This window comes from Pelecanus crispus, chromosome 10, assembly GCF_030463565.1.
Source record: "Pelecanus crispus isolate bPelCri1 chromosome 10, bPelCri1.pri, whole genome shotgun sequence".
In the NCBI taxonomy this organism is placed as follows: domain Eukaryota; kingdom Metazoa; phylum Chordata; class Aves; order Pelecaniformes; family Pelecanidae; genus Pelecanus; species Pelecanus crispus.
Genome location: NC_134652.1, coordinates 35,167,524 through 35,308,942, shown reverse-complemented (window position 1 = coordinate 35,308,942; position 141,419 = coordinate 35,167,524). Strand labels below are relative to the sequence as shown.

The 141,419-nt window shown below is 44.1% G+C and overlaps 2 protein-coding genes and 2 long non-coding RNA genes across 4 annotated transcripts; 3 read left to right on the top strand and 1 right to left on the bottom strand.

Annotated features, from left to right (window-relative positions):
• Positions 1-55,194: 55,194 nt before the first annotated feature.
• On the top strand, positions 55,195-57,179 carry EGR2 (early growth response 2). The gene is made up of 2 exons (XM_075717844.1): positions 55,195-55,675; positions 55,954-57,179. Exons 1-2 carry the CDS (start codon positions 55,498-55,500, stop codon positions 57,177-57,179), a joined length of 1,404 nt encoding a protein of 467 aa, XP_075573959.1. The 5' UTR covers positions 55,195-55,497.
• A 4,812-nt stretch (positions 57,180-61,991) lies between these two features.
• Positions 61,992-62,720, bottom strand: ADO (2-aminoethanethiol dioxygenase). The gene has a single exon (XM_075717935.1). The coding sequence runs from the start codon at positions 62,718-62,720 to the stop codon at positions 61,992-61,994; it is 729 nt and encodes a 242-aa protein (XP_075574050.1).
• A 7,661-nt stretch (positions 62,721-70,381) lies between these two features.
• LOC142594490 (uncharacterized) lies at positions 70,382-81,064 on the top strand. The gene is made up of 3 exons (XR_012831443.1): positions 70,382-70,515; positions 80,708-80,795; positions 80,886-81,064. It is a non-coding gene; the product is annotated as an uncharacterized LOC142594490 (long non-coding RNA).
• Positions 81,065-123,940: 42,876 nt separating this feature from the next.
• LOC142594494 (uncharacterized) lies at positions 123,941-125,057 on the top strand. Its single transcript, XR_012831448.1, has 3 exons — positions 123,941-123,989; positions 124,283-124,354; positions 124,888-125,057. It is a non-coding gene; the product is annotated as an uncharacterized LOC142594494 (long non-coding RNA).
• Positions 125,058-141,419: the final 16,362 nt, after the last annotated feature.

Sequence of the window (141,419 nt, the reverse complement as noted above, 5' to 3'; positions counted from 1 at the left end):
TATAGGACAAGTCATACTTAAAAGGGGGGTGATGTAATGTAAATGTGACAGAGAACCACATACTCCTCTAAAATGTTTGAACTTTAGAAGAATCCATTAAGCTGTATTACAAACAGTTACAGAGCAAAGTGAGCCCCATTACTGAAAAGTATGCTTTGCTGTCTATCCCTGTAATGACACAAGTCAGCCGTGGATTTATCATGTAAATACCGCTTAAGAAAGATTTTAAAGCCATGTGCAATTTAATAAAAATGTTTCATATAAAATCACACAGTGAATTAAAAAAGGAAAGGATTGTGTCCTTGAAGAGGCTGTGAAGAACAGAAAACTTCACAAATTCTTGTGTTTAACATTACTTTTTAATATCCTTGCATTAAAAATGAATGATTACTTTTTAATATTACTCGTAACCAACTATCCCCTATCGTATAGATACATTTCTTGTATGATTTTATTATATGCTCAATAATAGTACCTATAAGCTCAGATTTCTTTTGAATATAAATGATTGGAAACAATATCTACCCTAAAGCATCTTTAATGTCATTATAGATGGGTAGGAGTAAATTAAGCGGTATTTAGCCACCAAAGTCTTTAATTTCATTGCATTTGAGTAGGAGTTAGACATTATGAGGTCCAATTAAAAAAGTCACTAATGTTTTTACATCTGAGTAGGAGTAAATTAAACAAAATCACTCCTGAGCTGCTAATATCATTTTAATTGAATGTCATTCAGTTTCTAACTGCTGTTACAACACAGTAGATAATGAGTCAAGCTCAACAAATCATCTGAGCTCCAGGTACCATGGCTACTAGGGGTGAAGGTAGAGTTTAGGGATGGAGAGGGAAACTGTTGGAAGTTAGGAAGCTGACAGGAATGATAGCAGACCTGACATCTCTTGGTTGATGAGACCTGTGTTCATCTAAAAATATCACCCTAACAAGAGCTAATCTAGCAAGGCTGCAAGCCAGGTCATTATTTCTAGTGTTCAGACATTTAAAAAAAAAAAGAAAAAAAAAGAAGAAAAAAAAGCATTTATCCAGAAGATGCGATTTACAGAGTGAACGCTAGAAAGGCTAATTCCATTTATTCACACCTCATGAATAATTCATTGTTTGATTTAATGTTAATCTTGATGATGAGACAATGGTGAAACAATACTAGACAATATATAGACTTAAAAATGTGAAAAATAAAAAATCATATCCTATCACAAGCATTATTATTTTTTGATCTATAACAGATAATATTGCATTTTCCTCATACCTGGAAACTTTTCACTTTGGTAAATAGCAGGTTTAAGACAAGCTGTGGCACTTCGTATAGGGACTGTTAACGAGACTAGAGTGAAAAATACCCTTCATTGAAACTCAAATTACTATAAAACAGTAGATATTTTCCCCTAACAGCAGTTCAACCCATTACAGAATGCTAGGCTTCCATCAGGAAAAACTGCAGGGTTTTAAACCCGTTATTAATTTGTGAGCATCAGATCTGTTCTGATGTTGCTGTATGTGTACATGCCTGACTGCTAAGAGCAAATATTCCTTTAAAATATGCATTTAATGTAAGACCCGAGAGACCAGGGTCTTCTGACTGAAGCTCAACACCTTGTTCCAAACTCAAGCTAGGTTTTGGCTTCGTTTATAGTCAGGCACTTTCATTTGGCCTATGTGATCAAATGCTCCTGTCTCTTTGCAGAAAATGGTGAGAGCAGAGATGTCATTATGGTCTATGTGTGCACATGTATCTGGAGCTGTTTCTTGCTCATTTTATGTGTTCAGAAAGTCACATCAACTACCTCTTGGCTATGTAATCAAAATCATATAGAGGGAAATTTGCAGTTCTGACTGTTTCTTTCTCATATATGGGACAACTGGAGGGAGTCCGCTTTAGCAGGTACCATAGACCTGCCTTTTCTCTTACCTCTCTGCAAGACTGAGGCCCCTTCAAAGGATCTGAGACGTACTGCTTGTTCTTCCCCCATGGGTGGGGAGGAAGTCAGTGCTGCTGGACAGGGGAAGCAACTGCAGAACTGCAAAATGTCTTTCCAGGGGCTTGAGGATACCCTGTTATAAAAGAATGGGTTGCATGCAGCTGCAGCAGCTTCCTCAGGGCTTCTCCTGGAGCCCCTGTCTCCAGATAACAGGATGTACCAAGGCAGCACAGTGGCTAGAGCAGTCACAGGAGAGATGTCTTGTGGCTTTCCAGGTTGGAGACCCCCCTGTCCTCCATCCTAAAGGTTAGTTAGCCCAGGCGCTGCTAGATAGATTTGAAGTAAATTCCAGCAATGTGCTTTATGGCCATAGATCATATCCCAATTTTTGCAGGGAGCTGTCTGTGTTGCTATTCTGGTAATGAAAACATTGTGCTGGAACTGATCCTTTACCAATGGATGATTCTGAAAATTGTCCAGGCTCTGAGAGCAGCATGGGTCTGTGGAGGTAACTGCAGAATTTCAGTTGTAGGATAGGAAAGTTACAATTCCCTCTTGGCAGAAAGGACGGAAGTTCCCAGCGCCAAGGACACTCTTTTCCACTGCTTCAAATATGATGCTTTGACAAAAATGACTATTGTCAAACTCTGCTTCTTCCTAAGTATTTCTTTCATTTAATTGTGAGATTCTCCATTGACTCTTTCAATTATAACCTGCTATGTGTCAGTCCGTAATTCTGGTGTCTTTTACCTGTCTTGCAATAAATGGATGTCTGACTAGACATTCTGCACAACTTGAACTAAGTGGATGAAGAAAAAGTAACTGTCAGTGAATGTAAAGAAGAAGGCAATCCACTAGACTCTAGTGAAACTCTCAAATGAAAGTCTGGATTTTGGGTCAGTTAGGGAAAGAGGATGGGAGGTAGAATTGTTCATTTAGGTAGGTTTTGCTTTTAGAACTGGTTTTCAAATGAGCAAATATGAGCAGAAATTCCTGCTCTGGATTCAAGTCTGGCTACTTTTTGCATTCACCTTCCATGATGTGGAACACCAAGGAGCCCCAGTCCTGAATTTTGGTTTGGTATTCCCAGCAGGCAAGAGAGCAAGCTCTGTGAATTAAGACTTAAGGCTTTTATGCAGGGTGTGTGAAGAAAAGTTTGAGATTGAGCGTGGGCTAAGCTCTCTGTGTAGATGTATTGTTGCAAACATGCTCTGGGACATACCAAATTATATTGTTACTTGGGGGAACAATGATGAAATGTTTTGACGTAGCCTTTTGTCTTTTCTGTGTAGATTGCACTTGAACATGTTACAGCTTGTTCTAACTACTATGTTACATAGGTTGGTTGTGTCTTGTGTCTGTGAAGTTCCAGTGATAGCACTGCAAAAATAATTACTAAAAAAACGCTTACGGCATCTACTTGGGTAACACTAATGACTTCTGAGGAACTTAATGACTTCTGTCATGTTAAGATTTACTAAGTAGGTAGGATTGTAGTTATTGAAATGCAAGGATACAGATCTTACTTTGGAATACTGCTTAAAGCCATGTCTGTGGCTAAGTGGCAATTTGTGACACATTTTGCATCTGCACACAAAGTTGTTCCAGTTGCTCTGTGTCTGTCAACCATAGAACAGCGAAACTTCTTCAAGAGGTCTAAGAACTACTAACTCATTATTAAAATATTAGCCCTGGATCTTACTTTCCTGAAAAAAAACAATTGCGCTGTAGTCTCCTGTTGCCATTCTTCTCATTCTTCCATTGCACTTTCAAAATCCCAGAGTCTAAGGGGTTTGTGAATTGCAGTTAGAAGCACTATAGAACCAGGATGGGTTCCCAGGTAAAGAACAAAGGTCTCTTACCCACACAGTATTGCTAAGGTAGAAGACTGCATGGCTGATACTTCTGCTTGTAAGGAGAGCAGTTTTGTTCAGTGAAGAAAGTTGTCACAACGTAGTAGAAGATACAAGCAGTAAATATTTTAAATTAGTTTTTTTTTCTCATGTCAATCCTGATTTGAGCACTTGCTTCCCTGAGTTGCTTTTGGTTGGTCAAAGAAAGCTCCTTAGCTGTTCAAGTGTCCACTCTCTCTGGTTTAGCAGGCCTTTTGGAGGCTTTTATCTTAAGCTTAAAAAGGTTGATCAAAACCATCTTTCCTTTCAAACGGGCCACTTTAAATCAAAATGTATATATTTCTCAAAAATTTCTAGGTGTAGATATGGTTAGGCATGCCTTACATAAATTTAGATTACTAATGAATCAGCCTTTTGCCTCATGTTGCTCTTACAGTCAAGCACTTAGTTTCCTATCCAAGAAATATTTATATCCTTCATAGCTGAAAACTCAAGTTTTGCTCAGTGTCTGTTAGTTCAGAGCCAAGGAACTCTTTCCCCTACGACTGGAACATGTAAGCTATTCTCAGCATGTAACACGTAGATACCTCTGCAGTGTGTGGGCACAAAATCAGGTAGAAGAGCTCTTGAAAATGCATCTGGTTTCAAACAAGGAACTTCAATTTTTTTCTGTAACCATAAGTTACAGAATTAGTTTGATGGTAAGAGTTATGTTTACAGTGTGTTCTTCGTTCTTGCTTTGAAGTGTGGCGGTAAATGTAAAAATCAAACTACTCATTGAATTAATCACAGGTGAATCTAGTTTGACCTTTTGCAAATGGCAGTACATTCAGTGCTAGCTGAAGGCAGGAATGGTGATCTTGAGTGAGCTGTTTGTTCATAGAGTTAGAAGAAAATCACAGAACTGGCTCTTTATGCCCCCTGCCCAGCCATGGCCTGCAGAAAGCTGAAACAATGAAGTACTGGGGACTCCGTGCCTGAACCACCTCCCCTGTAAACTGATGTGCCAGAGTTGGTGAAGTTATTCTCATTGCAGGTTTTGCACTATTCTGACAGGTGAAAAAAATCGTTACAGGTTACGATATCCATGCCATCTGCTGCAGGCATTCATTTTGTATATATTTCAGAGCACTTACAGCTGGAGCTACATTAGGCCAGCCTGAGTTTCACCTGGGCAGTCTGGGTGCCTGTCTGCTTGTGAAGTATTTGGGTTAGAGAGAAACCTGGATGATTAAAAGTCTTTATATAAAGGACCCAGAGCTGGTACTTTTAAGGAGGAAGTAGGACTGCTCATCCCTTTTCTCCACACTCTGTGGTCCTTGTACCCTGTCTGCTTGGGCATGGCAGTGCTGCCTGCGACCCATTGTCCTGGCTGAGTCTCAAGGAAGAAGAGATGTTGCAACTTTGCCTATGCAAGTGGCTAAGAGTTTTAAGTGGGACCTTGTCTTTCTTTAGGGGTACTCTGGGGAACATGCATGCACCACTTACATCCTAGATTTGAGCCCAGCCAGGCAAATTCTCTGCATATTCAGTTGAAGAAAGATGCCCTCAGAGTACAATTTATGTCATTTAAGTCAGATGCTTAAAATTAGACAGTCTGTATGCATCTCGGTAGCCTTCCTCTGTCTGTATTTTGTATACTAACCTGAAACCCTGGATGATAGGAATCTAATGCTTCCTGAGCCTGTGGGCAAGACTGGCTAGATGATCCACTGCATGGATACTCACACACAAATGCACTATGTTGTCTTTCATCAGCTCTGCCAGGGAACAACAGGACTGAGACTTGTGAAGTCTGCTGCCCTTGCATCTCTGTCTTTCCCAGGCATGCAGTCATCAGAAGTACTGCTCAGGTAGTACTGTTTTGCTTACCATCTTACAGGATGCAGAGAAGCAAAGTTTTGCCTATAATTTGTTACACAATGTTTTCCTTAGCAGCCAGGAGTTTGTGATCAGCTTAGAGAGTTTTATATGACTTAATGGTGACTTCAGATTTAGAGATCCGAAAATATAGAAAAGAAAGAGAAGCTGTTTGCACTATTGTCCCGGTGTACTTTTAAAAGTTGCTTATTTGTGCCCCTTTAGATAAAACTGCAAAATGACCTTTTAAACTGGAACAAAGCAGAGTACAGTGTGGAGTGGTGCATTCAGAGTGTAAGTTAGATTAAAACCCAAATTATTTAATCAAAATCAATAGTATATCACAGATTTAAATAGAGCTCTTTAGAAAGTAGGTCACAAGCTAGGGCTTCAGATTAGTTTAACGACTTGCATAGGAAAGCATGTACCTACACTTGTAGTTATTTTCTCTCACAGGTTCTCAAGTTTCACAGTCTGTATACCTGTGTGATAAACATGAACAGATGCTGGCAAAGGGACATCACAGCACAAATACCTTTTTCCTTTTTATGAGGTTTAGATAGATTCATTCTTGTTCAAACTGATAGAAGTTGAGTTCAGGCAGTCAACAACTCAAAAGAAATGTAGTTGTCAGAATGGGTTTCCAAATATAGTCTTCCCATGCACAACACACGAGACTTAACTGTACTGGCATCCAGGTGGAATATGTCTGTGGTTCCCTGGTATAAACCGAGTACAATACATTGCTTTTAACATCTTGTTCTGAGTATCCTGGATATGTTTAGAAAATGTTGGTGCCAGCTGGCAGATTGCTGCTGAGGCTGAACACATGAGGCTGCCGTTCTTTCAGTGTCGTTACAGCCCCACCATTCCTTCATCCATTCTTCTCATCCCTGTAATTCAAGAGAGATGCTTTGCTTGCACCTTCTCTTGTCTTGATTTTCCCAGGCCCGGCTTTCTTTATCAAACCTCACCTTTGCTGCAAATTTTTGTTGTAGGATTTTTTAATTTTTTATTTTTTAAATCAAATTCAGGCAATTAGTTTCTTTTTTTTTCCCTAGCTAATTGCTTTTACGTTAGTCTCACTAATCCATAAGTGCCAGTAGTCTCTGAGATACTGGATCTCATTTAATTTCCAAAGAAACAGAAGAGAGCTAAAACAAGAAAATGTCACAGCATAAACAGACAACAGAAGGGAAGAAAAAAACTAGATAAAGCAGTTTCTTATCCTCCTACTTTACATTCATTCACTCAGCCATATCACATGTAACAGCAGAGCATTATCATATCTTGAAACTTAACTTATCACAAGGAGAGTGATAAATAGATCTCCCTTAATTTGCACAATTGCACAAAGTCACAGTCTGATGAGAGAGGATTATCTTCCTGCCCAATAACTATTAAAGGGTTAAAGGTCCTATTGTTTATTAGTAGAGGCAGTCAATATTATTTCAACACTTTTTCCCCAGAAAATGAGAGTATGAAACCAAAGCTAGTTTGGTTTTGTGTTTTGGGCTTTTTTTGGGTGTTGTTTTTTTTTTCTTTTTCTTTTTCTTTTTCTTTTTTTTTTTTTTTTAAGAATGATTTTTAACACCGTATTTGTTTAAAAAAAGCAGAAGAAAAGCTTTGAAACTATGGAAATGTTTCTTTGGATATTTTTTAAATTAAAAGTTACATTTTTAGTCCAAGTGACTTTTCACTTAGGAATTTAAATTGATTTAAAAAAATCAAAGTGAAATGTTTAAAAAATCTTGAAGGATTTTGATTGACTTAATCTGTGTTGTATCTGGGTCTCCATTTGTGGAAAGTTTTATCTTTTTGTTCCAATTCCATTATTTTCTAAAAATAGAGGGCATATTGAAGAAACTTAAGTATTATAATTTGAGCCATTGAGAGGAAGAGCTAATACTCAGACTTGAAATTATATTGCCCCATTTACTTGAACAGGTAGCAAAAAAATTAGGATTTTTGTGCAAGTTCTAGTTCATAGGAGTACCTGGTGATAAGAGTAGGAAAGTCTCAGGTTATGTACGTACGGAGTTTCAACTGAGAAAAGAGGAGATCAAAGAATCAGAAGGTAATTTCCTTGTTCAGAGGCACAAGCCCCTTCCAGCCAGTGCCACCTCAAAATTTTTGCTGGTTTTGAAAGGTGCTTCCATTAGCTTCCCAGATTAGCTCCAAGTTTCAGAGCAGATTTGGATTTGCTTTTGAAGTGGGATAAGCTTTATTGTTTCCTACTGGTTAAGTGAAAGACTGATCTATTTTATCCAACTCAATAGTTAGCCCAACCCAGAAGTTATTAGATAGGCTAAGGAAAAAAACGTAACAAAGGAGAATCAAAATTTTGGAGCATAACTTTAATTAAACTTTGACACAAGCGCTAGAACTTCAGATTTCAGCCCTTGCCTTTTATAAATTAATACTAGTAGCAAATTTTTTACAGTTAAAAATATTATTACCAAAGTACTGTGCAACTGGAGAAATAACATGATACTTTTTTCTATGTCAGAGACTTGGGTAAGAAAACTTCCATTTAAAATAAAACAAGCCAGACTCTAGTGTATCCTAATGCCTTGGAATACAGTAGAAGAAATGAAACAAAATGGCTTACTGTCAAAGTCTATAGCAGCACATTGACTTAAGCAGAACTCTGCAATGGGGAATTCTGTTTTCAAGTTATCACATGATGTAATTTAGACAGTTTTGAAACAGGTTTTGGAACTTGTGCATATACTTTTGCAATTTATTCAGAAGTTTTATGTTGCAAGTATGTGTGTTAACTTAATATTCATAGGTTAGTATTTGAAATATCATGAATTCAGGTGTTAGATATACTGTAATTGTCCCTCAGGACTGGTACAGCCTATATGAGCAACATTTACAATCATTTAAAAAGATCTGAATAAATAATTAGAAGAGACAGTTAGGAAGTTTTAAATAAAATATTTCCTTTTCAAAACCACACCAGGTGGACTGGAAGCTATAAGATAGGTTGATTTGAACAAATTTCTCATTCTTAATTAATACGTTTTAGAGTTCTGAAATTAAATTAGTCTGTCTTACAGAATGAAAAAGTCATCTGTGCTGTTAAAAAAAAAATTCAATCCCAAACCAAATGTGAAGTAAAAATGTAACAATAAGATGTTGTCATTTTTAGAAATTAATGGAATATTACAAATGGCATGATGGAAATTTTGTATTTTTTTCATTCAGAAAATGTGTCAAGATTCTGGCATTTTGCTTGCATTTGAGACAGGAACTGTTTTGAGATCTTATATTCTCACAAGATGGAGAAAACATTTCATTCTGGGTAGAAATTATAAATGTAGTGAGGGTAGCTCTGTGATTTATCCTTCCCAGAAGCATTGACCTGGTGGATGAGTCCAAGAGTGAAAACTTAAAAGATATCAGTGACAGCAAATGTAAAGACAGTTCTTGATCCAGACATTCATCTCTCAACGTTGGTGTAGTGGAGGAGCTATTTAGCTCACGCCTGCTTAAGGCTTACCACATCCACTGTTGCCCTTGATATTTTGTAAGCTTTTTTCCCAAATAACACTTGCATACTGAAGTATTCTGTTGCTTGAGACTCACTGTCATATGAGTGTCAGAGAAATGTCAAAATCAGCTGATACACAAAATTTCAGAGGTGAAAACTGGGGACAGTTTCTGATAAATCAAAAAGGTAAATGCCAGATAATGAGAAGAAATACAACTCAGAGCATAATTTTGAAGACCTATAGATTGAGGAGTTTTTGCCTGCTGTGGATATATTAATCATAACAGAAAATTATTTTGTAGTCAAACTGTTAATGCTATGCAAAACTGCTCGAAGAATCATAACTGTAAGGACAACTGTTAAGCACATACATAAGGGAAGATACTTATGTTCGTAAGCCTTTGCTCTCATGGAAAGAAGCCAGCAATAGTGTAGTGCTAATTATTAGTACGGAGCTGCTTACTTTTCTCATATCGGTATAAATAATACTGGTGAGAAATACACTGTCTTTGAATTTCTTTTGGTGATTGCCTACACAGTGGATAGCAATGCCAACCCTCTTTCCTCCAACCCCCAAACGGATAGTCCCTACACAGTGACTTCTTTTTTTTTTTTTTTTAACAGCCTGTCATGGACAGGATTAGGCCATCACAGCAAAGCAGACACTTTTGTTTATCTCCACCAGCAAGAAGATGTTTAAAGGACCCTCAGCCCACAGGCTGTCATGCAGACCGCCAGCCTCATCCTGATCTTGCTACTCTCACTGGAGGGTTGATCTTGTGGTCATCCTGCCATGGCTGCAATGCTAGTGCAGCAGATGAATGTGGACCGGATACCTTTAGGGCTAGGGGGAAAAAGACTGCTCCTCCAAAAAGCTGAGTATTTCCCTCCTACCTGGGAGCAGTTCAGGGCATTTAGTACCTCACAGGAACATTGCAAATCCAACCAGCTAGTTAACATTGCTAATATTTTTGAGTGGGTCAGCTGAAAATGGTGATTATTTGTACAGTAGATGAATAACTGATAGGCTTGCCATTTTTAGTTTAGAGCATATTTTGTGGTTTAATGGTTTCTGACAAGCAATATGAACAAATGCTAAATTGAAAAAAAGCAATAATATATGGAAGCTCACAAATGTGAGTGTCAGTGGCTGCAATTCATTCTTTCTTGTTTGTTACCCAGCCACCTCTCATTATGTTATTCTTCATGTCTTAAAGTCGACCAATTCCAGGAACAAATCAATACCAGGGAAATCCTTTTGTCTTCTTCTAAGGCATAACATGTAAAGAAAGCTCAGTCAATATGTCTTTTAATAACATCTCATGGAAATGCCTGGATTTCCCTTCATGTTCTATAATTAATTGAGCTCCTTGCCACCCACAATGTATAGCTGTTCCCCTCTATAATTCTCTTTTGGCTTAATTGTCATTTGTTTTTCTGTTCTATTTATCTTTAGCTATTTCTTTTTTTTTTTTTTTTTTTTTTTTTTTATGGTGTTGGATGTGCTTTGTACTTAGTTTTATCTTTCTGTGCTTTTGCTTCTAAATGTCAGCATAATTTTTCTGCCTTATAATATCGGAGATGTTATAACCATCAATCAGTCCAATAGAAGAGCAGAAAAGATTAGATACCATTTATCTGTATTGGTTGCCCATTGTAATGACCCAGTGGACAACATGAACAGATAATCTGTTGCTTTGATGGAAACTAATTATTCTTAAGAGTGACAGCGTCGAAATAGCTTTTGTGACATTGTTTTTAAAAATGATGACTACCTAGTCATTGCTAGTGTAAGACTGCAATTCAGTGCCATTCCTCAATGATTTCCCTATATAAGCAGCAGGAAACCTAGGCGGTTGTGGTTTTTTTTTTTTTAAGGAAAGAACCCTATTTGCAGAGACAAAAATATCTGACATCCTATGTAAAATGCCTATTAAATTTAATACAGAAAACACTGCACTAGCTGCTGAAACGTAAAAGTGCACTGCCATCTTATTTCTGTCGCGTGTAGTTGATCTTGTTGTTCTGTGAATATGAAGCCTGTTTTATTTTGACAGCTAATGGTTCTGCTAGTGTACTGTGCTGGCATTTCACCTCTTGAAAAGAAAGTTTCCTGAAGCTAAAATATATGCCTAATTGAATGATGGAATTAAAAGCAAGTGATACAGTTAAAAATAGCTGTTTCCATCCTTTCCAGGCACATGTAAATCACACAACTTTTACTCCATGTCAATTAAAGGACTGGGGGGGAAAAAAAGGCAAAAAATAACTGTGCCTTGCAGAAACTTTCAAGAACCCCCTTAAAAATTGCCTGTGTGAGGACTTGGTAAGTGGCAGGATTCTTCAGTGTGTCCTGAAACTCAGTACACTCAAGCTATTGTTGACTAGGGAGGCATGAGGGAAGAGTTCGGGGAATTGAGTCTCCTCACTGGTACAGATAGTCTGTCTGTCACCTTAGATCCTTATGTAGTTACAGGGCTGTGACTGCCATGTAATGGGTGGGAAACGCTTGCGTGGCAGGTGCTGTGAGCCTTAGCCAGAAGACAGTAGCTTCTTGAGTGTCCTACGGCTGTTGCTAAGCTTGTAAAACTGATGGCCTTTGGGGCAAATTGCATAGGTGAAGTGCTCTTTGGTAGGTTTGCTTTCAGTGGGCACACTGGGTGTGAGCTGTGGCAGCTGAAGGGCTGGTGCTGCTCCTCCTCCCAGAGGTGTGTGATGGGCAGCTGGAGATGGCAGTGCTTTCATCCCTGCTGTCTGGCGAATTATTGACACGTCAGGGTGGAAGCAGAGGGATATCCCTGTGTTCCTAAACAAATGAAGGGAGATATGAAGTCAAGATGACTGACTTCCTTTAGGTAGAGGAGTGCCTTTTCAGGGCTGTCATTTGATTTCTCTGGTCAATAGGAGTGGGAAGTCTGGAGACACTACCGATGACCTGGCCTGGTCAAAATGTCACACTGGCCATTTTCATGGTCAGCTCTGACATGACTTAATCTCCCTTGGGCTGCTGTAAATCAAGACATCAGTTCCACCATGCTGCAAACCCATGCAAATGGGATCATGAAACTTGGATCACTGCCCAGCACTACGTGCAGATCACTGCCAGAGGTTGAAATGGCTGAAGAAATTTGAAGGCTTTGTGGCAATATCAAGGCTTGATTGCTGTGCCCTTATCTGCAGTACTTTCTTGAAGGGATGGAAGAAGAAAGCTCAGAGGTCAGGAGAACGGGCTTACTAATTTGAACAGTTAAAACTGATTCATATTGCAAATACTGTAATAGCCAGCACTGTAGTAAAGTCATTTTCATGAGCACTAATGAAAATGTCTTTCTTACGTAGTTATTTGGAGTCAGGAGCAAGGGATAGGTATAAAAGTCTAGACTGTTAACTAACAAATAATCTAAAATAACCTACATGCATAACCTAACCTCATAAAGAAAAGTACTCCACAGCAGAGCTCCTAGATATCCTTTTGAAGCATCTGGGAATTAAATTGTGGTGGTATTTCAGGATGGAAAGAGTCAATGGTACAAAAGATTTCAAGTGGTGTTGCAGTGAACACAGCGCACTGGAAATACATATTTTAAGAAGCACGCTTACTTCAGTGTGGTCTCTACAGCCAGTTCTCTGCTATTCAGACCAATCCACCTCTACTTTTTCTTCCACATGTTTCTCTTCTTCCCTCTGTAAAAGCAACATAAATCTATGGACTGATGAATTTTTCTGATTCCTAGAAAGTGTTTTTGCAGGAGTTTTCAGCAAGGTATGCTTTAATCCTGTGTACGTATTTTATTAGAAATACATTCAATAGAGGCGTCTCTATACACATTTCAAATGTGCTTGTGTGTGTGTGTGTATGTATTTTTTTTAAAAGGTCTCATAGAAATTCCACCATCTCTTCCTATGTTTTTCTCATTTTTAAATTGCTCTGGTGGTAGAGCCTGCTGTAATCAGCCCTTTTTAAAATACACAAAGCAATCTGTCATCTTCTACACAGCATTTCAGATCTTTCCAAAGTGTCTATCTTAGCATCACTGAAAGAAAAAAAACCTGATGTTAAGAATTGCAAAGTTAATGGTTAATCAACAGTGTCTGGTCCCCATCCATGGGACATCTTGTAGAACAATCAAGCCCTCCTCCGTCATAGTCCCAAGCAGTGATTGCTTCTGCATCCTATGAGGCATGAGGCACTAGGGATGAAGATGGAACACCTCAGTAGCTAATTAAACAAGGCAACTTACAACTAAAGTACATGCCTGGCTAAATAGGCTGGAGTGCAGAGACTGTCAAGCTGATCTGTCTTTAAGTGCTTTGCACCCTTCACTGTACCTGGTTGAACATTAACATCCCAAATTTGCTGATTTTCACCAATATCCTGCCACATGCGGAGAACTAGCTGAAAGGAAGCTGGTATTTTTTGTAATGTAGTTCCTTGAAGCATTATCCTAAAAAAGACATCAATCTTCACTGTTGCAAAGAAACAGCACAAGATGTTTTAAACATTTTGAAGGGAAAATGCACTGTCTGTACTTTCCTATTTCTCTTCTACTATTTCCTCACTCACTGGGATGTATGTTTTTATAAGAATTCAGAAAAGAAGTATCTAAAGAAAATGAAAGAACAGTAACAAAGTAAGTTATCTGCTCTTCCCTGCCTTTTCACAAATTTTCTAACCTTGTCTGTGGCTGAGCCTTTTAAAATTGTCTTATCTGTACATTTCAAAGGTCACCAGAACTTCTTTCTGAAGAGCCAGTGAAGAGAGCTATGCAAAATAAAAAGCAGGAATAAATACAGAGGGAAAGCTTTTCCTCAAAGCATTTTATCTTCATCTCCTGATCCTGTCTGGATCAAAAGAAATACATATGCAAAAATCTAAAAGAAATAAGCAAAATATTTGTTGGAAATAGGCATTGAAAAAGGACTGGAGGGGTTGACCAAAAATACAGATGTAGAAGCATGAATGTGAGGAAAAATAGCATCAAGGAGCTGCAGCTAGTGCGGTTATGAATAATGATCATCTCTCAGAGAGGACAGCAGAGATCACAGACTGGTATTCCAAAAATCTGTGGAAAAGTCTGTGCTGTAATAGAAAGATGTCAGTGTAGAGAAAAAATATTTAGCAAATTTGGCAATAGTTACTAGTGTCTGGGCAGAGCTGAAAATGAAATTTTCCTTTCTTTAGGCAAGTTTACACCTTTAACATTAAATGATCTCCTTAAATTTATGCATTATCCTTGGACAAAGGACTGTGCAAAGCATTTGGAATACACAATACTGGGGCCCAAGACTCCTAGATGATTTGGATAAGAAGCTCAATTCTTGTTAAGAGTCCTCAGAATAACTGGAGAGTTTGGAAGGTTTGAGGGGAGCACCCAATTGACATAGGAGAACTTTGACAAGAATTAGCACTGACTGTACCAGTGAAAGAGCAGGAATAGTTTTGAGCGGAGGATTTTGACCATCTATTGTGAGTCATGTGAATTTTAGGGGTTAAAACCAGTTAACATGAAACATGAAGATGCTTGTGCAGATAGCTGGTGATAATGTGCAGGATAGCCGTCATGAGGAACTGTTTGACATGGCGGAAGAATGGAACAAATATGGCAGGATGGAAGCATAAAAATTGAAAAGGTACACACTTACATTCAGGACCCCTTCCAGGGCATGTAGTGGTGTTCCTAGGAAATACTGCCAGTCCTGTAACGTAATTAAAGGCAGATAAAATTTATGAAAGTTCATGAGTGAGACTGGGAACCAAACCCTGTCTTCAAAAAGGGTTTAGGCCACAGAATGATCTGCAGTGTCTGAGCTGAATTCAGGATGTCATACGCAGAATACACAACTAGTCCTTGAGCAATGACTGGGCTCCAAGCTTTACTTTAAGTGCTACACTACTGTTCATACACTCACTTTTCTCTGCCCCCCTCTTGTAAAGCAGCTTAAACAGGAAAGCTGGAAAGCACCCATACTGCTGAGGAGGTGGGGTGATGGAAGCTTCTCAGACAGAGCCGAATACAGTTTCATGCATGTGGCAACTGCAAGCTTATTGCACAGAAGTGCACGTTATTACCTGTAGTTAATCCACCTCCTGTGCTGAGAAGGAGTATTGTACAGAAGGAATAGTCTCTGCATTGCTTGTTACAGGAAGACACTCTGAGCAAGTCCTTCTCTGGGCACTTTGACAAGATCCTGGTTCTGTAATGATAAAAGCTCCTGGATGATTGTTTCTGCCCCCAAGAAATCACTTTGGGTTTGTATAAATGTCTCAGTCCTCAAATGTCTATTTCTGTTTATTTTTTTTCAAAGCTAAGATGTTCCAAACGCTGCATTTGATGACAGAGACCTTTTCTAGAAAATGGTAGGGGAAAGCTAAATTTTACTTAAACCATTGGCCAAGGAAGTACACTATAAAAATACTGACATAGGCTAAAGTCTGGAAGTGCAGATGCATCATTGCAGTAACTCTCATCTTAATTGTCTGTTTTCTGTTAAATCAGTGAGAAAATGCAAATTGCCATAATTGGAATGAGATTGGACTTAATTTATATTCTACATAGCTGAAGTGGTTTCTGAGTGTTTTTCCCTACAAAAAGAATACCTTTTTTTGGTAAATATTCACAGTAGTTTTCAGATACGTGGAGATATTCCTGCTTTCAGTGCAGTAATTCAAAATGGAAAATGCTCTAACAACCTGAAGCTAAAACAAAAGCATCTGGGATTTGATTTACCCCAGTACTTCCCTTACACCTCTTTTTTTTCCTTATGAGAAGAGGGGGGAAAAGTCCCAAAAGCAGAAAACCAAACCATCAAAACTTTTTTTGATTTAGTTGGTTTTAAATCCTCTTTTGTACCTGTGCTACATTCCTAAGATAAAACAAAAACAATCACAAAATAAGTGGAAAAGGATTTACTCCTACTGACATTATTTGAATTTTGCTACTTGTTTCATCCAGTGCAAAACTGGCACAAGACTGAGCCAGACAATCTTTCTTTGTTCAGTAAAAAGCACCTTTCAAATCAGGTGCTCTATCAGCCATGTTTTTAAAGGCAGTAAGGTGCTTAATGCCTGTGTGTCTCCTGGTGGGTGTGAAGATTTACCTCATCATTCTGCATTAGTGCAAATAACTGCCCAAATCACAATGTATAGTGAATTTGTCCCTAAGGCTTAATCTTATACGACTTGCATTTCAACTTCAGGGAGAGCATTATGTGCATAAGGAGACAAGTGATGCCCCAGTTGTACACTGGAGCTCAATTTTGGTCTAAGTACTGAATGTGCAGAGTTTGGCTAATAGCAGTCAAAGTTTTCTCGCTATGTTGGTATTCACTGAAACACCTAAACTAACCCTGAACTGATAACATTAGAAGTGGAATCAGCAGAACGCTGCAAGACAATATTTCATTTTCTGCAAATGTTTTTCCTGCTAATAAACATCTGCCAGAAAGGACTCCGTGGGGGCAAGAACATCTGAAAATATGGAAAATTTAAAGAAGTATTCTTCCATGTTGCTAATGACTTGGTCAACTGAGAGCGTGAAACACAGCTCATTTTTGTTTGTTGTTAGGCAAAACATGCTTGGTTCCTAAGTGCAGAAAATATGAGCTTTTGATATCACTACTTAGTCTAATTGACTCATCTGAGTCCTGTTTGAACCCTATGATTCATCATTTTTCAAATTAGTAGGGACATAGGTAGGATAATCTGTGGATATAATCAGTAAAACATTCACAATGCTTTCCACTGTAATGGATTATCCTGTCATTTACAGTATCTCTTATTTCTGTTATTATCGGGGCTTTACATCCCAATTAAAAGCCTCATTAGTTTGTTCCTGAGGAAGCTGCCCCTCTGCCTTGCTGCTGACAGCTGAAGGAAGTGTGTCAGCTTGTTGTGTAGAGCATTATTTGCTTGAAGTTGGCAGCTCGCTTTAGCATAGCCGTCCTCCTGCTACATAGGAGATACTTAAGTGTCAAGCGTTTTCAGGCCATCCATCTTCTTTGGCCATTCCACCCACCCATGCTCGAGCCACATCCACCAGTGCTGGTGCCTCTCTCTGCCTTCCCTTTGTCATTATGTCATTGTCAGTTGTTCAGTTTATTCAGTGATTAATCATCGTTTGGAAGGTTCTGCTGGGACTAAAGAGAAAAGGGGGTATTCCTGCAGGTGGTTTCTCTCTGATTAGTTAAAGCCACAATGGCTGACTGCTGAGCCTTTGTTTCGGTTTCTTCTGAAGATTGCACAGGCTTTTTCCTTACCAGAATTTAACTGGGCTGGTAACTGTGGGCCTGCCTTGGGTATCCTACTGGTGTATGCTGAAAATTAGACCTGCTAAGCTCAGAGGATTTGTGCCGGTCTAACAGAAGAATCGGCTCTTTTGCAAAGATTGGTGGAGGGTTTTTGTAAGGAGTCCCTTGTTACGTGTCCACGCTAGCCCTGTTACAGGTTTAGCAGCAGAGCTTTACGCTGTTCGTTCAGAAACACTTGCCTGGCTGCTTTGTGTATGAAAGTTAAAATGTCGCCCAGAAGATAAGGGCGGTTCAACATCTCATTTCTCCTTTGTATTTGTACCAACTATTTGATGAAGTCAAGTAATAATAAATTTCAATAACCTCTGAGGAGGGGGAATGGTGATATTCAAAACTGTGGAAAACAAAGGAGCTGTTCTGAGCTTTGCTTGTGTCTTCTGCATAATGGCTGAAATGCAACTATTTCACTATTTAATAAAGTGTGGTTTGTTTTGCACCTCTTTGGGTCACATGAAAAGTCATATAAATATTTCATGTATTCTCCCTACTTCTGTATTCCTTGACAATCAAAACTTACCAAAACTTATGTTCAGTTAGAAAGCCGGTTGATGACAGTAACAGCTATGCCGTGGTTCCAGATCTGTTAGCTTGCCTGAGTATTAAATTGCTCTTCATATTTCTCTTGCAGATTAATATTTCTTTTTATGCTGCAGCAGCTTTTAATGTCATCAAAAGGGAGACAAGATGAATAAGATATGTGTGGGAGGATGAAGCAGTGGTCACTCAAAGTATCCTGCTGTTTACTCTGGCTGCAGAGTTTATAGTCCCTCCCACAGGGCAGCTGGCACTGGGCTATGATTTTAGTACTTGCGTTATTTGCAATTCACAGCCTCCAGTCATGAAATGACAAACTCTGAGCATTCAGGTAAACTTGCAGCAGCTGTATTCTGACAGGCAGACTCGCGAATGTGACGGGGTAACTCTGTGTGACATGGTGAAAGGATACTTTTTTGGCGTGCTTACTCTTTGTTTTATTATCTGCGTAAGAAAGGGTGGATGGGTGGGTAACTGTGGGTGGAAATGGCTTGAAGAGCAGCACAGCTAGACTTACTGAAACCTGAAGAAGTAAGGGGCTTAGGTGGTTGTATGTTTAACTGAAATAATTCTCAATTTTTGTGCAAAAAGCCCTTCTTTTGGTGTTTTTTTTACCCTGATTCGCAAGGGCTCTGCTCCACACCTTCTCCACATGCAGGAAGTGAAAGGCAAGAAATCCAAGGCAAGCAAATAGCGGTGGTGAATGGGATAGCTTTAAGAAGAGTTTTGTCATGCAGCCCTGCTATTCTAGCTTGACTGGGTACGGCCATAGTGAGCATTCCTCTGCCTGGGAATGATTCTCCGGGGGTGTTTCAAAGAGTAAAAAAGCAGCCTGCATGCCCTTTATTGTCCCAAGGCCTAAGCTAGGACATTTTGGGGGAGGCAGGAGAGGTAAGACAGGCCAGCAGTTGTATGTGTAAGTCTGTACATGGGCCTGTGTCCACACCAAGTATGCAGGCATGGGTGGTAGGTAATGTGCCGACAACTGCTGTTCCAGGCGGCATCTCGTCAATTCTGCCGAAATCAGGAGTCAAATGAAAGGGGGGAAAGAGAAGCAGCAAGCTTAAAAGTCATTAAGATTTTGAAAACAAGTTGCTTGAGGGTTTATGTGCCCATACTCCTCAGAGTTTCTGGAAAGTCTCTGTCCAACATCTCTCACCAAGGCCAAATTTGCTGCCTAGCAGCATTTGAAAAAATGAATGCAGGGATTTTTCCAGAACCACGTGCCTCTAAGAGGGAGCTGCACGATGAGGAAAAGCACCAAAACCCACATGGCTTTTAGTAACGTTGCAAGACCTGGTAATACCGCCAGCTGTCACTATGAGAGGTCTTGCCCACCTGGTTGCATATGCCGAACCCTCTTACAGTTTGTGTCTGTGAAGCACCTCTTATTCTTGTATCCCAGTGTACCTCCACAGGTGGGGATGTACATATGCAAACAGGAGCCCTTTGGCTTTTGCAAGCCTGAGTAATTTTATGGCCCAAAATGGGAGGCTTGAACTAAAAGTCTGGCAGGAGGAAGCCTTGAGAGCCGGGTCTTGCCAATCAGCAAGACTTTTCACCCAGGAGTTGCCTGGGACACACAGAGAAGGAGCCTCCTCTGGCAGTTCTAGTCATGGTCCCTCTTTGCACTTACTTTGTATTAGCAGAAAAACCTGGCTCTAAACCACTTGTCACTCATACTATTCTTGTTTTGCCAATTAATATCTGACTCATGCTATATCCCAGCTGTTTCAGATTCTTTTGCAACTACTCATTTAGTGGTGTACATAAAATAAACAAATTTTAAAAATCAGTGAAAAGGCCTAGACAGTAATGGAGCTTTATAAAGACTTATTCAGAATAAAGTGCTATGGGAAAGAATTGAATTACATTTTTAGGGCTCATGTGGGTGCTTCAGATAAAGTTCGCAAGGTTGGCTGCAATTTGTTTTTCATGAAACATAAGAAAATGGCCAAGATGGTGGCACAGTGTAACTATCACAAGACCGCTTTCCCTCCTGGTGCTTCCCCTGCCTTGTCATCCCACGGCCAGCATGGAGGAGCAGCAGTCGGCAAAGGGCAGGGGCCAGGGACTCCTGGGGCTACAAGGGACCTTTCCCCTTTGGAGCAGCAGGCATCTTCTCTTTCTCCCCACAAAGCAAAAAGCCTCCAGGAGGTGTAGCCAAAAGTCATCCTAGCTGTTGGGGTCAGCATGGGGTGCATTTATTTATACTGGACCCAGTCCTGCATGTGGTGGTGGCTCCCCTTGGCCATGAGCAGTCCTTCTCCCCCGGGCCAGGCAGTCCTTGCAGCCTCAGGAGCTGGGAGGACCACAATAGCTGATTAATGCTTTTGTGTTGGATACTTTCGAACATTAAAATTTTCCCTTCATGATTATTTTTGTTTACTCAAGCTCTACTTAGTGCATCATAAAGCTATGTTAGTGTCTTCACCATATTGTTATGGTTATTGTTTTTTAACCAAGCTACAAAATCAGGTGGACTTTGTGTGCAAGCATAGGCTTTGCATTTTTCAGTGAAAGGTAGGTTAATTTTTAAAGCATGGAAATTAAATTGGTGTGTTGTCCATAAAAGGCACCTAATTTGACAAGATTTTTTTTGAAAAGTAACGTTATTCTTTTAATTTTGGATGCTATTATGAAAATTTTTAAAGGTTTGCTTTGAAAGAAAAATACTTAAAAACAAAGAAACGAGATGACAGAGACAGGGAGATCAATGAAGCAAGCTGACTACAGGCAGCAGATACTAATTTAAGAAATAGTAAATTATCCTTACATTAAATACACAAAAGAAAATACTTATACTCTGGCTTATGGCAGAGATTCAGTACATACTGAGGGATTTCAGAAGGTGATTGTTTTTGTTAATTGATTAATGCTGATAATATGTCTGGTACTGTACAGTGAGCTCTACCCTGTTGTTAATAGCACAGCCCCATCAATATAAAAACTATACTAAATTAACATATAGCTGCAGGTGACATGGCATCCTATTTTTACATAAATCAAATGTGCACTCTGATCCAGCTCCTTCAAAACTCTTAGATGCTTTTCCGCAGACCTCCTGTCACTGGAGCCGTTTTGGGAATGGGGCATGATGCTGTGATTAATTCTAGTTCAAGCAGCTATTTTTAGCATTTGCATATTTCCTATAGAACAGAGCCCAAGACTTCACTCAGATGAAATCTGAACTGATCTGGTCACATGTGATCTGTGTCTGAAGGATGCTGGAATAGTAAAGGAGTGTCATGCTTCAAAATGGCAGAAAAGCCACTGATCCTAGTTTCCTTTAGTTTTAAACATGATTAAACCTTTTTTTTTTTTTTAATGTGTGCATGTATACACACAAGCACATATGTATGTATAATATAGAAGGATATCTTTCTGTGTTCTTGTCAGTTTGGCAGGTTTTTTTAGATCTTGGGAGCCAAGGAGTAACATCCCAATTATATCCTACTCTTCCTATATCGGTGTGCTTTTTGGAAATAAGACCTTTTTGGAAAGAGGATTTAATTGGCTTTGTCCACTTAGACCTAATGGGGTGTTAAGTTGGCTTTATGTGGCAGTGGGTCAGTAGTGCAGCTGCATTATTGAAGAGTCAAGGGTCTTCCTCTTTGTAGCTAATGATCCAGTCCTCTCACCACTTTCTCTAAACCAAACTGTATGTTTTTAATGGCACTGACTTTCTCACAAATGGGAACATCTTACTATACTGAAAAATTTCATCTATTAATATTTTACTTCAAGGATTTTTTTTTCCAGTTATTTTCATTGTTTCTAACAATGTCTTTTATGATCATATAATGGTACTGCATAAATCCTCAAGTGAACTCATTAATGCGTATCGGGTTCATCAGTACATAAATAGCTTCCACTGTGTGTAGTAGGCAGACCATGTTTGTGTGCCGGAGCAGGCAAGTAATGTCGATTGTCTTTATTCATTCTCACACTCTCACTTCTTACTGCTCTAAAAGTTTCTGCTTACATGTTCTTGCCCGTTGATGCAATTTTGACTCGGGTGATGAGTGAAAGGACAACTTTTGGTTTCTCAAATAAAATAATGAAGAAAAACAATTGGTTCACTAAGCACTGTTACCTTTATGATACATTGATTATTAAGGAAAAGATGATATGGATCAAAAGTACAAAGGCTTCTTAATTAGGGGCAGTTAAAGGAGCAGTTTTCTGGGAACAAGAGAACAATGAAATGTAAATGTGTGTACAAAAATATGCCCCAGAAAAGATTTGCAAATGTGCTCATTGTGAAGAAGAGGAAGTGTATTCAGCTGAGAACATGGAAGACTTTGAACTGCATGAGGACTATTTCTATATAAATACTTCTTCTTATAATGATGAAAAGGGAAACAGACACTAACTGGCATCTCCTTTCTGGCCCAGTAAAACTGATGAAAGCTGCTCAGCCAAAACCACAACAACTGGAAAATAGAATTTGGTTCAAAATTATTTTTAACTTGGGTAAAGGGTGTAGATTTCGATGGAAAATTTTCTTATTGTTAAATGTAAGAAATTCAGTGCCTTGGATCTTTTATTCAGAATCACTGAATACATGTCTAAGTCTTAATTTCACTCTCCCCACACACCCTGTGGTGACTTTTCAAGGCACCTATCTTCTCAGACTTCAGAAAAATGACAGGGCAGCAGAAGGGAGAAAATGAAATTATTTCTCATTCTGCAAAAAAGTATTCTCACTTCTCTAGGCTCAAATGTCCAGCTTCTAGGCCAGATCCCTCCCCAAACCAGACACAAAGAGAGATTGGCCTGCAATGGCTAAGAAGCTCGAATAAATAAAAAAATAGCAAAATTAAGAGAACTACCTGGTTAACTAAGAATCATTCATATGAATATATATTGCAGCTTGAGGTACTGTCCCTCAGCTGATAAAATGTTTTATAGCAATGATCATAAAACCACATGTCATTTCCTTTGTTTATATTCTTTTTGAGCTTTGAGAATATACTCAAGAGATCTTGAATTGTGTCTCCTGAAATGACAAACCTACACAATTCAAGTGTTGTCATACGATAGGTGTATGAAAGAGCGGAAATCTTGCAGATCCCGCTGGCAACATTGATGCCAATAGCGTTGGCTGGAGGTGCAAATGTTCCTGCCGGAGCCGTTGCAGTGGAAATGTGCACCAGATGAACAGCTGCCCTCCTCGCTCAGCAGGCAGATTCAGCGTGCTGAAATAGCTGCTACATAAAGCACGGAGAGAAAAGAGCAGATAAGCGCTATTTCAGCTGTAAAGCACAGGAAGATGTGTTTCCCATTGTAACTATAAAAAGTATTTTAATATTTATGTAGCATTTATTCTCATCTCTACGAGTGGGGGATTTATATGGATTACTTGCTGTACATAAAGATAGGAAAAAACTCCAAATATTCCATTATGTTATTTATTCCTCCACGAGCATCCATTACACAGTTTATTTTCCAATTAATCCTTACTATCAAACAAATGTTATTCTCTTTCTCCATCCCCAGTGGTAACTTCCTTCTTGTGAAACAGTTTTTCAGTGGGTGAATTAATGAAATGATGCTTGGTGATTTTGTTGCTGTTATAAGAACAACCGCATAACAGCAACTGAGAACCATGTTATTTAAGAAAGAACATTTACAGAAAGAGAAAATGCGGTAGTCTTCAGAAAGATTATTTTCGTGGCAGGTTGTAACCGAGATGTCTGTGTCTGAATGAGGGAAAGTGAGAGACAAAGAAATAGAGGTGATTTGTTATTTCTCCTCTTCCCCAGTTTTAGACTTGTTTTAGTGGCCCTTCCCCAAAGCTTGCTACAGAAACTGAACTGTGGAAGATAGAAGTTCTTCACACGGATAAATGAGTTATTTAAAGGTGGGAAATAAGGAGCAAGAATAAATGATTGGGTTGCTGAATGGAGAGATGTCACAGGAGAGTCCTTTGGGAACTAGTGCTGGTCCTGGGCTGTTCTACATCTTTGTACATAATCGCATGTAAAGTGGGTGATGGTGTAGTGAGTGTGTTCACTGACGTGACATTATTTAGGACGGTTAAAGAAAAATATTGAAAAAATAAAGGCTTTGAAAGATGTACAGCACAGTTCATGCTATAAGAGTGTCTAGGAAATAAAAAAGGCAGGTGAAATTCAGTACAGATTACAGTAAATTTGTATATGTGAGGAAAACACACCTGATACTGCATGCACAGTAATGGGCTCTGAACTGATTACTGTCACGATGGCGTTATCACAGATCTTGAAAACGTTTAGTCAGTGCTCAGTAGTGGGCAAAAACCAAACCAAATTAGGAAAAGGGAAAGAAACAGAAGATAGAAAAAACAGTTTGGTCATTGCAGTAAACGATGAGTGCAATTGAAAGGCTAGCACTTCTCTGTGTGGAAGAGAGATAATGGAGGAAGAGATTATAGAAAGCTGTAAAATCCTGACAGTTATGAAAAAAGTGCATAGGGAATTACTATTCCTTGTCTCCTCCTATACACCTACCAGGAGCCATCAAAAAAAAAAAAAAAAAAAAAAAAATTTCAGACTGCAGACTGAAAACAAGCAAAAGAAGTTACTTCTCCACACGGTGTGCAGTTAAACTCTGGAAGTCACTGCCACAGGATGCTGCGGATTTTAACAGGCTTACATGGTTCAAAAAGCAATTAGAAAAATCAGTGGAAGAAAAATCCATCTGCTAAATGCAAAGATGCCCTGCCTGGCTCAGGAAGGTCCTAAGCTGCAAATCACTGCAGAGTGAGAAAGTGTGCCATAGACCTAGCATTGTACATCTACCCTGTTTTATCTTCTTTCTGACAATCTGCCACTGGCTGCGGTTGGGGCACAGGATGGTTAACCACCTGACTCACGGTGGTTGTTACCGTCAGGTGATGGGTACGGTCAGGAAGCTGGAAGTAGCAGCTTGCCTTTCCTCAGAGCTGTGGAGGTCTAATTACAATAGGTAGTAAAGGGCTAAATGCTAAGACAGCTGCTTGATGCGTTTTCAGAGAGGAAGTTAGTGATTTTGGGAGAAGAGATGGAGCAAAATACACTGAGATGGGAAAAGCCAAGCCTTTTGAGAATCTTGAGAATCATCTTGGCTATTAGTGTTGGCTTTTGCAAGGAGGAGGTGGATGTCACTGTGTTTTCACATAGTTACCTGTTTGAGGCATGTGAAAACTGCTGCTGCAAAGAGCTGAGGTAGGTCATTACCTGCCACGGTGACCATGGCATGGCTTAGAGCCAGGAGAGGCTCACCCCATCCTGTCCTGCACAGACGAACCTCAGCAACAAGCTGACTTGTCAGGGCTTTTTGCATGGAGATAGGGCTGAGCTCTCAGGACCTACTTCCACATGTACAGTCGGAGTGTGCAGTCACACTGGCTATGAAACCTCACGCCAGTGGAGGTTTGCAAGGTTGGATCCACAAACAGCCTGGTGGGCTTTGGTTATATTCTTATCTGCTTTGGTAAAGGTGACCTCATTTTATTCAATTTATTATTCAAGTTTATATTTGCCTTAGGAGGAAGAAGAGTTTTGCTTTACTCTCTGGAGAAGAATGCAAATAGATGGGGAGTATGTTTTTTACATATTGAGTATCTGGTGGCTTAAAGGTTGAGCTCAGTTGCATAACCCGAGGGCTACATGTCTTGGTGTACTGAACAATTACAAAGAAGTCATTGTTTTCTGCTATTCCTTTTTTTTTTTTTTTTTTTAAGTAAAATTCACATTTGAAATCTCTTTTGAGCAATGCTTTGAAGTAGGGTGTAGCTCCCAGATGTGGGTAATCTTAACGCTAATTTACTATACAACAATGTGCATTACTAAAGGACATGTGAATGATTCATCCAGTGAATGAAGAAAAATTATTCCAAATTATTATTGATGAGTTAATCAAGGTAGCCACGTCAACTTTCTTTTGTCCATTAGTGTGAACAGTATTTCACAATCATAATAATAAAAGCCAAATGTTAATGGCTGAGGTAATCAGACCCTAATGAAGAGCAGTGAAAAGTGCTTTCTTTAAATTGTTTACTGTTTTCATAATCACTGGAGTGGTCAGTTGGTCCCATGATTCTTCATATTTCATAATGTATGTTTACTATCCGCTTTTGTTTTTAATTTCCTTTTTCTTTCTCCAGACAGTGAGTGAACAGAGAAATTAAGAGGCATAATGCTGTGTAATAGCATACCAAATAAAGCTCATTTTGTAACATGAATTCTTTCTAAGTGAAAAGGATTTTACACCTGGAATTATAGGTAGCTAGGAGCCTGCTTCTGCCTTTAATTTCTGTTCTTCATAGAATTCTTTTGTTGAAAATAATCACTATCAATTTTAAGAGCTCAGCACAGGCTTAAGCCTTACCCAGCAGACAAAGACCCTTGACTGCTTTGGTGTAGGAGCCTTTTGGGGAAGAATATTTTAACTGCTGTCTATCTTTCCCAAGTACTATGCTTGTGATCTACAAATATGCAGTTCAGGAACTGGTTTGTGTCACTGATCCTGTGAGTAAATTTACTTAAATGTCTTTTCAGGATCAGTGCCTTTCTCCTTGCTTGTATACTTGACTTGTCTTTCTCTCCCTGTAGTACCTGAGACTGTTCTTTGAAAGTATGTTTGCTCCTTCAATGTAACATTTGAAAAATCCATAAAAATGATGTAATTTTGTGTCATTTTAGGCCAACAGATTCTCCAAGTACTTGTAGTTCTGACTGGTCCACAAAACATCCATCCATCCATCTTCCTCCCTCTTTTCCCAAGTGATGAAACTTTCTAGCACTAGTCTAATAAAATTGAGACCACGAGTGTAAAAGATCAAAAGCCACAAAATCGGAAAGTGCCACAGGAATGTCCTAGGTCACTGTGGTGGCAGCAGATAGCAATAAAAAGGGAAAAAAGCAGTTTGGCCTGGGGGGAAATGCCTTTCTGACTCCAGTGGTCCTTTCCAGTTCTCTTCCCTGGACAAAAACCTTTCCATCTACAAGTCCCTCATTTGATGGATTGCTCTAAAGGCTGGAAGGGGTAACTTGAATAGTTCAGCTACTTACAGTTTGTAAGGAGGGAAGAACACAGTGTTAGTTTGCCACACCATGTACATGCACCAACTCTGATGTCATTTTTGACAGGGACATGCCATCGTCAAGTCATTCCTCAGGCTGCTAGGAGCCATGGACCAGACTGGGAAAGACCTTTTATCAGCAGGCCCAAGCCCAACTAGTCTACATCCTACAGACTACTCAAGCCTCATCCACACAACCTGATTGCCTGTCACTGTTGTCTGGACGCTTGTTGCAAGGGGTGGGAGAGCGTGATAAACCTGCCTGCTGAGATGCCGCCTTGCATGAAGCTCCCCAGAAACATCTCTTCTGCTTCTTTGTGTGGCAGATCATGTTAGTGGGAACTTAGGAACCTTGTGGGTTTGGCCCACTTGGCAAACTCTCAAAACATTGCAGCATGTGCTCCAGGGGAATGGCAACTGTGGGCCATGATGCATCTTTAAAATCCCCCAATTAGGATAATAGATGCAGATAAGTATTTCAGCAGCTGCTGAATGTGTAATCATGCTCACTGAAGAAGGATTCGGCAATGATGTCCTGCTGAAGGTTGTGAGAAAGTTTAAAAATTTACTGATCTCTAGGTGTGCAAGTCTACAATAAGGAACATCCCTGACCTGGCAAGGAGTTGAGCTGGCTGCAAGACACCTTGATCAGCATCTCCAGTAGATCCAGTGCAGGCAGCAGCACATGGCCCTGGCTGTGCAGGCAGCGTGGTGCAGTGAAGATGCATCAGTGTCCTCTAAAGGTCTCCAAGAGGTGTTTGCCAAATGGCTGCTGGATGGCTCAGCCAGTGTCTGCACACTGTCAGGTAAAGTGCACAGCACCAGGGGAAGGAAGCTACCAGGTGAGATTGACCTTATTCTTGCAGGAGCAAAGGTCTCCTCAGAGCTGGGGGGAGAGATACTTTCTGCTCCTACTGTCAGGTGCATGTCCAAGCCCTTTGCCCTTAAGGGGAACTAGTGGGCAGGAATACAAAATCTCCTACTGTTTAGAGCCTGTCCAGGCTATAAGGAGGCAACTGGCATTCTTCTTTGTGGTTTAAAACATTTTATTTGTTTTTCAGACTCAACTCTTCAGGAACATTCTTGGAAACCCAGGGAATAGCTGTATCTGGGGATGCATAAACATGCTGATAATTACAGGAGCTATTTGCTGTGACTCTTACCCACCACAATAACTTGAGATGGTAGAGACAGTTATAGTGTCAAATAAGAAGTGAGAAAGAAGATCCGACAACTTTATTATGGTTATTGCTGTTTGAGAAGCCACCAAGCAGCTAGTAAGTGTACACTGTATTTAGCATGTCTTGCTGTTTCCTCCCAAAAGAGAGAATATCTTGGATTGTTAGAATTAATGGCACTGTAGTGTAGGTCAGAAACACACTGACAAATAAAAGTAGAGGCAAAATTTGCCTTAAAATTATTCTAAACTCTCCAGGATGTACGTGCATGTGTATACACCAGCATGGCATTAGGAAGGCCGGGGGTTGATATTTCTCCTGTTAGGGGCTTGCAAATAATAACTTTACGTTTCATGTTCTGTTAGCTTCTGTTGCTAAGCCAAATTTGCCCTGGTGCATGTGTGTGCATTTGCTCGTGCAGTCTACGGATAGAGGGAAAATGCAAGCACATTTTTGGAAAGTGTGGCCTGTCTAAGGCATAAGTGTACATGTGACACCAGGCACTGTCACATGTAAATGAGAAGGACCAACTTGTCCTGGCCTGATAGCAACTTTTGAAGTCAAGCTCGTCTGGCAAGCTATAGAATACAGGTAGTCCTGTTAGTTCAAGGTTCCTCTGACTTCTGGATACTGAGGGATTTGGAAAATGAATTTCATAACTAGTTCTCATTTTATGTCCTGAAATGACCTGGTCAAAACACAAGATGTGGCCTTTCCCAGAGTCTGGTGGGAATGAAAATCAGATCTGGAGCCAAATCCTATGGTTTAGCACATCTGTACTGGAAAGAGAACATTATACTTTTATGTTACAATCATTTGATATACTTGTATACTGTATACTCTACCCAAGAGTAAGCTCTCATGCTGTTTTATGCAAGAGTAAACTTGGGATGAACTGCCTTAATGGGAATTTCCTGAGTCTTGATCTTGACCCTGCCATGCTACTTGTTCCTTCTCATTTATGTAAGGCTTATTTTTTTTAAACACCATTATGTTATATAAGCTATTAGTAGGAGACTCAAATTATCACTTGGGTAAGCTTTTGTCTCCTTTTTATCTGTTTTTCTTTGCATTATCTGACCTTTAGAAAAATACCATTAAAATACATTTTCTGCTGTACATAAATGATTTTAAATGAATTGTTTACTAGAGATATGACATTTACATGCAGTGTGAGTTACTTATGCATGTGAAAGAAGAGATTAAGAGAGCTTTTTTATATCAGGTGTACAGTATCACATTTCTATTAAGTGCCCACCTGTGATCAGTGGCCTTGTAAGACCTTTGACGTTCGATTTACAGGTTACAATCAAATTTCTTGCCCATTGCTGTGCTGCTGCTGATTTTACTTTTTAAATGCTTGTTATCTCCTTAAGACACTTGTTTGTGAACTTAGCCAGAGATGCAACGTGATGCTGAATTCTACCGTATCTCTGCAAGCCATTAATTTCAACCTATTCATGCCCCCATCTGGTTCCCTCTGAGCATGCTGTCACCTTTGATTGAGCCAAAGCTTTGCATTCACACAATATGTAATTTGTGTAAATGTATATATTGTTCAGCTCTTAGTAATCAATCTGTCTGTAGCAAAGGCCTATCTTCCCGCAGGAAGGGAGGTGGGGCAGCAATGGTGTTCTTGAAAACAGCAGTCTGGGATTGCTGATGGCTTAGAGCAGCAGCCTGATGCCATACTCATGCTGGAAGATGAGCTGTAGGAATAAAAAGCAGGACCCAGCCTCTGAGAGAACGTACGGCCCATGAGATGAGGCAAGCCAGCACAGAGTATTTCATGCTCATTCCCTGCAACCTCCTCTTGCAGCTTCATGCCTGATTCCTCCTGTGTTTGGAACGAAGTCCTGCTCTCTTACATATCTAGTCAAGCACGACACATAAGCAGCTGGCTGTAAGCCAGCATGAGACTGAGGGGGTATGTGAGAAAGATGGAGGTAAAACAAGGTAGGTGAAAGCCCTCCCCAAGGTTTTTGGACCACTCCAGTGTCTCCCAAAGATATCAAAATTCCTGTTTACAAAGTGAGACAGCAGTCAGCCTCTTCCCATCTTTGCAGCCTGCAACAGCAAGGTGCTTATAAAAAACAGACAAAATACGATACTGGATTTTTACATTTTTCTGTTTCTTCTATGCTTGGCTTGGCAGAAATGTCTGTGTACCCATTCAGTCTGCTTCCATGCATCTTCTGCAAATACCAGTGTGCAGCACGTAGTCCTTGCATGCATGTTGGCTCCCATTTACAGGCTGCTTTTAGTTCTCTGCTCCCCTGCCTCAAAGCCCTTCCAAAATCGAGGTCAGGCAATGGCAGGTATATGTCTGAACTCACAAAATGGGAAACTTCAAGCTTAGAGGGGTGTCTTTGTTACAGCCAAACCCTCTGCCAATTTATTTCAGCTGTGATAAAATCTTAGCTTGCTTTCTTTGATGAACACGATCTGTCAAATGATTCATTGTGGGGTTTTTTTTTCCCCCAAAGGTTCCTTTTTTTCTTTTTTTTCTAAAACAAGAAGATAACTTACAATTTAGCCAGTCTACATTTTTCCTGGATCTGACCATTAATTTTGCTAAAAGGAAGAAAGGTACAGGGAGTACCATTGACCATAAAAGGGCAGCTGTTGTGTTTCATGGATTTAGCTGGTGGTTGGTGTTCATATCTCTTTGCTGCTTCAATTCCAGCAAATACTGGGATTGAATTTGGCAAATTAACATGACAACGTCAATGTCAAGACCCGTTACAATAAAGAGAGAGAGTCCGTATTTGCAAGGTAGTGTCTTAACAGCCTGGTTGCAGAGGAACACTTTCACTTCCTGAATTCCTAAAGTGGCAACAGAAATGTCATTTATCCTGCTCCCATCACAATCTTCTAGCTTAATTTTTCAGAAGCACCTAGGTAAGATGTTTTTCATTCCTGCAATTTTGTTCATTGACTTCAGCTGAGGAAGACTGCCACCTGCTTGAAGCTGCGCCTGGCAACTTCAAAATTTTCTTTGTTTTTCTTTTCTTGAGAGGAGAGTGTGATTATGCCATCTGGAGGATCTCCCATCTGGCTCTCTGCAGCTTTCAGCTGGCTCTGAGGGCTGTATCCTGCTCCAGTTGTATCTGCACAAGGTTTGTTACCATAATTTCATTGTGCTCACCTGCATGTCAGAGAGTTGGGTCTTAAAGACCTCATTTAACCATGACATTTAAGTGAGCTCTTTCTCCTGATTGTGAGGACTGGCATGTCTGTTGACTCCTGCACTTCTTCATCTGGCAAATAGCCTTGTAAAATCAAAGGAGCAGTACCTGTGCTTAAACTAAGTGACCAAAACAGGGCCCTCAGCATCAATACAGGTGACTTAGCAGGACTGCTATCTGATGTTAGTTGTCTTCAGGCCATTACTGGAAATATCATGTTTAGTACTGATTTTGCTTAGCTAAAGTTGTTTCTGGGTATAACTGTTGTTGGAGTAACATCCAGAAGCATATTCAGGCAAAAGTCTCTAATCTCTGCCCTTGGATCTGCCCTGCCAGAACCTTGAGTTTATGGCAGGTGAAAAATGTTCAGCGTGTTGCAGGATCTGATTAGTTGTTTGCATGCCATTGTAACACAAAGTATTGGCCTCCCTTTGCTGCGAAGAAGGATATTTTCCATTTTTTCATGACTTAAAACCAAATGTAAATGCTGGTGTTTTACAGTGCTGATATTCTGCTGCACAGCGATGTTGGTGGGGAAGTTTGTCAAAGAATTCTCAGAAAGACTTAGGAAGAGCAGTGTTGGGAAACCTGAGCCACCAGCTGTCTCCTCATTTAAGAAAATTGTTCCAAGTTTGTTGTAGTTCCCAGTGCAGAGAATTAATTATAAAATTAAGTGCTTAAAAGAGTTATTTTGGGGCTTATAAAATCTGAAAAAAACCAAATAGGAATGATTCAATTGTTTATATAAAGGACTTCTTCCAGGAATATTTGATTGCTTAACTACAGTCCTCACTAATTCCTACCACTCTGCTTGGGGAAAGTAGACTCCTAAAATAGTAGTTTTAAATCCTCTTCACTATCCTTTCCTTTCAATTTCTTTTTGCTGTGACACTACCTTTGTCCTGTAGTCCCATCAACACACTGTGGTAACAACATAACACTGTCTTCCAAACATAGATTTGCTGAGGAATGTCTTTTTCTGACAGTTAATATTTGGTTTTCTTGCTCTTTCAGCCCCTCCTTTTGGAGCTGAGGGGCTGTTCTGCCAGCTTTGGGTAAGATGAGTATGTGTTTGTGTGTGTCATGTGTGTGCGTGTGTGCATGGAGGGGGGTTGTCCTTTTTGGTACCACTCTGTCAGTATAACTGATGTTTTGTTGTGGGTTAAATTGAGAAAATAAATATCTCCTGTTTGATAACAAATACTGCAGTGTTTTTTAAACTTTATCATGCAATTTAAGGCAGTATGTTTCAGTAATGAAAAAAATTATATTTCTAGTAATAGCATTTTAAATTTTCTTCAAAGTGCTGTGGATTCAAATTCTGTAGTGTTAGGTTTTAATAAGATGACATGGCTTTTCTCTTCAATGGCAAGTGCTCTGTTTTATTGTTCTGTACTGATTTACATTTTAAACCAAACTGAACACAAGAGTTTTGGATAAGAAAGAAATAGCAAGGTAGACTGAAATATTTTTAATATTTTTTTTTTTTTTTTTAGGCAGGAGTCGTTTTGGAAGGCTGTATTCTGCAGTCTCCAAAATGTTTAAGTTGCTGCCGTGCGAACTCATGTGAGAGGAGGAAAACAGAGAACTCAAGTGCCTCATTCTATAGTGTGAAATGAAGTTTGTGGGTGGACTTTTCACAGAGCTGCTTTATGCTTTGTCTCCACGTGACACTGGTTAAATGGACAGCACAAGCCTTTGTAGTTTTGCAATGTCCCATTGTTATTTAGCACATAAGAACAGTGCGGTACTGGTGCAGCTGTTCATAAACTGGTGATTGGAAAACCTTGTGCAGGGCAAGACAGAAAATGCTATATCATAATTTTGAGTCTGAGTCTTGAAGATGCTTCTGGCAATGTGAAACACTCCCTTTCCTTAAAAACATGATTACCTCTCATCCTCATTGTGTGATGCTGCAGATGGAGACAGTACTGAGCATCTATTAGCAATTCAGATACACAGGGCTGAGGTTGGAGTTTTGATCTTTTATGCTCTCCGAGGATCTCTGACGAGTATTTTTGGCCTGGGGGTTTTACACAGCCCTATTTTGTGAGAAATGCTGAGCTCCCATTTCTTTTCTTTCTGCTTTGCTGAGGGTGGGGTTCTGAAAGCCACTGCTGAAAACTTCAGTTGTAGCCTGTCTTTTTGAAGTAGGTGCATTTTAAATACTTTGTGAGCTTAAAGTATTCTAATTTCCCCTGGAATAACAAGCCCCTTCCTCTAACAGTAGCCAAGAGGAGACTAGCTAACAACACTTTTCACACACACTCCCCAACTCATGTGAAATCTCATACCCCAGGGTACCAGACCTGTTTTGCACTGCTGACCTGGACATTAACCATTACCTTTAACTTTAGCAAGGAAGGAAGGGTTTGGACTGAACTGCGGATTTGGGATGTTTGCTAGCAGGCGGGGGTGCATAAACCAATAACTAGATGTCTTCATCTGTTGCAGCTGCCACCTTGCAACAGGGGCTCCTGGGATCTTTTGCTGTTCATAGAGTCCCGGAGAACTGGTGCCATGCAGGGAGAGGAAAGCGAAGGGTCAAGAGGATGTCAGGAACGTTTCAGATGCCCTGAAACAGCCATACAAAAACACTAGGATGCATCCGACACCTTCCCACATTCCTTGCCCAGGCTATGGAGTGGGGGAGCACCACTTTGTGGCATTTTAACGCTGATCCCAAGAAGTCTGGATGTTTGTCTGGCAGGTCTGTGTTGGTGGTTTGGTAATTTAGTTTTCCTGTATACTGGAAGGCCTGTTTTCTGGAATCTCCCAGGTTTTACCATGGTCATCAAAATTCAGTATAAGAGGATGGATCTGTCCTTGCTATTATTTACTCACAGGTGCTTGGTTTAGGAAGCAGCTATCATGGAACAAGGTGAGAATACCAGCTGGCATGTTGATCACAGTGAAAGCAATATGTCACACGTATATTTCTTCCACTGAATGCGTACGAATATGGGACTCATGAGATGACACTCGCTTACACTGGCTGCTGTATAAAAGATTAAAGCTTGGAGCAGTTTGTTTGATTAATTCCAGTGTAGCAGAGCCCATTGCTAGTATGTGACCAGAGGCAGTGAGACAAAGGATGATCTTCAGAACGTGTTAACTGCCGGGGAGCGGGGGCGACTTCCACAGAGGTCACAGAAAAGGGTCCGTCCCAGCTCGGTGGGTAAGTGATCTCCCTGCAGGAGAGCAAATGCTGCTTTTACATACGTGAGGCTCTTATTTGCTCATGATAGGACAGTACAAAAGGCAATCAAAATGAGTTAATATATTCGTTCTTTTCTTTTTTCTCTTTCTTGATGAGTCATTGTAATTACTGAAAACTAATATATTTTCCAACATTAAAATATTGCATTGGGCTATCAATATTCTAGTGTACTCTTTCATGTTCAGAATGTGGAAGGGGTTTGCTAGAAGATAACTTCCTGTATTTAATTAAGTAGCTTATATGTACATGGTACTTTTCAGAAAAATGAAATGAATAATCTCAGAAAGGATATTGTCAGGGTGCAGAGTATGAAATGATATATTGCACTGTCTTACCTTATCATTATTTTCCATTAATGAAAATCTTAAAAAACAAAAAACCAAAATCATGAAATGACTATTCAATAATTTTACCAGCGAATGTTCTCACACCTGTGTCTCTTGTTTTTTTCTTACAATCAGAAAGTACTGCCTACAAAAACCCTGTTGGTCCTTTTATCTCTGCACAGGGTCACCTGGAATGATCTCATCATTTCCATATGGGCAGTAAAGAGCTCCTCTTTCCAGTGTCAGACTTGCTTTCTGGCCCAACAGGTATGGGAGTACGTGCTGAGGTTCTATTACTGTGAATTACATATTTATAATTTTTAAAGCACCTCTTTTCAGAAGCAAATTAAACTCTTTGGACAGGATTTGTAAAGTTATTGAGGTTCCTAAAATGCAGATAAACTCTAGCTGGGGCTTTTAAAATATGAATTAGGACTCCAAGATACTTCTGAGAATCCAGGTTAGTATATATTTGCATCTTTGGGCCAAATGTGGCTCTGAGTGACTTCTTGAGGACAGGATTTAGGAACTACTATCACTCAGAGGTGTGTCCAAAAGCATGCAAATATTTCGCTGAATAAGACCAGACTTTAAAAATTCTGTGTTTCAATGTTTTGTTTCATTTGGCTGACAGGCTTACACCGTGCTTTGAATTCTGCAGTATGTGTGTGTATGGCTGGCTGAATTTTAGTACCACATTTCCTGAATATGCAGGCTTTGTGCAGAAAATGGTGGTCTTTACTGCTGGCGCCAATGTTTGAAAGGGAAGTTTTCTTAGAAGCTGCCTGACATGTCGCCCAAAGTCCTTTAAGGTAACCACTCTGCTGGTGAGCCTGGACTCTCATAAGCAAACAGCTTTACACCCTCTGTTGTTATGGTGTCCTAAACTGTCTGAGATAATATCTCAGGCTAGCATGTGGATCCCTATATAAGTGCTAAATATTACCAAAAGTCTAATTGTGTTTTTACGTGTCCTTGTTCCTTGCTGAAAAATAAAATAATGCCATTAACGTATTTTATAGAAAAATTAGCCCATCTTTGGTTTTTTTCACGTGTTTCCTTCTCAGTCGGAAGAAAAAAAAAATCAGCCTTTTGATGACCAATGTACTGGGTACATTCATAGGTTGTACATGTCGTGGTTTTGGAGTTCTTGGCATTGCCAGGACAAGAGGTTTAGGATTATGAACAGCTTTAAGGTTCAGCACTTGAGCAACGAGGCTGTCTGCAAAGCTGCTGTTGCAGTATCTTTAAGCAAACTGGACTCTTCTAACCTGATAGCTGGATTAGGAACAAAGACTAAGTTTCTCTAAGTTTCTCCCATTTTGATATAATTTGGGAATATTTAGGACTGAATATGTTATGGTCAGAGTTTTGCAGCCACTGTGTTTCACTGCAAGTCTACTCGCTGTTAAAAGACAACCTAGATCTGGTTCAGAAGCACATTGTGTCTGCTGAAGTAACAGCGTCTTTTTTAGAATTAATTTTAATGGTAAATCCCCAACACAAGCAGATGTGCAACTTGGTGGCTGGGACTTGTTCAGTGCCGCAATGCACACACAGGCAGCACCCGCCATTCAGCATCTGCCACATACAGGTGATCAGCCTGCAGCTGTTCTGGCTCACAGGTGAGGATGTAGCGTGGGAGAGCATCCTTGCTGCCATGCAGCAGCCAGGAGCATCTATCATCCAGCAGGTCCACCCTCTCCCTTGATGGAAGGAGCCCTCCTGAGACGCTTTGGCAATACAAAGTTTATATAATACACAAACAGAGGGCACGTATTCTATTATGAAGAATAATTGGATGAGGATATACCTATTGAAACACTGAACTGGGAGTTCTGGTTTACTTGTGTGAAGATAATTTGTACTCCAATCCAGCGCAACACTTGGATGTATGCTTAACTGTAAGTCTGTGAGCCTCATTGAAGAAGTATCAAATGGAGCACTTGCAGAAGCATTTATAAGATCATGATCATACTGGTGAGAGATGAGGAAGCATCCTTGTGGATGGAGACACAGGAATGGTGCCTTCTTTTTGTGTTTTCACAAGACAAACAAACAAAAATTGCCTGGAGTAGAATGAAAACCATAATGGCAGAAAGATCCAACGAAAAGCCTGACATTCTTCTAGTGTTCAACAGCCTTCATAACGATGCACGTTGTTCTACAGCAGCGTGTCAGCCACCCAGAGTATTTAGATCAGCAGCGGGGAGATTCATGATCCTGCAAGAAAATTTATAATTGTGACAAAAATGGAATGAAATCCAATTTCCCTCCTTTTTACGTATTTTATCTTGAATTGTACCTTATGTGACAGGACTGCAATTAATATCTCTTGTAAAACAGAAGGCTCGTTAAATTGGTCTCATTATGGTTGCTGAGGTTGTGTGCTGCTGCTGAAAGGGATTCCCCCATTATCTGTGTTTGACACGTACTCCTAATCAACCAGGCCAATTCTGCTTTATCAAAGGTCTGTCACATGAGTGGAGATAATATTTATTCTGACTTGTACTATTAGCGTAAAAAATGTAGGTTGCGTTGGCAGACACATAACCTTCTGTCACAAATGGCCACGCAGAGCATTTATTGAGGTGTTCCCTTTCGGCAAAGGTGATTCTAAATATAGCCCACTTCCCCTTTCAGTACAGGGGACGCAGGTCATTTTGGTTTTTTAAAACCTCTACTTTCAAGGGATATTTATGAAATTAAATTTAAATAGACTGTGAGGAAATCTCACAGCAAGAAGTGTTAAGGGGCAAGATTAATATCAATTCTGCAATTTCCTCCACAATTTATTGATGAAAAAAAAATCCAGCAGCCCTACATATCCAGCTTGCTTTGGAAGCTTGTTAGCAATAAATGTTCTCCTTTCCGAGAGGTCTTAATATGTATCACAGTATTACCTCATTTGTTCAAAATTTTCTCAACGCTTGGTTTTGTTTCATATCAATACTCAGTTTATCAGGGATACAGTCATTTTCTCTGTTTATAGAACTGTTCATAGAAAATCGATGAGTGAGTTTTAACAGAGGGGATACTACTTTAGTCTGTTCAGTTTACACAAACACAAGGCTTAACAACATCACTCATAAAAGGTTTGCACAGATATGTTACAGTGTTATGTGTTCAAAAGAAATATTTGTAGCTGTAATGCAGACTTGTGTGTTTTTATGAGAAGCCACCTACCCCAAACCGCAAACCAAATGCTCTCTTGGTTACATGTAAGAAATTTTGGCTAATAGGTAGATCCATACAAATACTGTGTGTATATATATATATATGTATATGTAACCTATACGAATACTACAGACTTATTTTTGATTTGTCATCTTTTTCCTTATATATACTGCATCTGTCACCAGGGGAGGAAGCTTCCTCGTCTCCAGTAATACAAAGCAGTTTCTGATTTGAGGGAAAAGATGGGAACTGGAAGGAAGGAGAATTGATGGTGCTCATGCCAACTGTTGGAATATTGCTGCAACACCCTGATCAGGACTGATTGCTGGGAGAATGACAGAGAAATGAGGTGCAAGCGTGTTATTGGCTATGGGAGTCCTTATTTGGTTGTTTAAACCCTTTTTTTACATCAGCATAATCTCTTTCTTAGGTAACCCTGAAACTGGAAGAACACTGACCTCCATTTTGCAACAGACCACTTGATACAGCAGTGCTGAATATTGGCTGATACTTCAGACAAGAAAAATGAAGCCTGGAGAAAACAAGCATCCCCAGAAGGAGGTGGGGGAATGTGATTGCTGCAGAAGTCACTGTCACATCAGGAGGAAGGTGAGGACTTGTAAGAGTGCAGAGCCTGAATGAAAGCAGATACTGTCCTGCAAGTGCCTGAAAGAGGTTTTGCAGGAGGGCCCTTACATCATAGCTTGATGCCAGATCTCTTGGCCTCTCCCTTCCAATGGCTGAAATGGCTGAAACTCTGGGTGTCTAGAAATCAAATGATTTCCCAGTCACTGCTCTGTTCCAGTGAAAGCTTTATCTGCTAATGAGAGCCTTATGTTTATGATTTGCTCCGCTATGCAGAAAAACTTGAACTGGGACTGTAATTCAGAAGACAACATTTGTCTCCTTCTACAAGAGATGATCTGAGTTAGTGTGTTGATGCCAAGCGATTGGGCCCTTTATTCCTTGTTGAGAAGGGAACTTTCTTTTTCCTTTCTCTCCTTCTTCCCCTTCCAAGGTGAAAAGCTCTGTGTTGTTTCTTTGGTCCCACACAGAATTATGGAGGAATAGCTGTATTTTACAAATGAACAGAGACAGAACACCACACCAGAAAGACTTTAGTCTGATTGTTCTTAGGTATGGCATGTAGAACATTGAAATATCATGTAGAGGTATCGTATGCTAAATCAGTCAATCACAACTCGGAAATTATTAATCCATTTTTAGCCCAAATATCCAAATCAGGTGAAGCAAAAGGGAAATGAAGTTTCTGATCATGTGGGTAATAATCTTTCCCTTTTGCAGACTCGTCTTCCATGAGCTCCCAGTATTGTGTGTACTTTTACCACTGTGTAGCTTGGTGCATAATTAATGAGCTTAGTATAATGCCATGTTTGTTTATTTATTAGATGAAATATCCTGAAAGTCAGTGTTGGAAATTGGAAAGCATGGAGCTAGTCTTTTGATGAATAATTTGTTGAGAAGTTGATGCTTTTGCAGATGTAAATCATCAGTTAAATAAACATGACTATAGACAACAGAATGGTCCTGGTGGAGTAGTCTCTGCACTGTGAAGCTTAACCAGTCCCATTCGCACAAAGTTCCTGCAGGCCTTGTGGAGCTGCTGCCTTGTACATGCAATGATCTGCTTGTCGGCTGCACGGGGGCAGCTGGTGGCAGTCTGGGGTAGCAGGAACTCCCCAGGCATTGCTGTGCTGGGAACAGTCATCGGCTGCATCTTACTTTGGGGGGGCAATTGCTCCTGGCTTCAGTAGGCTTTGGAGCCAGACCTCTTTTTAGTTATTTACAGTACTTGCAGAAGAGGACACATACATGAACTGCAGTTTGCATGAATTATCAGAGCACAACTCTGCTTGTGCTTTCAAATTTTCATTCATTTTTATTGCACAATGTATTGTCTTAAGCACTTTGCAAGATGTTGACTGTGTTTCCTGCAGTAAGTCCATCTGTCCCTCTTTAGTGGACTGAGGTCTCAAAGGGAAAGTCCAAGAGTCAGCAAGGGCAGGGGATAACTCAGTTAACAGGACTGAGTAGGCAAATGCTGGGCAGGTCATGAGTCTGGGCGTAGTCTGGTGTGAGAGGCTGATGTTCTGTAGGAACTTCTGAACATAATTAACAAACATCAGAGACCAGATTCTTTCCTCTGAGTCTTCCTAAATCTGGAGGAAAGAATGGAAAGAAAAATCTTGCATATGCAGAGCTCAGAAATGTGCATTACCCCAAAACAGTGAGGCTGAAAATATAACTTTAAGTGTTTAGGGCAAGGATGAGCCTTTAAACAGTCTTTCATTTAGAGATCTGGAAAACTGGAGAAACAGAGGTGAAGATCTCTGCTTGCGCTGAGAGATGATTTCTCGAGGCCAGTGATACTAGGATCAGTTTTGGCTGGTTTGGGGGACTTCTGTTTTTTCAATAATTGCACAGAGACGTCTCAGTGTTTTGTCACGAGAATGTAATGAAACCAAAGGGCAGTGGCTTATCTGAAAATACTGAAGCGAAATATTTGTGTTGTGAATGTTAGACTGTAGGAGTCAGGCTGGTATTTTGCCAGAAAATGTGATTTTGGGGAATTCTGTGGAAATTTCAAGATATTATAGACAAAAGCTGTCTGGCAAAAGGCATGAAATCCAATGTTTTTGTCTTCTGAAATAGACTTATTTAAGAAATACTACAGATATGTGAACAATTGAACAGTGCAGGGGGTGGGGGAAGAACTCCTGTTCTTCTTCTAGTTGTCCTTTAATTTCCTTCTGACCAATCTCATTGAAGTATCAAGATGACTGATTTCTAACTGCATCCAGCTAAAAAGAGAATTGTTTCTTTTTACTCTGTTTAAATTTTGAGCTTGGTGTAGATTTTTAGAAAGGAATGTTTTTATAGAAATTGGCAATGCCAATAGACTTACAGTTTTCAAAGGAAACTCAATCCAGGCTTCATCAGTTCAGTTACTAATATATGTATAATATATATATATGTGTGTGTATATATACATGCCCTCTGCTGCACTTTTATTTTAGAAAGAACTCAAAAAAATTAGACTTCAATTCAGCTACTTATCTAAATATTCCTCATAGGTAGATACATACTCAGCTGACTAGCTGCTAAATTGATAGCCACCCTAGAAACCTTTTCCTTACATTTTAATATCACAAACGTCTTCTGTTTTAATTCCTTATATATAAGGAAAAATAGAATGGGTTCCAGTGTGAACAGGACAAGAAAAGGGGATGCACATGTGAGTAAAGTTAAACATATGTGTAAGTGCTCAAAGTACTGCAGTACTGTACTACAAATTACAGATTTGATAATTTTCAATTACTTTTTCACTCAAAATGGTTGATGAATGGCGTTTTATTCTTGTTTGGAAATATGTTTTATTTTAGACTTTATACAGTATTTCAGATTGCACAAAACATACAGTTCTTATTTGTAGAGCAAATAGAACAAGCCATTATGCCGGAAAACTGCTCTGTGTCTGCCTGAGTCTTCTCCCAGTTTCTCTTAGTTATTACAGACAGCTTGAAATGCCTTCCTTTTTTGCACTTATATACAATGCTTATCCTGCATCCACATTTTCTGTCCTCTAGATCATACTACATGAAAACAGCGTGAAAGTTAAAAGTGATTTTGGCAACATATCAAAGTTATTTCAAGAGTAATCTTGTTCGTAACTTTCTATTAATAGGTAGTATTTTTATAACAAATTAATTTTTTTTCTGGCAGTCTTTATTCATCAGAAAGGATTTTTGTGTTTCTCCAAATGGGTACCTCAGTGCCTTTTTATTGGCTCTAAGCCTAAACTTCAGCAAGTGTGTGATCAAGTATAGCAGAAAAATCCTTTGTCCATTGCTAAACCTTATGAAATTGTAGATCAAAAGAATTTTCCTATCTTACAAGGACTGTGGTACTATTCATGGGCTAAAAATGACTGTCAAAGTAATAAAACAACTACTGTTGTCAGGGAAAGATTAAAAGCAGCAGCTGGATTGTACACAGTCAACTTTAAAAACTTTCTCTAGGAAGGTAGATGCTTTAGAAAACGATCTGGCTTTTCAGTTGATTTGCCATGATTGGCAGCCCCATAAAATGGCTACTGACACAGGAACTTGCAAAAGAAAGAAGCCTTTTTTTCCCTATAAAGAGAATATTCTGCTTCTTGCCTTCTCCCAAATTGGACTCTGCACTTGGAAGTGAGATGTAATGCAAGTGTCATGGCAATGATGGGTGCCAGCCTTTTCCTCTGTTTTATCCAATTTACCTATCCTCTTTTTTTTTTCTGAAATCATTCCTGCTGTCAGTTTTCTGCAGCTTGTATTTTAACCTATGTTCTTTTTACTATTTTAGTTTTGTTCCTTGAGTTCATCTGCGCATTTTGCAATTCTCCTTAAATTCAGTATGTTGCAACATTGGTTTCCATGTAACTTTTCCAAGATCATAATCAGCTGGAACAGTACATCTAATCTCCATTCAAATTCTACCTTTATCCCCGGTATCAAGGAGTGAATTTTTTTAATTGTCTCCAAACTTCTAGCCATCCCGCTCCTCAGATTAGCATGTGTGCAATCTTTGAAACTTTATTTATGCAAGGTCAGTGTAATGGTTTCCTTAATTAATTCCTTGCCTCCCATTTTTATTATCTTTCTTATTTCTAGTCATCCAGACTTTCTTGTTCTACTGAATGAAGTAGACTACCTTTCTACCTGTATCACAAAATTTTGCCATCTACTTTGCACTTGTTGGTGATTTTTCCCAGATTGTTGTTGTCTTTGGGGTTCTATTTCCCTGTACCTTTTTGATTTATATTTATTACTTAACCTCTTCCCTCAAATACTTCTGACTACATAACTTGTTAACTTGGAGGGCAGTTTGTCTGTCTTTCATCCTGACAGCACAATTGGAAATCAACTAAATGGTTTGCCAACCCTCTTCTTCTCCCAGGCTTCTGATTCTAGGCCTCCTAGTATATCGGATTGTAATCCTGGGCTCCACATTCCCCTGTGAACATCACTGTACCTCCCCTCACCTCTGCTTGGCTAGATTAATAAATATAAGACCTGTTTGTCTGTGCTGTTTTCCCTTAGGGTTATGTGCAATGGAGTTATGAAACGGATAGCTTTGTTCCACTACGCCCTTTTTTTCCACACACTTATCTTAAAACCATGTATGTGTTTGGCTTTTATGGGTGTAAGAATACATGTGTGTTGCATAATTTTTCACAACTCAAATTCAGTAGTGGTGGCTGTGCCAGGCCTGTAACATGCCCTGTTTGTAAGCGTGGACGTTTTCTTCTTGCCCATTCAGATGCTGGGCTTGGAACATACTGCCCCGCACTTATCAGGTAACATCGGAGATCGTGTTCATATCTGTGCTGAGGATGAAAAACTTCAGCTGGCATCCAGAAGTTACTGTCCCTTCTGATCTTTTTTCAGTGCCCTGCCTGAAAAACACAAGTTCCTACAGTGGGTCATGGTTGAACTGGTTCAGAAAGAATGGTGTGCAGAAGAGCTGCTGAGTAGGAGAGGTGCTGGATGCATCCGCTGGCACAATGGCAGGCGATGCGGTCCACGCCCTCCCCAGCTACCCTGCTTACAAACTCCCTTTACCCAAATCTATAAGCACCACCATCTGAATGCCTTCAGCTTCTTTCTGGGCTTAAGCTCTAACAGCGGCAGCAAACCTCACCCTTACTGACTGTGGACCTTGAAAAAGAAAAGGACAATGTCTGGAGGTTTTTTCAGATCTTTCTGAAGGAGAAATACAGATAAAAGCAAAGCTCTTTGTGACTGATTTTTTTTCACTATCTACTTGAAAGGCAGTGGGTCAGAATTAAGGCATTTTTGCTGCGGAGGAAATGTGTGGGATGTTGGCTGCAAGCCAGTAGCCACTAACATCCCTGCTGCACTAGGAATACTTGAATGAAGTGGGCGTCAACCTTGGGAGAGCGGGCAGCACTACCTACATCAGAGGAAAACCTCTTCATTGAGATTCAAGGAGTAAAAATATTGAATGGAGATAAACTGGTCTCAAGTGTGTCAATTGCTTCTATAGAATATAATTTCTCCAGACACTCATCCTGCTTGTGTCCAGCTGAATATCCACTGGGAAGAAAAAGTGATTTCGAGAGTTCCTTTGTACCACTAAATTATGAATCTGAAGGATCAAACGGAATATTCCCAGTGTTGTCTTTCTCATTGTTATCTGCCCTAGTTACAGAGTTAAGCCATCTCGCTGAGTCAGTCACCAGTTCTATCCAGTCTAAATATGACCACATTTTTCTTGAATCAAGTCCATCATCAAAACATCATGCCTGTGAAATAGTTTTTTCTTTCCAGCTCCAGTAATGTGATATGTAAGCAACAGATTTTTTTGTCCAAAACTACAGATCTGTTCTCAGTATGCATAAGGGAAAGGAGATTCCCATCTTATTTTGTGACATCATTGAATTATTAGGAAGTAATACATTCATTTTTTCAAACAAGGAAAATGGCAACGATGGAAAAAGGGAAGGAATTGCTTTGGCTAAATGTTGGCACTGGACAAAAGTAGCCATATAAAGACAGAATGGCTAGAATAGAGCATCACAAATACTTTAAAAAGCTCTTCTCTTTGCATGGAAAATACTGAGCAAGTGACAAAACGACTTCCATGTAAATCTAGATTTTTACATGGTAGTGATGATTTAGATTTTGGATACAGTTGTGCATGTTGGCTCAAACATGTCTGGTCTGATAACACTGAGGTTACAGAAAGCTGGGGGCTACGGGATCCGAAATTATGGCTAACTGATACAGATGGAAAATGTGAATCTGAGCTGGATTTGGGAAAACTAGACCCATGAACTGGAGCAGGTCTGCCAAAGCAGACAAGGTAATTATTGGCTTTGCTTTTATTATGGATAATAGCTTTGTGTTGACAATTTGCCTTTCAAATTCTGGTTTTGGAAATGACCTGTAACAGTGTGTTTGCGGGCAATTGGTTTTCAGTGTCCTACCTCCTGGGCAAGAAAGCCTGGAGTGGGAGGAAACGGCTTTAGTGCCTCAGGGCTGTGTAGTTCCTGTGGCTGGTAAACTCAAAATCACCAACCAACCAACAGAGCAGGTCTAGGTGGGTTGACGGGCAATGTCTGGTATGAATCAAACCTGTAAGATCAGGGAGAGAAATGTACTTGCTAGAGCAAAACTAATTGTTGGGCTTCTAATGAGTTGGAAAAGTGAATTAGGGCTGCAGCTTGAAAAAAGGGGTGAGGGTGAGGAAATGTGCAGCCGGGAGAGCCCATGAACTGATGGATGTGGTGGAAGTTGCAATTGGCAAGGTAAGTGTGGACATCTGTGAGAAGACACAGAACAGAGCCAGGAGTCAAAGTCTGAGATGAGGAGAAGGACCTGGAAGAAAGCTTAATGGCAGCAACATAGGAAGGAGAGAAGGAACGATGCAGAGAAGGTTTGGATGCAATATTGGAAGATGTGTAGACACTTCAGCAAGAAAAATGGTCTGAGGGGTAAAATAGGAAAGTGGAAGAAAAGAATGTAACTGTAATGTCTTCTGCTGCGAAGAACCTTTTTCTGAGATCCCTGGGTAGCAGGCAGCAAATTAGTAAATCCTCGAACTGAATTTTGAAAGTAACCACACTTTCTGCGCTGAGAGAAGAGTTTAAAACGTCTAACATAGTTTTTGTAAGGAAGAGGAAAATGTGCCGGAGGGCTGAGAGTTCTTAAGACCAAGTTATAAACCTTTGAAAATAGGATTTTATAATGGAAATGCAGAGATCATTAACTATTGTAAGCACCTCTAAGAATGACACCTCTATAGTAAATTACATTCAAATTAATATAAAACTGTAAAGATTCCCTGACAGCTTTGATTATGTAAGTTGATTTTAGTAGTTAAATGTTGACTTTCTATAATGCATTCTCCAAATATTATACTGAATGCTGCATCATATATAACAATTACCATGTCACAGTGCTATTTTGTGTAAATTAAATTATTGACAGCAATATAATTTTGTATTCACTTTATTATTTTGATTCATTTTTCTGTCAAAATATACAATGACTCTTCACTAGATTTAGAAACCAGAAAAACTCTTTAGATGGTGAAGTATTATTCTCCATACATTATTTTTCCTTAGCCTGTAATGAGGTTGGGGGAGAGAGAGGGAAGCAACATTTCATTCCTTCTCTGACATTGTGTGTGTTTTTAGACATGTTGTCAACTTCAAATCATGTTACAATAAGTGTGCTTATCAGAAAGCCTGCAAAGTCCATGGCAGCCCTGGTCAGCATCTCTGGGCGTGCTACAGACCTGGCGTTTTTACTGTGCTCCAGCACAAGCGCTGTCCTGAATCACAGGATGGGCTTTATGATACGATGATTATTCAGCCTAGCTTTAAGGAAGGTCCGTTGTACATCACAGGGTGAATACTTCCTGTTCTTTGATATTTCTTACGGATAAAAGTGAAAAACATCATCTGTTTGGTGCTGCTCTTTCTTCACACCTTTTCTTCCCATGTCCTTTGTGGGTTATGGCAACTGATTATCCCTCCTTGGACGCCTGGAAAGTACTTGCAGGTTGTGGTTGTAACTGCAAGCTGATACTTGTAACGCAGCACTTAAAGTTTTCTCATTAACCCTCCTCCAGATGCACAGCCAGTCAGCTCCTCATGACCTGCTCGAACCTAAAGTGTGGAAATTGGGACACCAGCTGCGTCTTCCGGCTGGATCTCAGCTCCTCTCCAGGCAGGTACCCTGACCTCCGCTGTGGAGCCAGTCCAGCTGGCTCGCTTCACGTAAAGCTCAAAGTCTGCATCAGAAAGACACAGGCAGGCCCCAGAGTGAAACATGGTTTTGGGTGCCTTCCTACAAGGTGGAAGAAATGGGCTCAGCTGCATTCAGGCAGAAAAGAGGGCCGAATCCAGCATGGCACACACCATGGGCAAGGACTCTAACTCTGGGTATAAAATTTCCCTCTGTTCTGAGTGGTGGTAGAAAGGCTCAGAAAATGCTCGTCTTCTCAGCTGGTCCAGACCAAGGGGGTTGGGGAAAGCCTACTTTGTGAATCTCAGTGGGGTTTAGTTATGGCTTTGATGCAGCCAAGCCTTAGTCACGTCTGCATCTGCTCAACAATAAAAAGCGAAGGCACATCGGCACTCCTGAGAGCCCGGGAAGCACTTTCTGCTCCCTAGACCAGTGAGTGCAGACTTGTTTGTGGCCATACAGCTGTGGTCTAGCTCCCTTGTCAGCAGGCTGGCCCAGGTCTGTGCCCCGTGTAGTGCCCTGGGAGCCTTAAACCTAAAGATTATTTTTCAGATGCTCGTTGCAGTTGCGTTATTCAGCTGTACCGAGCACGTGGAATTGAGGAGGCTGAGAGGAAAGTGGTGAGGATGGGAAGGGGATGAGAGGTAACGGGGAGGGATAAATCCTCTCTGAGTTCACCGTGGATTTAGCAGTGTTCTCCAAATACACCAAAGTTCATTTGTCTGTTGACCTGAGGTTGGGAACACACGAATAAAATACATTCACTTTCTATGGCAGCACAAAGTTGCAAAAACTCATCTCATAATGATGAAATATGCCCAGCCATTGCACTCGCATTTAATTCAGTATGAAATGTTATTATATTGTTATGTCTGCAGCATACACCAAGGCACAGAAGCCCAGAGACACTTGGCAGTCTCTGTTGCGGATTAGTGGTAGTGCTGAAAGTAGATGTCACTTCTTAGCCTGGATCATTCCTTTTTCACTTTGCTTAGCCTCTGTTTGATATGACACATTCAAGATGTGTGGTGGCAGTAGTAGGAGTAGTGTGGACATGGAAAAGAGTCTGTTTGCTTGAAGTCTGATCTGTTTTTCTATGAGATGGTCTGACAGAAAAACATTGGACCTCTATCAGCCTGCCCTCCTAAGACATTGGTATTGACATGCGTTCTGTTGGCAAACTGGACGCATTAACAATTATCGCAGAGACAACTGTGGAAGCCCCATGTCAGCATGACCATTTGTGTTAGCTGGTTTATAAAATCCCAGGAAGTCATCGATGGATGGAAAAATCATTTCCTTATCGCTTCTTGACTAACGTTTAGCAGCCACCCCTCCTTTGAATGTTTAACTTGTAAGGAAAGATCTTGTTCCTGCATCTTTCTGCATGTAATTTCATGTATTTTTCCCTGTATGAAGGAGTTTCACACACAAACACATGTACAGTGGTACAGTTTTAATAGAACCGGCTTCACTTGGGAGCAAACAGACTTGGGTCTTCTTCTGGCACAGGCACAAAATGCTAAGCCACGATGCTGAATTTCTCATTTGGCCTCATTTCTTGTTTGGTTTGCCAACGTGGGAGTTAATCGTATAAACACAGAAATATGGGGGATAGGGTGAAATACGTTCTGTGCTGTCCTGTTCGTGTAGTTCTGGTTCTCGCTGGCTTTGTTAATGTATTGCTTACAGCAGCTTAAATGGCAGGGGTGATGAGGAACAGGTGGTGGTGAGAAGGAATTAATGTGAGAGGACATGGAGAAATCATGTTGCTCAATAGGAAATTGTTCCTCCCAGCATATTTCTGTGCTAGCCTGTACAAGTGGGACTCTATAACAGTATCCTGTGACTACACCAGAAGATACGACGGCATTGAGTTCAAGTGTTAAACAAGTATATATCCTGTGTCACCTAATTCTGGCATCTGAGATTTTAGGTGGCAGTCATTCCCCTTGATGTGCGAGCGCCCAGATGTTGTGGTGATGAGCTAGGCCTTGTTAGGACCTCAGGTTACTAACCCGGAGAGAGGCATTTTGCACAAAAGGAGGATTTAAAGCTAAAACAGAACAAACAAGAACTAACAGCTGGTTAAGTTACCCTGAGAGCTGGGAAAGATGAACCTGCTGGGCAGGTATTCCCTAACAATATCATTTTGACTTTACTAGCCTGCCTTCTCCTCAATGTATCTTCTATTTGTTCAAAGAAAATCATCTGCTCCTCTCAGTTATTTCAAAGTAAAGTCACAAGAATAGCTTGTTCCCACTCTATTCCAAATATAGCTGTTGGCAGCAATTGCTGAGATAAGGGGGAAGGAAAAGGAACTACCAAGGAAGAGGAAAGGCAGGAGGGGGAAGAGAGAAAAGAGAGCTGAAAAGGTTGGACAATAGAGAGTAAGGAGAGAGACGTGAATGAGAGGGGAGGTGAAAGAATAAGGACAATATGACGCAGCAGAGAAAATAAATCAGAGACATAAACAAACTCCTGCAAAACAGGTGGAAGCAGCCCAAATGCAGAACGAAAAGGACCATGCCCACCCTCAGGAGCAGTTTGAGTTTTAGCCTTGAAAAGTAACCAAACCTTAAATAAAACCATGTCCAATTTTGACTTCCACTCAGATTGCAGGGGTTAGAGCGTCAGAAAACTTATGCTAATTTACACCGCTTGAAGATCTGGCTCTAGACCTCTTAAAGCGAAACATGTTACTTATTTTAATCTCTTGTGGGATTTTTAAAAGATTCTCTGCTCCAATAAACTTTGTCGGCAGTTTCTGACAGAAAGCCATCCATTGGGTAACTTTGCTGAAAAAGAATCTGAACACCCTCCTCCTCAGGAGTTCACAGTCAGGATGGTCTTCTGGTGAGACTGGAGCATGTAGAAATGCCCTCAGGAGCAGAAAATAAATAATGATAAAAACTAAGGAAAAGCCAGAACCACACTCAGCCTGACTTACCCAGAGCAAAGAGCTGAGGGTTTTCAAGGCTTGAGGCGGACTGGTTTAAGACCAAAGCACAGAGAAATGAGACATAAATGGAAACAGGTTCTGAGACGTGGCACATAGGCAGGGCAAATGAAATGAGTCCTTGGCAATCTAGAAATCCTGTGAATGGCTCCAGCTCCCCTGGAGGGGTGGGAAGTTTCTGAGAAACACCCCACAGAGCTCTTCTGCTTCTCTTCTCAGAAGACTGACTGGAAAATGGTGCCAGAGTTTTGCTTTCTCTCCTGGTCTGCTGAAAAGAGATGCCATACGTGACCTTACTCCTCAGCTGAGGATAAAAAGCCGTACCCAGTTCTGAAGGTGCTGTTTCCTATAAACTGAGCATGTCTGGAGAGCCTTCTGACAAGCTTTCTAAGTACTCAGCCACTAGGTAATGGGACCAACAGGAGAACTGAGAATGCGACACTTGCTATGCTTCTTTTATTTCAGTTCTTCAGGGAAGAAGGCCACCTGCATCGTTAAGGGATGCGCCCGATTAGCCTCTCTCTGGACTAAAGGCCCAGGGCAGCCATGGGACAAGGCAGTATTTACACAAAGCACACGAGATGCGTCAGAGCAGGAAATACAAGCGTTAAGTGAAACTAGCTTCAGAAGAAAGGACTGGAAAGTAGAGCTTAGCAGTCAGACTATTGCTATTCAGAAACAGTGTCATCATTATTTTGAGAGTCTTGTCGCATGAATGATAAGAGTACCTGAGTTATTTTCCCTATTATGAGAAGCAATTTTTTTTTTTCTTTTTGTTGTTCCCCCAGCAGGCATCATGCCGAGCTGTTATTTTAGCCTTTTGTCAGGCATGCCCGCTCTGCGGCTCGCTCCCAGCAGCTCTCTGGGGTCTGCGCTCTTCATCCTGACACCTTTGGGGCTCGGGGGGGGGTCTGGGACAGCCAGCGGGGCTATACTTGGGTCTCCCCAGGTAGCAGCACGTCTGCGGCGTGAAGCTTGCGGGGTGCTGCTGGGCTGTGGCTGGCCAGCGGCACTCAGCCCAGCGCATCGCCCCGCTTTTCGCTCCGCCGCCGTGGCCTCGCCGGCTCCCGGGAGCGGCTTCCCCAGGAGAGGGCAGTGGAGCCCGCGCCCGCTCCCGCGGGGAGCTCCTCGCCCTCCGCTCCCACGCCACGAACGAGAGCGGGGAGCAGAGGTAGGGCCAGGGGTGGAAGACAGACGCTGGAAACCGCGCACGGCAATATCCAGGAAACGTTCTGTACGTTTAATAACGAGAATAGGGGTTTGGGCAAGCGAGTTTGTTGTTGCTTTTATTTGACGGGAAGTTTTGTCTGTCACGCATTACTTGTTTACGGCCGCGCAAACTTAAACCGGTAACTTGCTGATTCCACACGGGTTTGTTTAATCCCTATAGCCCGAATTAGAAAATGTTATTGACATTGAAATAACCCTGCAGGATGCTGCTAAGGCTCTCCCGAGCCAAATCCTCACAATACAGTCATTTACTTATTTCACATTTACAGGCATTCATCCTAAGACAACAAGCAGCCTTGGCTGAAAACCGCAGAGTGTGGTTTCAAGGTACTGTAATTAAGGGCAGACTGGGATGCCTTCTCCTCTACTTTTTCACCATCCCCTTCCCCTAGCATGCCAGCAGCCAGGCAGCTGTTTTCTGTAGGTTCATGTTTACAGCAGGTTTCCCTGGCTGGGTACCAGGTTTCAGCGACCGGCCAGGACAGGCTGAGAGCCTGTGTCAGGCCTGCGAGGGGCAGGCGGGGTAGATTTAAGGGAAACGGCTTTTGCCCGCAGCCTGGGAATCCGGCAGACGGTCCTGGCAAAACAAAAGGTATACGTAAAGCAGCATTTCTTCCTGTGAGGACATGCCAGATCTCTCTACCCCCGGTGAAAAGGGGCAAATTTAGGAAACTGAAATATGCCTTTGGAGAGCAGAACTTCTCTTTTACGTGCAACAGAACAACCCCAACCTGAATCTGGCCCAGACTTAGGACAGACGTCCCTTGCTGTTGTCAGAGGACGGGGTCACTCACCTCCTCTCCAGGAACAAGTCCCTGCTCCCGAGGGCACCTGCTGAGCTGGCGCCACCTTAGCATTCCCGAAAGCGGTGGGGTGCGCAGTGGAAGTGGCAGGGTGCGATTCCCAAGCAGGCCTACCAGCATCGCTGCTGCTAGCACACGAGGTCGGTCAAGTTTTGCTACAAAAGCACAGTAACCCCCGGCGGGATGACTCAAATGTGTGATGTTAAGCTGGTTAAACGGTGCTGCCAGCTCCGCAGATGATGAGCCGCCTTTTCTTCCTCAGCCACTCTCAAGCTCAGGTATGGAGGCAGGGACAATTTTATTTCTACAGCTCCTGTCTCGGGTCCGCGTGGTAGAGAATGACTGCAGGAAAATAGACCCGGCGCAACGTCAGCTAGCACCTTGTTAAAAGAACAAAGACAATAAATCCAAAGGGGGCTGGTTTCAAAGAAATTGGGACTAAAAGAGAAATTCCGCCCTTCAGCTCCGAACCCTCCTCAGTCGGTGCTGTATCCAGTCAGACATGCCACGCGTGTACGAGGCGCAGCTCCTCTCTTGGTGCGAGCGGGGCTTTGGCAATTTACACCAGCAATCTGTCCATCATATGAAACCACGTGGTTAATAGGAACCACAGGAATCAGTAGGATTTTTTGCGTGTAAGGCTCATTGACGTCAGTGCGAGTTGGACGGTCTAACCCTCGGAGTCTGGTATAATCATCCAAAGGGGGATCAAAGGCACAAAGCACATGCAAAGCACTACAGCAAGAATATCTGAAAAGGGACCAGAAACATTTGAGTTTCATCTGTCAACATCTTCCTGAAGACCAAGCATTAACCACGTTTCCATCTTGCCCTGCACCAGATCCTGCCTCCATTCAGACAAAGCTCCCATTGAGAGAAGTCGAGTGACTCGATTGTCTGTGTAAAGGCTGGAAATCGGACACAATTTAGCCCATTCTTGAGAAGGCTTTTCAAATCAACCAACAAAGTCAACTAATAGTAGTATTCCTTAGGCAAAATTAGCCAGAAGGTACGTTAAATTTTATTTGCGTTGGTCTTTCATTGAATCCTCCTCCGTAGTGGAGGGACGTTAAATTCGCCAAGTTAGTTCAAAGGTGGAATCGAGACGTGGGGAGGTTCAGGTGGGATGTGAAACCTTGGTTCCTCTTTCTCCTGTGTGCAGTATGATTCAGCGTCAGCAGTGGGCACAGGGTATTTTCAAACAATACAGGAAGACATTACAGAGTATCCCTAAAACCCGTATCCGACACATCCGCGACTTTTTGCAGTAAGGAGGATACTGTACTTAGAGTCACCTGTTTCTCAAATTCATGCCAAGTAACTTGCCCCACCGCACAACAGATTCCAATATTTTGTTCTTTCATAGTAGCGATTAGACCAATTATAGCTCAGCTGTAATGGAAAGGTACAATACAATTGCTCCTACTTCTCAGTCAAATTTCCCAGAACCTGTCTCTCTCTCTGTCACAATTTAACTTTTAAATCGAGATGGGGTTTTTAAACGAAAATATCTAGAATCCTACTGAAATTGAATGTGAGCTTTCTGTCAACTGCATCTCACATGCCAAACTGTATTGGCTGTACATTAAGTGCTAGGAAGGGCTGGTAGCAAAATCTACGTTAAAAAACATTAGATATTATATATTTACTAATTACCGCGCGCGCTTCCCCTATCACCAGTAAAGGAAAATATCTAGGTTTACGCCTACTGTTCCTTAGCAAGTATGGCAAATGCCCCTAAAACTTTTACTTTTTCAGGCACGCTCCTGCCTAGCCTGGGCTCTGCGGTGACCGGGCAAGCAGTGGAGCCAGAGCATCTCCAAAGGCGGTGAAACAAAAAATGGAGCCACGGAGGAGAGAGCCTTTCTCAGCTGGCGGGTGAGGTGTTGCATGGATAAAGAGGGGCCTGGGAGACAGACGCCCCGTGACAGCATTTGGGACCCGAGGCAGAGGTAAGAGCACGCGCCACAGGGACACCCGAGCGTGCCGTGCTTCTGGGGCGCACGCTGTGACGTAGGAAAACCTGTAAATATCGGCATCTGCAGTTAAAAATGAAAGTGAAGAGTTCTTAGCGTTCCTGCGTATTCTCTGGCTTGTTGCTTTGGAACAGGAGCGCGCTTTTGTAGCACCTCTCACGCGTTGCCGTGCCTTGCCGCTGCTCGGGCTGTCGGTGGTTTGGGTTTTCTTTTTGCTGCAGAGCACTGAAAGGGGGCCTTGCGCGCTACAGGCCATATGTGAGAGTCGCTTTCCTAAGCGCGGGAATAAACAGCCACGAGATGAAATATTCCTAAGTAATGAGATTAGTGACATGAGCATAGCATGGGATACAGCTTTCAAAAATAATTACATCTGACACCCTCATCAGCAAGAAGATGTAGGGGCTGCAAGCTCTGAGCTTGGGAACAGCATATGAAAGATCGGCTTCTCCTGGGAAGGGAGGCACAAGGGAGGTTATTTTTAGTAGTTTGGAAGGGAAAAAAAAGAAAAAAAAAGCTAGAATTTGAGCGCTCTTTGGTTTGATACCCTCACGATGGAGGAGGTTGTAGGGAGAGAATAGCAGAAATGGGAGTGGAAGGGGGTCTCGGGATCGGGCTTTGGGGAGCTGTGGAAGTGGGATACGGCCCGTGGAAGCAAGAGGTGGGGATGGGACGGGGATGGGGGGCGGCGGGGGGTGCCCCCCCGCCGCCCCCCATCCCCGTCCCATCCCCGGTTGCGCCCGTCGGTACAATAACAACCCACCGACGGCGGAGCAGGCGGTTCCGTTTTCACGACGGTATATATAGATCAGACACTTTCCAAAAAAAGCTCGCTCTGCTCGGCGCCTCTTTCCACCCGTAATTCAGAAAAAAAAAAAAAAAGAAGATTTTTATTTTTTTTTATTTTTTTTTTTAAAGAAAGGAGAAGCCGGATTCCGTGAATGCGGCTGTTTTCTGACCCGCCGCCGCTCTGCGGTTACGGGGCTGCTGAGAAAGTGAGCGGGGTCCGGCGGGGCGGCCCCGGGACCTCCTCTGCTTTTCCGAGCTTTTTTAAAATTTTCCGGAACGAAGCCTAAAAAGGGCAGGCGGGGCGGGGCCGGATCCTCGCCTTTTTAGGACAAGGGCCCCGCCACCGGAATACCCCCCTGGGCGGCGGCGGGGCGCTGCCGGCGCGGCGGGGGCTGAGCGGGGCCGGGGCGGGTCGGGGCCGCCCCCGCGGGACCGCGGAGCACGGGGGGTGGGGGGCGGGCGCGGGGCGGCGGGTCCCGCACGCGGGCGCCCACGTGACCGCCGGGCCCCGTTCCTCAGTCCTTATTTGGGCAGTGACGTCCCGGGCATTCAGGGGGCCCCCATAAATACTTAGCGCCAGACTTGTCCTCCAGCGCGGAGCTGCGGCGGGAGCGCGGCTCTCCCGGGGCACGGCGGGCACCGCAGCGCCGCGACGGGGCGGCCGCCCGCCCGCACATGCCTCCCCGCGCCCCGCGCCGCCTCCCCGCCGTCCCCCCGCGCCGGTAGTGGGAGGCAGGGGGAAGCCGCCCCCCTCCTCGCTCTCCCCCCACCCCCCCTCCCTCCCCGCCCCGGGCGCGCACCGCTGGCCGGGAGCGCCGCTGCCCCGGCCGCCCCCATGATGACCGCCAAGGCGGTGGACAAGATCCCGGTGACCCTCGGCGGGTTCGTGCACCAGCTGCCCGAGGGCATTTACCCCGCGGATGACATCTCCGCCGCGCTGCCAACTTCGGTGGCGATCTTCCCCAACGCCGACCTGGCGGGGCCCTTTGACCAGATGAGCGCTGTGGCAGGAGGTAAGCGGCGCCCGCGCAGGTGCGGGACGGGGCGGGCGGGGGGCCGGGCTGGGACGGGGGCCGCCGTGCGCCCCCCACCCCCCTCCGCGCCGCGGGGCTCGCCCGGGGCCCCCCGCGGCCGCCCTGCGCCCCGCGCCCGCCTCGGGGGAAAAGTTGGGGCCGGCGCGGAGCCCCCGCAGCCCGAGCGCAACATGTGCGCGCCGCAGCTCCGGGAGCGGGGCCGGGAGCGGGGCCGCGGTGGCGGCGCGGAGGGCTGACCGGCTCCTTGCCCCCCGCAGACGGCATGATCAACGTGGACATGGGCGACAAGCGGGCCCTGGACCTGCCCTACGGCGGCGGCTTCGCGCCCAACGCCCCGGCCTCCCGCAACCAGACCTTCACCTACATGGGCAAATTCTCCATCGACCCGCAGTACCCCGGCGCCGGCTGCTACCCCGAGGGCATCATCAACATCGTGAGCGCGGGGATTCTGCAGGGGGTCAGCGCGCCCTCCTCCGCCGCCTCCTCCGCCTCCTCCGCCGCCTCCTCCGCCTCCTCCTCGGCCACCGCCGCCTCCGCCGCCTCCCCCAACCCGCTGGCCGGGGCCCTGGGCTGCACCATGGCGCAGGGCCAGCCGGCCGACCTGGAGCACCTCTACTCGCCGCCGCCGCCGCCCTACTCGGGCTGCGGCGACCTGTACCCGCAGGACCCCTCCTCGGCCTTCCTGCCCGCCGCCGGCGGCGGGGCGCTGCCGTTCCCCCCGCCGCCCTCCTACCCCTCCCCGAAGGCGGCGGCGGCCGACGGCGGGCTCTTCACCATGATCCCCGAGTACGGCGGCTTCTTCCCGCCGCCCCAGTGCCAGCGGGAGCTGCACGCCGGCCCCGACCGCAAGCCCTTCCCCTGCCCCCTCGACTCGCTCCGCGTCCCGCCGCCCCTCACGCCGCTCTCCACCATCCGCAACTTCACCATGGGGGCGGCCCCGGCGGGCGCCGCCCCCGGCAGCGCTCCCGGCGGCGGCGGCGGGGGCGAGGGCGCGGGCGCGGGCGCCCGGCTGCCCGCCGGCGCCTACAGCCCGCACCACCTGCCGCTGCGGCCCATCCTGCGGCCCCGCAAGTACCCCAACCGGCCCAGCAAGACGCCGGTCCACGAGCGGCCCTACCCCTGCCCCGCCGAGGGCTGCGACCGCCGCTTCTCCCGCTCCGACGAGCTCACCCGGCACATCCGCATCCACACGGGCCACAAGCCCTTCCAGTGCCGCATCTGCATGCGGAACTTCAGCCGCAGCGACCACCTCACCACCCACATCCGCACGCACACCGGCGAGAAGCCCTTCGCCTGCGACTTCTGCGGCAGGAAGTTCGCCCGCTCCGACGAGAGGAAGCGGCACACCAAGATCCACCTGCGCCAGAAGGAGCGGAAAGGAGCCGCCGCCGCCGCCGCCGCCGCCGGCGGGTGCCCGCAGCCCGGCGGCGGGAGCGGCGCCGCCGCCCTGGCCCCCTGCGCGGCGCGGACGCGGACGCCCTGAGGGCGCGGGGCGCGCAGGACCCAGCGCGGAGCCGCCGCCGCCGCGGAGCCGCCGCCGCCGAGAGCCCGGCGGGCCGCCAGCCGCACCCGCCGCCGCCGCGGGGCTCCCCCGGGCCGGAGCGGGCCGTGCGGGGCGGGCCGGGCCGGGCCGGCGGGGTGTACATAGGGGCTGCGGCGGGAGGATGGATGCATGCAGTGCCGTCGTGGTGAGGTGTCCTTGGTGCCTTGTGTGGTGTAGAGCCCGGTCCCCTGTCTGCATGTGGGGGGTGCCTTACCGAGCCGCTCCGACGACAGCGGCGACACCGAGACCGGAAAGTTTTCCCTCCCTGGTTTTAGTATGGCTGTACATTGCTGCCTATTAATATTGGGAAATTTTTTTTTTTTTTTTTTTTTTTTTTTAGAGACTATATTTTTGTACGCACTGGTTTGGGGTTTTGGTTTTGGTTTCTTTTTTTCTTTTTTGGTGACTTAAAAGTGTTACGTTTGTAGTAGGACTTGGGGCGGGATGTAAATACTCTGGCTGGAACCGACGCCCGCTGTCCGCCGGGAGCCGGTAACGCGAGCGGTGCACAACCACTAACGGGAGCTGGAAGGAGAGAGGGTTTCTTCCTGGCCACTCTGTAAATAAACTTTTCGACGATAGGGTCGGTGCTTACAACGTTTATAAAAAGACGACAAATAAATCTCTTAATTATGCTAAATTGACACCTTTATTTCCCTAGGTTCCCCGGCCCCTGGGGGGGGTGCCGGACCCCGGCGGGGGGCTGCGGGGGTGGGGGGGCAGCCCGGCCCGGGCGCCCCGCACCGCCCCGCACCGCCCCGGGGCGGAAAAAAAGCAGCGACCCCGGCGCCGGCCCACAACCGCTCGCTCTCGGCCGCGGGGATTTCCCTCGGAGCCGAGAGACGGGATAATACTAAGCGGGGAGCGGGCTGGGTTTTTTTGACTCACTTTCTGTTTTGTTCCGCGGTTACGAGCCGCCCCGGGCACCCTCCGCGAGTGGGCTGCGGAACAGCGAGCATCGCCGCCCCGCTCCGCCGCGCCCGCTCTCGGGGGGCTCCGGGGGGCCCGGGGGCGGCGGCGCCCACCCCCGCGGCACAGCCGGGCTTTTCCTGCCGAACCCACCCGGCCTCAGCATCCCGCTTGGTTGGGTTTTGGTTGGTTGGGTTTTTTTTTTTTTTAAATAACCTATTTTGATTATTGTTTTTTAAGACGTTACCTGGCCCCGCGGGCTCGCCCCGCCGCCGCAGAGACCCCCGGAACGGCCCGCACCGCACAGGCGAGCCGTGCGGGAGGACCTCAGCGCCACCGCCCAGCACCGCAGGCGCCAAAGCGGGGGGCAAAGCCTTTGCCCAGCTGCTCCCCGCCTCTGCTTGCGCCGCTGCCGGGCCCCGCTGCCCAAAGCCCCGGCGGCACCTGCCTTTTCTGGCTGAACCGCCCTGCTCCCCGTCTCCTGCAGCTGGCACCAGCTTTTGGGGCAGCTGCTCTTTCCTTGGGTCAGTGGGAGCTGAAGCGACACGCCTGGTTTCGAATCAGACGTGAAGCAGGCTTCCAAAGCCGGGCACGGACCAGTCCATGTGGGACGGAGAAGCCACAGAAGGACTCCAGCTCCAGAGCCGCCGCGCTCGCCGCCCCACCGTCCACCTTAGCGGCGCATGTAAGCCTTCGCCTCCCCGGCTGCATCTCTCGGCGGGTTGCAGTGTCACCACCCGATCCCGTGTGCTCCTGGCCCCGAAAAGAGAGAGTGGCCTGCTGCCGGAGGGATGTCGCACAGGAGCGCAGTGCCGCGGGAGCCGCGGCCGCCTCAGCTGGCATCGGTGGGCTGCGGTACGGGGAGGCGGACGGGGATCCGGTGCTCTCAGCCTGCCGGGCTCCCGGAGGTGTTGCTGCGGGCTCGGATAACCACCACTCGGTCGCAGCCAGAGCGTCGTGAGCAAAATTGGGATCTCAGCTACCCAGGCGCACAGTCCGAGGCTCCACTCGCGCTCTCCAAACTACTGTCTGCAGCCATGCTACAAAGATTAAAACCCCAGTCAAAAGCAAAATGAGATAAAGAAGGCACAAATTATAAATGAGCTGAATTAAGGAAACTGCCGATGACTAGCATACAGCTACAAGGGAACCTTACATTGTGTAACAGTATCAGCGATCTTAAACCCAGGCCTTTGCCTTACGGTAACAGCCAGCTTCAAAAGCGGTAACAGTGCACGTGCCTGGATTTGTCTGCAGGGCACCGGTGGAGGATCTGGGCCGAGAACGCGGCGTCAAGCATCGCCTTTCAAAGAAAGGCCGGCCGCACCGTTCGGACTGTTAGGCAAAAGAAACTCGGGCCCTGTACCATACTTGGTTCGAGACTGTCGTACTCGTGAAGGAAAGTAATGACCGGTCAGTGGTGAGATATCCTGTATTTATTCTATAATTCAGCAATAACAGTAATTTTGCTGTTGTGAAAACACAATAACCAGACTGCAGAGAGAAGGAACGGCGTTACAGACTTAAACCTTCTGCTTACAGATATCTGGAACATATGAAGTAAGTTTCAGTTACTGAGTAAGCAAGAAGTTACACAAAAAGGCTTTTCTTTAATGCATCTCAGGTTTTCTTTGCTATTTTTTCCTGGCTTTCATACTTTGATGCTAATACCTTTATTAAAGGAGAAAAAAAAATAAAAAATGTTTTGCCACAGTTGTTAACAGCACTCCGCAGTGTAAGGGACCACGCTGTCCTCTACGGAAAGATGCATTAAAGTCCTATCCCATTAAACATCTCGACTAGGTTTTACATGTGGAGAAAAAGAATTAAAAAAGGAGCAGAAAGACCTAAGGGGAGGACAGAGCAGACGAGATAAAAAAAAAATGCTCTCTGTCGCAGTTTGTTTTTCCAGTACAGCTGTTTGCATGCACCACTAACTGTCTTCTTTGTGGACTTCTGAAGAAGGATGATGGTCTTCATTAGCATCGGAGAGTCAGAAACAGGCTGTAACACAGGGAGGCATTGCGTTATAGTTAATGACTACATTCGATAGGGAATTGTTGCACATTAACTAACGCTAAGCTGCAGGAGAATTCCAGGAAAAACAGGTAAGCCAGCTGCAGAAATATCAGACACTTTAAAGTGCTGTAAGAATAAATGGAAATCGCCTGAAATAGTTTCCATCAATTTTTCCTTGCAAAAGAATTAATCTGTGCATGCATAATGCTGATTGCATTTTACATTCATTCTTTCGCAGGCAAAAAAAAAAAAAAAAAAAAGCAAAAAAAAATAAAAGCAATGCCGTATCAGAATCATTTAAAAATTCACACATACAAGCCACTGTACAGGAAAAGCAAGTCTGCTTTTATAAATACACAAAGAAAAATTAAAGTCGGTTGTGGAACGATTTCTGGAGCAGGTTGGTACATCACTTAGGAAGTTGGTAAGTCGCGTTTTCTTACTCAAATTCCCACTTTGTCACCAAGAGGGCCCAGGCTGTCCCGGCCTGGGTTTGTGGTACGAAGCGCGCGTTAGGATGAATGGGTACGAGACCGGTCCCTGCGGTACGGATGGAGTATTTCACCCGTAGAAATCTCCCTTGTTAGAAAGATCGCATCCCCTGCCGTGGGCAAACTGCATCTCCAGACTGCTTCCATCATAGCAAGGTGAAATTTCTGGTGTCTCTTCTATGCTATGTTTATTTAAAAGCCTTATGAAAAAGTAAGTCTTTATAAATAGTATAAAGAGGGAAACCACAAGGCTTCAAAAGCCCAAAGCGTTCACTTGTCCGTATAAAAACACAGACCACACTTTAAAGAGATGACATCAGGTCAAATCTTATCTGTACCTAGGGTATGCACGCTGCTGTATATATAGGGTTTGCAAATACGTCATGTTTCTAGAATAGCTTCCATGACACAACAGTGGATAGTTGGTTTTTCTCTTAAGATGCCCACAGTTTCCGCTACCCTCCGCCGCTGCTGCATGAGAGGTTCCAAGCGAGGTTAATTAGCAGCCGACTAGTCTCCTTTTCCTAGCTGAAGGAAATATGCATAGACGTACTCTGTCAGTCTCAGCGGCAACGGCAAGATCTTACACCCGACGCTTTACAGGACTGTTAAAAAGTAACTGTGAACCTGGCAGCGTCCCTTCGGAGCGGGAATTCCCTTAACTCCAGCCCTGGGGATCGCTGGCCTTTACTGGAGGAGCAGGTCCTGGCTCAGGAGTTGTCCCGGGTTGGTTTTTTGCTAGCAGGGCACAGCTCTTGTCGAGGCTCGCTCCGGAGATGGAGTCCCCAAAGGCCGCAGCCGGCCCAGCCCCTGCCCAGGCCGGCCAGCTCTGGCGGTGGGAGCACCCGGGGGGCAGTCGGGGCTCCCGCGACATTTCTTATTGCATTTACTCTCCCCGCCGGAGCCCGATCCCCCCGTCACTGACGCGCGGCCCCAACTATTTACGCAAGATGCCGGGTTATTTTCCCCCAACCGTTGAGTTGAGCACAAGTTTTAATCGCGCTACTCCTCCGCATCAGCCCAAAGGGGATAAACACGCTCTGGCGCTTTATTGCCCCCGAACCGCACAGCCGGCCAGGCCTGGGGGAAGAGGAAGACTTGGACTCGCAGCGCTCCCGAGGAGCCCCAGCCGGCACCCGCGGTCCCGCCGGCCGGGACAAAGCGCAGCCGTGCTTCGGCCGGGGCCGGGGCCGGGGCCGGTCCGTGAGGCGGGGCCGGCGGCGCGGGGCCGGCAGGAGGGCGGGGGGCTCCCGCCAACCGTCCCAACGGCCGCCGGGCGGGCTCCCGCCAACCGTCCCAACGGCCGCCGGCGGCGGGCCTCGGCCGCAGCCCCTCAGAGGCAGACGCGGGGCCCGGGGTAGGGCTCGCCCCCGCACCAGAAGTCGGCGGCCTGCGGGGTCTCCATCAGCCACACCTCCCGCGGCAGCCCGGACGGCTCGGCGCCCGCCGGCGGCCCCTCCAGCAGGCGGTAGTAGTGGCAGTCCCGGCCGTGCTGGGGGTCGTAGGGCGGCGCCAGGATGTCGAGGAAGGCGGCCGGCCCGTCCACGGCGTCGATCTGGTGGAGGTTGTCGGTGTGCGGCGAGAGCAGGCAGGGCGGGGAGGCCGGCGTGTACTGCTGGCGGGAGCGGAACAGGGCGCGGTGGCAGGGCCCGGCGGCGGCGGGCGGCGGGGCGGCGGCGGCGGGGGGCAGCGTGTCCATGCAGGCGATGCGCAGCGTGCCGTAGAGCACCTTCAGCATGCCGTTCATGCCCGGGTGGTCGTGCAGCGGGATGCAGGCGCCGCTCCGCAGCAGGAACACGCCCATGCTGAAGCTCTCCGTCTCGCAGATGTGCATGTAGCTGACGGGCGGCACCACGCCGGCCCACGGCAGCCCCCCGCCCGCCGCCGCCGCCGCCGACGGCCCCCGCGGCGCCAAGTGCAAGTCCTCGGCGCGCACCTCGTCCAGCAGCTGCTGCAGCCGGTACAGGTTCTCCCCGAAGGCCGGCCCCGCCGGGCTGCGGAAGGTGATCCGCGCCTGCCGCGCCACCCGCTGGATCAGGGAGGCCATGTTGTCCCGGGGCATGGCGGCGCCCGGCCCGGCCCCGCCGCTCCCGGCCGCGGCGGGCGGTCCCGGCGCCGCTTCCGCCTCCTCCCCCTGCCCCCGCCGCGCAGGCGCGCCCGCGCCGCCGGGCACCACGGGGCCCGTAGTCCTGCCCGCCGCCGCCCCGCAAGCCCGCCGCTCCCCGGGGTGCCGCGGCGGCGGGCGGCGGCAGGAGGACTACGGCTCCCAGCAGGGCCGGCGGAGGTGAGGGGCGGGCGGGGGCGGCGTGCGAGGGGCGGCGGGGCCGGCCGGCTCCCGGAGGCGGGCGGCGGCGGCACCGCCTGCGGCCGCCATCTTAGCGCCGCGGGGGGCGAGGCGAGGCGAGGCGAGGCGAGGCGTGCGGGAGAGGGCGGCTGCCCCGGGAAGCGGCCGCCGAGGCCCCGGGCGCCGTGGCGGGGCGCTGAGGGACGGCGGGGACACGGGTTCGAGCCCGGGCAGGGGCAGGGCCCCGCTCCCGGGGGCAGGCGGCCTCGGCCGCCCGGGGGTCTGCGCAGCGGCCCGCCTCCCGGGGACGGGGAAGCCGCAGTAATAAACCAAGTTCCCGTGCCCCGTGTTTGCTCCCGTGTGGCTGGGAGGCGTGAGGAGAAGGTGCAGGAGGAACTTGTTGCTTGGCTCGTAGTTAAGCTGTGTAAAACTGAGCGCGGCCGCCCAAGTACCGTGTCGCGGACATATAACAGGCTGCGTAAACAGTTTTATTTTTGATCACTAATTGCTTGTTACAGCTAAGCCATTTTGGCAAGTTTATCAGATTGCAACTAACTTTCTGTCGCTGCCGCTCCCATCGGGGTGTTGGACCGAGGGCTTGCTGTACGGCATGCGCCATCCTTGATGTGTCTCCTTATCGTCACCTTTGAGTGCGATGGTATCTGAATTCGTTATCTTTAACCGCAGATGAACATCGAACGAGCACATGGAGTTCCAGGCGCTGATCCTTGGAGAATCCACGTGTGACAGAAAGGATGGATAATCTTTTGGCTGAGTTCCAGCCTGGTGGAGCCTGCGCGTGCTTGTTTCGGGCTGATGTACAAAAAGGGTGCAGCGTTTATACTGCCAAGACATTACGTGCAGCACTTCATTTCATTTATATATCTGTGGCAACGATCCTATTACCTTCTTTGTAATACGCGTGACTGCGCGTAGCAGATCATGCCTAGAAAATACTGCGGTTTGAAGTCGGAAATTAGCCTGTCGGCGATGGTATTTGTTAAACGAAGTTAGGCATTGATCACAAAAATATACAGGCTCATACCGCCTTGAGTTCAATTATTTAAGCGGGTGTTCAACACCTAAGTACCGTGGTAGGTCTAGGCCTAGCTGGTCCGGATTCTGAAAAACAGCTGAAGGATAATGCTCAATCATCAAATAGGACTCCGATGGCTGCAGCCCACCAAGTAAAAAGATTTCATTTAAACCCAAGGTGAACTGATGTGTTTTCTTGATTAAAGGCAAACACAAGTCTTAAAATATGCATTAAACTTAAGTAAGATACCTGTGGCCTTATAGTATTCTTTACGTACTATACATAAATGAGAAATACTGTTCATGAATCAGAGATACAGATGTGGCGGGCATATGGTGGCTCAGTAGAGGATGAAATACTGATACTGTAAACAAAGATCGGTGACTTGAATCTCTCTTCCCAAATCTACTTCCCTCCCTCTGTAAATAAGTTTGGTGCACAGGATGCAATTTTAGGTCATGGCATTCTTGCTTCCTCTTCATAGAGGAGGATGTTCATTCAAGTTACTGCTTTCGAGTTCCACCTGAAGCTACGAAGCATTGCAATCTTCAGCTGTTTCATGTTCACACAGATATTTTAAGTCATTTCTCTCTCCAGTGCCAGTGTTGGGAGCACGGGGTGAAGACTGGGTGAGCGTGTCTATACCTGGGAGGAACAGGTCTGCCTGGCCAGATGCTTGGGATGAGGGAGCAGATGTCGAGTTGAGAGGTAGAGTCTTTAATGGCCTGTGAGCCTTTCTGTGTCGGAGTGAACTGCTGAGGACACCGACAGTCTCACCGCTGCTGCCTTGATTGGCAACTGGCATTTTGACAGAAGCCAAGGGATTTGGAAGGCTCCACGTTCAGTGTGCTCTTCTATTCGGTCCCCTTCTGCAGGGACAGTCAATTTAATTATGGAGGTATGGACTGGAATTTTTGGCAGTTATCATTGACAGTGATATTGATAAATTATCTCTCTATTGGCATAAGCTATCCATTTGTGTCCTGCCTCAGCAATTACATTTTATGCTTGCAAGTGACTGCTAGAATGCTTGCTTTCGAACACACTGGTTCTTTTTCTATGCAGCACAAAAAGAAGCCGTTTTGTGGAAACAGAAATGCTTGGTATTGGTAGAACATTGTGCGCTAGGAGTAACATGCACTTGTAAGAAAGATCAGCATGGAAAACCAGGATCCTGAGTTCTGATCTCAGCCTGATCGTGACTTGCTGGGTTATATCAGGTGAGTTACTTTACCCTTTTAGTGCTTATCACTCTGTAAACCATGAACTGCAAGTCCTGTGTACAAGGATGTTTATTAAGATTTTAAGAACATCTTGATGTGAACATTCCTGGTGCCATGTTATGTCGGTGATAAGGTTTATATTTTGCATAACTGATCACCTTATGATCCTCAGTGTTTTTAACTACTGTATCGATTTCCATTTCTAACAGATACAGACAAAAATATGTCCTTGGCACTTAATGTTCCAGTTACATGCTACATCACACCCACATTTTTCAGTGCAGCAATATTAAAAAAAAAAAACCCAAACCTCAAAAGAAAAGCAAGCTGCCCAGCCAACTGACAATTAAGTTGACATGTTTTTTCTTCTGAAAGGCCATATTCTTAGCTGGCCTCTACCATCTTGAGTGCACGTGCAGAAATAAAAAAAGTCACAGTGTAGTTGCTTGGCTGGGCTTTGAGACTGCTTTGTGTTGGTGATGCAATGACCAAAGTTCAGCCCAGTGGTTTTATGATACAACCAGTGTGAGGGAGGTTAGGTTCAGGTTATGGTTTTGGTCTTCTGCTGTGTTTGGTTTTTTCCCCACACACAGAAAGAGAATGTGTTGAGAAGTGTTACAGCTATTTTCTCCTGCCCAGTGCCCTCCTATTTCTAGGCTCCTCTCCTTTCTACCTGAGCTCGTCTTTGGGATTGACAGTTTTTCAGCTTCTCTCTTCTTTGTTGCTGTTATGTATTACAATTGCTCCCAAGTTTGTGAAATATCCCTTGCTCATTTTCACTTTCTTCTAGGGGTTGCTTCCCAGATTCTCTTAATTTGGTTTGAGAAGTTAGAATTACCTGTAACCATCAGATAAAACAACAGTCTTGAATGGACGAAAATGACAGCCGCCTGCTTAGAAGGTCAGTTGTTAGCTGTAATTAAATGTTGTGTCACGATGCTAGAACATTTCACAAGGTGTAGAACTTGGACAGGCAGTACAGAAACCGTCCTCCATTATAATGTTGCCAACGGCTGCAGATGTGTGTTTACATAGGACAAAAAATAAGAATCTGTGTCAACGAACATCTTTTTTGTACTGTTCCTGCCACCGGTTCTGCAAGGGTATATATTTTTTTTTTTTTATAGCTACCACCAATCAAGGAGATAGATACGAATGCTAGCCAAACATGATTCAGAGGAGAACAAGACTGAAAAGAGAGAAGACAAACAACATGTCTGTAATATTTGCTGGCTCTCCAGTAATGGCTTACGTAAAAGAAAGTTGGCTATCAATTATTCATCAGAGAATTTATATATCCGTAGAAACACAGAGGAGTGCTAGATATAACTGTACTGAAATCAAAAGGGGAATTAGGTTCATATATATACCAAACTTCAAGCAGATCTATGTAACGTTAAGACTCCCACCCACCTTTACCACTTCTTTACTGACACACATCCTGTATTCCATTAACCACGTAATTCACCCCTTGCTGCACTCTTCATTTGCTGTAGCCTCTCTGTTAAATGCACTATTTCTATATAAAGCACATCATTAATGAGTTTTATTGACAGTTTGCTACTGAACAGCCTAGAGCAGGAGTTGGAGTGACTCAGATTAGGAAAGGCTGTGCAGCGTGCAACTCCCTGTGCATGAATTTGTGGAGATAACGAGCCCCATTCTGATCTGTGGAGTCTGGCTCCACTGATTTCCACCGGTGCAAATCAGATCCGTGCCGATGCCTCTGATGCCGCCCAGGTTAGACTGTGGTGATGGGTACTGTGAGTTAGCTGTGGCCTTATTCCTTCTGAACTCTCTGACTGTCTAGGACCGATCCTGGGTGTGAGGAAGAAGACATTTACCAGTGCGGTTTAGAAACTGCCCTCCCTTCATGAACTCCCTTCTTGACATGCAGTTTGCAGGAAGGCGTCTCTGGCCAGAGCCGCTTGTGTGGTGTCACTCTCAGCTACTTTCGCCAGTTGTATGCAGCCGTGACGAGAGAGGGAGAAATCCCCTAATGGTTGTGGAAAGAGTAATTACTTGACGTTTTTAAGTTTTTCATGTATCTTTAATGTTTTCTAAAGGTAATCTGATTATATAATCTGCGAAAAAAAAACCGACCTTTATGTCTAAAGCTTAAAAATACATTCAAGAATATTGTTGAAGTGTCCACAGTCCTGGGTGCTCAGATAAGGGCAGGAAGGTAAAAAAATATTTTCTTTGATAACAACTGAGATGAAAAAACCCACAGCTCAATTTGCAAGTGTAATTCTGAGTCCGCAAAAAGCTGTATTATCACTCTCTCTCATTACTGGCGTAACTTCCAAAATCAAATAGCAACAGGAATGCGTATGGATACTATGTTATGAAGAATGTAATTAGAAACAAATGGGAATCATTGATTAAACTGGTTAATCTTATAATGTACAGAACACCGTAATTTGGACCATCACTTTTAGTCTTTCACCTGACAGGAGAAAAGACACAGCTGAAGATGTGGTATGTTTACTTGTGATTTCTTCCCTGCATATCTTTATATTATTTGATATTTATTTTACATAAGTGCAGTCAAAAGCAGCAAAATGCATAGAAGTCATCTATCATTTTATTGATATAAGTTACTGTTAATTTAAATGCTGACACTACCTGTCGGGCAGGTTGAAATCTGTTTCCTGGGATAGTCGGTACAGAATGAAAATCATACTTGGCTGTAGTCCTGATGCTTTATTAGCACGAGGGGTTTGTCTCCTCCCTGGCAGGTCCTGGCTAGCAGCGGTACCCTGAGTCCATCCCGCTGTCGTGGGGTGCTGCGTCGCACCCCTCTGCCACTCCAGGCGTGCTGGGGAGGAGCCACCCAGTGCTCGCTGCCACCGGCACTGCGCGGTTCCTCGGGCTCAGACTGTGGCTCTCTCCACCATTTTTGAAACCACTTCCCTGTAGGTCCTTTGAGTTCTGTCACCATCACCGGCTGCCAGACCCATAAGGCTCCTCCAGCCTCTATTACAACAGTGCCAAACTCCACTTGTTTTTTTGCTCTCTCTGTTACTTTTTCAGAGAATCCCGAGGGTCCTGTTTGGTCGCTCAGTGGGAGAGCAGAGGGTGGGAGAAAGCTTGCAAGGTCACCTCTGTTTGGAAGCAGCTCCCTTGGCCTTCAGCCCTCCCCTCAGCAGCTGGCTTTCAAATGGCAAGAGAAGGTTTTGTTGATACGACCCAGGGGAAAGGCCCGCTTAGCGTAGAAGGCTCTGCAGAGTCCCTCCTTGTCAGGCAGTGATGAGAAAAGCTGCTCTCTTGCACGGAAAGCCTTATGTTTCTCTCTCGGTGCGTATCTGTTCTCCCATTATCACTGATTCAGTGCCATATTTACTTTCACCTGCTTTGAGATAGGTGTGGTATATAAGCACTTTTGTACCGGGGTAGGGTGTGATCCTGCTCTGTTGGAGTCTGGGAGTTGGAATTAGGTAGTTTACTAACTGGGGTCCCAGAGGGTGTGAGGTGTGGGTCTACCACTGCTGGTGTTACGCTAAGTGGCAATCACACACCAACTTTTAGGCAACCTTGCTAGCGAGGTCTAAAGTAATCCTCTTTCTGTGGCTTAAAGAGTTACTGCTGTGCACCTGAGTCACTGTAACCTGCTTGGTGCTCACTCAGCCTTCACTCACTGCCAAAAATGCTTTAGCCCAGACTATCTTTAAGCTAAGCCTTTCTTTTTCACAGTCAAAAGTGAAGACTGGTTATGGTTGTCACACAGGTGATAGGCAGTAATGCATGAAGCCATAGTAACTTGATTGCCTTTGGTTATACATGTAACACATTATTTTAAGAATCTCTTTTCAGCAAGGGAGATAACTTTTTCGTTTCTTAATGATTTGGGATCAAATTTATCCCAGTGGAGATCTATACAGGGTTAACCAATAGTTCTAAATGTAAGAAGGAAAGAATAAGTAATTTTTAAGGAATAGCCAAGGAACATTTTTCATAGATACATTTTTTCATGGAAAGACTTAGTGTTCAGCAGAAAAAGAGGTGAATGGTAAATTTAGTGGGTAAGCTGTTTAGTGGGACAGGGGAATTTCTTTCAGTACTTTCAGGTGTTTGTAGTGTTTAGGTTAATCAGTAAATCCAGTAAAATCCTTCTTTGTCCCATAGGTAAAGGGTCCATATTAAACTCGAGGCCTCTGGGAGGAGGAAGGAAGTTTTATACCAGTGTTTCAACAAGGGAGGTGGACTGAGGGAAGCAGAAGAAAAAGGCCAGGACCCACAGGACTGTTACAGCTGCCTGCACAGCAGTATTGATCTCTCTTTGGGTTGTGGTTATCAACCAGGATTTGACTATTTCCGAGACAAAAGTGTTAAAGTACAAGAACATCCATTAGAAAATGTCAGCAATTAGTTAGTAGAGGAAAATGGCGAAGAAAAAGAGAAGAAAGGAAGAGATGCCAGTGTGGATGAAATGTCAGTGAATGAGGTCAGGGGGATGTTCCAGAGAAGCGGCGTGTGGAGGTGAGCTGGTATTTGAATGTGCAGGGAACGAGGCGAGGAGGGAACAGGGCAGTTTGGTTCCGTGACATACAGTTGCAGGATGAGCAACTGTTAAAGGGAACATACAAAGGCATTTGGAAAATCGGTGTTACGTGTAGGCTGGGTTTTGAAGTGTGGATTGAAATGATGTTATAAAAATCTTAGTTTCTTTAAAAATGAAGAAAGTAATTTTAATGGTGTGTTTCAGGACAAAGTGAAAAGTCACAAATTTGGAAGTGACAAATGCTTGCCAGAGCTATAAACACGACCTTTGCTGGTTGTGCTCTAGTACTCAGTATTTACATGACCATGTGCTCTTTTTCAGTTAGAATAATGTATGCATCAGTAACATACCACTTCTGCACTATGCTACAGTGTGCCTAGGTCTATCTTCAGATGATTGAGGAAAAAACCGAAACGTTACCAAGGTGTAAAGGGAAATTAGTTCAGATATTTAGTATCTAGATTTTACTTTTGCATTTCACAGCATGGTAGCAAAAGTGTGGCAGATTTTTCTTGGAAAATTAGGATGCATTCCAGCAGAAACTGATGCAGAGACTCGGCTTTTTCCTGAAAAATACCTTCCGCTATTCCCCATAGCTAAGTATTTAGAGCTTGCAGGATCAGGGCCTAACAAGCCACATACCCTCTTAATTTTTTTTTTTTTTTCTCCAGGAAAACAAAACTCTCCGTGTCTCCATGTTAAAATCATTGGAAATTGAACTTAGTGGGACCTAGCATGTGATTACTTTTTTTAGACAGGATTTTCTTCGTAGAAATTGGACTGAGTTTTTTTTTTCTCCCAAACCAGATGGTAAGTGATTCAGTACTTTTAGCAGTAGAAAAATGATTTGTTTTCTTTCCTCAGTAGTTGGTGTGAATGTACTTTTCTTTATCTATTTACATATTATGTAAACATAACTTTACCAGCAGTTATATACATAGTTTACAGTTCTAATCCGGCAGAGAGCCTTGTATAGGCAAGGCTCTGTATAGAGCCTTGTGTTGCACGTAGAAGGAGTTGACGTTGCTTACAGAGAGCTGTTCACGTGGAACTTATGGCAGATTTGTAACTGTATTTGTACTTTTATGTATACGCTTAAATTTGTGACACTGTACGAGGATGCCAACAGAACTGTAAGTCCACAAAACAGCTGAGTAACTTTGCACACTTTACTTCTTTTCACCTAAGAAAGTCTGTGGGGATGTGGGGATGCCCTTGATCTCTTCTGCTGTCTTCCTGTGGTAGGGTGTAGTCCTTGTGACTTCTGCTTTAAAGCTACAAGCTTTATCCTTTTTAGAGTGTTGGGGCGAGTTCTTCCTGGTGTACGGGGGGAGCGAGGGCCTCATTTGTGTGACCTTTTGGACTTGTGCTGATGCTGCTAGGGGGACTTCGGAAGGGATTCCAGTAATGGTGAGAAATATTTGGGAGAGTATTAAAAAAAACTTCTTTCACGTGTGTATCTGATTTCTCAAGGTTATCTGCATCTATGTTTGTGTGTGTATATGCAATGTTAAAACTGAATGCTAAATGCAGTGTTGTTCCTTGTTTTGTGCTAAATAAAACCTACCTGTAAACCATATATATGTCGTGTCAGCATATGGGTATTTGAGGCAGAACGAAAGGATCTGAAGCTGACAGCGTACTACATTATAGGGAAATTGTATGTTACAGTGTCCAGCCACTGATTCCTTATACGAGAAGGTTCAAGCAAGGTTGCCCAAGCAGCCTTACAGTTGTTCTTTCCCAGCAGTTAAGAGCTGTTTTGTAAATTTGATGTGCTTTTACCCTGGCTTTGTCTGAGAATTAAAACGAATGCATAGAGTCATACTGCTGCTTTACCGAGATGGTAATACTCTACTTCAAAAATAGTGGCCAGTTTCTCTGTTTACAAATCTGGCTGTACACAGTTGGAATGGGATTATCTGATTCGCCTCTTGGTTCTCACCTCATCTACGCACGCTTCAGTTGAGTCACTGGGGGTTTGCGCACAGAGGAGCTGGCCCCTTGCCTTGTTTTCCAGGTTTACCAGAGAGTTGAAACCCAGTTCTTAGCATCTCCCACTTGAAAAATGTGACAATCTTCTGCTTTTGTGAATTCTAGTAGGGAAAAAAAGACACATGAATTAGCATCAGAAATACTGTGCTGTGACGTGTCAAGTTTTTCTCAATTAAATTATTCAGTGGAAGGGTGGCAGAAGAGGGCCCTTGAAACTAGCGCTGTTTTTTTGTCATGGGCCAGCAGTCAAGCTGGGGTGATTGTGCCTCATATTTGTGTAATAAATTACTTTTCCCTTTATGCAAGAGGAAGGTTTGGGGGAGTTTCCCTCTCGGGCTATGTGGCTGTTGATGTGGTCACGTAAGGTGGCAGAAAACTGCGTCTGCAGGAGGATGCGTAATCCTGCGGGATGCTGCTGCGCGGGGTGGTGTGTGAATCCCATCTGAGGTCAGACTGCCTGCTGGGAGGAACAAGAGCTTGTTTGGCCAGCGCTCTCTGTGTGTTACGTACCAAGGGCTGTACCTCTGGACATATCACAGTCGCTAACGGTCATGTTTTTTGTAACTGGGAATTGCTTTATTACATTACCAGAAAGAAATAAAAGCACAAAGCAATGGTTACGAACTTCTAAACGCTGTATCTGTAGAAGAGCAGAACAGTAACTCCTAACCCAGCTGTTGTGGGCGTGCAGGGGCAGTGGGATTAAGATTTCTGTTCTCTCAGACTGTTGCTGTGTGTGCTCTTGTGCTCATTGTAGCTGCCTCCTGACTGGCAGCAGAGTGCTTGCTTGCCGGTGCCACAGCTCCTGGTGTCCCCTGGCAGCTAGCCGCCTGTCCCTTGCTGGCCAGGTGTTGCACAGGGAATGGCACCATGCCTGGGAGTGTGGCAGTGGCTGCGACATGTATAGCAAGCGAAGGGAGTCCAGGAGAAGTTAAACCAGGTCATCCGTCAGTCAGGGAGAATGAGGAAAGTCTGCCCTCAGTGTAGGGGGCTCTGAAAAAACAGGGTTGGAGACCACTTATCTGTTACCTCCTGTGAGCCCCAGGGAGTAAATACTACGGCAAAAACTTGGCTCAACGCTTTGAGGACTAAGTAATTGCTGGAAGCTCTAGGTTACTTAGGACATAAGCATGCATTTATAAGCACTGGAAGTACTGAAGAGAGTTTCTTCTGGATTCAGTTAATAATGGGGCGCGTTGTGTACAGTTTCTTTGCTTGATTGGTTCATTTTATTGTGTGTAAATATACTGCAGAAACAATTTTGTCTTTTGTTCGGTGTTACTCAGCTGGCGTCCTTCTTGTAAATCCACTGAGTTAAGGGGAATAAGTAACCTGCTCTGGTCTGTCTGTGAAACAAGGTCCATTTAAAATAAAGGCCCGCGAGGGATACGGTGGGACTGGAGAGGAGTTAGAAGGACGGTCAGCAGAGGAGGCAACGTGCAGCAGAACGGAAACCTCCAGGCCACGTGTGCCACAGGCACAACAACTCACCGGCGATGTGAGTTGCTTCAGTGAAAATGGGAGTTCTGCTCTCCCATGTGCGGTACAAAACTCAAGCTCCACTGATCTTAGTGGAAATGATGTGGTTTTGCACTAGGGCAAATGAGAGCAGAATCTGGCCAACTGTTAATAGCTTTTTGTATTTGGGGCTGAAATAAAGTGGCTGTGTATGCAAATAATTGTGCAAGGGTGATTCCTAAGTGACTTATGAGAGGCAAATTCAACATTTAATTGTTGGAAATACAAACTGTTTGGCACAAATCTCCTGGTTTGGCTGAGCTGTACTTGACCTGTGACAGAGAGAGCAAAGGTGATTAAGTCCTGGGATCCAAGGGGCCAGTCTGTAACGTAACTCAAGGCAGAGTCAGTGCGTTGGCTGCTTTGTAATTGCAGATACTCATTTTGTGTACAAACCCAGTTGGTCATTATCTCATCCCAATCTTTTTGTGTGAATCTGAGCTATTTGACTTCAAGGGGGTGGCATCTAACTAGAATTAAAAAAAAAAAGGGGGTTGATAACAAGAAGTTGGTTGTTTTGATATGAAGATGTTGTGATGTAACCAAAATGATAAAATCGGTTAATGTATGTGCAGAATCTGAAAACTTTGTGGGAAGCCTAACAAATGGGAAATAACATTTCTTCTGCTCTGTGCCCTGCTTTTCTTGCAATATTTTGACCCATGCCTCGGAACAAGGATAATTTAGCTCTTGGAATATAAAAGAGACAATTACAAGCAATCCCGTTGCTGTAGCCTAACACAGTGTCACTCCTCAGCTGCGCTTCAGGAGCCAGCTGAGCATCAGGAGCTCTGCTCTCATGCCCTGTGGTGAAATGATACCTGTTGGCTTAAGACATCTTCATGTTGTTAAATTCTTAAACTGTGGTAATCTCACCACAAGTTATCAGCCGTCCTTATGCCTAGAAATGTGGTCATCCCATTCAAACTCCTGAAAGCAGAGAATGTTTTTCCTGAGACCAAGATTTAAAAATGCTATTACCATTCAAAGAACCTCCAGAATTTGAGAAAGTAAATTTTACTTACACAAGTTCTTCCATTCCCATTCCCCCTGCCCCCCCCCAATAATGTAAAAGTGGCAGTACAAGTGTGGATGGTGTGGAGAGACATCAAATTTTGTTGGGACAAAAGTGTGAGCCCAGAGCTGATGGGGTACGTCTGAAAATACTTCCTGGCAAAAGCTGTACTGGCTGAGAATCAGAAGCTCCCATCCAGTTGACATCACTGGAAGATGCACACACAAAGTGAAAGTAGTATGTGGCCTTTAAGCTTCTGTTGCTGTGGTATGTGAGGTTTTATACTACTCAGAAGAATTGAACCATTCACTTTTCTGGGTAATTGAGATAAAACGGGTATCTGTGATCTATTCCAGTCTGGTCTGTCTGGAGCATGCCTCCATGACTTTAATGAAGTGGCGCGTATGCACAGCAAGGAGGCTCTTTGGATGGAAACATTGTAATGCAGGACTCGTTAACTGATAATGCTTGATAATTTTTGAAGAGATGAGTACAACAGTTGCTGCTTATCTATATCATAGAAATAACTTGAGGGAATATGTTCACCAAAGTGAAATGTTCTCTAAAATGCTTGCTAACAGGTTACTTATACTTGTTTACTCCAAGAGCAGTATCTTTTTCTCTAAGCCAAACAGAAAATTAGATTTTTCTTCTTATTTAAGTATGTGAGGAGTAACTGTGAAAATTGGTTGGTCACCAGTGGAAAATCAGGCCCAGTGCTTTTTCTGTGTGTTTGGCCAAAGGAAGGGGCATTTCCATTTTCTGTTGCTGATTGAGTTCCCCTATGATCTTGTCTAACATACAGAAACACTGAAGCCGTATCAAGAATATGGTCTCTCTTGTGCCCTATCACACTGAAAAATCAGGCAATCCAGTTCTCCATTTGTGTGTGCCTCCTCCCTTTGACTGTCCTTTCAGATGCAGGCTCTCTGGGAGAGGAGCTGTCTGTCGCTGCGCCCAAGCCTGCGGGCACTGCTGGAATAGAGAGAGCAGCTTTCCTTCCACTCTGCTGCTTGGGTGGGACTGAGGGCTGAGTTGGAAGGCTGGTGGGTGGCTGGCTTGCTTTTCTAGGTGAACCCAATGAAGCAAATGGATTGCACAAGGAGTTTTGTGTTGCTCTGGCTGGCACCAGGTGTAGCTGGATGCGTCAGAAATCCCAGAGCTGCTCAGCTCTAAGCCCTGGCTATGCATCTACAGCAGTAGTCCCCAGGGAACTGAGCTTACTAGATGGGAGGATACAAGCTGCATTAAAAGGCCAGTCCCCGGGGGTTTAGGAGCGATAGCAGAATAAATACTTACACCTTGCATTCATTTTCCATGGCACAGGATTTGTTCTCCCTTGCAGATGACTTCTCCAGTGCTGCTTGGACGTGCCTGCTGCTGTGATTGCTCCTAAAGCCTTGATTTGACAGTAGCCTCTGGCGTGCTGTGGGCCAGCAGATCTGCGTAGCAGCAGGCCCACCAGTCTTCCTGCAGAGAGTTAAGGGAGTTTTGGAGAAATGGAGTGATTCAAAAATTCGCCACTCTCTTCTCTGTGTCCCTTGTCTCTGACGCAGCCGGGCGGCAGGCTGGGGAGGAAAGCAGCACTGGTTTTATTGTCTTTCAAATGCTTAGGGTTGCTGACGTTAGGTGCTATAAGCGTAGTTTTTTTGAGAGGAGTTTTGTAGGTGAGGAAGAAGCATCGCTATCAGGTGAACTGGAGGGGTAGTACTTTGACCTCTTGGCACACAGGACAGGCTGAGGAGGAGGAATAAGACTGACAGAAAGAAAATCCTCTTAATCTGGGCAATGTTAGCTTGTCATCATCAGTTCGGTAGTTATGTAGCTGCAAGCCTACTGCTGCCTGCTTTGCAAGGGGCAGATCATTAATGACAAGGCATGGCAGAGTGCAGCATGCTTAGGGCTTTGAGGTGCTGACAAGCTGATACCACCCAGAATAACTGCAGAGAGCATAGTTGTGTTCAACACAAGGTACAGTTTTAAGAACTGAAAAAACCTGCTATCCAGTGTGTCACCCTTAAAGACAAACATGCGGCATACATGCTGAAACCTAAAACTCCTTCACTTTCGGCCTCCCCAGCAGCTGCATACATGCATGCAGCGTCTCCTTAGTGTGAGCCACAAGGTGAGAATCAGTGTAGCAGAGGGATCGGAGGAGCTTTGGGGTTCCCTAGGCCAGCTGGATGGGCAGCAGTCCTGTGCCTTTTGACCTGAGAAGCACTGGAGCACCTGGGTAGCCGTTCTGGGCAGGGCAAAGGGGTGGAGCAGGCATACTCTTAAGGCATATAGGTCTCTGGCAAGACTGAGAGCAGAGGCAGTTTTGTGGGACTGAGGTAAGAGAATGCAAGAGCACACTCACTACGTGGCTGCTAAGCAGGGAGCAAGAAAGGATTTTACTGTTTGTGGCTGGAGAGATGGAGTGAGGAGTGATGGATCAGGTAGAGAAGAATCTGGCTGGGCTGTGGCGTAATTGTACAACATACCCAGAGCTTGCATTTATCCCAGACCAGATTGGAAATGTTCTGGTATTCTTCAGTAGTGCTTACAAGCATCTGATAGTCACCGTACTGGGCACACGACTCACTGCCCGGAGCACTGACAATTTGCCCCCTCTTGTTTGTCATACACACCTGCAGATTTAATACTTTTCTTTTGCAGAATACAGCACTTTCCCGTCCTGTGAAACAATGCTTCTCTTCTGCCATTCTCATGGAGATGTGGTGCGATGATATCACTTCCTAGTGAGGGGCTGGTGAATCACTTTGTTGGTGTTCATGAATCACTTCTTTGCTACCAGTTTCTGCACTGGTCTTAATATAATTTCCAAAAGCAAAAATCATCATTTCAGAGCCCTTTTACTTTTCGTTAAAGAAACAATACTGGCATTATCTCATTGCGTAATGTACTGAACCCAAGCTCCCAGCATGCTGCAGAAGAGCCCTCCCAAATCTATTTGTGTAGCTGCAGGTATTGCCATCTATCCAATCGGTCCCCTCCCCGGCAGTGGAGAGCTTGCTCACATCTGGGTGGGGAGAGGGCGCGTACGTATTTGTCTTACAGGCTCTGGTGGGTAGTCTGATAACTTAGCTCAAAGTTTTAAAGTTCTGCTGTGGGTCTGATAACCTCTTGCATAGGAGCAGGAGTGCTCCGAGCTGTCATGGCTAGGTGTGCAAAGGCTCTTCTGCTAGTTGAGAGCCTCTGATGTTTTATTGCCTGCCTAGGAAGTGTAAGTGGTTGTTCCTCAGCTTTGCACCTCAGGTGGTGTAAAGAAGGCAGGAAGCAGGAGTCAGTAGGTCTCTCGGAATTTCCTTGTCCAAGGGAAGAACAGACGGCAGGCTGTGTGGTTGTATCAAGGCAATGTCAAAGGTCTTCGACATGCATCTTCTTATGCATTGGCACAGGGCTCTTTCCTGTGCAGGGGAAAAAGGAGCTGCACACGGTGTGAATATGATCTTGTGAGAGTAAAGGCACTTGTGGTTTATTCTTGGCAAAACCTGAGGCTGCTTTAAGTCATCTTTATGACAGTACTAATCTTCCGGCAACCAAAGGGTCAGGGAATTGCACGGGAAGTGCAGAGGCGCCTTTGCCCATTACCTTGTTTGATGGGCCAAGCGTCCCTCCATCACAAAGATCCAAGCTGTTTCTCTGACCAAGCACAGCACGTGCTCCGGCAGGCCCACCGCTGCCTTCAGAGGGTATTTCCCTGTTGTTTTGTCTTGACCATTAGGCCTTTCTCTTCCTCTGTGATGCAGTGTACATTGCCAGCTGGTATTTGTAACGTGTTCGGTAGAATTTTCAAATGAAACTGCTTTGGAGGAGGTCAGCGTGCCGTGGGGGACACGGCCTGTGTGTGGGCAGCATCTGACAGATTCCTGTCACTGTTACCCAACAGGCTTGTCAGAAATGACAGCACCTGCCTGTGGACTGCACTAACGCCGCGATGCTAGCCAAAATGGGAAGTGTTGATGGCATTGTTTGCCCTGTGTGTTCATATTCATAGCCCCCCCTCCGCTACGAGAGGCACAGTCTAAATGTCTGGATGGATAGTTACACGTGTTAGGATAATGATACCAGATACCATTCAGTTCTGAGCAGCCAATGTGTTGTTACTGTAATAGAAAAGCAGCACAGAAGATTGCTTAAGAGTTTTCCAGTTATCAGTGACTTTTCTGCGCATAGGCAGGTAAGGAGGTAACCTGTCTAAAAGATTTCTCATTCCAGAATTAGTGCCAAGGATCAGATCTTCCTGACCCCATTGCTGGGAAGCTCTGTTCTCACATTTACAGTGTGCCTACGTGCTGGAGATTTTCCAGTTTAATTTCTCTTTTGTGATGGATGGAATCACTTTAAATCTGCTTTTTTGTATTGAAAGGTTATTTGACTTTTTCTGCCCATGTTGCAGCCGTTAGTGTGTTTCATGTATGTTATTAGCGCTCCATAGCAGAATGCTGGTTTGTGCCCAGTAGGGATTCTCAAAATAGCCATTGCTTCGCCCTCTCTCTGAGCTTGTCTGCAGTCCAAGCGGCTTAATTTTCCATGTGGTCCACTGTCAGCCTCCCATTGTAAATTATCTGCCCTTGTAACCTACAGCCTGATTATTCTTACTCTGTTCAACGAAACTACTCACCATTGAGTGTAGCAAATCAAGTTGGTGTTAAGAGAATACCTGTGAGAATTTCCTAGTTGCATGATTTGTACTTACTTTGTAAGTCTTGTAAGGCTGTTTGGTTCCATGCTGCCCTGATCTCAAATGCGTGACCTTGGAAATCGGTTGATTTGAATGTAACCTTTTTTTTCATTTGCAGTCCCCGGAGGACTGTAATTGCAGCATTGCCTTGTGACTGTGCTGAATTAAGAATCAGAGCCTAGCTGAAATTCCCAGACCAAAGGATACAATGGCTACTAGTAACCTTGGTGCCTTTTTAATGCTTTTTCTAAACAATATCTTTTTGCATTGTACATGGTCAATGTTTTTGGGGGAAAAAAAAAAAGTTTATTTCTTAGGTACCTGTTAATATTGAAGAAAATAGTGAGTCCTCTTCTCCCTTATCTGCACACCTTCTCCTTCCATATGCTTTGTAAACTGATCATCTCTTTCCATTGTGGTGGGAAAACATTTAAATAGCACATTTTTATAGACAAAGGAAGGAAAAATCCAACAGCTTTGTACTGTGCCTGTAGGAGCTCTCAGTCTAAGTATGGCAAAATTAGCAATTATGAAATGTAGGCCAACAGCTAAGGAGAAGAAGGGAGCAAAGTTACAGATGCTAAATAAAGACAGGATGAGATTGTTTGAAGAGGCAGGAGGAAGGATAGAAGATACTTGGCAAGAGAGACCCAGCGATATGGGTCAGCTTTACTCCCATTGAATCCAAGTGTTATCCAAGGTTTATGGAGATACGACATCCAAAGCCCTCCCAGAGAGAGATCTTAGCCCAGAGGGCAGCATGGGATAAGGCTCGAAGCACAGAGAAGAAAAGGAGATGTGTAAGAACGGAAGGAATAAGAATAGTAGAGGGGGAGAGAGTTAGTAGGGAGGAGGAAAAGTGGAGGGGTTGGGAACAGCCTGGGATAGGACTGTGTAAGTGTGAACTGGGGTCTTGAGCAAAGTCAAAGGGACTTCTCCCAAAAATAACAGTGGTCTCAAGCCCAGCACAAAAACTTGAATTTGACCTGAAAGTAAAGAGAATGACAGCAATTCTGCTGTGTGTTACATCTGCATTTGGAATTTCAAGCTTTGTTTTGCCTCTGGAGTCCTCGGTCTTGCACAGTCCCGTTACAGCAGTGGTGGGCAAGGCAGGTTTTAGTAAGAGTGAGTTCCTGTCCTTGGGCAGCTGCACTGCTCATGTGCATTTTTAGTAAAGGTGATCCCCAGAGTGGAAGAGTAGCTGGTGGAACTAGCAACAGCAGCTTTTTGGAAAGCAATGCTGAATTTGCCATAGGCACGACCTGGTAGCATTTTCCCCAGCCAAGCACTGGGATGGTGTGTGGAGAGCTCTGCATGCTGAAATCTGGGGCAGCTGAAGGGCAGACAGACTATTCTGGTGCTTGCATGTCTGCTGGAGAAGGTGGCGGCGTACCTGTGCAACATGGGGAAATACTGGTGCATGCCGAAACTTCCCTAAAGAGCTCTGATTAGAAGATGCAGATGTGATGCTTTAAAAAAAGGTAATTTACTGAGAGAAGAAAAACTAGTAATGAGCTGAACAATTAGCTTATCTTTCACCTTTCTAGATACTTTAACAGCTAAAGATTTAAAATTAATCTAGAAGAAGTTGGAACATTAATTTTGAGCTGTTAAAGTCTTCCCGATCAATTTCTGGTGTTCTTCTGGAGGAAGTGTGTCTTATTTCACGTTAGCTTAATCCTCACTTTATTATTGTTATTGGTCAAATTAACTGCTATCTTTGTCAGAGATCACAAACCCTCCACAAATCTGATTGTATTTACTTACGTGTTTTCATTTCTTGAAAGGGGAAGAAGTATTAAGAAATAAAGGGACTTCGATGGGAGTTTGTTGGAGTGAGGAATCAAAACTGGGTCTTCAGCACGTCTTAGCAACGTATGTGAATCCGTAGAATGTATCTGAAATTTTGTATGTATTTGAAGGTTTTCTCTTGTTCCACTAGTGTCTTTTCCTCTCTCTTCCCAGTCATCATTTCAGAAATGTCAGAGGAATCACAACTGAGCGTTTCTCCTGTTCCCACGTGTGCTTTGGGATGCGAAAGAATAACATTAGCACACAGAGACCTTGACTTCTTCCTCTTGGATGCCTCTGGACGATTTTATTAGGCAGTCCACTGAGCCTGTGATCAGTCGGAGAGCAGCTGATGATAAGCATCACCAAGATATGGTACTGGACTGCTGATCAATTTTGTGTCTTTCAGAAGACTTGAAAAATTAGATTCATGAAACATCACTCTCATAAACCACAGGCTCACCATGAGGACATTAGGGCAGCCACAACTGTACAAAGTATCTTCACCAGCAATCTTTCACCCTCTGACAAATCTTTTCTTCTTGAAGGTAACTGTGGGTGGTCTTCCTTTGTCGAATTTCTGTAAATTCGGTACATCACTTTCTAGTTATGCAGCTGATACTCGTGTTTATATGAATGGCTATTTAAAAAAGGAAAGATCAGATGTTTGTTGTTTCATTTCAACATAAATCAAACTTTGTACTCACATAGCAATTCTAGTTTAGCCCCAGGAATAGCTTTAGTATTGCTAAGTGTCTGGAGAGTATTGACTACAGAGACATGATTTTAAGCGGGCTATAATAGTTTCTACAGCTGTTAACAGTTCGCAGAAGAAAGGCAGTATTATTCATCGGTGTTTAAAATGTGCATGACTTGCATTGCACAGAAGTCAGATTGGGAGAATGTCAGAATTTTTTTTTCTGAAATTCTGCCAGGAAAGTCTTCAATAACTGGAGAAATTCTTTTCACTGGTGAAATCAACATGCAGCACATTGTGTTATTATAATTGCTTATAGCTCACCATGAAAGTTGTCTTTGTATGTGTGGATGTACAGCTTGTACTGTTTTGTTTTTATTTATTCTGCATTCTTTATTATAATGTTCTTTCCTTTTTTCCAGACCAGAAAGATTGTTATTGAGCCTTCCACAAAGCTGAAATAATGCTGTGTGTTAAAAAAATGTTAACAATTTGAAGAAGTTATAAAAATTTATAAGTTGACTGAATACTTTGGAAATTTCTGCATATTTTAATATAAATAGGTAATGCAAATGTTTGTTCTTTGCATTTAGAGGTGGGTCTCTGTTTTCTAAAGGTCTTGTATATAAATTTGATTCTTACAATTACATTAGAACAAAACTAGTATTTTTTCAGATTGTATAGTAGGAAAAATGTATTCACAAAAGACACAGAACATACATGGGTATCTCTGAATGTCATACAGTCATGAAATTTAACATAAATAGTATCAGTTGTTTGAATGACTTCATTAAGTGCATTTAGGGGACTGCTGGTTGCAGTCAGCTGAGGTCCTTCCATTCAGTTCCACAGGTCCTGGGTTGGCCCACAAAGAAAAAGACCATGCTGCAGCTAACTGAGAAATAAGAGGAGATGATTTCTCTGTAGACAGCGTGAAGTTCCAGATTGCACTGGTGGAACTTGCGTAGAAATTCAGTCACATAAAATCAAAGAAATCACAGAAGACGACAGAGTTATTTCAGATGAACTTGGTGTTAGCGGTGAGTTCAAGCTTTATTCATAACTAAAATCATAAACCAGAACAAGATAGTCCAAAAGAAAGGAAGGAAGAGTAGAAACAGGTGAAAGGGAAGAGGTAAGTGACAGAATACTGGCAGGTGAGCAAGGACCTAAATGATGACAGACAGTTCTAACAAAGACTAGTCCAAAATGGTAACAGTTCAAATGTTACGATCCACTGGAGGTGCTGGTTGGCTAAAAATCTGAAAAGACAGGCATCAAGCTGCTTTTTTGGGAGGGTGGAGAGGAGCAATGTGAGTTTTGGGTGGTTGTACAGAGTAGAAAGGGTTTGTTAAGTTTCCCTGAAGGAGAATGAATGTTTGACACTCCAAGGCAATTTCTCCACAAGCAAGTGTAGCAGCAACTAGGAGTGGACCTGGAGAGCTGCAGCTCTAGTGAGGTCCCCTGGACTGCATGCTGCGTGCAGCTGGTGTGCTTTGCCTCTGCTGCCGGGGTACCTCTTCCAGCTTAGTTTCGTCCGAAAGGAATCTGGTCTGCGCGCTCAGGGACTGCTCCGTGATGCAAAGCAAAGCATGGTGAGTGGGGCATTTGAGGGACTGGCTTCAAAAGTGCACTGCTGCTCCAATCTTACTAATGTAGATGCACCCTGCCAAACTTTAGGGTGGGAGTGGTGACATGGGACAGGGTGGAGGGAGTACTCAGAATGCACTAGTTCCTGCTACTGGTGCTGGCAGCATGTGGAGCTGAGAGCAGTGAAAGCCCAAAGGAGCATGGCACCTGAAGAGGTCATCAGGAGCTGTAGTGCAGGGTAAGGCCTCCAGGAAAGAGAAAGGGAGAATGATGCAAGGCTGTGTAGGTGTGTTTAAAAAAATAAAAAAGATGCAGTCCCCTTAACATACATCTTAGAAGGAGGATTGTGGGATGGTTTTGTCCAATGAAACAATATTATCCAATGAGTAAGTTTACTCCAGAAGGGACAAAAATACCTTTTAGACATATGCAAGGTGACAGTGAAGTTAGCTAAAGCTTTGCAGTGTCTGCATTCTCCTCAGGATAACAAACTCTTTGGGAAAGTTGGTGCCTCTCTTAAGGTTTCTGTAATTTAGTATTTCAGGATGGATTCCCTCCTGACGTATTGCCCATGAAATTCTGATAGGGCTAGAAGCGCTTTGTCACACCAGCTTCATTAAGAAGTGTGCAAAACTCATGCACACGAGTCCCAGGTTTTCAATGCGCAGTTTTTATAGATCTTTTTCTCAAGACATCCTGGAACATGCTTTGCTGTGTTCAAAGGCTTCCTTGGTTGTTGTGACCAGTGCTATGAAATTACATTCCTGCTAGCTGGTGGTTTGCTCTGTAGAAAGCTGCTTATAATTTTCAAAGACTGCTTTCCAAATGGAGTCACTATGGTAAATGAACCCTTTTAAACTTAAACTCACAAAACTGAATTCAGTTGAGGAAACAGTGTTGATTCTTCAGTCTTTTGTGAGTCACTTCCACTGTAACATTCTCTGGAATCATTCATTTTTGAGTGTTAAAAATGACTGGTTGGTAATGAGGAGTTATCATAGATTCAGAGGTATTTCCACATTCCCTGTCAGTGTGCCACTTCATACTGTATTTATTCTCACAGAGCCTGTTATATAAAAGTACCATTTTACAGAGCAGAGGCACAGAGAGAATAAATGATGTAGATAAGTCTGTGTAAGGAAATATGTTACAGAGCTGATCTTGGGTTTCCGCAGCTGACGATGTTTAGCCGCTGGACTAGCTCTCCTCTTGTTCTGCAGCACAGTTTTATTCCTTTCTTGCTGCGGCTCTTGGTCATCCCATCCAGCACAGCCAAAAAGGCTGTTGCAGATACAGCCATCAGGTCAGTCTGAACGCTGTCAAAAAGCTGATAGGATTCTTAGCTTTAGTGACAGGATTATGTCAAATAATGTGATGATTAGCTGCGACAAATGTGTTTAGTACCTAAGTATAGCACGTTTATGTATGCCAGTACTTTGAAAACAAGGAAAGCAAAAAAATGTATGGACAATAGGTTATTGTCAAGAACTGTTATCCTTGCTACAAGCAATGGGCATACACAACAGTTTGGCTTTTGAACTTTGCTAAAATGATTTGCTAATAAGATTTTGGCTTATGAAAGATGATGAAATGCACGAGCAGAACACAAACGTCTTTACTAGATCTTGTCAGCAGTTGTGAAGATAAATTTTAACGATGTTAGGATTTTCCAGGCCTCTTTCAAAATGACTGTGTTGCCTCGCTAAATACGCCGATTGTTGTATGTCTTTGTCCAAAACCAGTTGGCCTTAATTGCTTCTGAGCAATATTTCCTTGGAAGCTCTCATAACAAAAGGCAATCCAAAGAAGTCGGCATGAATCTCTACTTAGAAACTGGCCATGTTCAATCTGTTAAAGTATGTAGAATTTCTTTTTTCCTGGGGAAAGGCAGAAGAGGGCAATAGGTGCAGGATGTGGAGGGAAGAAGCAGTGCCATGACCCTGCAGCATTTCTGCATGTTGAGTCAGGGAATGACATTTAAACAATTCTCACTGCACCCAGTATGAAAAACTATGATGCAGATCAAATTGCTGGCCGTGCTCAGAGAGAGATGAGGGGAAAAAGGTCAAGGCACATATCCATAGGTAACCTTCCCTGTATTTCAGATGTTGGGGGCACTTACCAGCAAGCCAAATGGGTCTTTAATGCCTCTTCCCCCTCCCCCCCACCCCCTTTCTTTGAGGGAATGAATGTCTCTGGACTTTCCATCTTTAGAGATGGTGGTTTCCACACCACAGTGATTCAGCCCGCATGGACTCTTGACCAAATCCCAGTTTGTTTCCCGGTTTTGTTTTTCTAAAATATTTTACATTTATCAGGGCATAAAGGCCTCCTTACTACGAGACAGTGTAAGAAGGAGAGCTGTGCTCTTTTCACTGGTTAGCTCTCAAAGGACAGTTCTCCATGCTTCTGAAAATGTTGCAACTGAAGCAATTGAAAAGGAATCACTGAATTTTGACTAAAACTAAGACCGAATTCATACATGCTCCTGGCTTTTTGATGCTATGTGTTTATGTAGAGTTTCCTTTGAGGTTTAATAAGGTCTGATTTTTACTTGAGAAATATACCCTGCCTGAAATGTTCTAAGATTTAATCAGTGTGTTACTGCATAGGAAACTCATATACATTTGTTTAGTTACTAGATAAATAGGTTAGTATTGACAATGATTTCAGGGGATAGTAGGTTGTTAAATTAATGTGAAGGGCCTTGTTCCTTTGCCTTGCTGGATGTTTTTTGATGACTGAATTCTCTGGGTTGCCCTTTTTAGGGAATATTCTGGTGGTTATCCCTGTTATCGTGTAAGTGGTAGGCTCAGTAAGGACTTGGAGTAGCTTGGCTCTGGAGTTTTAAACACTGAGAGAGATGCTAGGCAGGAAACCTATAGCCTGTGAAAGCTACAAATGAAAGAAATTATACCCTGAAAATTAAAACCATAAAATGTTCTTTCAAAAGTTCATGCATATATAGAGATACATTATCCCAAATGATACATCATATGAGTAAACAAAATATTACTGTAATAGGTTTGAGACCTAAGATGGAAACCTCTTACAGTTTACCTCTGTGAAAATAGAGCTTTACTCCCTTCACACCCTGTGTCTTCTTGTTGTTCGGCATAGAGGAATACTGGTATGTACAGGTTTATTTCAGAGTCCCCTTCATGCAGTTATCTCCATTGTCTGCTTTCTTTTTTACACTACCTTCTTATATCTCCATAATTTTCTCCCTGTACTCCAGTAATTGGTTGTCTTCCTCAGATTCTGCATGGGTTGCCTGAGGCTGTGGGCTGAGGTAAGCTCGTTGCGTGGGGGCATCCTTTCTTTTCAAATACCAGTACTTTTAAAATGGTACAGGGCATCCAAAATGCAGGACATAGATGTATGGGTATGCTAATAACATTACAGTTGATTAACAAATATTCAGGTCACCAAGTGTTCAGAAACTGCAGTGTCTGAACTAAGGTTGTCTTTCCAGTGGAAGTTCAGCCTTGTTTTGCATATGTGCAGTGAGACAAGGTTTCATAACATGGTCACGTAGGGTGTTTTTTTTTACTTTCTAGCACAGCCGTTGAGTAGAGCAATCAGGAGGGAGCTGGTGCAGCCATTGCTATGTGCATTGTGACTTGAAGAGTGGCTCTCTGTCCACCTCCACATGGCACTAATACTGTGTCATCTTGGCCGTGCAGGAGATAGAGTCTGGTCATAGTGGACATACTGCATGTGGAGCCCGTAGGGCAGCAGGTAAGCGTCCTTGCTGCTGTGGCTTTGGAATCATTGATGATAGAGTGCATTGCTGAAGTCAGTGATATAAGATCAACGTAACATTCATAATCACCTCTGAAACCTCAGATTTTCACATTTCAGAATGTAAAACACAACCACCTTTTTGCACTCTGTTTTCTCATGTGACTGACCCAGTTTGAATGTCTTATCCTGGAGTGGGAAGCAAGTGTGGTACTGTATGTGGAGGATACTGTATGGTATCCCATATTCAAATAGATGGTTTTCTTCCTGCACAGAGCAAGATGAAAAGGAGAGAGAAATTATTTCAGCTAAGTGAATAATTCACCCAGAAGAATTTTTCCAGTGTATCCAACCTTCTCTTCTACTTGCATCATGTTGATGGTGCAATTGCTGTTCTCTGGTATTTATGTACCTTTCAAATTTGTATTACTTCTTTATCTCTGTGGATTGATGTGAAACAGTGTTTTGTGAGCCATCGTTAATCATGGTGTTGGCTTGGTGGGGGTTTGGGTGCTCTTATTATATTGGTTTTGCTTTCTGTTTGGATGTCTGTTTGTCTGTTTGCACGGACAATTCCAAAATAAATGCTCCTGAGCTAATAAAAACTTCAGTTTCCCTGAAGACTGCTCTGTGAAGCTCAGACGCTGGCTTTCTTCAGGTGCATTTGCTGGTACAGCTCAATTGCACAAATGTTTGCAGATGGGGCACAAAGAAAGGTTGAGGTAATGGAATGGAGGAAACGGTCTGCAGCATAGTCTTTAGCTCTTAAAGGGTGCTGAGCGCTTTCTGTGCTCGGAGATGCTTATTGTGCAGAATCTTCATACGCATCAAAGATGAAACTTATACTTAGTCAAGTGTTGGAAGGGTCACTGCTCTGTGATCTGCATCTCTCAGATAGCTTTTTCAGTCTTGTACCTGTTAGCAAGTGGTTCCTGTTCTTCAGACCGCTGTTACCTGCTCCAGGAGATAAGGATGGGATGGAATACTGTAGTGTACGTGATTACTGTTCACTGTGGCTGGTTCCTTCTGCTGATATCAAAAGGTGTTTTATGCCCAGCCTGAGGACCCTGATGAAGCTGTGACCATACTAGCTGCTTCCTCTGTCTCCTGCTGAAGGCCTCTGGCCTCCCATTCAGCTGTGTGTAAAAGCATCTTTCAGCCAAGAAGGTGTGAGTAATCTTGCCCAGCTTCATGACATTTGTCTGCACAGAGTTAACCTTGCATTTGCAAAGGAGGTTTTAAAGGGTGTCCATTAACCCAAGGATCCAGTACCTTGGGGAATGGGTGAGGCATGAATGGACAGGACATGGTCAGGTTGGTTCAGAGGCAAGGAACAGGTAGGAGGAGACACCTTTGCACCAGGACAGTTTTACTGCTCCCCCCTGAGGGTCAGGGGAAAGTAGGTGAGGAGAACATGGACCTCCAGATGTGGAACTGGAATGGGGAAGGGAAGAGCCAGGGGCCAAGGTACGGAAATCTGGCATGAAGCTGGCAGGGCCAGGGGTTTTGAAGGTGTGTCTTGAAGTGGAGGGATACTGAGAGAGATGATGGGAGGGGGCTTTAGGAGAGAACGGAGGAAAGAAGAGCACCATGCACTTGCAAGACTAAAATATATGCTATCTGGTACCCACTTGCAAAGGACAGAGAGATTCCTGTGTGGGTCTGCAGTTTTGAAAACATCTATTTGTTTTGTCTGCCTCCATGATTAGGAGGCCAATTTAGGGCTTATCTACTTGGGGAAATCCCTGCAAAATAGGCTAGGTATGAATTTACAGCCTACTTAAAGACCCAGCAGTAAATGCAGTGTAAATTCACACTTCAGCTTATTTCACAGGAACTCCCCCGCAGAAACAAACCCTCAGAGTCACCTCTGTACCTCAGTCTGGTGCTAAAAGTGAGTGGAAGCTTCTCAAAATGTGGGCCTCCAATTCCATTTTTATAGCTGGGTTTTTCTGTCTCCTGGGGCTTTTTGCAGCTGCTATAAATCACTGTAGCTTTGCTGAGGATGGAGGAGCTGGGCCACTTTACACCACTCAGGATCTGACCCTTGCCTCAAGTAACCTTTTATTATCAATTGGCCAGAGGGTATTTTCCTTTTTACTGGCTTCTTTATTAAGCTTGTTCATTCACTCCCACCACTGCTGATGTCTTTTTTTTTTTCTTTCTTTCTTTTTTTTTTTTCCCTGTGAATTTTGTGTTGTGTCTTTCCTCCCATGTAATTTCCTAATAGTGAACTAGTGACAGAGTGGGCTGCTGGTATTTCATCTTGTGGCTGGAGAGGTCAGGCTGTTTCTGATACAGACAAACACTCCATTACAGTAAACTCACAGAAAGTTTCCTTTTCAACCTGAAAGGAGAAGGAAATGGACTCTCCACCAATGGTGCTCAAGAATTATTTCTGTGAGCTGAACTTACACTAAAGGCTAGTATGGTAATGTTCTGTGTAGAGGAAGGGAGAAAGAAAAAAAAAAAAAAGAGGAAGACAAACTATTTCTTCTTTCTCTTTTTGCTGAGATTTGGCTTGAGTCTTGGCTCCTTATCAGATTATAGTCCTGCAGTAAAAACACCAACCCTTTGCACTGTGTGTTATTGAAGAAGTAGTTGTTGCTGATGTCCAGCTCAAAGAGCATAAGCATTTAAACCTTCGAAGTTCTCTGTCTGCTTCTGGTATTTAGGGAAACTTGCTTCTTGGCAGGAAGAGCTCAGTAATAAGGCAAATACATAGCACAATATGTTAATCTAGCATGGAAATAAAGTACTTCTCCTCTGAAGGACAGCATCAGGCAAATATTCCCAGCTTTGCCTCTTCAAAGCTCTGAGCAAAACGTGTACATAGTGAGGTTGAGACGAAAGAAGCCGATGGGAAACTTTCATTCCCTCCTCTTCTGCTTGTCATTTTTTAACATTTGCAACAGCACGCATGGTTGCCAGATTTGATTACAGAAGTAGCCCTTGGCACTGAAACTGATGACTGAAGTAGCCCTTTTGGTAGATTGCTCCCCTATGATATTGGTGCCCTCTGAGGAAATTCAGTCCGGCGCATGGCAGCAGTGCAACTGGAAATCTCTCTCTATTGGCCCTGCTTTGTTCATTGGGTGAGTTCAGTACACGTGGTTTTAGTTTATTTTTCATTTGCATGTGTGGCCGATGAAAACCCTCCTTACCAGTGAACTAAAGTCATGATTTCTCTGCAAGTGCCATGCTGAACTAGTGCTGTGCTATTCCTGTGTTGAAATTTATGATTTTTTTCATGTTTTTTGGAGTTTAGCAAGTATTGCAAATGCATTTACAAAAGCAGAATTTGACACTCTGTAATAATATCATACCCACAATAACCTATGGATTTACACCATTTATTATTCACTTTTTATTTGAATGACATATTTCTATTCACTGGAGTAATGTAATTTCTGTAGAGAACAATAATCCACGTAACTAACGCGTATAAGCACCGCTATCCTAGTGCTAATACATGTCACACATTTAATGAATTTGGCCGTCAGGTGACAGATGTTATTTCTTTGTGGGGTCAGTTAAGCATCCACCTTATTCTTTATATGCCAGTTGTTCAGGTAATTCAAAAGGCTCGGTCTAGTTAGCAGATATTGGAAGTTGGTAGCAATACTACTGTTTTTTGAGTTGTGGAAAGTTGCCTGCGTGCTTGGTGACATCTGCATAAAAGATGTAATTTATTGTCTGGTTAAAAAGAACTAAAACGTAGCTGACCATTGCTGCAAGGTAAGGAAATGTTTCTTGCTGTACTCTATGGCAAGAGTAAAAACACTGCCCCTGTCTGCTTGATGGCAGTTTAATTTAAATTTATTAGACTGCTCCAGGGTATACACAGGAGTCTTAATTATGTAATCCATGGTGAGGTTGTGTGTACCCAGTATTGCAGTGTTCCCTGTGCATGGAATAATTTGACATAAAATGCGCTCTCTACTTCTCAAGGGAGAGGCAAATGTAACAGAGTATTGTCTTACCGTTCACTACTTGGACTTAGCTGAGTTCCCTTTTATTAGAAAGACATTAATAACATTAATCTAAGTGTTGAAGGAAGAGACGCTGCAAGATAATAAATATTTATGTCCCAAACTTGACACAGTATCATAAATCAATAATTTTTTAAGAGATTTAATTCTTCTGTCTGCCTAATTACTTGATTTGTGGCACCAGTTTGCTTAAATTTGTTTCTGTGGTAACTTGAATAATTTTATGCTTCTCCCTTCTACAGAAAATTTAGTATTGATTTGCTGATTTCCTCTTTAAATGCAGTCAAAAATCCTCTGTTTGCTAAGTTAAGAAACCAATAACATGGAATGAAAATGCGCACTACATTGCATTGCCTGAGCTCTGTGATTTGTTGACTTTGACATGTGCTGTTAATTATTAAAAAATATGTTTATATTAAATATATAATATTTTCTTTTCCCTACCATTCTGGTATTATACCTATATGAAAATACTAGGTTAAAGGGTAGTTAAAAGTTTGGTTAATTTAAGTGTGGGAGCATATTATCAATTGAAAAATGTTATTTGAAAGATGACTTTGTAGTTGAAGCGGTTCTGTTACTTGAATGAACGTTGCAAGGTCAAATGTGGATCAAGCGAAAAGAAAGTCAGTTGATGTGTGTGCACACATTTGTGCTAGGTGTAAGTCATGAAAGTTGCATAGACTTAATAGTCTTCTACCATCTTTCATACACTGATTTCTATTATTTATGAAATACTTGCAGGGAAGAGACTGTGTCCTCTTGCTGCTCTTGGTTTGTGGTGTATCTGTCTGCAGCACGCACAGAACTTGGTCTAGGCAGCCTGGCTAATTTATAAGCCTTCGAAATAGGATCCTATAAGGAGTTGTACAGGGCAAACTGCTGTAAGTAGTGCTCTCAAAGTGGTCATTTCTTATTGCATAATAAGCGTATTTCAGTTGGTGGCATACGCTTGAATGTGACTGATCTTTTAAAAGCTGGTTGATGAGGGATGCTCTCCTCAGCTTGGGGAGCCTAGTGGAGCAGTCGGTGCCTGGCTGCCTGACGCTGCGCGCTGACTCAAACAGAAACCCTTTTTCTTTCCAACTGTAGCTGACATAGGCTTTTGCCGTTCTGCCTCAGCCACAGAGTAGGTACAAGCCCAGCCAGATCGGTATCTCACTGCCGTTGCAGTCTCTATGCCAAATCTATGTTTCAAGACATCTCAATTACTCTGGTCAAAATTCCCATTTAAAAAGAATAGTTAGAATTTCTCAGAGGGAGAACAATCCGCAAGTCAATGATCAACGAAGCGTTAAATGAAGAATGATGTATGTCTCTTGCAGTCTTCACACCTACAAGAAGCCTTTTCAGAGCCTGACTGTGCCGTATTTCATCTAGCTACCTGCTTTACGTGTTTAGAATGAAAATGCACAAAATCCCATTCCCCCCCAGGAGATAAAGCGCCATGTCACACCACACAGCTGGGTGTTTCAGAGCCAGTCAAACTTGATCCAGTCCCTGGGCCTATTCCACTGGGCTTGAACTGCCCTCTCACGGGCATGGCAGAGACCCCCCCTGCAAAATGGGCAGCTGCTCCAAGATCGCTGGAGCACAAGGTCACTGTGTGCGAATCTTGTAACTCTGTACGATGTTGTGGATCCCTTGGGTCACTTCTGCTTCCTGGCAATGCTGCTATTGCAGAGAGAAACCCGGTAGCCCACCCTGCTTGACGCGCCCCTGCAAGAGCTTTGAAACCAGCAGGAGAGAGTCTAGCTGCTTTCACACTGGCAGAGCCGTGTTCTTCCCTGCCACTTCCTCAGCTATGCAGCTTGGGCCCAAGCAGACTCTCTATGGAAGGGTTAAAAGTACTGCAGAAGCCAAGCCAAGGCAAAAAAATCAAAGCTATGTTGAAAGGGCAGGGTTACAGGTGTTTTTCTGGACAGAAGGTTTTATGCAGGATACAAAGATCATGCAGAAGGAATCTCATGACCTGGTTTCCAAGCTCTTGGGCCGATGGCTCCTCTTCTCTGTTTGAAAGCATACAGAGCATGTGGTTTGGCAGTGGCCTTCATATTGGGCATATGTGTGATACACGCCTACGCACGGGTAGGCTGTGCCACACTTGAGTTTCTCATGGAACAGATGCTGACTTCTATGAGAATTACCTTTTGTATTATTGTCATTAATATTATTGGTGTTTGATTACTGCTTTCATAATAGTTTTATATGGTTATTGTGCCAAGAAGCCACAGTCTGAGTTCCTTTTTCATTTGTCTTGACCGTTGGACACATTCAAAAGAAAAAGACCATCCAGGTAGGATATATCGTATCCTAGTTGAGCTGTCGTCTGAAGGCTAGGGATCTAGTCTAAGCAAAGTGTATGGGCGCTCTCTGTTTCTCCCTCATAACTGAAGATAGCCAGAGTGATTCATCAGGTATGTAAGACAGTGAATCATCTAGCAATACTGGCTGTCTCTGCTGGTGATGGAGAGCCAGGATGGTTAGCCTAGACTAGGCATTAACTTTAGGCTAAAGGGGCATGCTTTTCTTGCTCAGAGCCAGGGAAGCGTGAGTTTAATTTTGAATTAGCAGTATTTAGATGCAAATGAACATAAAGAGAGCCTGGAGTGCTGCGTGTCTGCAAAGGCAGCTGTTGCCCACAGACAGATCGATGTGCTGCAGATGCTTGGGCATACTGTATATGCCCAGAGCTCCTCTTTGCCACATCTTCAGTGAGCATCCCTGGCATGATGAGACACAGAGAGAGGTTCCCTTTTGCTGACTCTGCAAGGACAGCTGTGACTTCTGGCAGGATGTACATAGACAGCTAGGGTGGAAATATCTTAAAGTCTAGTGTAGAAGGTGGACTGAGTTCGTCTGTCAGAAACCTCACTCCTGGCTTCCTCATGCCAGCAGCATATCTAGGTCAGTTAGAGGCGGCAGTTTTCTTTACTGAAGCACTTTTCCTATTGGAAAGATAAAAACGTACCAGTATGAAGATGCTCTGCACTGAAGGTTTGTTCCCTTTCCTGTGGGACACATCAGCACTTCTTAGATCAGTGTTCCTTTATTCATACCAGGCAAAGTAGGGGCCACCTCAGAGTTAGAGGCCTTTTATGTTGCTAGCATGGTGCAAACAGGCATTTGTTGTAAATGAGCACTGGAACATAATTAAGAATTTATCTTTACAGTTTCTGGAAGATTTCTCGTTCTCTGGGAAAAAGAGGGCTGCTATGAGTCTTATTCCACCGTGGTCAAGTTATTTCTAGCGCACAGTGTGAAAAACAAATCAAGAAGTTTTAGATACCATCTTTTGAAGAGAATGAAACTGGATTCAGTACAGCTGTCTGTAGAAAGATAAGGTCTAGCAGTACACAGTTCCTATTCCAGTTGTCCCTCTTTGTCATCTTTTTATACAAATACATATATATGGTCGTAGATTATCTAATTTATCTAGCTCAGGCATGCTTTAGTTCATTCCCTCTAGTGTTGGCATTCAAATCTAAGAGTATTTCTGGACATAATCTGAATTATTTCATAATTATGAGAAATCCTGGGGAGGTATCTCAGTGTTTACAGAGAAGTATCTTGCTTTATCACACTTCAGATTTATCAACACAGCCACATCTCCTTTTAGTATGTTGCAGTTTAATTAGCTCCACATCTTGAGTCATAATCTGTTTCGCTGGGGCTGAAGCACACACACACAAAAGACAAAATGGGAAATGTAAAGAAGTAATTGTGATCTTTGCCACTTGGATTTGGTGCCATCTGTTAACATGACTTCTTCTAAAGTCAGTTTCAAATTTGTTGAATTGGAGTTTCATGCTGTGGGTAACATTTCCCTTCATTGTGAAGCTGTCAGATGTAGCTCCCCTGAGAAAATCTCCCTGCCAGTCTGAGATCTGGGCATAACTGTCTCCTGCCCAAAACTGCCATGCTTCTAGAAAGCAGTGGCACTGTTTACTGTAGCTGAGGATCTACTCCATAAAGTCCTTCAAGGGCAAACTCTAATTGGGCAGTGAACCAGAATGTCACCCCGGAGGAGCAATTGCCATGAAAACCTTGGCAGGAGTTTCCCCAGATGTGTTGGAGGTGTCTGGGCTTCCCAAGCCACAGGTCTTTCCCTGGCTTCTCTAGAATATTACTTCACCATTAACTTGGTCTCTTTACCCCTCTGTCAGAACGGTGGATGTTTCTGATTTTTCATCCCCTTTTTCACTGCCTCTGTCTTCCAATAACAAAGTGTTGGAGGGACTTCAAGAGCTGATATAGCCAGAGCTGGCCAACCTGTGCCTTGGAGATGTATGTAGCTGTTGAGCAGTTCAAGGGTGCTTGTTGCATTGGGACAACGTCATATACAAAGGTCTCTGTGCTCACCAGGGCTGCTAGGTGGTCTGGTCTCCTGGCTGTGGGTGGAAGTGAGCTAGATTGCTACACCAGCACCTCTGAGATGGGTCTGGTCAGCCTCTCCTGCCTGTCAGCTCCTCGGGCACTTCCCCCACCTCTCAGCTTGCTGAGATAAGTGGTCATTGATCTCATTGATCTCAGCAGTGTAAAGACTTTGATGCGTGGCTTGTTAGACTGGCTACTCCAGGGCAGTCTGTCTCTCTGATCCAGTGTTATTCCTGGATCTGTTCTTAAAGTCATCCACTTTGAACCCTCTGCAGCTAACCTCTCATGATGCTTCACTATCAACTTTTTGGGAGGTTTTCCTTTTGTGTGCTCTTTTCCACATGTCAGTTACCTCTTCTCATGATTTTCTTGTTATTCTCGCTGGTGTGCAGAGTCATGGCACCATATATGAAACTCTCTTCTCTGTCACCGTCACTGTTAACCAGCAGACTGAGATGACATCTCAGTCATCAGATGACCCTTATAAGCTGCAGAGGCTAATGGCATCAGGCTGTATACCTTCTTACTGTGTAGCATTTTCTGGTCCCATTTCCTTTCTTGGTCATGTGCTGATCAGGCATGGGCAGGAGAAGGGGAACGAAGCAGTTAAATGAGATCAAAGTCCCTCTTTTGAAACCTGCACAGAGAGTAACCAATGCTCTCCTAGAACAGGAGCAGAAGATAGCAGCTTGTGTCACTTTGTGTGATGATGATTGCAATAAGAATGGGAAATAGTACACTTCCCTTGTGTCTTTTGCAGCTTCAGGAGTAGATGAATGATAATTTTGGTTCCTTCTCCTCAGATTGAGGAGTGGATGACTAATGTCATTGTGACTGGTGCCATCTAATTGGCTTAAAAGGATTTTCTGGTTGTTCTCATGATTAGCATCACTTCCTATCATGTGCAAGCTATTGGAGAGCAAATACCTCCTTTTGAATTGTCATGGTATGGAGAAGATGTAGAAGTACCAAGTTCCTGAAGCAATTCAATGTATATGAAGTATGTATGAATCAGTATTCTGATCTTCCTGTGCAGCAAGTCATGATGACTGATCTATTTCTACAGTTGCTAATTATATTATGTTAAAAAATACTTGGTGTTGAAGTGACTTTTATGCAAAGTTTCTGTGAAGCGATTTAAGAAGGACTCACCAGGAAGGTATAACTGAAATATTTTGCTTTGAGTCACTTTGATCCATTTCAAAACAGTTTGTTGAGCTGGATTGCTGTGTGTTACTTAATATTAAATCTGCGCCATCTGCCTGAACTATTGTGGTGCTGGGATGGGTAGCATTGCATCCTGATTATTTCTTACAGCTACCTCCACCTCTGCATTACCTAACCAAGGGTGCATTGCAGTCTCCCTTCTTACCCACTGTAGTGCTGGATCATGGGCAAAAAGCTTGGTCAGAGAGCCTCGCTCTGGATGGATGAGACAAACTGCTGTCAAACTGGGTCAAACCAAAACATTTTGCTTTGGTTCAACTCACTGAAATGAAATGTTTCAATTAGGAATACCAAGCCACTTAATTTTTTCATCAAAAATGTGGAAATAAAATATTTGGCACTTACTGATGTCAGATTTTGAGGGTAAGGGTATGAATTTCTCAGGTGTTGTTGACAGGAGATGCTCCCTTCCACATAAGAGCAGATGTTCTTACACAAGCCTTGTTGGGGAGAGGTGGCACTTAGGCGATGAAGAAATGAGAGTCCATCACATTGCACCATACACCAGCCTAGTAAGAAGAGGGCTTTATGCTTAGTTTAAAAGAGGCCAGTGCAAAAGTTACTTAGGTAAGTAAAAATTAAGAAACACATAGAACAAAAACATTGGAAAGTTTAAAAGAGCGAATATTACAGTAGCACCTTTGGAAGGTTAAGAGGGCAATGTCAATACAAACATGGGAAAAATGGAAAGGACCTGATGTTATAGCATAGAAACTAATTAAGTACTTAATAGGCATGTTAGAAATTTGCTGGGATAAGTCACAGGACTGGCGTACTCATACAGGTCATTCTAGAAGGACAGGCTTGGGGAAATGGAGAAGCATTATCCACGCTTGTTCGGAAGTTGTGGAATAAATGAGGGACAGACTTGTCTGGGTGAAGTTAGAAAGAGAGAAAGAACAGAGTCTCTTTGACAGGTGGGTGTAGTTTAAGCCACCTCCCTGGGAGGCATGGAAAGAGGTTTTTGAGCGATTCTTGGAAGCACTTAGTAGCCAGGCCTCAGTGGCAACGGACACTTTATCTGGATATTGCTTGGAAAGGCAGTATGGCAAAAAACCTCAATGTATCACCATCCTGGGATATGTTGGGGCAACTCTGTTTCACAAGGTAGAAGTTTTTAGGGAGTTATTTTAGCTGAGTCTTCCTAAGGAGGACTTGCTTGTGCATAGAATCATAGAATGGTTTGGGTTGGAAGGGAGCTTTAGACATCATCTAGCCCAACACCCCCCTGCAATGAGCAGGGACATCTTCAACCAGATCAGCTTGCTCAGAGCCCCATCCAACCTGACCTTGAATGCTTCCAGGGGTAGGGCATCTACCACCTCTCTGGGAAACCTGTTCCTGCGTTCCACCACCCTCGTCGTAAAAAATTTCTTCCTTATTATCTAGTCTGAATCTACCCTCTTTTAGTTTAAAACCACTACCCCTTGTCCTATCGCTATAGGCCCTACTAGACAGTTTGTCCCCATCTTTTTTATAAGCCCCCCTTAAGTATTCTAAAGAAGGGAATGTTAATGAAGCTGAAAATACGAATCCACTTAAGAGGTTTGGATTCCTGGACAGGTAGTGGAACAGACTGTCAGACAGTCTGTACAGACCTGGATTGTAAAATGTTTAAAAAATATAATTGCCAAGAGTAATTAGTGTTAAACTAATGTAATTTCCCAGTTTATAGGACAGCTAGCTAAGGAAAAAAGAGTACGCAGTAGATATCATACAGATATTCTTTTGATCTTGATATATCTCTTGATCTTGGCTTTCAACATTATATTCATTATATTCTCCGACTAGGTTACCTGTCAAAATCTGGGTGATAAGAGTGGGTAATTTGACTCAGTCAAAGTTGCCTGGTTGGACAAATATCCTAATAAGGTGATAAGGTAAAGAGACAAGGCTCAAGCATTAGGAAAAATGTTCTAATTGCACGAGTAGTAAAATCACGGCACAGATTACTTAGGGAGAAAGTAGAATCTTCTTGACTGAGTTTTTGCAAGAACAAGGGCGACAAATGTTTTTCAGAGATGGTCTGTTATTTATTCTGCCTTAGAGCAAGGGAAGAGATTAAATAATCCCTCCAGATCACCTCCAAACATGAATATTTAAGCTTCTGTTAAGTGGGCACTTTGGGGACTTTTAAGATCCCTGCTTCTCAGGTGGAGTCAGGACAAGGATAAACATTGTACTATGGAAATTTTCCTCAGGGCAGGTGTACGTACAAGTACAGCTTTTGGGTTGTACTGAAAAAAAATATTCTTTATCTGCTCTGCAGAACTTTAGACAAGGATGCCCAACTTCCCAGGTTGAAATACTGCACATCGGATCAGCATAAGCATTTCTGGACGCTACGGCCGATTATCTGAAAATGTTTTTGCATTAACCTAATTTTATTAAAGAGCTATGTTCCAATGATGAGGAACAAAGGAAGGGTACGTGATGGAAATGTGCAGTCTAAACAGCTCAGGTTGCTCCTAGCAATTGCATGGTATTAACTGGGTAACAGATCATGAACTATATTTGTAAAGGTTATTCAGCAGTTTCAAAACCCCAAAATATTTTAAGAAAACCCTGCCCTTCTGGAGACATCTGGCAAACAGATAAAGAGCCAAAGTTCATTAATAGGTGAGTCATTGCTTCTGTGTCCTTCCCTGAGATACCCACACAAAACTCTTGCTGGCTTCAACAGGTGGTGTGCCCAGCCTGAAGGAGAGTGTGGTCTCTTGGCCTGGCTCTGGTCTGACTTCGATCTCGTGCTGCTTTGTTGGTGATTTTAGGCAAGCAGAGAGGAAAGACTGCCTTAACCGAGAAGGTGCTTTAGCACTCCTCTTTCTCCCTTCCCCTTCTCGCCCTGTCCTTCTCATTGCTGCTTCTGCTCCCCTGATGGCCAGGGACTTGCTGTCCCTTTTTCTGGGTGGTGACCACATGGCCAATCTCTCTGCAAAGCCCACCACTGCTTTGTTCCAGAGTACCTTGCCCTTGCTACAGGGATGGCTGTTGCTTGTGAAGCAGGGGGAGATTTGCAAATTATAAAATTGCAATAATTCTATGTACTTTTATATTGAATTACAGAAGTACCGATTTAATTGACTGCATGGATTTGCAAACAGCAGTTCAGCAGCTGCTTCATGAGCCATCCTTGCAGGAGGGGAACCTCCTCAGAGAGATGGGTGAGTTGGATGCTGAGAAATGGGAATCGGTGTAGTCATCCCGAGAGAAATCATCCCCATTTGTGAGTCAAAGCCTGCAGTGTCTTGCCTGAGGTAAAGGGAATCTCCCAAGGGCAGCTAATCTTGCATGATCTCATCACTTGAGATCAAACATCATGATATCGGGTCAATAGATATTTCTAAAAGTACACAGAAACCTCATTCAAATTCACATTTAGCTCTAGCCAAAACACAACTCGAATCACGATCCAAATAACCTCCTCCTCAGCCCACCTTCATTGCCGTTCTGTTTCAGTGGCAGATGCAGCACAGAAAAGATGCCTGAATGCTTAATTCAGAAATTTACTGTTTAAGGCATTACTTGTATGAACACCAGCGTAACACATAGAATACCAATGCCCTAAATTTAGTAGTTTTGTCTGAGTCATTTTCACTATGTGGGAGGGCTGTGAAGACACTCCACAGAGTGGAGAAACTTGCTGGTAGTGTCTGTCCAATGAGATTATTTTTTTTAAAAGTCAGAACACAACAGAACTACAGATATGTTTGTGAGTAAAATGCAGTTTTGTTGCAGACTTCAGTACAGGAAAGGGGTGGTGTTGCTCTCCACCCACTTCAAAAGCTGAAGTCAAGTTTGACTGATATGCATCTCTGATACTGAAATAGGTACTGAACTTTTCATGACAGCAACACACAGACACAGGTAAACACCCTGGCTGCGTGATTTGGAGGGACATGATGTGGTGTAATCCCCAGATTTGTCTGTGCAATTACATCTTACTTTCAGATCTTCTAGCAATAGCAGCTGAGTTGTTACAATCCTACATGTTACCAACCAGCAGCCAAAAGCTGTTCCTGGGCTTATTCACTGAGGGGTGAAATGTTGTCCCACTGAAGACCAGGTGACTTTTGCCACAGAAGTCATTCAGTAGGGCTAGGAATACACACACAGTTTTTGAAATAGATGTGGGCATGAGTAAGTGTGGATGTAAAGGAGGTGCTTAGACTTGGTGTTCTAAACTGGTAACATTTACCTTCCTGCCAGTCTGGATTTTATTCTTACTCCATTAGCCTTTCTTCTTGAATGCAGCTGATTTCAAGTCAATATGAATGAACTTAGCAATTCCATTTGTGAGATTTTTTTTTTTTTTCCTGGAAGTCTGTGGAATAAAACTGCCCCTCTCCTCAAATGAGGGAACCTAACTTCACTGCCCAAGTTTAGTCAGAATTTATCATGTTTTCACTCTGAATAAAAGTTAGTTCTAGCTCAACCCCTGCACTCTGGGTTTGGAGGGAACTCTTCATCAGGCAGAGATGAAGCATGTTTTCATGTACTGTATCCCGTCTGATATCAGCCACAGCAGATATGTAAACATGCTAGGACTTGATCCTGTGGCCCGGATTCTCATGAGCAGTGCCACTAAGTTCAGGGCCCTGCTCACACGAACTGGAGGATCAGCTGTAATGTCTTTAATGCCAATGAGATGAACTCTGTTCCTAGGGAGACTCCAGTAAAATCAGAAGCTTGTTAATAGAAGTAGTAGTTAGCCGTTATCATAAACGGAGCAAAGTGCCAAACAAAATCTTGCTCTGCTATTTGTTCCCATGCAGGCATTTAGCTGCCAGGAAAGACCAGTCTTATAAACATGAAATTATATCCATGGTAACATGCAGGCCGTGTTTAACTTTGCAGCATGTTAAAAGGTACATTAAAAAAACCATGTTTTTGTATTTTACTGCTGAGAATAGCAATTATGACTTTTAAGTCAGCTATTTTAACTCAGTCATCTTGGGATTTGTTGACTGGTGAGGGTAAGGGCCAGAGGCACAGCTCCTTCCTCAGAACGCTTCTTGTTGCTAGACATTCCCAGAAGGTATTATTGCTTAAATACAGCATGTGTTTTCTTTACCCAGATTCCTTTAACTGGAAAGATATGACAGGTTGTGATATTGGACTGCAGTGAAGTCCCACCTGTGCTATTCTACCCTTCATGAGTGAGCAGTGCTGGGGCTGTGCAGCTGCCATGCATGCAGGTGCCCTTGTTGGGTAAGTAGTGGATTCAAGGAGCCTGCTTCGTGTTATGGCATCCTGGGGTTATAAGCACTCTGCTTAGGTGCTGTTTAGTGAGAGCAGACGTTGCTTACAGAGGGGGAGAGCGGCTGGAGTAGGGAGTAGACTGAATTAGTGTCTGGGCTGGAAAATGTATTGGGAAAAGTAACTGAGAGATCCCAACTTGGAGCAAAATCTGAAGCTGAAAACTGCAGATGGTTTTCTTGTATGTACGATAATGTCAAACCCAAAAAAGGGAGTTTTCGCACTCTGTTGTCTGTTTAGCGCAAAGTGAAAATTATGTACTGGAAAATGGAGCCCCGTGTCTGGAGAAAACAGCTATGACTGTGCCTGTACAATACCAGGGGTCTGTGGAAGTTGGACTTGACTGCTTTTGTGGAGGTCTCTGAAGCCTTGAGCTCTTTTTGCCATGGAGTGGAGGGAGGGAAAAAGAGCAATGGGATGTGTCCTCAGTAGTTTTTATCTATTAGCACCTGCATGATAATGCCACTCTGAGTGAATTGTGCTAGGAATGACTTCTAAAAACCAGAAATTTCATCTCTAGGGGCAGCAGAACAGCCCATGCTGGATGGGAGGGAAGTGCCAGAGGTCACAATGGCTACAGATGGATCCCACAAAGCATGCTGGAAAAGAAGAACAGGATGTTCTGGTAGCTACCGTCATGCGTGTGTCTTGAAGCAAAGGGGCTGGTGGATGCAGTAGCCTGGGTGTCTGGCTCTGAAGACAGCAGCATCTTTGAAGAACATACATATTTTTGCTGTCTTCTCTTAGCTGTTCTTCAGGGTTCTGGGTTTTTTTTTTTTCACTACGCAGAGGTGAGACAAATATGATACAAGGTGCACATCATGTAGAAATTTAAGAACGAATGTGCTAGCATCTATCTCTCTTAACAGAAAAGTGGAGATAGTTTATCAGCACAACCTGTCCCCTCACTTGGGTAAATCCCTTTTTTACTAACAGTCAACATTTTTGTATAGGAGAGACTCAGACCTATCTCTCTAGCTGGACAAGGAAGGTTGGGCTGTGCTGTGCCTTTTCCACTTTTGTAAAACGGACACAGACCGTGTCTTCCAGCAGGCCATGCGATTTGACATTGCAAGACCCAACAGTGCCTCAGTGACTGGAGGTACTGTGTTCAGGCTGGGGAGGATGAAGAGTATCTGACATGCCTTGCCACGAAGTTGTTTGCTCACTGGTGTGAGGGGAGGGAGAAGAAGCACTGGGCAGCATCAGAAGAGCATCCTAGGGGCCTGAATACACAGTAACTTTTTACATGCCACTTCAGTGAGAGTTGTCTGTTCCATCACCTTTGGCATCTTCAGATGCCTAAAATGAGACTCTAGGAACCTGAAGTACCTAATTTTGAGAAGAAAATGACCTTTGTTTATGGGAAGTTTCCTGAAAGGACTTTAGTGGTCATTTTGTGATGAACTTTGGATTCTACCTTGGGTGGTGGTGTCCCTCGTGGGATATATGTCACTTCAATCCGTAGAGGGGTCAATGCGAGGCCTATTTGCTCTGTTAGCCCCGTGGGTACTTTGGCCTTTGCTCTGGATCTTAGATCTAGTCATGCAACTCTTCTCCTTTTGCAGGATGATAGTATCTTTAGATCTGTCTGCTGGGTTCTTCCTGCTTTCATGCTGAAGAGGTGTGTGGGAGAAGGTGGCCAGTCATGTCAGCAGTGTAATGACCTTTTACTGAGGGAGGCTCACTGGTGGTGTGTACTGGCAACACACTCCAGCAGTGGATGCATCTATTTTGGCAAAGCTCTGCTTCCTACTGATTAATCTTGTGGGAGCAGAAGGAAAGAAACAATACCTGCCGAAGTCTAGGCTGGGGAGCGCTGGTGCGTGTGTGACAGCTGTGCTGGTGCCTCTGTCAGGTGTCAGGGGAGTTTGATAGGATTTTCCTCATTCCACCATTAAGTGCCCACTGGTGGGTTGTTCTGTTGATGAGACAACAGGACCCGCTTAAAGGCTATTTTTCCATGAGGTTAACTTCAGCTTACTGGTGACAGCTATGGTGGGTGGCTAGTGAACCAAGAGTGTCAAAGCCAACATCTAAAATGACCTTTAGGCTGTTTACTCAAAGCAGTAACAGACTCGCCCCCGACTTCCTGATAGGGGCCATCACTTATCAAGAAATAAGAAGAACAAATGGCTAGATATGGAAATCATTGTGGGAGTGAGCCTAATTGAAAACATACAGCATCGTACAGAAGTAATATTAATACACCGGTAACCTTTACCTCTTCTATGGAATATGTATGTAGCAACTAAGCCGGGAGAATTACCAGGAATTGGGAAAAAAGAAAAAGCCCATTCAAAAACAAGTAGAAAACCTTTTCTTGGGCAGACAGATGTGTGTAATTTAAGTACCTCCCTGAGGCTGTGCCACATGGCTCATGGTCCCTTTTTCCTAGCTATGAAGTAGTGTCAGAAATCAGTGATTTTCATCTCACTTAAGTGAAACTTTTTAGAACAGGAGTCTAAAGTAAGCTAAGGGATTAAGTAGACACTACCAATTCAGTAAGCTCTTAACATAGTAGCTAGAAATGCAGAAAGCTAAGTACCAAGTAGAAGCCAATGAGACTGGTTTCCACTCTAATTGAGAAAGCTAAATTAGGTTCTTTCTTAAAAAGGAAGTTTCTACATAATCATAACACAAACAAATATATACTTTAATATGTGCTTTAAATATGCTTTAGAAAATGTGTGTAATTTTAATGTATTTACCTCAATAAGCTATATTGTAGGATTTCACTATCTTAAACTAAGCTTGTTTTTAGCTAATGTTTACCCATTTTTGTTCAAGAGGTTATTTTTCTTTTAATTAATTTTTCTGTTCATTTGAGTCAGAATAACAGCACCACCTAATCCCACTTCTGTGTTTGCTAGAAAATGTCTAGACTGGCTAGCATGAAGGTTTTCATCCTGGAAGGTTTTAGTAAGATCCTTCTCCACTTGGTAATACGTCACATAAGTAAGTACTGAAACTGAAAGTTTCAGATGCGATACAACACCTAGTAATAAACTGTTTCGACTTTTTTTTTTTTTTAAAGAAAAAGAAACACCATCTTTTGGCAGTGTTTCCTCTCAAACCTCAGAGACTTGCTGATCTGCCATGTAGATCTGTACTGTGGTTGCAAAGTATCAAAACAGAACTAAGGATTTTTATATCTACTCTTCCCACCCAGCACTCACAGCTCCTTCCCCCTTCCCTGTCTGTCGGGTAGTTTCTAAAGGCGTTGAGGAGACAGGAAGGGAAGGGACGCAGAACTGACCATTGGACAGATAAATGGACACATAGTGCCAACAACTAAGCCACATTTCTTTAGGAATGTAGCCTGAAAATGCATTGGTAATTAGAATGGATTGGGAATATTTTATTTCATGTGGAAAACTGCAGGGTTTTTGAGGGGGGAAAAAAGCAAGGTAGAAGCGACTGGTTTCCATGTCAGATTCGGGAACTTGCAAGTCTTCAGGGCAAATGACCCATTCTCTTCCTTAAACTTAGGGCTTTTTTAAATGTGAACGATGGTTTTCTGTCACCTTGTGTTATTGTGATACATCATGGGAACATCTGGCGATGGTACATGTTGGACATGGGGTCCAGCTGCAGGAAACGGTCCATGAAGGATAATGACATCCAAGCCATAATTCCAGTAAGTCGCTGAGATGTTCAATTTCTTATCAAATTTTGGAAATTTCTTTGCAGTTTTCTATGCAAAGCAGGCACTTGGAGTGAAAAAGGTCATTGTGATAAAAATCCAACTTTTCACTAAAATCAGTTCTCTTCAGAACCCTGTCCCAAAATCTGTTATGTTCACAGTGTTCCAGAACAGTCTTGCCATCTGTCAGAAGCATTTTTAGGTAACAAATTATTCAACCTAACTGTGCCCTATCTTTGCCACAGCAGTTGTGAGTGTCTTTGAAGTTCCTTTGGATAGATAAGCTCCCCAATGCCTGCAGGAATCCCCAGATGCTGAAGAGGGAACCCCTAGAGCCAGGAAACAGAAATATCCCGAGGACATGGGTGTTTCTGAAGCACCAGCCATCTCCTGAGTAGACATGTCTTTACATACTACTGCAGAAAGCAAGTGTGTTCCAGCACAGAGGCAGCACTGTTTCAGAGAGGAGTGTATGTCTTGCTCTCCCTTTAAAATGGATCCTCTTTTGCATATTGTGTGTTCTGGTAGGAGGTGGGAGGTCACACTCAGGCTCTTCCTGACAAGATCCAAATTCATATTATCCACCCCCAGTTACTGCCTGAAACATATGAAAAGTCCTTGGATAAAAGATTCATCTCTTCGAGCCATGTATCCTAATCACTGGGCTGAAGATTCAGCCCTTTTAGGATCAAAGCCTGAATTTTTGTTGCATGATTTCAGTAGGATAAGAGGGGAGTCCCCTATCCAAAGCCCTGTGGTTAAGGCACCTTCTGAGGAGGTGAGAGACATGGGTTTGAGCTGATGAATACATATCTTCTGGTTCCTTTCAAGAGCATGCTAATTACTAGACGGTGATATGAGAATCAGACGGTGTTGCCACTATCAAATCAGTAGCTCCGCCTGGGTTTTAAAAGAAAGTGGCCACAGCCAAGTTTGAGAGCCCAGCCGGTGCCGGGTCAGTGCGCTCGTAGCTGTACTGCATCTAGTGTGGGAGGCAGCCAGGCTTTCTGGATCTGTGCTTCAGTTGGGTGCGGGTTTGGCCGAGTCTCTGAGGCTGGGGGATATCCTGGGCAGGCGGGGGGATGTGGACTCACCTGGGAGGTGGTTAGAGGGCACGGGCATTGCCGGCTCTGGTGGGGAGGTGGAGGGAAAGCCTTCTCTAGCCATAGTTCTGAACTTAATTTTCTCCAAATGCTGGGCTGTAAATGCAACATGTGACTGTGAGAGCTGTTGAATATTTTGTCATGAGACCACTAATGAATTTGATAGCCACCACATTCACCAGTTGGTGGAACAGATTTACCCATCGTTTCTGAATTTGAGTTTAAGTGAATGGGACTTCACTCATGGTTAAAGGTTTGGGGTTTTTTTAGATGCACTTAAGTATCTTGCTGGACTGGGACTTTTAACATTGTTATTTTGTCTCCTCAAGTCTCCTTCAAGATAAGGTTTTCTTGTATTCTGAAATGATGTGGCAGAAGGCAAAAAATAATCTTGTGACTCATTAGGAAATAAACAGAGGCATAATTGCCATCTGTGTTTCAGTCCGTTTAATCTTTTCTCTCTCCAGTCATGGAAAAAAGTTCATAAAAAAAAAGTTGAGGTCTGGTTTTGTGATATTTTTGAGAAAAGCTGGCTTAAAAAAATTACAGAAAAGAAAGGAAAAAACCCCCCAACACTGGCTCTATACATTATCTTAGACAAAATGGATTAAATTTCTGACACCCTACTCATCAAATTCTGACCTTGATTTGACCCCATTGGCTTTTTACTGTTTGATGTTCTCGAACGATTTGGTGCCACTTTTCCTTAGCAGTGCAGTTAATTTTGAGTGTTAGATAGAGATCAATAGTCATAGCTTGAAATTGGCACCTTTGGAGGAAAAATATGTTGTGTGGCAGTAACATAGATTTGATAGTACTTCAGTTAAGAAAATGGTGTACTCTTTCATTATTGTTTTCAATGACAGTATCCAGAGTGTTATTTCATTCTCCTACCAAGCTTCTGACAGTCTCTTGTAATATCTTATCTATCAAAGAGTTTTCATTCCTCTCCTTTCATGCTTGGCTTCTGGAGTGGAACTTTATTTAAAAGGTCCCTGAAATTAGAAAGAATGACCATGGCACTTCTGCTATCAAGCTGGTCAGTAAGAAATAAACCCCCTTACTTCTAGACTTTTGTCTGGCCTCCTGCTTGCCCACGCTGAAATCTCATTTCACGTGCTGGCCGTACAGTGGAAGCTTAGCGGTCAGGAGGAGGTAAGTGGCCTGTTGGATAAGGTCTAATCTTCTCATAGGTCGCTGGGTTTTGCATATTGGCATTAAAAGGAAGGATGGGAATGCCATCCCTACCTTTGTGTCGTGGTTTAGTCCCAGCCAGCAACTCAGTACCACGCAGCCGCTCGCTCACTCCCCCTACCCTGATGGGATGGGGGAGAGAATCGGAGGAGTAAGAGTGAGAAACACTCCTGGGTTGAGATAAGAACAGTTTAATAATTGAAATAAAATAAAGTAAAATAATAATAATAACAATATAATAATAATAGTAATAATAATATACAAAGCAAGTGATGCACAATGCAATTGCTCACCACCCGACGACCGATACCCAGACAGTTCCCGAGCAGCGGTCGCTGCTCCCCGGCCAACGCCCCCCAGTTTATATACTGAGCATGACGTCATATGGTATGGAATAGCCCTTTGGTCAGTTTGGATCAACTATTCTGGCTGTGCCCCCTCCCAGTTTCTTGTGCGCCTGGCAGAGCATGGGAAGCTGAAAAAGTCCTTGACTAGCATAAGCAGTACTCAGCAACAACTAAAAACATCAGCATGTTATCAACATTCTTCTCCTACTAAATCCAAAACACAGCACTATGCCTGCTACTAGGAAGAAAATTAACTCTATCCCAGCCGAAACCAGGACAGTATCCACCCCTTATTCTATACCATCTACGTCATGCACAGGCCCTCCCCTTTCCAATGTGTTCCAATTAATCACCACCGCTTTCCCTATCTTGATATACACACAGATATCATTCCCTTCGTCTATGGCCCATCCCTCTAAAATGTCCATTGAGTTCATTTAGCCCATGACTTTGGGTTCCATCTGTCATCACGGTCTTTCAGAGCAGGAGAGGTGGTGTGCAGTGTTGGACTGTTGCATGCTGAAGTCAGTTCTCATTCCAACATGGTTTCATCAAAGTTCATTTTCATTAAGCTGGGCAATTCTTACTGCAATACCATTGATGTGGCATATAGCAATCATAATATACAGTATTATATACTTAATATTAACCTACTATATTATTATATTAACATGCAGTTAAGAGATAACATACAGTTAAGAGATAACATACAGTATTATAAAACAATTAATATCATACAATTCAGTTCATTAGCTATTTTCACCCAAAATCAAATTCCCTTGAGGTACACATTGGGCTTCCCCATCCTTTCGCATCACCCACCAAGTGCACCCAGGTCCTTGAGCAAAAGCAATCCCACGAATGGGTTTGCCTTTGCCAGAGGGGGAAGTAACCCAGACTGTCTTCCCCAGCATATTTTTCATGTCCGTATGAAAGTGCCCTGTGCCTTGCGTTCAGCCCATTGCTGCGGTGAGAGGTGGGCCTGCGTTTGCAGGGGGTGGTTGTTCCTACGCTACTGCTTGGAGTAGCTGCTTCTGGAGTACACAGCTACTCCGGAGTACTGGGCTGGGGCTGAGGCAGTCTCTAGGGCACAGGATTTGCCAGGACTGTGCTCCTTTCTGTGGGGTCCCACCCCAGAGCACCTGGTACTGTGAAGGTGTGATGAAGCTCTTCTTCAGGCTTACAGCAATGCAGGTGTGCTGAACAGCTGGGGGACTTTTCAGCATGCCACTAAAATCTGGCCTCCAGTGCAAGTGTGCCCTTCCTCTTGTGTAACCTTCGGAGCAAAAGGGAACAGGGACAGACTTCCAAAAGGCAAGACTGCCTTATTTTGTTAAGAAACCTGTGGCATGTCATTGTCAGCTCTTCCTAGCCAGCAGTCAGAAGTCATGAAGTCTGAATGCAAATACAGACTGCACGGAAAATGAGTGTGTCCCGTGTCCAAAGGATTCCTGCATCTTTGAGTAGGCACTTCAGCAGAGGTGGCTCTGAATGGAAGCAGTTTTGGCAGGTGCACCATGACGCTTTTCATGAAGAAGTGAGGACTTCTGTAACAGGGACAGGCCTCTGAAAGTGGTAATATTTTCCTTTCTGCTTTCTTTATCATTCAATCTCTAGAGACCATGTGCAGGTAGAATGGGGAAGAACTATTTCTCTGTGAGTTTCTGGCTGTTTAGCAGAGGAGCAATGGCAGAGTGATAGGATAAAGGCTGCTGAGAAGGGATGTTGTAGCTACCCGTGACTCATGCTCTTTACCTGACAGCACCTCTGAGGCCTGCAGATGTGAAAGGGAGTTAGACCTTGTACTAAGGAGCTTCATGCTTTCGTTCTCTGACTCAGGTCTGGAAATGCTTTGTGTACTGCTTTCCTGACATTTATCGCCTCCTGAAGGCAATTGCATTTAGCATGCTTTTCAGTAGGCTTACGTTCTTCTAGGTACAAGCCCTAGCCTGCTGTCAGGAAGGCTTGGACCTATCGAAGCGATGTTCTGACGATGTGTGCCTGTGTTTAATTTGCAGCTGTCTGGAGACAGCTGACGGGAACGCTGGGGGTGTACCGAGATAACCAACTTCACAGATGCGTGGCTGGGGTGCATACATCATCTTATATATGGAAGCCCATACATGTATGTGTACTCCAAGGGGAGGACTGAAAACTGAAGTTCCTTTCAAGGGTGTGTCTTTGTGGTGGACTCCTGCTGTAATCAATGAGCTCATGATAAATCATAAATTCCTCTCCTAGAGACAAAGCCTCAGTGGTGCTGAGTACCAGCAATTCCCATTAGCTTCAATAGCAGCTGCTGGTGCTGAGTGTCCTGGTTATATCTGCGAGACTCTGCCCCCAGGCCTCACCTCCTGCAAGGGGGGGGCTGTACTGTAATTCCTTACTCTGCAGCCAGACGTTTCTACCTGGCAGATCCAGCTGCATTTGGATACATGCTGTTCTCCTTGGCTGGGATTTGTTACTAGTGGAGTTACCACACTGCTTTAAACCCACTTTAAGAGCAGGAACAAAGATTTGGTAAAAAGAAACCTTTAATAAAACTTTGTTTATCTGAACTACAATTTTTACCATCCCCTGAAAGTCATTTAGGTAGGCCAGCTTCTTGACATACCCTCTGTGACTCGCCCTGGGTCCCTGAGCAGCAGCCTTCCTTCCCAAGTTCAGTTTTAAACCTAAACCAAGGCTCTGGCCTTGCCTTCCAATAGCCATTGAGTGTGTTTTGAAAAGCAGTTCCACGGTAGCTGCTTCTGCTCCTCTTGGTTATGCTTTTCCTGTTTTATATGTTTCCGTGCCAGTGTACATTACTCGTGAGTTATTCTAGAGCAGCTCCAAAGCTGTGCCAGAGAATTTTCCCAGGTTATGGCACCAGCTGTTCAGCAAGGTGTTTAACAACGTGCTTGACTGTGCATTTAGGTGATGCCATTGATTACTGAAGCAACACATACACTTACAGGTAAGACATGCTTAAAAATGTCTTGCTCGGTTGGGACTTGAAGCCCTCCATCTGCTCTGCATACTGCACTTCACCAGGAAGGCTGGATTTGGTCGCTGAGCTCAGTGGGAGCAAGAACAAAATCCAGACCACTGAAGAGGTGAATGAAAGAGAGTAAGCACTAGAAGACTTTGCAGATGAGATTTGATTGTCTTGCTGAATCTGGCGATTCCTCGGGAATGGGATCTGTGAGAAATCCCTGGCATGCTGCTACTTACATAAAATTGCTATTAATAGTGCATTATTTTTAGAAGGGAAGCTGACATATTGTAAAAGTGTCAAATGATAATGGTATGGTAGTTGGTATATGTAGTGTGCATTTGCAGCCTGGATTGTTAGGCGCTTCCAGGTTTGCTAGAAATTTCAGGTATACCCTTACTGCAACTTTTGGTGTAGGCAAAATACCCAGCAATACTTAAGTAGATGAATTTGAACAGGAACTGCAAATTCAAAAGAAATGTCTGATTTGCTTTATTACTAGAAGTACACATGTGCTGAAAGAGTTTGGTTTGGCTCATTAGAGCCATATGTAAAAATGCTGCATCCAGCTAGCTCTATCCCCTGCCTTCTGTGAGCACCTTTCCTCCCTGCCGCCCATCTCCTACAAGCCCTCTGATCTCTGCCCGGCTGGTGAGTGACTGCTCTTCCTCTCACCTTTACAGACCTTTACCTCAAAGTGCCCAGCCCCTGTGTAGCTGAGGTCAAAGCTTCCAAGTCTGTGCAAATCTATAGTAGTATTTGCCTGCTATATACCCATATTGGTGTGGCATGGTTGCATTCTGTGCATGACTGTACAGAAAGGAGTGTCTGAGTATTTGTGGATCTGAAAGGACCATTTTTGTGTGCACACAACTGGTATGTGGGGCATGAGTAAGAACAGTTATGCAGTTTTATAGAGTGAGAACAGTATGCTGGGAAGCTCCATGGTGCCTGTGATATTTTGTCTGAGCTGTTTTGGTCTAGGACTGAGTTTGTCTAAATTGTGGTGATAGCTGTTTTGAACAATGTCTTGCTATCATGCCCTGGAGCTGATTGTAGCAATGAGATAAAATAATGGATTGTGAGAAGCAGAGGAAATACTGGACTTTAGTGCTTCTAGGAATAATAAAATGTCTGTTCTGCAGTATGTTTAGGAGTGCATACAGAAACAAATAATCTGTGGGGTTGCTTAGTGTTTTTCCAAGCTTTTATTAGGACGTTAAAGGTAAAATCTTGACCATCTTGAAGACAGTGGGAAACTCTGCCTTTGGCTCTCTTGGGTCAGCATTTCTTCCTTACGTCTGTACCTGCTGTAATTGGCAAATCACCAGAAACCCTGCTGGAGCTAAGCTAGGAGAACAGAGAGGAGCAAGCATCTGAGCTGTACTTTCTACACAAAACAGAGTGCCCCCAGGCAGTGCTCGGGGTGGATGTTGTACCTGGCCACCCTCAGTCCATCTCCATGATGAGGGTCTCTTGAATAAAGAGGTGGGAAGAGCCAACGGGAAACACAGCTGCTTGAAAACAGGGCTCAGAGATGGTAAAGGACTCATGGCAGGCCAGGGGCAGAGGTGGGAAGAGATCCTGTTGGCCTGACCACCTCTGATTGTATCGCAGTCTATATGTGCAAGGAATTCAGGTAGTATCACAAGTAAGTAAAGTTACATTGAGTTAAACGCATCCCAGAGGAAAGCAACTTCTGCTCCAAAATCCTGACAAACAAACAAACCAGAAAAAAAAAAACCAAACCAACCTCAATTGCCCAGAAATCTTGCTTATGATATGTATTAGTGCCTGGAAATTCTCCAAATTTGAGTGACAAATGTTTGGAGCTGGAGTATGTGAAATGGTGCCATACCTCATTTCTGAGCAATGCAAGCATGGACCAGTTTGACCACATGCTGCTCCAGCTCAGTCACGGGCTGGGAATTTCTGTACTGAGTTTTAGCCGAAGAGCAGTTACAATAGCCCAACTTATAAATCTCTCAAAGATCTTAGGAAGATGCTACTGATCTCCAAATGATAGCCTCTTGGATATTGTTACTGAAACTTTCTGGAAGTAGCGCAAACCAGGAGGGAGCAATTAATCCTTGGAGTAACCCCATTTACTCTAGCAGTTTGGCCCTGAGGGAGTAGGAGCACTTGATGTCTGACAGCAGCCCCAAATGTCAGTATTTCTCCCCTTGTTCATTCGCCTTCTTGCTGTGGTAGATTTCATGCCGTTATAAGCTGTTTATGTACAGCCTGATCAAAGTACTTAATGACAGGGTTAATTTCTACATATAATGAGGAAGTCAAGACAGGAGACAGGTACTGTGTAATCGAATTTTTCATTTTGGAATTTGTTTCTCTTCATGTAGGGCTTAGCTTTGATTTTATTACCATTAACATCTGCATTTACTGTTCTTTCTAGTCTCTCAGATGAGCTAAACCTACTGTGGCGATAGCGGAGGCACTGAATTGTTCCAACAGCTTCCATAATGGTATGGTGATAAAGTAAAAAGAGTATAACTTCTCTGCAACGAGACCTCAAAATGCAGTTTGGTTTGGGGGTCAGTTCTTAATAAAACTACGCTGCTTAAATAGTCTACTGAGACATCTAATCCTCTTTTTATGACCCAGTAGGTATGTGCACAGGCATGGATGCTTAGGTTTGTGTGAACATAGCCAGAGAAAGAGAGAAAGATCGTGTTACAATCCAGAAATCTTACAGTTTATGAAGTGTGTGTCTTCAGCAAGATGTTGCAGACATAAATGAATCCCCACAGCATCCCTTTGAAAGAGCTGATGGTGAAAAAGAGGTTAACAGTCCTCATTTCTCAGAAGATGGAAATGAGACATGGAGCATTAGATCTGCATTTGCCCTGCTTATTTTGGTTTTCATTTTTAGATGCACTGAGCACTGTGAATATTTCTGGACATTCAAAAATCTAGGGGTACAGAAGTGATGGAGGCCTTAGAAAACACGGCTCTTGCTGAGGTAGCCAGCTTCAGGAATCAAGCTGGAAGTGGAGACGAAATTAAACCTGGGCATATCCAGATCACCCTGCATCCACTGTGCTTCTCTGTTTCCAGCACTCTGTAAATTTTAGGAAAACAGGGATTTAAAAGTTCATGTGATGCTAAATTCTGTGAACCACTGTTAGCCAAGTTTCCTTATAGCTGAGGTAGAAATCCTTCTTTGTGAGGAAAGTGTGCACTTCTATTAGCACCACTGTGCAAGCTGTAGTTTGCAAATGCAGTGGGAGGCTTTGCTCATGCTAATTTGGGCTCAGTCATGCACCTTCTTTTCCTCTTTTACATGCAAATAGCAGCTGTGTCAGTCTCTGGGATGCCTGCTTGTTCCTTTAACGGAGAGATTCCAGTTCATACCTTCAACCAGTGCATTTGTGCGTGGGCAGAGGTATAGCGCAGTGGTACAGTTGCTGACAAGGAAAGAGCTGTGATGGAGGTTGGAACAAGTTAGTGAAATAGAGAAGTTTTGAAAGAAGATGCTGAGCTCTTCTGGTGTGTTTTCATTTATTAAAAAAAAAAAAAAAAAGGTGGAGGGGGAGGAGGAGAACAGCAGAGGACTACACAAAATGGTAATCCATGATCCTGCCCCCATAGAAAGGGATCTCTTGATTGCCAGAGGGATCCATTTCTTTCTTCCAAACCCAAGGGCTCAGGCAGCAGCCCTGGGGCTGGAGCAGGTTAGTGGTGGGCTGCGTGCAGGTGCTTGGATTCCTCACCGCAGTGCCCGGTGCTGAGGGAGCTGAGGTGGTGAGCTGTCCTGCTGGGAGCCCCGGCGGTGCCGTGCTTCCCTGGCTTCTGCGGGCCCTGTGCTCCGGAGGGTCCTTGGCCTTGCCAAGCTGCTGGCCGCTCTGTTCTCCCAGCATTTTCCATGGTGGGGTGCAGTGTGTCTGCCCTGCTGCAAAGACAAGGAGGTTCACAGTACTTGCTTGGGGCCAGCAGGCAAATTGAGTAGAAGTAATTGAAAATAAAGCATATTGGCATGATGTTATTTTCTCCTCCGTCTTCAGCCTGCACCTCTGCTTTATGATTGTGGCTACCTGAATGCAGCCACTACATTACTGTGTCCTCTTCCTCTTCTGAAAGGCTGTCCCTGCTCTCGTGTCACAGAAGTCAACGCAAAATGAAATCAGATAAAATTGTTTCCATGGCATCACTTTGGATGCCACTAAACTTACTGAAGAAAGTAGGCATTAGTGCCATGCGGGTCACACAATGTAAGTGTTGTACAACGAGGACCTGTTTAAAAGGGTGTTCGATTTAGGGTGCAAGGATTTCCAGGAATTTGGAGTGCAAAGTTCTCTAGGAAGGTCAGCTCAAAGATGTACGATGTCCCTGTGAAGTTCTCAGTTGAGTCCATAGGCAGCTCGCCACAAGGGTTTTCAGAAGGTGACAGCTCACCTTTCAGAAAGCCCTGGCTAGCGTTTGTCTGTTCTCCTCCAAAAAGACTGCCTTGATGTCAGTGCCGCAGCGGGACTCAGCGTACAGCCAGGACTCAGCGTACGTCCGCTTCTTTGTGTGCCCGTGGACATCCTTGGAGGCTGTAACGTAATAGCTGTGAAATAGCTGTGCTTAGCTCCCCTCTGACCTGCTTTATAATCTTCTTGAATATATCCCCTGTGTGTGTGTGCAAGTGACAGGGAGTGGCGTAAGGGGACGAAACGCGTGTATGTGCTTTAATCATACTAATGGAGTGAAAGTGATGCCATCTTTGTATAGGGAAGGCCCTTAAACACCTCTCTAGCCTCTCCACTGATCCATGGGGAAGCAAGGCTGTGACCTGTAGAGTTTCCATTGACTTCAGATTTGGCAACACTAAATTAAGTAATATGTTGTGACACAATAGGATGAAATCCTGGCCCTAGTAATGGTAGTGGATTTTCATATTGATTTTGAAGGTACTTTAGGATCTCAGCTGTAGAAATTAGTGGCAAACCCCATGATGAAATAATCTAGTTATTCCCTGTCAAACAGAGGCTCCTCAGTAACATGAATATTATAGAAAATGCTTTTCAAATGGAAATTTATCCTGTTGCAACGGAACATCTTGAGCTATTGACCCCGCAAAGTAATACATGCATATAATAAAGTTATTGCTTGTCTATTTAAAACTTCCTTGTAACAATGTGGGTGGATCTGGTTATGCTGTTCTCCGCCATAACGACAATTTATCCAACGCAATTTGTTGCCTGGCCTAAATTTTTGCAAAAATATCTGGTCTTTAAAACCTTTGTGAAAGGGAGATATTTGCACCTGACACGTCTACAAGTAACTTAGATCAGGTTATTGATCGTTCCTGTGCATGTTGTTTTCCAGTGGGAGGATGAGATGGAGAGGCCAATCCATTACTGCAGCTATCTACCACTGGAAAGCAATAGCGCTAATGATACAGGTTTTCAATAGCTGATTTATATTATCCTGCAGTCAATAAAAACTCATGATTTTGTCACTGTATTTTTTAAAGCAGTGCTCCCAAATGCTGGCACGGCCCAAATCTGACCCTCTGTAACACAGCCGCTGTGTTACAAGCAGGTGAAAACTTAGCAAACCCCCACCAGCCCTCCAGAGTATGGTCTGGACGAAGTCTTTGCTCGCTGGTCCTGTGAGCCCCGAGCTGGTACGAGGCTCGTTCCAGTGAGTGACTCCTGTTAAGGCTAGCGATGGCTCCACCAGCCGCTCCCCGCACCATGCCACCCAGAGGAGAAGGATGAAGGGTTACAGTCCTTTCTCTGGGCAAATGGTGCCCTTAAAATCTCAGTGACTGACTGCTAATTTGGTGGTGATCAATGAGAAATCCGTGTCGGTGGCTGTAAATGAGAGGCAGTAACTGGATCCTGTCTTCCTCCTTCTAGCGATGTGAGCACTTTGGGCACCGCAGAGGAACGGCCCGCTGAATGCAGCACGGTGCGGAGCTCCTGAGGGAGAGCGCGGCAGCAGCGAGGAGCTGCGTTTGCTGGAGAAAGCGTTTGACAAGCCCTGTGAGAGTCAGCCTGAGCAGGCACAGTCCTGTCCTCTCTTTCGGTTGTCTTTGAACATGAGAACGGTCACGTCAGAGCGGACTGTCGCAGCAGGTCAGCTCAGCTAGGCTGGGGGCTTGCCTCGGGGTGCGCTGGCGGTTCCCAACAACGTGCACGAGGGAGAGGCTGTGTGCAGACCAGCCCTGCGTGTAGGGAGGAGAGCGTAGATGTCCTGTGGAGGTTTGCGTGTCCACGTGGGCTGACCTGCAAGGACGACGAACGTCTTTTTGGACTTGTACGCACCCTGTTTTCACGCAAACATTTCATGCGGGTTTGTAACATGCGATAGCTGCCAAGCATCTTTTACACAGTCACAGTCTAGTGACTGAAGGATCCACTAATTAAGAAGCCCCTAATTAGGCTTTTATATGATAAACTGTAATAGCTCTAGTGCAGCTGTTGTAAACTATAGAGTAAATTATACCCAGTTGAAAGAGGCTTTAATTACGTATTTATATAACAGACTTTAAGGACTTCGAAAGATAAAAGAATTTTTAGTATCCGCAATTAAAAAAACAAGAGAGTAACAATAGAGCTCTTAAACCAATGAAAGCAAGGAAATTCAAAGTTAATCTGAAAAGCTGCACTGGTACTTTCTTTTATGCTCATGGCGTTCTAATTTTTGGGGGGGTGTTTTTGTTCTTTTTTGTTTTTATAATGGACGAGATAAAGAATTACTGTCCCCTGCTCTCAATTTCCTAGCTTTTATAGGTCCATGTACAGCACTGATGATACTTCGGCAAACTTTCTGTGGTTTCATTTTTGCAGAAATCCTAGCAAGGTGACCCTTATCAGCCAGCTTTTCTCCTTGCACCCTGATTTACAGAATGGTTAGTTGCAAACACGCCTTTGTGAAGTCAACAGGAGCTCAAAAATTGGTTGTACTGGGCCCTTGGAGACCATGTTCAGGCCAAATCTAGCCTGCACATTGTTGGTGCAGTTTTGGTAGCCATTCACCATGCTGTGCTTGCCAAGTGGAGGAAAGATTTGGATGTATCTGGGACTATTCAGCTATTTGGAGATTGCATTCTGGGCTTCTTTTTTACAGGGCTCGGCCCTGCTCCACTGAAATCGAGGAGAGTTTAGCCCTTGCCCACCTTTGGGACTGGACCAGACTCCAGTCTGCCTACCCTTTAGACACCAGCACTGCCTCTCTCCCACCAGCTCTGCCTGGCAGTGCCTCTCTTGGTAACCTCACCAGTTCCGTTCCCAAACTCTCATCTGCCCTCAGCCCCCCTCATTTACCCAGCCCTGTTTGCTGCCCTTCCTCGCCACCTCCCATCACAACTAACACTGACGCACTGCAGTGAACAAATGCCTCTTTACAGAGAAAAGGAAAGATGTCTCTGGTGTGCCTTCCATTGCCTGATGGCTTTGCTCATCTGTTGCCAATTCGCTTCTTAGATAACTGCTCCTCAGGCCAAGGGCTGTGCCTTTTGTGCCTGCGTGCTGCCACCACATAGAGGATACAGACGTTAGGCTGGGATGTGCAGAGAGGGCAGTTCTTGAGCTGCTCTTAGGGACTGGCCTTCACAGCTGTAGGACTTAGCAGCCCATGGCAGCCAAACAAGGTAGTGCTTTTTGCTTATTCCAGCCACATCGAAGTATTTTTATCTGGAAATGTCACAGCAAGGGAAATAAGGACTACAGTTCTCATAGTTAATTTTTATGGCTGATTAATTAGCGCAAAGAGCATTAAATTGTGCTAATGTAGTTTGCCTCTTCGATGCTGTCTTTTGACTTCAATGGAACTAAATACATGCTTAAAGTTAACTACATGCCTAAGTGATGTGGTGAATCGGGGCCTAGGGCATTAATTAGAACTTGGCTCAGATTTACTTTCAAGGCTTCCCCCCCCCCCCCTTTTTTTTTTTTTTAACTCTTCAGCACTCAGCAGTTTAATTGGTATGCAGATGTTCCCCTTTATTGCTGGCAGAGGCCTCTGTCACTGTTCTGAAGGTACTCAGACATCAAGGCTGGTACAGTGGGCAGGAAGAAACCCCCCCTGAAGGCTTTCAAGCTTTGTGGGAAATAATGATGTATGAGACAGGGATTCCTTTGGAACCTGAAGGGAACATGACAGACAGAATAATATGGGAGGAAAACATTGTCTTCACAATTGAGACTGATGGTCTCATCTTGTCTCCTTGTTATTGTTACCAACCAAGACTGAGATGAGCTTTCTTATGAAGAACTTCATTTCGTGGCAGGTTCTATATGTTGGACACACTGCGCTCAGTGGTAGCTTTCCATCCAAGGTACAGATATTGACAGGCTCTGAGGAACCCTTTGGGGTGGTGTTTTAGCTTAAAACCGAAAATTCCTTCCAGCATTGAGATGCATTTTGTCAGGAATGACAGTTGCAATTTGATAATCTTTTACCACTTTGCCTGCCTATCTCAAACAGCTAGCTGGAGGGGAGAAACCCGGAATTGTTGGGCACAGGAGTGTCAGCTTTATGAATCAGCTTTTCTCACACTTTATTAATTTCACTTTCCAGTGGTTAGTGCATGTTTGCAAGAGACAATTGATTTGTACGGATCCGTGTAGGATGGAGCAAAGCTGGAACTAAAGGAGGAGTGCAAGTTGACAGCAATGGAATAGCTCTAATTGACAGATACCAAGGGCACTATTTAAAGCAACTTTTCTTCTGCTGCTTAGGTTAAAAATGGCCCTCAATTTGTCCTCCCATTGCCATGTTCAAAAAGAAGTGTTTTCATGTATATTCATTTCAAATGGATTAGCCGAAATATCAAGTGCTCATTTTCTATACTTGTATTTTCAAGTTAGATGATTCAAAATGCTGTTGTGCAAGGTACAGGAAGATGGCTGTTTCTTAACTCCTCCAGAGTAAAATCTGTCTTTCAGGGGACGCTTTGCACATGTGAGATTTGTGTTAGTATTTTTTGGCACCCACAGTTTCATCAGAAATGCATTTCAGCTAATGGGAGGCAGAAGGACTAATACACATGCTGCATGTTGTGGGTGCAAAAATGCAAATAGAAATTACACCCACCATGGAAAGGGCTAGGAAAATGTACCTTCCTGGATGTGAGCAGGGCAGGTTAGGAAACATCATCTTCCTTTTACAATTGGCTGTTACTCTTTACATTTCTGGAGAACTGGGATCTTGCTGTTAATCTTACAAAAATAGATGCTGTGGTGAAGCCTCAGGCATGAATAAAATTGGATGTTAATCTTAAAGCAGATTTTTTACAGTTATGCACTCAGAGCCAGTGAATCCAAATGATTTTGGAAATTCTGCGTTTGTTACTTATTTAGATCAAAATGCCGTGGGGAAAGAGGTCAGTGGCACAGGTACATATTGTAACGTTTGGGGCTCCTTAAAGTTGAGCAGATAAGCGCAGCAAACATTAAACATCTCTGGCTTGACACAAATAATAGGCAAAGCTGAAAAAAGCCTGCTGACAAGAGGAGTGGGTGTTGGTGGGTGACTTGCTGCAGTTTTAGAGCTGTTAAGTGTAGGTTTTTTAGCATTTTCATTATTTAAAAGTGGAGTGGTAGTTTCTTCACTCCCTCTGAAAAGTTACTAATTTACTCTGAAATACAGGGTAACCCACAATGATTTAACAGATTTGTAATGTGCTTTAGAGTGATTTCAAGTAACAGACACCCTCCCTCTCTCCAAGCTTCCCACTGTCTCAGCTCTGCCCTCACTCCTTTCTCTGTGTACATCTGCACCAAAATGCAAAGCAGGGTCTGTCCCACGTGTGACTTTCATCTGTCTAGCTCCAGTGTCAACAGGTTGGGTGGCTTTGACCACTGGCACTCATGCAGGTTTGCCTCGTCCCCCGCGTTCAGAAACAGAGGCTGAGTTAGCTACGTTTGGATGTTGGGAATGGCATCGTAGAGCGTGGAGTGGTTCAAAAGCTGCTGCTCTGCAGGTAGTGCTGCAAGTGGACAGGCCTTTAGAGTAGCCCTGATGTGCGGAGGCTGCCTTTTGCCTAGTGCGTGAAAAGTGCCTAGCACGGCATGGCTGAGGACCATGATTAAGGTCCCCGGGATACTCCTGGAAGTAATCTCCAGTCCTCTGTGTCTGATCCAGAGAAGGCAGCTGAGTTGTGTTCCCAAGGGGCTGTCCGACAAGACAAGGCAGCCTGTGGGGATGAGAAGTGGTCAGGGGATTTTTCTCTGGTTGTCAAGCTGAATGGGTCTCAGCTATCTCACGCTCCAGCCCATGTGTGCTTACATATTGCTGTGCTGAATAACCATTCCTATGGCAGGATGCTTAAGCCGGGGGCCCTTTGCATGAATGACATTTAAATTTGATGGAGCCTCGCTGAGAAGGAGCTGGCCTTGCATTTACTCAGAGAGGTCTCTGGTGGTTTGTGGTAAGGAATTGGGACCTGGGGCTGAAGCCACAACCTCCAGGACCAAACCACAGAATTGGCACAACTGTCAAGTCCTGCCCCTTTGCCTTCCCAGCTGAAGGTCTGTGTCACCACATCTGCTGCTTTTCTGTCTGCTCTTGTCATTGCTGTTTGAGGGAAGAATCTATTTTGTTCTATATAGCAATGTTGTCCAGTTTAGTTTAATTTTATTAGCTGTTGCTGCTTTGTTACTATTCAGTGCATCCATGGGTTTTTTTAGTATTGATAACCAAGGGTAGAAATACTTGAGTGGAAAGCTAGATGGAAATGCTGAGGTTCTGGAGGACTCCAGGGTTTCTTTTGCTCTTCTTTGTTTCCCTGTTGTAGGAGGCCTGGAGAACACTTACCCATTCATAACAGAAACTATTCAAGATGCATGGTCCTGAAAGGTCACTAAAAATTTCTATGGCTCTTCTGGTGTGACTGCTATAGATCACATCTTCTAGCAAACTTTAAGGAAGAAAGCTTTTGTTACAAGGAGAGATGGTAAGTTTGTGCACCCAACCTCTATTTGGAAGAATATTTTGTTGTGAAACCTTTCTTCTTCCAGAGGCTCGAGCCAACTGCTTTTGACCTGGGAGCTTTCAGTGTGGGTAAGCACAGCCATATTAGGCTGGATGGATGTCACCCTCAGGGATTTGCACACGTAACTCTCCTTGACTTGAGCTGGAGAAGGGCCAGAGTTTGTTCGCTTTCACTTTCTGTCACTGAGAAACATGAATGCTGTGCTACAGAAGCTGTAATTTCTTCCTTTCTTCCCAAGTAGATGATGACTATAGAAGGCCTGAACTGAGTATAGATATATTTACTTGAAACGAATGTAGCTCATAACTCTTATTTTAGCACCAATCTGGAACACTACTGTGAACAGATTTACAATGTCTGCCTGTTCCTTACCTTGGCATTCTGGCATTCATGCTCATTCTTGCACTGATACTTGGGAGTTTAATGAAGCCAAATGTCTGAAAGGTGAATAGGTAAAAGGTAGATACTTTCATATACAAACCTATTCCTTTTGTGTGCTCCATAATCTTCTTTTAGTTCTTAAATATGGTTTTATTCTTCTGATACCAAGGGTCTCGGCACTGATTCTTGTTCCGGTATGTGTGTCGTCAGCAGAGTTATTCGCTGTGTTCCAGTTGCATGGTCCTTTGTTGCTGGATTGAAAAGATATACTAACTTCAACCGTGTGTTTTTAGACTAGATGCTTACAGAAAACCTTTACAGTGTTTATAGAAGAGCAGATTTAGTCTGGAAGTCATTGAGAAAAACCAATAAAGAACTTCCTTGATGTGAGTTTTGGAGTTACGCTGTGGAACTGAATTGCGTGTTTTCAGGTATTGGACATAAGGGCACTTGAAAGCATAAAAAAAGTTAAGTGTAGATGATAATGAAAATGTTATCAGTATTTATAGGTCAGTCGATAATGTCAGTATATTAAAGTTATATTAAATATCTCTTTGATTTCATGGACAGTGCCTTACTGTGTATAGTTTACTGTGATAACATGATCCTTGGTATACATTGATGATAAGTTTAACCTTTTATAAAGTTTGTTAGTAATCCAATTGCCTTGAAATGCCTTATGAAAAGTACATTTATTACAGAACACATACAGTTGCTATCTGCCTAGTGTTCTCTCTGTTACAGCAACCTAAGTGTTGTGGTTTGGCCCCAGTTGGGAACCAAGCACCACGCAGCCACTTGCTCACCCTCCCCCGCAGTGGGTTGGGGGAGAGAATCAGAAGAGCAAAAGTAAGAAAACTCACGGGTTGAAATAAGCATAGTTTAATAATTGAAATATAATAATAAATTGCTAACCGTGTATCCCAATGTTTGAATGTCCCAGCACCCATTGCTCTCTGTTATTTTGTTGGTCACATCCACTGGGATCTGACGATGTCCATCTTTGCCATTTTATTCCTAAGAACTGGATGTGCTGTGCAGGTCCCTTGACCTTACTCTGTTTTATGGCAAAACCAGCTTTCAGAAGGATTTGGACTATTTTCTTCCCTTTCTCAAAAACTTCTTCTGCTGTATTGCCCCACACGATGATGTCATCAATATAGTGCAGATGTTCTGGAGCTTCACCCTGTTCCAGTGCCATCTGGATCAGTCCATGGCAAATGGTAGGACTGTGTTTCCACCCCTGGGGCAGTCGATTCTAAGTGTTATCAACATTATTCTCATACTAAATCCAAAACACAGCACTATGCCAGCTACTAGGAAGAAAATTAACTCCATCCCAGTTGAAACCAGGACACTAAGCTAAGAAAACACATTTGGAAAAAACATGTGCCAAGCAGAGATGGTTGGGGTTTTTTTTTTTTGTTGGACTTGCTGGAAACATTCATCAACAGTTGGAGATGTGGTCTTTCAACTATATTTCTTTCACCCAGATTATATGCAAATGGCAAGATTCTTCAAGCATAAAGTCATATTCCAGGAGTATGATATTAGTCTTTCTTTTAATAATAACTTTGGAATAAGTACCTTGTCTGGTGAATTGCCTTCCTTGTCATTCATCACTGTGTACCATCTTTGTAGAACTGCAGTAACTGGAAGGAAGAAAAATACTGGAAAGAGTTTCTGTAATTGGAGCTGGGTTTGGCAAAGAGTTCTGCCTTTCTGGAAAAAAATGCTGGTTTTGGTTCTTTACTTTGCTATCCCCTTTTTTTGCTGTTGTGTACTGGAATAAAAGAACAAAGGTGAGCACTAGATAAGCTGTGAATTCCCTTTGGACCAGACTTTGGGAATCTCTGCTCTGACACACGTTATATTTTTTTCTTGGGGGACTTTATTCACAAACTGTCAGAACATATTCTTCCAGTAAGATTTCACATAGTTTGATAAATATTTGTATATATTTCATACCATCTTATCAAACCAGACACAATAGTTCTTTCTTGAGGAACTAAGCTTAAATGAAATGCTCATTTATGTTGGTGGGATAATAATTAAAACTACAGATCCAAATCAGTGGTTTGTTATTCTCTTGCAGGAGTAGGCTGAATCAAAGCCTCTGTCAACGATTAGAGCTGAAATACTGAATTAACATACTGAATAGTGGCACGTAAGGAGTATAGTTTTCTACTTGGGACAGTGTTGAGATGTACCTTTCTCATGGAAGCTCTGCAAATGTTGTGAGACTTGGGCAAACACAGCGCATCCTCGGACTGCAGGGATGTTGCTGCTCTCTGAGCGCTGCACACTCTGAGAGTGTTCTTGGCTTGGAAATCTGCCCAGTGGTAGGGGAGCTGGGTAGTATGGGAGACAGTCACAGTTGCTCTATTAGGATGGCTTAGCACTTTCTTGTGGGGCAGGATACAGCCTCTGTTCTCTTTTGCATCTGTGAAACTGGTATAATATTAATCAGATCGTCATCAGGGTTCATTAGTGAAGCCCCATAAAACAAAAAAGGAATGGCTCTATACTAATGCTAAAACTTGGTATGTCACTTATATCAAGCGGGTGAGCGGAGATCAGTAGCTGTGAAGGCACTGCTTTCCCAGAAATATGAAATATTTAGGTAAAATATCTTGGTAAAATCTGAACAAAAATTTGATTACTGCCTGCTAAAATGGTAACCTCTTCCCTGTTAAACAGGTTCAATTCTCTTCTTGATGAGACCCCTGCACCTTCACCTAGATTCCTCCCTGGGCAGCTGCAGTGAATGGATCGGACCACAGAGGGAATCTGGCCCACTGAATTCCTTTTCTTTCTGTGCGGTTGAATGAAAAGCGTGTGTCTTTTGAAGAACAGTGACTGAAAGAAATATTGATGACTGCCAGGGCATCTACAGAAAAGGATAAGAAAATTACTCTACTACAACAGGGAAGACAAAGGGGCTTTGTTAACTCTTTCTTGTAGGTTGTATATATTAATAGTAACAACTAAAGTTTTGTATTTTTTCAGAGAAACACACAAGGCTTTGAATTGTATTGTTTTAATTGCAGCTAACAGAATGAATTAAGTGGAAAATCACACACAGTACTTTGATTGTCTAACTCTCTGTATGTGAGGCTTTGGGAACAGTTTGTTATTATAAAAGAACAGCACTAACAAGAAATCAGCTAACATAATTGCTAGGCTGAGGGGCAGTTTGGGGAAAGCTGATGTTTATTTATAAATTATTAAATAAAAGCCCATAATATGTGGATCATTTCTCACTACCTCCGCACTTCATACATTACTCATCTTCCTAAATTTCATGTTCTCCAGGACATTGCTTCTTATAACCAGTGCAGGCATCAAAACCACCCACATCCAGGAAAGGAGATGCCTGTGCATTTGTTACAATGGCAGTTTTGGTTATGGGACTCATCTAAGAGCATGAGCCTTCAGTTCAAGGAAAGGACTCGTGACCAGACTTTTAAAGGTTGTTTTATGTGCCTAAAATATACATGAGCACCTGGGACTCTGTTCAGGTAGCCTAAACTCTGGCCAGTGTTTCCTACTGACTAGGTACTTTTTGAGGTTTACAGGCCGCCAATATGCTAAATAGAAGGACTTAAGAGCAATTTAGGCATTACATTTAGCAGGGTTCTCAAAAAACATCGGTTATATAATTCCCATCAGTTTTGGTAAGAATGAGGTAATTTCTGATTGTCCCTTATGCTTCTCTCTGCACACGTAGTGCCTTACTACCTTGGGAAACAGTGACTTTGCAAGACACGGAGAGGAGGTAGATTGTGGTTGGAGTCACCAAAAGGTGAAACAGTACTTCATCCTCAGTGTTGGCTACCAAATACCTGTTCCAGCTCTCCTGGGGGATGGAGCTGCACTTCTTTCCTTCAGCATAGATTTGTGGGCTTTCTTCTAGGAGAGCAGAGGTAACTATTAATGTTGGCCCAGCTCTTCACAGCTGTACACCGTTTCCTCTCATTTCCAGGCAAGAGCCAATAAACTAAAATGATTAGGGATTAGCCCTCTGAGGCTTTCTAGCTGTTTGGGAAGAGCATTCTCCCCTCCACCTTTCCCTTGGCAGCTGAGGAGACAATTTCTGGGGGCACGTACAGCCCAGGCTCCTTGCCTTGCTGCCCCTCTTGAGGGGCAGCGGTAGGTGCTGGTGGATGTGGCGCTTGCAGTCGGGTACCCGGGGCAACAACTAACAGTCTCTATTTCAGAGGACCCCGCTGCTGACGAGGTGTGCTGACACGTAAGCAGCTCCTCACGTGCCCATGTAACACGGGGGTGGGTAATGTCCTGGCCTCACAAGCAAGAGACTGAGAGGCCCTTGGCGTTCTGCAGCGGAGGGCCTGGGGATGGAAAGACGTGCCGTCACCTGGGTAGCTGGCACTGCCGGACACGTCTTTGGACTCACTGTGCTGCTATATACAAATGCCATTCATGCTGTACAAACAAATCACACTATTAAACCGCTTAAACAGTGTTTATGCAACTTTAAAATGATAGAGGCTTAATTTTATGACTTCGTCTGCAGGCTTGTTAAAATTTATGCATCCACACTGAAGTGATGCGAAGATTATATCACTAATACTGGCTACCAACCTAGCTGATGTGCGACCGTGTTGCACAGAAGCTCCTTGAGGTGGAACCGGGCAGAGTTTAGCTTTGCACAGCTCTTGCCAAGAGTTGCCTGGTATCCCTGTCACTGTTTTTTGAAGTCCAAAAATATTTTCCCCTAAATAACCTATTTTTCTACAAGAGAACACAGCTGCATTTATGAGAGGTCTTGGCTTTTACAGTAAATCTGGTTTGTATAGTTTCTTCTCTATATGTATGTTGCCTGCATAATTACCAAGTCATAATGAAAAACACAGTTTTGTTACATGAGCTTTCAACAGTGGTTTTCAGTAATTTAGAAAATATTGGAGCTCCTTCCAACAAAGGAAAAAATCAAAACAAAGCAGCTTTGAAATTGTTGATCTGTTCAGGGAAACAAATCTTCATTTTTAACCCTGTTCTATTATTCTCTCTCTGATACTAAAACCCATATAAAGCCCTACTGATTTCAACCAGCTCAACAGGAGATAGCGTAGGGCTTCCAGCCCGCTCTGCCCTGCGCTGGGGGGTAAATCTCGGCTGTGCTCCCACGCAGCCTTTGGCTGGGTTTTATGGGACAGCCTCTACTCAGTGCTACGTGCACTGCGAAAACTGTCCTTGCTGCGAGAAGTAACTCACCTTTGCTGCGCCTCTTTTTCCAGCAGGATGTGGGAAAGTAGCTGGATTAAAATCTCCTCAATCACAAAACTTGTTGTGTTGGCGGCACTCAGACTATACGGCCTTTCAAACCCCTGTGAGTTCACAGTATTTGAAGATAAGAGCAGAGTATTGCCAAGAAATGTATCTTGTTGGGGACCACAATTAACTTTATCAAAAGAAGGAATCTCGTTTTTGCCTGCTGCAGATACAGGGTGCATCTCAAAGCAGCCTAAAGTTAAAGATAGATACAGCGTCTGGTTCAGATCACGATATGAAGAAAGATTCAGGTTAATTAGTATTTATTCTTGGTTTGTAGTTATTCCTTTTGGCTTGAGCTAACGGGCAGGAGTTGGAGCCCCGTAAAGGTGCTTCTCCTGGGAGGAGAGATGGATGAGAGACAGTCTCCGTGCTGAAAATGTCATCCAGGGATGGGAGTGTCCCTAAGGAAGGCTGGCCATTAGGCTGGCCACTGCCCTGGGCTCCATCAGCCTGCCGGGAGGGTGCTCTGAGGCGGCTCGGTGCCGGCCGGGGGGACCGGGCGTAGGCACGGCCCGCGGCGTCCCCGGAGGCCGTGCAGGAGGGGCCGTGTCCCGGGTCCCTCCTCGACCGGCTGCCCTCACGCCGCCATGCCCAGAGCCCCGGCCTGCCGCCTGTCACCCTTCTGGGCGTTTCTGGGTGTTTCGTTGCGCAAGGCAGGGCCTGCAGCCGGCTGACCCAGCGGCGGCTCAGGCGGCTCTCCAGAGCCCCTCCAAGGCGCCCAGTTCCCCTTTCTTGACACAGGTCCCGGCGACGCCACGCAGGCTCTACCAGCAACGCCACCACAGCCTGAGTGCAGCCGTCCATCTTAAAGCTGGTTTTTTTTTTTTTTTCCTGAGGTCTCCCTGCCAGTCCTGCAGCAGGGAGGGGCCCACCCACCAGAGACCCAGCTTGGGACCAGACCTTCACGTTTTTGCAGCTCCCATTTTTCATGCATTATTTTTCCTGCTGTCAGTGTTCAGTTGGGGTTGAGATGTTCCTAGCAGGATCTCCTGTGCATTTGGGCAGAGTGCCCCTTTTCCACTAACTGCACAGAGAGTTTTATTCCCTCAGGCACTCGCCAAGAAGTTAATTTCTATTTTGGGGGGAATTTTCCGGCTTTGCAGACACCCAGGGAAAGGCAGCCCGGCGGTGGGCGGGCCCTGGGCCGCCTGCCCTGCAGCCATAGGGCGCTGCCTCTCCCGCCCTGTGACACGATTGGCTGGGCCCTCCCAGCAGGCGGGGCAGTTGGTATAAAAGGGGTGGGGGGAGGGCAGTCCCCGGCTGAGGGGGAGGTGGTTGCGCTGGGGCTGGTGTCAGGGCTCAGGGCACGGTGTGGCTGCAGCCTGTCAGCCTTGGTCTTGTGGGTGCTGCTGCGCAGGCACAGCTGGAGGCCAGGCAGCGTATGTAGATCTGTGACTCCTCCCTGCCCTTCTTTCTGGAAATGTTTGCTTTAAAGTCTTTAATAAAATCTAAGTTCAGTTCTGGAGCCCTCAGCACAAGAAGGGCATGGACCTGTTGGAGCGGGCCCAGAGGAGGCCACAAAAATGATCGGAGGGCTGGAGCACCTCTCCTACGAGGCCAGGCTGAGAGTTGGGGTTGTTCAGCCTGGAGAAGAGAAGGCTGCGGGGAGACCTTACTGCGACCTTCCAGTACTTGAAGGGGGCCTATAGGAAGGATGGGGAGAATCTTTTTAGCAAGGCCTGTTGTGACAGGACAAGGAATAATGGATTTAAACTAAAGAAGAATAGATTTAGACTGGATATAAGGAAGAAATTTTTTACAATGAGGGTGGTGAAGCGCTGGCACAGGTTGCCCAGAGAGGTGGTGGAGGCCCCATCCCTGGAAACATTCCCGATCAGGTTGGACGGGGCTCTGAGCACCCTGATCTGGTTAAAGCTGTCCCTGCTCGCTGCAGGGGGCTTGGGCTGGGTGATCTCTAAAGGTCCCTTCCAACCCAAAGCATTCTATGATTTTATGATTCTCTTAATGTGCTTTTGGGCATCCTCCTTCCCTGTCTGCCCTGGGGAGGCACTGGATGCTCCTGGCCACCTCAGGGGGTGAGGTGAGGCTGAGTTTGAGGGCCTTACCAATACTTCTTTTTACAGGGACCTCACTGAGGAGATGCTGGGTTGAATGGAGCTGAAGTAGCACAAGCTGTGTTTCTGAGTGCAAGTTCACTTGCAGAGGGGTGGGAAAGGGCTCCCAAACTTGCACATAAGCAAAACAGGTGGTAATTCTGCCTCTGGAGAGGCTATTGAGCAGTGAGCTCCAGCCTCAGAGCATGGTGCTGGGCCCTGCGTAACGCTGGTATTGCTAGCTCCTCAGCGGTCTGCAGCAGCCAAGCAGGAGCCTGAGCGGCCAAGACTCACTGCTTTTATCACATGAAAATTCTAAGTTTAAACCAAACCATGCATAATAAAGGTGAAGAGCACCAATTTCAGGGCTGCTCGTCCCAGCATAAAGAAACTACTAAAAGAAAAGCAAGAATAGCCTATGTTGCTCACTTAATTATGGAAGTTTTAGTATGTCCTGCAGTGCTGGTGATAAAGGCCTATTACCAAGGCTAAATCCAAATTAGATCAGGTGTTTTCCATGTCATTATCTTCTTGACATCAGCTGTTTTAGCAGTGCAACAAAACATTTGGGACAAGAAGCCTGGTTCCTTGAGAATCTGCTTGTGTAGATCCTCTATTGACTTTGGCCACCAATTACTGTCAGCATGGCATCCTTATGCTGCTCTTACGTGTGCAAAGGTGTTGACAAATGGGCTTGGAGATTATTAAGCTGATTTAGAACTGGCTTTGTTTCCCCTTTTCCTGCTCCCTTCCCCTGGTCTTTAATTAAATGACTGAAATGTGTGTTCAATGAATACCTACAAATCACCGCTGTCTTTCATTTGCTCCCAGAAGGAAGAGAACAGTACTCCTACTTGTTACCTCTGTGATGGAAATGTGAGGACAGCTATGAATCTGCAGCAAACTCCAAGCTGTATGGCAGCTACAGGTATGCTCAGAAATTAAGCTGTTACTATGGAAAGCACAAAGCTTGGAAGTAGCTTGTTCTTGTTCTTTGTGTTGACTACTTGAAAGTAAATTCAGTTTTATGCTGTGCTGAGATACAGTCTTTTCCACAGGCTAAGCGTTCTGCAGGTTCACTGGACAGAACTGACTTTGTGTTTTGGAGATGCGATGAGGCTGGAGGGGCAGGTGTGGTAGATGGGGTCAGGTGGATCTGCCACCCTGGAAAGCATTGGAGCTGCATTACAGTTGCGAGATGCTAGAGTTGAAATAATTTTTTAGTGTGTCTTCCCTTGCCTTTTCTCTTGTGCTCTTGGGCAGGTGGGACTTGAAGTCTAGGACCTTGGATTATTAATTCCTGCTCTTTCTTGTTCCAAAGTGATGGTCGTCCTCCTCCTGCCTTTGTGCTGAGTCTGAAAGCTCTGAGCGAGCACAAACCTTGTTCCAGGGCTGAACATGGACAGAGTTGTCAGTATTAATGTCTAATTATTTAATAATTAGACATTTTATTTAGCCTGTTGCTGGTTTTCAGAGTGAGCCTTTCTTTTAATATGAAATGTATACTTATATGCTTCTCTGAGCTGTTGTCTCAGGCCTTCTACAGATTCAGGAAGACTATATTGAATGTCAGTAAGTTCATACCAAAGAGGATGTGGTTGAGTTCACATTTTGAAATAGCTTTTCCACCACAAGGATTAGTATCTACTGCCTTCCTTTTAACTGATGGCTTCGATTCTGTAGTATAAATTTGTGGCAGTGTCTCTGGAATATATTTCTAAGTATATTTGCTGTAGTATATTTGCCAACGTTATATATTGAATAATTCCTCTGTTTCCAGCATGTCTGAAATGACCACATACAGAATGTAATTAAAAATGAGTATGCTATGGTAATTGTATGTTTCTATCAGCTTTTTAACACTTTACTAGGAAATACTTTTTCCTGCTTTATTACATGTATTTAAATTAATGTCATTGACATGAGGAAAATAAGCATATCTACTGAAGGGGACTGGCTAAAACTATTCATTTGTGTGAGAATATTATGAAGCTGTTTTCACACTAGAGGCCAATACAAAACAAAAAAATCCAATAGCAAGGGAAGCCTATGGTTTTCAAGTATTTGGTGTGTGTAGAAGGGAAAGGTTATAAAAGAGGTTTGTGGGAAACAAATGAGGGGAAAAATGAGGTTTTTTTGCATGGTTTGTTGACTGGTTGACAAGTCAGACTGTATATATTTCTCTGTCTTCCCATGGCTGGCCAGGATCAAGCAAAGGATGCCTTGGAAAGGAAGGGAGACGTCTTGGATTCCCAAACATGATGAGTTTCCACTTGGTGATTATCATATACTCAGTCCTGTAGAGTGCTAAGTCTTTGGTTTAGTTTCCCATACAAATGGAACATGACTGAAGCAGAGATTTACACTGTGGGTTTGCTGACATGTTTCAGAAAGTCCGTGAGCTTTCAGCAATGCTCTATACAAGCACAGCACAAGTGCCAATATACTTGGCATTTCTTTGTATTTCTTGAGGTGACACTTCACAATGCTATGTTAATTTCTGAACTTGTATCATTACTGAGAGAGTCAAAAGTACTTCAAAAGAACATCTTTTTCTGAAAGGTTTTCCGCTACTGGTTTTGGTTGAATCTACTGTACAGGCATGGTCTTGTCATGTACTCTGTGTAAGGAGAGCACTCCCTAATAATAAAAAATTAGCAGGACACAAGGGGATACCGTACTGTCCTGGTGTTCGTGTTGCCAGCTGCCCACCAGACAGTCTCTCCAAAGTGGATGGCTTTGTCCAAGAGTGAGAAATTCATTTGTGGACCTGGCAAATTCCTGGTTTGGGGGGGTATGTTTGAAATAATATCTTCTTGGAAGAGCTCTCAAGCAATATGTGCCTGAGTATCCATGGCTGTCCTTTCCCTCTTCCTTGAGTTTGGGCTCTCTGCTACTTTGGTGAGAGGTCTGCTTTTTATGTGTCTTTCTGAATCATAGAATCGTTTAGGTTGGAAAAGACCTTTAAGATCATCAAGTCCAACTGTTAACCTAGCACGGCCAAGTCCCCCACTAAACCATGTCCCTAAGCACCACATCTACACGTCTTTGAACACCTCCAGGGACGGTGACTCAACCATTTCCCTGGGCAGCGTGGCCAGAAGGCTTGACAACCCTTTTGGTGAAGAAATTTTTCCTAGTATCCAATCTAAACTTCCCCTGGCACAACTTGAGGCCATTTCCTCTTGTTCTGTCACTTTTTACTTGGGGGAAGAGACCAACACCCACCTCGCTACAACCTCCTTTCAGGTAGTTGTAGGTCTCCCCGATAGATAAGGTCTCCCCTTAGCCTCCTTTTCTCCAGGCCAAACAAACCCACTTCCCTTAGCTGCTCCTCATCAGATTTGTGCTCTAGACCCTTCAGACCAGCTTTGTTGCCCTTCTTTGGATGTGCTCCAGCACCTCAGTGTCTGTCTTGTAGTGAGGGGCCCAAAACCGAGCACAGTATTTGAGGTGCGGCCTCTCCAGTGCCAAGTACAGGGGGATGATCACTTCCCTGCTCCTGATGGCCATGCTATTTCTGATACAAGCCAGGATGCTGTTGGTCGTCTTGGTTGCCTGGGCACACTGCTGGCTCATGTTCAGCCGGCTGTCGATCAACACCCCCAGGTCCTTTTTGGCCAGGCAGCTTTCCAGCCACTCTTCCCCAAGCCTGGAGCGTTGCATGGGGTTGTTGTGACCCAAGTGCAGGGCCCAGCACTGAGCCTTGCTGAACCTCACACAATTGGCCTTGGCCCATCAATCCAGCCTGCCCAGATCCCTCTGTAGAGCCTTCCTACCCTCAAGCAGATCAACACTCCCACCCAACTTGGTGTTGTCTGCAAACTTACTGAGGGTGCACTTGATCCCCTCATCTAGATCATCGATAAAGATATTAAACAGAACTGGCCCCAATACAGAGCCCTGGGGAACACCACTTGTGACCGGCCACCAACTGGAGATAACTCCATTCACCACCACTCTTTGGGCCCAGACATCCAGCCAGTTTTTAACCCAGAAAAGTGTACGCCCATCCAAGCCATGAGCAGCCAGTTTCTCCAGGAGAATGCTGTGGGAAACCATGTCAAAGGCTTTACTGAAGTCCAGGTAGACAACACCCGCAGCCTTTCCCTTGTCCACTGAGCAGGTCACCTTGTCATAGAAGGAGATCAGGTTAGTCAAGCAGGATCTGCCTTTCATAAACCTTCGCTGACTGGGCCTGGTCACTTGGTTGTCCTGTACATGCTGTGTGATGGCACTCAAGATGACCTGCTCCATAACCTTGCCTGGCACTTAGGTCAGACTGACAGGCCTATAATACTTAGGAACTGAAGGTAACTTTTATCTGTTTATGGGTTCTGCAGCATTCATAAGATGACCCTTTCCCACTGCACTGAATGCTTTCCCATTCTGCATGAATGATACACAGGGTATTGGGCTGTATATATTATTTTTCATTAGAAATAAGTTTTATTTCATGTAAGTGGCCAATTGTAGAGAAAATTTGCAGATTAATGCAACTTAGGCAGATGCATGACAAAACAGTAGAGTAAGTATGTGCGCTGAAAAGTTTCAGTTTCTCTCTATAATCCCCCTTTTACGTTTGACTGCTAAAATCAGCCTGTCCGCATTGATAACCAGTTTCCCTGTTGGTCCTTCAGATTCCAAGTGTGTTTGGTAGACTGCTGAGCTGAATGCATTTAGGAGGGTGGATGCGGTGCTGGTGTCATTGCAATCTGAGACAGAATGAAAATCACTTTTGGACCAGTATGCTCACTGTTTCTAGGAGGCCCTTGTAGTATAAGGAGTGGGCAGATGCTGTAGTGGGCATGTAGCCTAAGTGATACTCTGTGGATCTTCAGATAGATGAGGCTACCATAGGGTGTGGGTTATTGCTACAAGCAGCAGTCCCCTTCAGAGCTGTGGGGCCTGCTCTCTTTGGAAGGAGGTAGAAGAGAGGAGACGGAGCGTCTGCTATTTACACCCAGGCTTTCCTGTCTTCAAGGAACCAGCAGAGCAGCCCATGGCACTCTTGGCATTGCCAGTACATCATCCTAGAGAAGAAGGTGGGTGTTTCATTTGAAACACACCGCTTTCTCTTTTCAAAGAACTCTTTCCAAGCCTCCCAGACCATGTGTTTCTGTCCTCACCAAGGAACTGCAGAAATACCTAACCATGCAATCTCCCTTTCCCTCTCCCTATTCTTGGGAGATTGATGGACAAACAATTCCAATAAAGCTGCTCATGTGCTTAGGTAATCAGGCTCTATCTGTCCAGACATCTCTGTGAGATCAAAGAGCCAAATGCAGACTCCAGCACTCCTGGGGCTCCTGTGTTTCTCCCTATGGACCTTTCAGCCTGTTAAACTCATCCCTGGAAGAGCCCTGCTTTTCGACTTGGAGGTTGTGGTGTGCAGAACGGAAAACTTACTTTATTTAAGTGTTAGAATAGCCATTCCATAGACTTTCATAGAGCTGTGAATCCCTCTCCCCCGGTCAAGTCACTTCTCCCAATTCTTCTCTCCCTGCCCCAATGCAGAACCATTTACTTCAATAGACCCTTGACTGCATTGTCTGTTGTGCAGCCCCTATTACAATGCCATCCACACTGTTCAAGATCTTCCATGAATTTTCCTTATGCTACTCACAACAGTTAGAGAAGTGATACAGAGAAAACATTAGAGCAACCAAAGAGCAACTGAGGCTATAGAGCACACTGAGGGAGCGATGCCACTGCTGTCCTGGGTCCCTGGATGGGATGTCCTAAAAGCTGCAGCTGCTTTGCCATCTTACTTCAACTCCCCGAACAAGGGTGGAGAGGAAGCAAGAAGAGAAAGACATTTCCGCAGTGATTGCAACACGCTGTGATACGCAGATTCCCTCTCCCTGCCCTGTGACAAGCATGGTGTAGGCCACAAAGTGCTGCAATCCTTATCGGGGCTTTTTGGGCCATTTTTTAAGGAGAATTCCATTTTTGCTGTCGCGTCTTCCTCCCTTGCTGAGGGGGGGACTAACTAATTAGGAACGGTTCAGTGGCAGATGTTCTTGTGAAAACGGTTTGATGGTGATCTAACTGGGAATAAATCTTAAAGGTCCAGGCAGACATTTTTTAACTGCTCTATGGTATGGGCTCTGTGGGCTGGTGCATGAAACCAGCCCACGCAGTCCTGAAAGGTTGAACCCTGTTGTTTGCAAATGGCTGCTCCTCTTCCAAGATGATACCTGTGGGCCTTACAGTTGTGTCCTGTGCTAGTACTCACTGGTGTATTAAAAACAATAATGGCATTTACTGTTTGATATACCTAGTAACATTTTCTAATAGGAGAACAAAATGCCAGGGCTGGTCGTAGTTACCTGTTTCACTCCTCCGAACACAGTTAGCATGCAATCAACATTGGTTGTTTTCTTCTCAGTCTGAAATCACATTAACATTAGTCATGTAAAAGGCTATACTCTTTTGAAATAAATATTTATCAACATATCCTATTGTGGTTTATTTTTAGTCTGCTGATGTGTTTGACTAGTATCTCATATGACCATGACATTTGTAAACAGAGCAGGGAGGGTGTGTCACTGCCCTTTAGGTTGGTATTTTCCTGGTAATTGTTATCAGATTGTGATACTCACATGTCAGACCCTAAACTCTAATTGTAACAGTGCAGATAGGAGAGCTATAATTTCATTTCTTGGGGTTACCAACTTCTCCAGTTGCTTTTAGTTTGGTTTGCAGAGGAATGATTCAGGTGTGTAAATGTAGAGGACTAGTGCCTGAACCCCAGCTATTGCTGCAGAGGAGCAGTGGCCCCCCAAATGTCCTGTGCCACAGGCTCAGCCCTAAGCAGGCATTGCAGATGCCCAGAGGTGGCTAAATTGTGTTGGACAAATTGTGCAGGCAACTGACTCCATCCTAGGTTTCTGCCAGCTGTTTCCCACAGGTGTCACGAGGGATAATTTCGGCACGCAACCATCTGCTGACACCTTGCGAGGAGATCCTCGTGCCTCCCACTGAGCAGGCACAGGCTCAATCCTCTTAGCTACTCCTTAGCTACTGCATCACTCATTGCAAGCTTGGCAATTTGGGCAGCCTACAGAGAGAGATGTACGTACTGTTTCCCCCTGATACTCTTTGGGAAAATTTCCTTGCATGTATGAGAAAATACAGTGGTCTTGCCGGCAGAAGATAGGGAAAAGCCTGAAAACTTTAAGTTAAAACTGCCGTGCTTTAAGGTGTAATGAATTTGGCTTTTTATACACAATTGAAATTTATATGTCAACTGCACCCGTTGGTTTGAGGCTTATAGAGCTATCGTACAGAAGATCAGTGAGTAGTTCAGAGGTGTGTGGGCTGCAGCTTGGCTAGCAGTGGTGGGCTGTGGGAGGTTGAGACCCAAGGAAGCCATTTGGTCTCTTACGTCTCTCCTTGTTTCTGATGATGAACTGTAGAGAGAGAAAGTGTCTCTCACATTTATTGTAGTACTTTCTCAGTACTGTACTGGTTTTCTCCATAGTAATTTCTGAAGCTGTCACAAGAGTGGAATGAGCTTTGAGATTGCAGGGATGTGTCTACCTGAGATGACGTTCGGGAGTTAGCTGACAGATTTCATGCCCGGGACAAGAGGCTGAGGCCACCAGTGGGGACAACATTTGTGTGGTCATTGCACAGCATAGGTCATGGTATGAAATTCTGGCAGGCCTGTCTGAAGGACACGGGTCTGACCGCACAGTGCGGGCAGCTCTTGGGTGCTTCTGGCCAGTCGTGCCCTCTGAGGAGAAGCAGAGGGGCTGCCTCAGTGGGGCATGTCCTACGTATGGGACGGCTGCCTCCCGCTTGTGCCACTGCTGACAGGTGCTGTCGCTGACATGCCCTTCCAAGCTGCGGAGGGGTATAAAACCGAGGACCTGCTCCCATGAATGGCCAGGCTGCCCAGGAAACCAGTTTAACTGACCATGGATGGTATTTTCAAGGCAAATGAAGGGATCTGTCCCTACTCATCACTATTTCCATCCTGCCACAGATTGCTGCACACCTTCTCAGCTTGTCTGAGCACTCACGGGGGTCACCCAGGCTGCGCTGCGTCAGAGTGAGTGCCTTCTATGCCTTTCCTAGCCTAGCTGATTTTGGCAAAGGCCTGCCTAACCACTGCTACAGGGAGATTTAAGTTCCCAAATCCCTTTGGCTGCTTCAAAAAATCGTAAGCTGCAAAAGTAGAGAACCTGGTGGATGGAATTACCAGTTATGCAGTTAAGAATGAAATAAAATGACAAAGAAATGTAGGAAATAGAGAGTCAACCAGCTTGTTGCCTAGGAGAGGAGGATTTATGGGATGCTGGAGTTCCTGCTGCCTTAAGGAATTGCTGTAATGACAGGCCAGCAAGGCAAGAGAGAGCCGGAGGGCCCCGTCACTGTGTCACATTGACGGCGTGGTTCAGAACTCAGCTGGGGTGAGTGGGTGGCGTCTATCGCCTTTGCTTGTCAAACTCCTGGTCACCAAATAACGAGGTGATTGTTAAAACCCTTCAAAATATTTTACAGGGCATGCATTTGCCCATGTTAGTTTTATTTTTTTAAAGCAGCGGTGCTCAGGCAGTGTCTGTTGTCTCAGGAAGCTGTGCTTCCCGGCCCCTGTGAAATTAGGGAGCTGCACAGAGGCACCTGCGCTGGTGGGGAGGTTGGTGCTCACCAGGCAGCCCAGTTTCTCTTGGTTCATCAGGCATCCAGACTGACCCTTCTGCAGTCCCAGCTGAGCTGAGAGCAGAGTATGGCAGGAGGAGCCCCGCTCTGCTCCCCACCTTTGGTTTTATCCTGAAGAATGGAGACTTTAAAATGGATGAAGTCAGTGCCTTCCATCAGCCCTGCAAAACTAAAGATAAATGCTAATTGCTGAAGCCTCTCTCAATATGAATGGGCATACATCAGCTCCTGAAAAATGCACTTGCTATTTTAGTTTAAAATAAATAAATCAATTCTTGGGCTTTTGAGCATTTAAGCTTCCTTAAGTAAGCAGTAGATTAGAAGAAAAAAAAATTTACTAGGAGGCAATCCAGTGAGTCCCATTAAGAATAGGCAGGAGCACTAGGACACCCAGATTCAAATCTTGGTTTTGCCAGTGTTTCCTAAGATATTCCTAGAAAAATCAGCTAAATCATTTATAAGACAAGAATTACCTTTCAGTGTAGTCAGTGTACTTGTCTGATAAACCCAGAGCGATGACAGGTTTGTTACAGCAGGAATAAAATTCACCTTGCTGATGGGGTAATGTGATAACTAATTAGGTAAAATGTTTTTGTAGTGTTTTTGACCCAGTGAGAAGGTAGGTGCTATCAGTTCACTGGCTGCCTGAAATCACTGAGGGGACTAGCATGTCTTGAAAGAAGCAATTGCTGAAATGACCCTGTAGCTCATTTGCATTGAGTGAAAGGATGGTGCTGTCTTCATATTCTTAATATTTTTGTTATCTGTCCTCACTGAACTGAGAGAGCTGATGGAGGCACTGACTGAAAAGCACTCCTGCTGTACAGTGAGATTTTGGTTGCTACAGGGGGCTTCCTCCCTGCCAGGATAAACTGGATGCTGGAAGAAAAGAATAGGGGAGGTCCCAAACAGAGGCACTTCTTTTAAAACAAACAAAAAAACCCACCAAAGTTGGTTGGGTGGGTTTGTTTTTTTTTTTTTTTTTTTCAGTTTGTGACAGTGAGGCAGCCTTAGCATTTGTTTCATGGAAACCTCTGCAGTTGATCAAGACAGGCGATGAGTAAGATCGTGCTCTGCTCATGAAAGCACCTTCTTCCAGAGACCACTGCTTGCTCCTGATCTGCTGCTAATTAGTCTCCGCCCTGTGATACTGAGTCATTATATTCTTTGCCCTTTTCCATGGCTGCTTTTGGTGTGGAAACTGAGACAAATATTGCTCCCCTGCTGGAAATCATCATCATATAATCAAATTCATCAGTACCTGTAGGCCCAGATGAGAAGGGAGTAGAATTTTTTTTTTTGGCCAGTGATCTCTGATGGGAATGTTTTGAAGTTCAGCCATGCTATATGTTATGGTGATGCACTGCACAGAAACTAGCCAGGTGCTATGTAATGTCACAAATTATTTATTAAAACAGCAAAGCTATCAAGCAGCCTTTAAAGCTACTGTCAGGAAAAGGTGGAGGGATTCCACACTTGAGGCTCTTCAGTGCTTCTATCAACAGCAGGTGCCTGTGTTTGCGCTTGCCCATAGCTTGCCACGAGGTGTATTGGCTCCAGGCACGACTTCCCAGTTTATTACAGAATTGTGCATGATGTTGCCCTACAACTTTCTTGCATCCTCTTGTTCCATGCATCACTGGATTAACTGCCTCCAGCCTGATGCAGCAAGTTCTGTTTTGCTTTGTTTTCTTGGTGGAGGAAGAAGGGGATGGGTTGCCAGGGTCACCAGTGTCTTTCCCTGGTATGACTTGACTTCCTTGATTTGGCAGGCATTACTAGCACTGGGCTATTCTTGAGAACGTGTCCTTCTGCTGAACCGTTACTCGACCAAGGCTGGTTCAGGCTTCGTGCTGTGACTCAGATGAGCTGGATGCAGACCCTCGGGACTTATGGAAACAATTAGCTTAAGATGACTGAGTTGGAAAGTCGCTTAGTGGGCTGCATAGTGGGTTACTGTAGCGGATGTGTGCGATCATCCCATCGCGCCTTAACTCCTGAAGTAGGACAAGAGCCTCCTAGCAGTGCCCACTGTGATGGGTGGCTGCAAAGCCGTAGTGGGTATGCGTAGGCAACAGGAGCAAAACTGAAGTGGGCCATTAAAAACTTTAACAAACCGTTGGACACAGCTAACAGTCCCCCAAGAATCCCTGTCCCATGCTGTATTGCTCCTTTCCCCGTTACCTCTGAATCGCCAGTGTCTGCTGTTTCCCTTTCTTTAGCACTTTGGGGCTAGGTGGCATCTTACCTTTCCAAAAGGGCTTGTCAATTGAAAAATGTAATTTGCCTGGATGGCCAGCACATGCCTCTGGGTTGGCAGCTGGGAATCCTGTGGTGCTCTGACTGGTCAGCTCCTGGTAGGGAATAAAAAACCCCAAAACATGGCTGAGCCTTTCTGTCTGGGCAGTGCAGGGAGTGTAAGGGTGTTCTCCTAGGGGGCTGGGAGGAGGCTGCTGAGCCCTCCCCACAACAGCAAATTCCTGCTTTTTTTATTGCTGTGTTCCTGTGGGAATTAGTATGGCTGTGCCATCCTGGTGGAAGTAATTCCACTCATTGCATGTGTACTGCCCTGACGAGACTGATGGTGACTGTCTGAAAAGGTGACATAGATGGTGACAACTGCCAGTGACTAATTTGATGGAAGGATAAGATGATCATAATAAAATGATTTTTCTGTGGCACAGCAATTATAAGAGTTGGAAGAGCCCAAGCATCCAGTAGCACCCTGAAGACTGGTGGCTTTTTCTACTCTTTCTTCACATCCTTCTCTTAATAAGCATCTGTTGCAATAAAAACAAAGATGCAGGAAGAGAGGAAGAGAAGAACTGTTTGCAGTCACGTGAAATGTTAAAATAAAGGCAGCTTTTTTTCGAACATGCTTGGTGAAACGGTTCTACGGTAACACCAACAATCACGAAAGGGACAAATCCTCACCACTGATTATTTGTTCCTTTTGCAGCGAGCCTTGGTAAAACGCAAATAGTCTCTGACCTTACGGTACTAGTTTACAGTATCAGTAGTTTCCTGCCATGACTCAGTGGCTGGAACAGTAATATCTGACAGTCGTTTTTTTCCTCTCTCTTTCCAGATCTCTTTTGAAGCTTCTCAGAGTGGGCGGGGAGAGACAAGTGACAGATATAGTCCTGGTTCTTGCCCTTCCTCTTGCCCTCCCCCCCCTTTTTTAAAAAAAAAAAAAAAGCCAAAAAACCA

What these genes read in the sequence shown, in the direction of transcription:
- EGR2 (XM_075717844.1), top strand. Translation starts at nt 55,498, where the DNA reads ATGATGACCGCCAAGGCGGTGGACAAGATCCCGGTGACCCTCGGCGGG. An exon ending in GATGAGCGCTGTGGCAGGAG is followed by an intron (nt 55,676 to 55,953) that starts GTAAGCGGCGCC and finishes TGCCCCCCGCAG; the next exon opens with ACGGCATGATCAACGTGGAC.
- ADO (XM_075717935.1), bottom strand. Translation starts at nt 62,720, where the DNA reads ATGCCCCGGGACAACATGGCCTCCCTGATCCAGCGGGTGGCGCGGCAG.